The sequence below is a fragment of the Micropterus salmoides genome, unplaced genomic scaffold, assembly GCF_014851395.1.
Source record: "Micropterus salmoides isolate LMB-PRFRI ecotype aquatic unplaced genomic scaffold, ASM1485139v1 Ms_hic_scaffold_2, whole genome shotgun sequence".
Taxonomy (NCBI): domain Eukaryota; kingdom Metazoa; phylum Chordata; class Actinopteri; order Centrarchiformes; family Centrarchidae; genus Micropterus; species Micropterus salmoides.
In genome coordinates, this window is record NW_024041150.1 from 18,064,702 (window position 1) to 18,187,846 (window position 123,145).

General features: G+C 42.7%; 3 protein-coding genes across 13 annotated transcripts in view; all 3 read left to right on the top strand.

Moving 5' to 3' along the window:
• gigyf1a (GRB10 interacting GYF protein 1a) overlaps positions 1-3,223 on the top strand; it is a 27,931-nt gene extending 24,708 nt beyond the window's left edge. For 8 of the 9 annotated variants that reach the window (XM_038730153.1, XM_038730151.1, XM_038730154.1 and 5 more), the window contains 2 exons: positions 1-744; positions 838-3,223. The exon at positions 1-744 is cut by the window's left edge and continues 2,512 nt beyond it. The gene's annotated coding sequence lies outside the window, so the exon portion shown is untranslated. The remainder of the gene's footprint in view (positions 745-837) is intronic. The other variant, XM_038730150.1, reaches the window with a different exon arrangement.
• A 124-nt stretch (positions 3,224-3,347) lies between these two features.
• Positions 3,348-22,804, top strand: wrap53 (WD repeat containing, antisense to TP53). Of its 3 annotated transcripts, none has more exons than XM_038731569.1 (11): positions 3,348-3,550; positions 4,030-4,473; positions 4,612-4,804; positions 8,632-8,727; positions 9,208-9,316; positions 11,907-11,995; positions 14,135-14,358; positions 15,454-15,665; positions 17,488-17,591; positions 20,219-20,362; positions 21,194-22,804. In XM_038731569.1, the coding sequence occupies exons 2-11, from the start codon at positions 4,191-4,193 to the stop codon at positions 21,417-21,419; spliced, it is 1,680 nt and encodes a 559-aa protein (XP_038587497.1). In that variant the 5' UTR covers positions 3,348-3,550; positions 4,030-4,190; the 3' UTR covers positions 21,420-22,804. The 3 variants fall into 3 exon arrangements, with proteins under 3 accessions (XP_038587497.1, XP_038587498.1, XP_038587499.1); XM_038731570.1 differs by having other exon boundaries at positions 3,352-3,396; XM_038731571.1 differs by lacking the exon at positions 3,348-3,550 and adding an exon at positions 3,668-3,686.
• A 12,510-nt stretch (positions 22,805-35,314) lies between these two features.
• On the top strand, positions 35,315-111,594 carry efnb3b (ephrin-B3b). Its single transcript, XM_038732413.1, has 5 exons — positions 35,315-36,820; positions 73,752-74,041; positions 102,911-103,003; positions 105,774-105,836; positions 110,695-111,594. The coding sequence occupies exons 1-5, from the start codon at positions 36,672-36,674 to the stop codon at positions 111,126-111,128; spliced, it is 1,029 nt and encodes a 342-aa protein (XP_038588341.1). The 5' UTR covers positions 35,315-36,671; the 3' UTR covers positions 111,129-111,594.
• Positions 111,595-123,145: the final 11,551 nt, after the last annotated feature.

Genomic DNA, 123,145 nt, shown 5'->3' on the forward strand with positions numbered 1-123,145 from the left:
TTTGTAGAGAACAGAGTGCAGGGGCTGCATAACCCTAGAGGGAACTGAGAGGGCGGTATGAGTACACCTGGTTCGTGCTCATGTCTTCACCTCAACCCTCATACGCACTCACACCCTGCCCTCACCAACTCACCTATGCACTTTTGTTCATTCAAGCTGTGAGGTACCATTTTGGGGATGGGAGCACAATTACAACAGGAGGATTGCTATGACTTTGACAAAGTCACCGAAAAGATATTCCCAAACTGAAATAAGAGACTCGAGAAGCTTGTCTTCTCCCACCTCCTGTATATAACCATATTTTTGTATTACCTTTCAGAGTAGAAAGAAAATTTGCAAATGGATGAAGGAAAATTCATGAGACATTGATGATGTGGATGAATGTTCTTCAAGAAAAAAAAAACAATCTTTTTGAATATAGTTTGACATAGACTCGCTGTGAGTTTCCCTTAGTTTGCCAGTAACCCCGAAGTAATCGGGGCCGGAAGGGGGAAAAAAAATCACATGGACATTGAGGTGTTGGACATACCACAGTGGCTCCAAGACTGACTGATAGTTACTTATCAAAATGGATGTTGCTGTCGCTAGAAAGAGCCCCACCAAGAGTGTTTGATCAACATGCAAATTAAAGAGGCAGACTTAGGTTTGAAGATCTGTTGGAACAGGATGCTTCCACTTCATCTCCCAACCAGATGACTACCTTCAGAGCTATAGTGACTGCATGAGGAAATATCCTTGGCATTGGTAAGATATATTTTCGCTTCATTTTTTCTTGGCTCTGAATGCTAATGATTTAATTTGATCTGGGTAATCTTGTGGTATTTTTGTTTCTTTCAGGGTTGTTTGGACCGTGAAGGGTGATGCTGGTCTCGTGCTCTTTCTTTCTGTCTTCTCACAGGAGCCCGGCTGTGTTTTATTTGCTGCCCTCTGCAAGGAGGATCTAATCCACAGCCAACCCATAAACCAGTTAACCCTAAACCTGTCCTTTTGAACTTAAACCCTAAGAAACTTTTCTGTCTTGACCTTGGACTGGGCAGGCCATTGGCATTATCAGTTGGACAGTTACCAGATGAAGTTAACAGGTGTCATCAACCATGGAGCCCATGGTGTTGGAGGTGATAGACTCATCAGGCGCTTTCCAGCGATGGAAAAGGATAAAGAAGCACGTATTGCCCAGATGTCATCACTCACCTCAGCCTGAAACTCTCAGGTGTTTGCGTGGAGGTCTTTTTTATTTTATTTTATTTTTTTACCAGCGGGACAGAAGCAGCTGGATTTACACCTAAACTACCAGAAGTCTCTGCAGCTGAGGAACTGGATGAACTGAACGAATTGTACAAAAAAGACTTTGAAACATGACAAAACACATAGCTACATGTCACATAGATTCTAGAGTCCAGAGGAGTTGCAGACACTACAGGCACACCTACAGACAACGCAACGCTCAGTTACACTGGCTCTCCTCTGGAACCACGTCTGCACACACAACGGCTACATCAATATCAAATAACACAGATACAGACACACACAAGCATCAACGCTCATCAGTATAAACCCTGAGCTTTGTAAATAATGTAAAACTTTGTGTTTTGAATTTTCTCATAGTGGTTTTTGCTTTATTTCTCTGTTCAACATGCCTTAAATTGTATAGTTCAGTCCTGAATGGCTAACTGAAAATGTTCTCTAAATGATGACTTTAAGTTGGGAACCACCTTGTTGACTGTCCTCTAAAGTCAAAGAAAGAACGCTTTCTACAAGACTATTTGTTTGCTAACAGTCTGTTGTGTACCTGATACACATACATCTGAATAACGTGAAAGTTAGCTACAGAATAGAGCAGTACACAGTCTTTGATTAATCTGATTTTGCTGGTGGTTGGCTTTTTTTGCCCTTTTGGTTTCTTTAAAATGAAGAGTGGATATGTTCTGATTTCCTGTTTAGATTATTGCTGAAGGTGCAGGCTTAATAAAGGGCTGAAGTCTGTACTGTCGGGAGCTGAGCTGACAGGGTGGGAAGCACCGAATTGGCTTAAAACACATACCTGTTGCTGTGTGGTAACTATTGTTGGATATATGCAAAACTGAACCAGGGCGACGGGTCCTCCTCAAATTGAGATAAAAGTCGGGGCTTTTTGGTTCATTTTTTTACACTCTAGGGGACTTGAATGTTTTGGAAGCTACAAGGTACTTTTTACAGTTTTGAGATGTCAAATCAGGCTTGTAATAGAAGCATGATTTGTAGTTCGTGGGTTTTGACACTTAATCTTGAGGTGGGTCGTAACTCGGCCCCTATTGCCTCTGCTTTATCTGTGCTGCTGACCATCTCTGATGGCACTGCATACTTGAGGAATCAACTGGTCAGTCGTGTGTTACGGGAAAGTAAATTTCATGTCCCGAAGATTTGGAAAGTGTCTTGTTCCATGTATGTATATCTAATTGGATTTGAGAGGTCAGTGCTTTTAGTCAACCAGTAGCTTTTTTGTATCATTAATAACTAAACAATATGCAGTTTTTAATCAAAATGGCAACTGATTTTCATTGAATACCGACAGCTTAGACTTGGAATACATGTGTACATTTCATTGAGCTAAGGTTTTAGTGAATTGTTACCTGCTATAGCTGTGTACACTGAAGCAGCCAAAGTAGGCTCCAGTACGTCATAACTGTTGAATTGATACTGAATTAATACTAAATGGTTACTCAGTTTAATGTTGTTGTAATCAGTTGCCAAAACAAAGAAATTGACTTTAACCACTTGAGTATACTACCAAGTCTGTTATTTGTAAATGAGTGTAAAAATACCTGTTTGACACTTTTAAAAGCTGATATTGTGTGGTATTGGGTCAGTCTGTCTTAGAAGAGTAAACAGGTTTGTTTTACTGCACTACATATGCTTTTATAATTAGATAAATTACAATATTGTGTTTTCAAAGAGCCCTGGATGTTTGGGTGCAGCCTTTGAAAAGATCCTGTCCCCTGATGGTATGAGGTTGATCATGTGGTTTATTTCAGCTCTGGAAAGTGTAGTTCCTACAATACTTGCCTCAAAGATATAATGAAAGTTATATCCCAGTCAGCTCAGCTCTTTTGCTTAATAAGTCTTTGAATGTTGTTAAAATAACAGCATACATGTAATGAAACTTTTGGAAAAGAACAATTGAGATGTGTAAATAGTTTGGATTTAGTTCGTTTTGAAGAACAAAATAAATATTAAATAAATAGCATTTAGCGTTGAGTTTTTATTTGTATTTTTTTCTCATCTATGAAGTGAGTGAACAGCATGCATAATATCAACACACTGCCATGAGTGTTAGCCACTGTCATCAGCATCAGCGCAACTCTCGCGATACTTCAAAACACATGGCCGCCACCAGTGTTTACAACTCGTAATGAATTGGTGAGTGGAAACTCAAAATCCCGACGTAGAAGGACGTCGAATAGTTTTGGATGATATTCGCACGCACCGGCTTTAGCTAAAAGTTTAACACCGTCGAAGAGGAGTATTTATAGCCAAACGAACAGAACCAAAGACCAGGCAAGTCTCAACACAGGTAGGTAGCGTTAGCTTTTAACTGCTAGCATAGGCTAATGCTAACGAGCTAACGTGAAGGTGGTTGCTGTTTCTGTTGTGGACTGGCGGTTAAAGGAAATTGAGGCACTTTGCCTTCTTTGACAGCACCATTCAAGGTATATAACAGCAGCTGCGCGTGCATGGATTAAAAGCGTGTATGGGTTTGTCATGTAACTTGTAGCTCCCGCTTGTTAATGTAACGAAATTACCATTAATGCTAGTTTGTAGTGATTGGCATGTCACAACTAGCCACAGGTGTCTGGGGTGTTTGCACATGCAGTTTGGCGTCAGTTCTTTATTCCTCTAAATAAAATACGTCACGTTTACGTCGTTTAATTACGAACGTGTTGAGTTTTTTGCAAAAAGTGCTCTTTTTTTGCATTGCTTTGTGCCACCTTCTTGCATTATTGATCTCTCGCCTGCCCTGTCTCATCTTTAGCCTGTCTCACTATTTTTTAGGCTAGTGGGTGCTGTGATGTCCTCGACCCCCAGCAGACTCAAACACCCACACTGCAGGAAGAAGCACTATCCAAGTAGCACTTACCTCACCCACGTCTGACAGCCAACCATCGCATACAAGGCACTTGAACTTGACAGGAGAGATTGATAAACAAAGAGAGATGTCTGACTCAGCTGGAAGTGGTGAAAGCGGAGGTGTGGCAGGCGCAGGGCAGGACGCAGAAGCGGATAATGAGCCCCCTCAACAAGTGTTACCTTCACCTGAAGGTGACCGCTTAGAGGGAAGGGAGTCCTCAGTGGAAGGGGCACCTACGTCTGCCAAGCGGGCCAGACTGAGCGAGGAGGAACAGGGGCTGGAGCAGGTTGCAAAGCCCGCCAAAATGCATGGAGAAACACCAGCACAGCCTGACTGGCTGCACGAAGACACAGCCCAACCAGCACAAAGTAGAGTATCTGCAGCTGCATGTATCAAATGAAATATAAGAGAGAAATAAATCTGATGGATGTCAGTCAGAGATTATGATTCAGGATTAGCTTGAAGATTAACGAGTTAACCTGAACAAATGTACTCTTTAATGCCAGGAACAGGAGAACCCCTACAATGTGAGGAGAAAGGTCAGGAAGGGGAGGACGTGCCTGTCAGTGCGGGAGGTGAGGACGAATGCCATGAGAATGGAGATGGAGGTTGTGAAGCACCCTTAGAAGGAGGAGAGACGAAACCAGAGGGGGAGCACAACGGTAATGGATCTGCAGACAGCGCCGGTGACGGACAGCAGTAAGTGGTCAGGTTTATTTTTAACCTCTGTTTCCACATAAGCAGGGGTAAAGATACAGTTGACACACCATCAAGTGAGCTATTTCAAGCAGGATTTTATGGCGGGTGGATGTGTTATGTAATGATTATGAAGCAGTGTTAAACACAGATGTTTCTGAAATAGGTAATTGCAAGATATTTGTACCACTTCCTGCTTGGTAGCTTCTGTTCACCAGGAGCACTACTCAGAGTTCCTACACACTATGGGAAAGTATGGAATTTGATATTATCTTTTTATTAAAAAAAAGAAAATTATAATTTGGAGCCGGTAGCCATTACTTTTGAAATGTTACAGTGGCGCTTTGGCTTCTTAATATTTTAACTGTTACACAGTTAATGTCACTAATGGAGGTCTTGCACAGTCAGATATACCTCCACCCTTCATTTTAGCATTGTGCCAGCGCTGGAGAAAGGTGTGACTGAGTCAGGTATAGGAGGAAAAATACTGGTGCCCTTGCAATAGTGTCGGTGGGGAACTTGTTTTGGTTGAACATTTGCATGTGGGGAGTAGGGCTGCAACTAAAGATTATTTTTATTATCGACTATTCTGTCGATTATTTTCCCAATTAATCGACTAATTGTTTAGTCTGTAAAATGTCAAGGAATTGTGAAAAATGCTCAAAACAATATTCCAGAGCACAAAGTGACGCCTTCAATTTTCTTCTTTTGTTCATCCAAAACCAAAGACTCTTCATTTACCATCATAAATGACAAAGAATAGCAGCAATTCCTCACATTTAAGAAGATGAAACAAGCAAATTTATCACATCTTTTCTTTAAAAAACTGACTGAAATGATGAATCAATTATCAAAATAGTTCTCGATTAATTTTCTTTCGATCAACTAATTGATTAATCGACTAATCGTTGCAGCTCTAGTGGGGAGGTGAAAATGGCAAAATACTCACAGGAGAAAAGGTAACCTGGTTAGGGTAACTTGCCACTTTCAGCGTGGTTACAAGTAGAGACCGGGACTTAGGAAATGGTAACAAGCAAATGGCGGAAGGGGAAAAGAGATCCATCTGAAATAGTGGGTCAGGCTTATACTGTACATACAGCCTACTAGGCTGTAGCTAGGCTGCTAATTATGTGATGTGCATGCAGTAGTACCAGTACAGTTAATGTTTTGAGTACCACAACAGTCCTTTTTTAATGTCTTATGTATCTGTATATACATGTGATATGTAAATAGGCCAGTTTTCCTTTTCCTTAAAAAGACAAATCTACTGGGAACAAGCCCTCTCAAGTTTTAAAACACCACACACAGGCCTCTTTGTGAAAAACAAAAAAGCATAATCATTGACTACAAATATATTATGACGCACTCACTACTCAAAAGCATATTATGCATATACGATTTTTGACGGGGGGCTTGTATCAGGCTGCTGGCCGCCCCTTGGTTGTGCCACTGCCAGAGCTCAATGTTGTCTAACGCAAGGCATGAAGTATGGCGTGCAACTGAACGATGCCAAAGTCTCTATAGGCAATTCCCGCCACTCGGCAGCCATCTTGGTAACGCCTCTGGGCTGTTATTTTGGACAAACAAGACCTGGCCCCTATCTAAATGAATGGGGAGAGAGTCATAACTGCACATTAAATGGTAACCGGGACATAAACACTGCACGTATGGAGTCACCAGTAAAATGTGATTTAAAAACTACTGAAAAAGTTTGATGACTTTGCCCCAAACTAAGCTATAAAAAATTTTCCCCACAGGTTATACTTCTTAAATATAACCTATTATGCGTATTTGGCACCATAATAACAAATAGTCAGAATGTGACACACATGTTAACAGTTGTATTTTAAAATAATTTATTTGCATAATAAACTTCTAGCTATTTGTACAGGTATTAAATATGGTTCCCGAAAATCTAAAATCTGAAATGGAATATATGTGTTAACCCTGACTACTGCTCTTCAGTGTATATATTCAAGTGGTAAAAGCAAACTTTAATTGTTGAACACAGTGACACCCGCGAAACGTCATAATTAGATATGACGTTTTCATATATAGCTGTTACTTTACTAGTAGTAGTATAATGGATAGCTCATGCACCATAATCAGTTTGAGCACTGATGCTTGGTGTAAATTAATTGCGCTGTGGAATGTTCAGGGTATATACATGTAAGTGTAGATATACATTGAACAAAATTATAAATGCAACACCTTTGTTTTCGCCCCCACTGATGATGACCTGAACACAAAGATCTCAAAGACTTTCTCTATGTGCGCAAAAGGCAAATATTGTTCACAAATCTGTCAAAGTCTGTGTTAGTGAGCACACAGCATCCATCCACCTCTCTGGTGTGGCATATCAATATGCTGATCAGACAGCATTGGTAATGCACAGTTGTGCCTTAGGCTGGCCACAATAAAAGGCCACACACAAAATATGCAGTTTCACTGTATTGGGAGGTCCAGAAACCATTGAGTATCTGGTGTGACCACCATTTGCATAGAGTTGATCAGGGTGTTGATTTGTGCCCTATGAAATGTTGGTCCACTCCTCTTCAATGGCTGTGCAAAGTTGCAGTCAGGTCGAGACCCCGATGAGGATGACGAGCATGCAGATGAGCTTTCCTGAGATGGTTCCTGACAGTTTGTGCAGAAATTCTTTGATTATGCAAACCAGCTGTCCGGGTGGCTGGTCTCTCACGATCTTGGAGGATTGGATGTACTTCCAAATTCTCTGAAACGCCTTTAGAGACGGCTTATGGTAGAGAAATTAACATTCAATTCACAGGCCACAGCTCTGGTGGACATTCATGCAGTCAGCATGCTAATTGCACGCTCCCTCAAAACTTGTGGCATCTGTGCCATTTTGCTGTGTGATGGAACTGCACATTTTTGAGTGGTACTTTTATTGTGGCCAGCCTAAGGCACACCTGTAATACCCGTGCTGTCTGATCAGCGTTTTGAAATGCCACACTCAGCAAAGGAGAAGTGCTCACTAACACAGATTTTGAGAGATTTGAGAACAATATTTGAGTGAAATAGGCCTTTTGTGTGCATAGAGACGGTTCAGCTCATGATGAATGGGGGCAAAAACAAAAGTGTTGCACTTATAATTTTGTTCAGTGTATATAAATAACTGTATATACTTTTTATACATTTAATATCAAGTTCTCAAGTTCTGTGTGTGTAGCATGAAAGGACTACAAACTTTCTTTTCTTAGACAACCTTGTGTTATACTCCCAATTTTGATGATAATTTAAAAAAATGTATAATAATTTGATGAGAATTGCAGCAATTTGAACATGTGTAATTGCCCGTGGATGTTGCTCTGCTTCCTCTTCGAATTGATAATGGGACTCATTTTGAAATGAGGCGGTAAAAAGCACCACAGCATTACCTGATTAAATATTTAACACTATCAATCATCATTATGGCAACACTTGGAGAATGTGACATAGGATGAAAAACAATGGAATTAACCTGTAGATGTGTGAAATGTCATTAACAACCCTCTCCACTGTGTAGTGACACTGTGTCTAAACGGAGCCGCTCAGTCATTGCCAGTGAAATGGTCAAATTCACCATAGATTTTCCTGTTGGGCTTTTGTGTAAGTTGACACCGTGGATTTTATACAGCAACAGGCTAGGCCTAACTTAATTCTCAAATTCTAAGCAGAACTACAAGGCAGCGTGGTTGTTGCATTCATTTGATGCCCTCAACATTAGTAAGATGGGAAATTCTGTCTTTCGGTTTGTTGTGTGATCTTCTCATGCCTGTCTCTTAAACATATTAACAGAAGACTTGTCCTTCTCTGTATTTTGCTTCCAGTCTAGGTCTAGATTTTACCCAGAGCCCCCAGATGCTGACTGGTTCGTGGACCGAGTACTCCAACCTTCCAGAGAACTATCTCAAAGGCTGCAAATGGTATTCTCTTCTAAAATGAACACAATGAACACATAAAACACAATGTGGATGAGGTTTTGAATGTGTACTGTGAAGTATTGACATCATTATGGAATTTGTGAGTTGTTAGCATGATCACTGTAAATGCAATACAATTAGAGGAAATTATATTCTTTTAGTGCAAATGAAGCAAGGAAAATGACTTCCACTAATGTCAGGCCATAGTGGGAACACTGCAGACAGTACATTTGGTATAAGTGAGGCTGCTAGTAACAAACCCTCTTAATCACGTGGGTCCGGTTGCACCAGCTGGATGTAAAAGTTGGTTGCAGGCCCTACGCCCAGCCTAGTGATAAATATTTACACCTGTTGCACTAGGTCTGACCGGCAACCGGCCCCTAATCAAGATAAATCAAGACCTCAATCAAGTACAATCATGACCTGTGTACATGTTGTACTCAGTTCACCTCTGTTAATACACCGTCATCCTTTCTAAACTAGGGCCCCGGATGGTTCCTGTATCCTGACCAACAGTGCAGACAATGTGCTCCGTGTATACAACCTCCCTCCAGAGATTTACAGCTACAACTGGGACTTGCTTCCTGAGATGGTGAGCACGCAGTTTGCTTACTGTCAGGGGTGTGTAGAGGATAGAAAAAGTAGCTGAAGGAATGTTGGCAACATACATAAAACCCTTAATACACGTTATAAAAGCAAGAAAGTGGAAATTAAATGAACATTTTTAGTTAAAGCTGTTTCAAAAAAGTTCTTTCATACAAGTCACAGGAGCAAGATTTTAATATTTTTGAATTTTTTTCAATTTTGTTTTGACTTTTTGTTTTCAATTTCAGTTTTAATTTTTAGTTTTAATTAGTTTTTTATCGTGGGTTTGCTAGTTTAGTTTTTATTTTTTGAAAATGCTTAGGTTTAGTTTAGTTTTTATTAGTTTCTGTGTTAGTTTTAGTCTTTGTCGCTGCAGGATGCCAAGCTCAGTTTAGTTTAGTTCAGTCCAGTTTAGTTTTTTCACAAAACATTAAAATGCAAGTAAAATCATTAAATTTAAGTCAATTTAAGCTATCTGAAGCTTGTACACAGAGGCCCAAACACTAAGCATATATATATATATATATATATATATATATATATATATATATATATATATATATATTTGAAGTACTAACACATTGTTTAAATAAATACTACAAATAAATGAAGCACATGCAATCTACAGTATAATTTCTAACCTATATAAGAGCAAACTACCCAGTGGTCCAGAAATTCATTACATCAGTCTCTAGCTTTATCATTCTTGGTTAAATAGGTGAAATACAATAAATGGAGGTGAAATACAATTGATGGACAGTTAAGAAATTGGAAGATAGTGTAGGCCCCCTTTGGAGCCACAAACAACAGGTCCCTAGCACCGTGAAGGCAAGTATGTTATATTCAAATCTAAACCTTTATTATTCAAAAACTAGGTATTAAAACAATGTGAAGCACAAAGAGACAAGGGACAAGTTCATCACACATGCAGGATGAGCTCTAAGCCACACTAACGGAACAAAACAAGGAAGAGAAAACCACCAAGACAGTGACTCACTACCTGCAACCAAAACAAAAAAAAAAATACAACTCTATTCAGTTGTTGCATTCATATTATTTTGTACACATGTAGGCTATGTCTAAAAGATAATAGAAAACATGTTCAAATCCCACCAACTACGCAGCCGATCCCTACCTGGGTCTCCCCGACTAAGTTAGCCTCCCCCTAACGTTACATGGGGTTCTCCTCGTAACAGTGGTCGCCACCTGCTACACCTGCTCATGTGGAGAACAAAAGCATAACACACCCGCGGCTCACCAACAGGGGCCTATCGGCTAATCACCACATGCACCACTGAACTGCCGGTCCGGCCCATATGTCCGGTCAGACCAACTGTCCCGCAACGTCAGTTCCACCGGCTTCATATCCACTTGTAGGTATTGAGGTCCATTACGAAAACAGGGGATATTTACGCTGTAATTTTAGTTAGTTTTGCAAACCTACAATACAGTTTTAGTTATCGTTTTTTAGTAAAGCTTTGATTTCAGTTAACGGCAATGTTTTTTCATCTAGTGTCCGTTATTTAGTTTGTCTTCGTTAACGATAATAACCCTGCACAGGAGTCCAACAAATGCGTTCTGTTCAGAACAAAGTTGAGCCAATTTGGTGAAATAGATCATCTTTGTAGTGCCTTAGTCACATCTCGTTCTCTAAACCTGGGTGTAATAGATAAAGTTGAATTCAGTTAAATGATATTGTCAGTCAGTACTGGTTTAACGATTAAAACTAATATTTCTGTTTCCACATGAATCCATTTCTCAAAGTTCAACTACACTTTATTTTATATAACACACACACAGAGAACAGAGTTTACTTTTGATTCAGTCCCATTCAAGATATTTTTACCGATCACATTACATAGCCTAGTTCAGAATTTACATATAATTTCTGGTCTGATATGACTTTGAAATTTAATTCTAATTAGAAATTATACCGTTTTTCCAAATAAGACATTGTTTCTTCTTTTCTAGAGGTTTGTCTTTGGCACTGCTGCGTATTGTCCTTAATTATGTTTGAGACATTTTGTTTTTTTCAAACACTGTGTAGAATTTGAGAGATTTCCAGTGAACAAAAGGTCATTAACTTGTTGTGTGTTGTCTGACCTTTTTAAACAAAGTCCGTGAGTATGTTGCTGAACACGATGTTGTGTTACAATCAACTAAGAAAAACATTTCAATCAATGTAAGATAGCAGCTTGAAAAAACGTATGACTGAAGATTTAACAGTTTGAATAAAATAGGCATTGTGTCTTTTAGCTTTTGAGAAATATCAAGTGGCAAGCTCATCTCTTAATGGTATTACAGACTGGTAGATTGGGATCGCTGAACAAAAATAATTGAAATATAATTTGTTTTCCTCCATTACAGAGATCTCAAACGGTTTGTGAAAAGGGTAGACAATTGAGCTTTGATTTCCCACATGGTGCCGCTGGCTCTTGTTATTGAATTTGACTACAAGGAAAAGCCTAGGATATTGTCGTCTAGCCGCCTGTTCAGTACCACCATCACCACTAATAGATCCCATTGGTCATTAAAATTACGTATGATTGCTGTGTCTTTCTGTCTTCATGCTGCTGACTGTCTCCTTTCTGTGACAGAGTCCAGTGCTGAGAATGGCAGAGGGAGACACCATCTACGACTACTGCTGGTACCCCAAGATGAGCTCTCTGGACCCGGACACATGCTTGTGAGTTCATCTTGATCTTTGCCAGGCCGTGCTCTGAGCCTCAGCTCTTAACAGCTGGATAGATGAGACATCCTGCCAGATGGTGGAGGATGTATACATAGAAAAATTACTGTTTGAGGCTGGTGTCACTCAGTGATTGGTGTTTCTAGATGTTGGATGATAAGAGTGGGACGCAGTGTGTGTTTGTGAGTAAGATTTTCTGCGTGCTTGAGCTGGTCTAATCGACTATCTGAATATAGAAGATATTGTTGTGACTCATTCTCTGATCCCTGTGGTATTTGCACTTGTTGTGGGAGCCGGCTGCCAGCGTGGAGAGAAGCTGTAAAAGCTTTGTGATGTCCCTCATTATGAGTGAAGAGTTGGCCTTCATCTCGTCTACCTCTGTCGCAATCCGCTCTGCTGTTTGAGGCCCACGGTGCTTTTCAGCATGATTCAGCCCACTAACGGCTCTCCTGAGTCTAGACAACACCTAAAGGGCCTCATGATTCCCTGACTCTGGGCTTCTCTTTTCATCCTGTTGTCTTTTTTTGCCGCGTATATGCAGGCGTGCTCTGACAGGCTTTTAAAATGTGGTGATTATGACATCACCGTGTGTGTGTGTGTGTGTGTGTGTGTGCGCGCGTGCGTGCTGTGAAGCAGAGCCAACATCAGCAACACTCAGAATGCACATCGTCTGTGGCGAGAGAGGTAGGGCCGTGCTAACGAGCTGAGGTCAAGTTGCCAACAGTTTTTCACCGTGTATGTACCTCCTCCCCCAGCTCCCGTCATCCTCCAGTTACAGCCTCCACCCTCCGACAGATCCCTCTGATCAAGGCCCAGCGCTGGCACCGCTCCACCCCAACACCAGACAGCCTTCACTGTGTAAGAGGCAGGGGGTGGGGGTCAGGAGCTGAATGTCCAAAGATGAGAGTTGGGTAAACAGCACAATGATCAACAAACGACTCATGTGGATAATGAGCCACTTCACAGGCCTGTGTGTGTATCTGCCAAAGCCTTGCAAAGACCTGTCTGTCATGAGGACGATGATGCCAGTCGGAGCTGACAGCAGATATTCTTCAGATCACTGCCACATATCAGAGAGGAGCTCCTGCAGGGCACAGCTATGTGGTCGGACAAGCTCAGAGTAGATTGTTGAGGACTGAGGCAGCCAGATGAAAGGTTATGGTTGTGATTAAAAAAAGCATTTACAGAGAACCTGTTCCTCTAGTGCCTTTTTGGTCTTCCTCTTACCTCCTTCCTCCGTCTTTTCATATCTCCCATTTTGTTTCACATTCCTCCCCCTGCGCTCCTTGAACTCTCTGGCTGCCAAAAGCCGTGTTCTGTTGATGCCCCTCCTGTAGAGAGGGAATAAGGGCCCCTGTTATGGCTCGGTTAAGTTGCGCTGAGTTCTAGGCATCGCTCCAAGCTAGCAGCAGTCTAGCATTATAATTGGGCATTTCCCTGCTCTGGAATAAAACTGCAGCTCAGAGGGGCCATAACAGAACACGGCAGCAGTGGTAGGGGCTAATTTCCTTTGTCTAATTGAGCCGCAGTGATGTTTCGGCATTTGTTCAGCGCCCAGTAATTAGAGTTAAAAAGGCATGGCTCAGTGTTTGGCCCGGATTTGAATCAATAAGAATGTGCTGTGGTTCTGTCTCAATAGTGAGGCATAGCACAATGCTGTGTATTTGTTTTGATGCAGTGATAAATTCAGGTGGATGTGGTGCCATAGAGGTTAGACACAAGAAAATGAATCATGTTTTTTGCTTATACATTATGTATATTTCAGAGGAACCTCAGCAGCCTTTTCATTTCATTTGTATCATGAGACACAGGTGAAGGTATTTTCTTCTAGTAGTCTTACTTTGTTTTATTTATTTTTTTTATAGACACATACTGTTTGTCACACTATGGTCATTCACTGCGCATGAATTACATTATTAAGTTCTGAAACTCTCACTAATTTCTTAATTGCTAGCTGTAACAAAATAAATACAATTGCCCCAGGGACAATAAAGATTGACTTTACTAACATTTATTCAACTTTGTTTCATATTTTGCATTATTCACTCTTTATTCCCTTTTGTCTCTCAGTCCTTTCCCCAAATGTCTTAATAACTCGCACTCTCACTCCTCTCACGCCTCACTCCTTTTTCACAGTCTAGCGAGCAGTAGCCGTGACAACCCAGTCCACGTGTGGGATGCATTTTACGGGGAGCTGCGAGCCAGTTTCCGACCCTACAATCACCTGGATGAGCTGACGGCAGCCCACTCCCTCTGCTTCTCTCCGGATGGAACGCAGCTCTACTGCGGCTTTGACAAAACCGTCAGAGTCTTCTACACGGAGCGTCCCGGCAGAGACTGTGAGGAGCGGCCCACCATAGGTCAGTTATCAACTTCTCTCACACCGTTTTCAATTAACTACAGATCATGTAAACTTTATAGTACAAGGGTGTAATCTTAAACATCAAAGTGAAAAGTGGTGTAAATATTTAATATTAATTATAACAACTAATGGATTATGCAAAATCTGTCTTCCTATTTGAGAGCAGTGACTGTTTTGAAAACTCCCTGTTGTTCAAGGTCTTGCCGAACTCTTGAGAATGAAGAATAATTTAAAATTGCATTCACAAACTTTGTGTTTGTGATATCAAACCCATAAGACAAACAATAAGTAGATCATGTGATGTTGTAAAAGGGATAATGTGAAGAAATTTGTTTCTTATTATTCAAAAAGTTGCTTTTTGACAGCTGGTTGTCCTTCAACAAACCAACAGCGAGAGTTTTTGTTGTGTACTCATACAAAAAATAAAGGGAACTAAATGTTGACTGTAAGAATCACTTATCCCTGTCACCCACAGAAGGGTTTTGTAAAGTACTGAAATGGACTGAACCAGTATCTGTCTTGTAGTTAACGAGCTAGGTATTAGTTTTTATATCCTTCATGACTTACATTTTTTATTCATTTATTCAGGTGGCAACAAACAATCCTGATAAATAAAAAATGCCTGACATAAGAACATTGACTGCGCTCTGCTGGCAACTCAACATCTTGCTCTGATAGATCATTGCTGTCTAAGGTTTCTTGTCTGTTTTGGATCCATCAGCTCTGCATGATAATTAATAACTGGAAATTATGCAGAAATGTATGGTTGCTCCCACAAAAAGGTTATGTGATACATGTCAGGACTGAGCCAAACCCTCGCTTCTGCTATTTTGTGCCAAAAACGCGCTTAAAGCCTTTTTTAAAGAGTGGGAAAAAGGAGCATTGGGAAAGGAGTAAACCGTAAAAAGAAGCAGATGATCCAAATGCGATGTGTGCATGTGTTGAGAAATATTTTCCTCTTGAAGATGTAATCAGGAAAGTAGCGGCAGCCAAAAGAACAACTTTGAGTAGAAGTGATTGGGAGTTGTGTCTTGTGAACCTTTTTAAAAGGCTGAAAGCCTTGCCTCATGCCATTCGTTTGTCTTCACTGCAGTGAAAAAGCAGGGCCAAAGTGGCATCATCTCCTGCTTTGGCTTCAGCCCCTGCCAGTCTGTTTACGCCTGTGGCTCTTACTCCCGCTGTGCTGGCCTCTACTCCTGCCAAGACGGCACCCTGCTGGCTCTGCTGCCGACCCGCCACCACGGAGGCCTCACCCATCTGCTCTTTTCCCCTGATGGCAACTACCTGTACACCGGCGGACGCAAGGTGAACACATGCACACACACATAGCAGCATGCAGAGAAGATACCTCAGGGTAATAATGCTGCTTCGTTTGAATGAACACACACACACACAATCAGTAGGCTTTGTGTGTTAAGCAGTTCCTGTCTTGATGGATGAGTCAGTATTTAATGGATTCACTGTGTTTTCACAAGTGTGCTGCAGAAGATTGCCGTTACAGGAGTCTGAATTTGTGCCCAGAGATTTTTATATTTTAAGTGTTTTTGAGTGATTTTAAGTTAATTGATAAGCTTTTTTGCTAATGATTAGCCAATAGTTAACAGTAAAGCAAGTTAATGTACAATAAATTTAGTATGAATGACAGAGAAACAAGATTAACAGATTAAATAAATACCAACTCTAGGGCTGGACGAGGCAGCCAAAAAATTTATCACAATAACAAATTTGCTTTCTTCATAAATTATTCTTTATGGTCAGAACAAACACTTAACAAATCTGAGGTTGAACATTCAAAACAATTATGATAAAATTAAGTAATATCTTTTTTCAGTCCTTTTTCCTCAACAAAATAAATATCTTAATAGGGTAAGTGTTAATTCGTTAAAAATGTATTGAACATATTTTGAACATTTGTTATATTGTTACTTAGGAATGTTATATGGCGATAATTATCATTATTGTTTTATTGCCCAGCCCTAACTCAGGGTACCTGTGGGGTCTTGAAAGATATTAAATTTCAATTTATAATATAAAAATAAGTCTTAAGTTTTTTCTTGTCCTTTCATAGGATAGAATAAATGCTGTAACGTCATAAATAAATACTTTTTGTGTGTGCGACTTTACAATTTACTCCGTTTAATGTGACTTGGATGTTATCTTTACACTCTGGACTGTGGAGTGTTCGCGGTGCACGAGCTCTGGCATTCAAGCTCGGGTGCACATCAGTCAGTTGTAAGGAAAGAAAAAAAATGCTATTAACAAGCTAACGTTAGCTCATCGACTCAGAATGGGCAAGTGTCTGAAGTTCAGTGATACGGACAAGTTGGAGGACTAGGCTGAGGGCAGTGGCGCTGAGGTTAGCACAACAAGCGGATCGGTGTGAGAGTCAGTCACACTATGGCGAGGTTTGGTGTATTACATTACATTACCTTTTCTAGCCAAGGTGTAACTAACTGTAACAATTCTTGCTGCACAATTTATTTTTTTAATTCACACCATAAGAGTCTCCATCACCTTTTTCAAAGCATTTTTTAAATATGTTCTGAAAAAGAAATGTTAAAAAAAAAAAAAAAATCAAAGGTTTATTTGCACAATAATAAAACATGCAATGTAAGTATAGAAGAAACAAATGTGCATTGTCTAAAAAAAGTAACATAAGCTAAAAAACAAGCTGCTGATTCCTGCATTATATTCAGTTTGAATTGCATTCATTTCATATAAATGAAGACAATTCTACCATAAATTGGTGCAGAAAATGTCTCCAGAATGCAGGAAATTACGTGTTTAATGCTCAATTTTCTAGTGGAGGACCCCCAAACGCCCCCCATTTATAGTTTTTTGCAAATAGTCACCTTTTGGTTTATTCAATATTTAATTTCAGTTTTTTGGTAAGGATGGTATTTGTAAAGGTGTCATGATAAAGGTGAATGATGTTCAGATTTTATTGTTTACAAGAGGTAAATCAGAAATTCATTAATATAGCTAAAAGGTCTCCAAGTAATTTTTTAAGCTTACAGCAAACTACCCATATTTTTTATATATCCACTGTTTTTCTCTGGTATCCACATGCGTTCGGCTCTGTAGCCCTGCACAAAAAGCTATTGTGAAAATGTGTTTGTGTGTTTAGGATCCAGAAATCCTGTGCTGGGACCTAAGAGAGCCGGGAAAGGTTGTGTTTTCACTTAAGAGAAACGTGGCCACTAACCAGCGCATCTACTTCGACCTGGACCCGTAAGTTTACTTCACTTACTAGGACCCTACTGTGGTGATAGGCATGCAAGCTTTAACTGTGACGAAGTGGTGATACTGATCTAAAGACCACGTTATATACAATATGTGCAGAGTGTCATTCATTCAGTGTTTCAGCATCTTGTCTGGTACTTAGAGTGACCAATTCATAGAACTTTGACATGGTTGTATAAATGCTAATGCTATCAATTACCTGTGACCTGTTCATACTTGAGTCATGTTGATTGTATAGGGATGGTTTTTATGGCTCTGTGCCGGCGATAGCTGTAGCTGTTCTCGGATTGTCTGCCCATCTCATTCTTGTGAACGCGATATTTCAGGAATTCCTTCAAATGTGGCACAAACGTCCACTTGGTAATAAGAATGAACTGATTAGAATTTGGTGGTTAAAGGTCAGGGTCATTGTGACCTCACAAAACATATTTCTTCCATAACTCATGAATTGGTGACGCTTTTGACACAAAGATCGTGGCCACTTTGATGTCAAAATTTGGCAGTTTGGCCGCCGCCATGTTGATTGTTTTGCAGGCAGCAGCGTGACCATATTTGGATGAGACGGCTAGGTGTATCTGTAATTCACGTTAACTTTGATTTTAACCGGGATGCTAATTTTGGCTAGCTCAAACAAAAAGTACTTACAGGGAAAAATGGGCAGCCTACTCGTAAGTTTTTTTTCAGCGGCGCTGGTTAAATTTACACAGTGCAGTGGATACGAGTTACTTTAGCCAGATTGGACAGGTCGCCATGGTAGCGACATGTCAATCACAAGGTAGTCCAACCCTAAAGCATACTCTACTTTATGGTCTAATTTCCTCTAAAAGGGACCATAATTTACTAAATGAACATCATGCTGTATTAAAGAAGACTTAAAACTAATGATTAAGATTATAAACTCATAAGGAAAATGTTTACTGAGGGAATAAATCAGGTGAGAAGTAGTGTGATTTTACCATTTTTTTTCCTAATGGAACCCCTGCTGGCCATTAGAAAGAATACAGGTTTAAGTTCCGCATTGGCTTCAGTTGTGAGAAACCTTGGGTTGCTGCTTGGTTTTTAGCCATAATTTAAGAAATAACTGGGGCGATTATTATGAACTTTGGAAGCTCAGTGGAGTTGTGGCAGCTACAGTGAGGAAAATGAGTATTTGAACACCCTGCTATTTTGCAAGTTCTCCCACTTAGAAATCATGGAGGGGTCTGAAATTGTCATCGTAGGTGCATGTCCACTGTGAGAGACATAATCTAAAAATAAAAATCCAGAAATCACAATGTATGATTTTTTTAACTATTTATTTGTATGATACAGCTGCAAATAAGTATTTGAACACCTGTCTATCAGCTAGAATACTGACTCTCAAAGACCTGTTAGTCTGCCTTCAAAATGTCCACCTCCATTTATTATCCTAAATTAGATGCACCTGTTTGAGGTCGTTAGCTGCATAAAGACACCTGTCCACCCCATACAATCAGTAAGAATCCAACTACTAACATGGCCAAGACCAAAGAGCTGTCCAAAGACACTAGAGACAAAATTGTACACCTCCACAAGGCTGGAAAGGGCTACGGGGAAATTGCCAAGCAGCTTGGTGAAAAAAGGTCCACTGTTGGAGCAATCATTAGAAAATGGAAGAAGCTAAACATGACTGTCAGTCTCCCTCGGACTGGGGCTCCATGCAAGATCTCACCTCGTGGGGTCTCAATGATCCTAAGAAAGGTGAGAAATCAGCCCAGAACTACACGGGAGGAGCTGGTCAATGACCTGAAAAGAGCTGGGACCACCGTTTCCAAGGTTACTGTTGGTAATACACTAAGACGTCATGGTTTGAAATCACGCATGGCACGGAAGGTTCCCCTGCTTAAACCAGCACATGTCAAGGCCCGTCTTCAGTTTGCCAATGACCATTTGGATGATCCAGAGGAGTCATGGGAGAAAGTCGTGGTCAGATGAGACCAAAATAGAACTTTTTGGTCATAATTCCACTAACCGTGTTTGGAGGAAGAAGAATGACGAGCACCATCCCAAGAACACCATCCCTACTGTGAAGCATGGGGGTGGTAGCATCATGCTTTGGGGGTGTTTTTCTGCACATGGGACAGGGCGACTGCACTGTATTAAGGAGAGGATGACCGGGGCCATGGATTGCGAGATTTTGGGGAACAACCTCCTTCCCTCAGAGCATTGAAGATGGGTCGAGGCTGGGTCTTCCAACATGACAATGACCCGAAGCACACAGCCAGGATAACCAAGGAGTGACTCTGTAAGAAGCATATCAAGGTTCTGGCGTGGCCTAGCCAGTCTCCAGACCTACACCCAATAGAGAATCTTTGGAGGGAGCTCGAACTCCGTGTTTCTCAGCGACAGCCCAGAAACCTGACTGATCTAGAGAAGATCTGTGTGGAGGAGTGGGCCAAAATCCCTCCTGCAGTGTGCAAACCTGGTGAAAAACTTCAGACAATTTCAATTGACAAATTTCAGACCCCTCCATGATTTCTAAGTGGGAGAACTTGCAAAATAGCAGGGTGTTCAAATACTTATTTTCCTCACTCTATGTACCATAACTACCTAAGTTAAAGTGTTTTCATTTTTGCTTGTTTTTTGTTTCTATGTAGGTCAGGCAGGTACCTGCTGAGCGGTGACACAGAGGGAGTGGTGTCAGTATGGGACACCCAGACAGCTCCTCCTGATAGTAACGAGGAACAACTGCAACCTCAGCTCAGGTTCCAGACCCACTGGGACTGCACCAACGGCATCAGGTGGGATGATGAGAGAAGGATTCAGGTTCAGTAAAAGTGTGTCCGGCTGCTATCACTAAGTTTGTTTTTGTTGTGATTACTTGCCATGGAGTGAAAGGGTTAAAAGATCCCATTAGTAAAACCACAGCCAAAAACCTACAAATAAATTAAACCACTCGGCACACAACCAGTAAAAAAAAAGGTTTCCCCAGAAGTTTCCCGTTTCGCTCTCTTTCGGCCTTTTCAGTGCCCTTGTGCAAAAGTTATACTTATTTTAGGTGACTAAAACATATTTTGCAGCTGATCATCAAATTTAGTTCCTTCAGTCATGTTCAGTGACTGTATTGCTGTTTTCCTGCTCGATTGTCCTGTTGTGATGTACCGTGTGGGGGTCCCCCATTTATTCACACAAAAGCATAGGAGATGCAAACAAATTATTCAAAATATTTTAGATAGAGAAGAAATGGCTTCCAATTCCCAAAATGTAATTTTGCACAACATACATTACTGCTTTGATTTGAGAGAGCAATAATTACAGCTTCTGTGTGCAGTTATGAAAAATCCGGTAAATGGCTCTGTTACTTTGTAGCAATTCACATAATCTAATGTGCACAGTGTATTCTGTGTAGAAGAAATAAACTTTCTGATGAAATACAAAGGATACATCATGGCGGTGGATGTTCTACAAATTTGAATCGAACCTGGACTTGAAGTGATTCTCATCTCAATAGCTGTTGTTGGTCTGTGAAATGATCACTCTGTGATCAAAATGTAGTTAAAATGCATAACAGGTGCTGCAGTGCAAAACCAGAAATGTCTTCCTGTCCCCCTCTCCGTCCTTCTCTTCTGTAGTATTCATCCCTTCATGCCATTGTTGGCAACATCCAGCGGGCAGCGTCAGTTCCCGTGGCCCGGGGACAGCGAGGGTGACTCGGCCTCTGACGGAGAGGGAGGAAAAGCGGTGATGTCGCCACAGGAGATCCGACAAGACAACGCCCTGACTCTGTGGTGGGCCGGACCGCTCGGCGCTGCCACAGAGGGGAACCCAGAGCAGAGTACATCAGTGGTGGAAGCTTGAAGCACCTGCCACATGATATTTATTTTTGGGAATGCTTGCTATGCATAAACCCAATTATGGGTCAGTCAGATTGTCTTTGCGCCATCAGCAACATGAAGTCCCGAGGTGGAAAAGTATTTCTGGATCATTAGCACAGTCCATACAGTCATAACATATCACCTGTAAGTTTACAGCATTTACAGACGCAGTATTCGCACTTGCAAAGTTAAAATTACAGGGTTATGAAACATTGCAGATCAGGTGGGCACAGAACAGATTTCCATGGTTCTGTCTTTGAAGATTTCATTGTTGTAATGCCAATTTGGTAAAAAAAACAATTAGAACTAAATGCCAAGACTGCAGTCAATGCTATAAGCAAGGGCGTTTTCTTTAAAACCTTACTCTAGTCACATCTTGTGGTTTGCATAAGAAGCTTATTGGGGCCTGATATTTCTCTATTGTCATTTTATGAGTGAGAGAGCTTTATTTAAATCAGTTTACCAATTTTGTTCACTTTTTTTCCCTTTGAGAATCTACTTCCTGTATTGGATGAATTTAGTTGACAGGCTTGACTGTGGTGTGAAGTACTGATCGCACCTACACTCACGAGTTTTATCTGTAGGAGTATTTGTTTACGTGTGTGTGGCTGTAATGCTGCCCCCCCCGGAGATTCCTGCTATAGTTACAGTAAGTGCCATTTGTTGTTGAGCTTTGCTTTTGTAAACTGATGGGGATCTCCTGTTTTTACCTTCTTTTTTAAACTATTGGACACGCCAAGTGTTGTGTCGCTCTGTGTATGCCCACAAATGTATATTTTTGTAAAGCCATGATCATTCTAATTTTCTGAATGTAAGCTTGATTACTATAACCTCATAACAATCTGTGAAAGTCAGCGGGTGCAACTGGAAAACGAGCGACGTCTTGATTATTCTTTTCTACAGACTGTGCTCAGATTACATTTGTACCTGTGAGTGGTGATGTGGCAGCACATTGTATTTGTATAATTGCATTAATAATGTACTGCGGTGATTTTCTCAATGCCTATGTTGCCATCAGTCAGGTGTGCTTTGCTGTAGGGTTTCTTCTTTCTGCAGGTTGATCAGAAGGAGCACAGCACGCTCTGACCTAAGCCATGTATCTTTAGACACTGAGGAATCTATCAATTTTGAAGCCTGTGCTGATCCAGGTTTTACTTTTGGAGCTCAAATTTGTTGCCAAGTAGTAATAGCTACAACTGTGTAGCTGCGATCACACAATACTGCACAAATTTGCTGTAGCTGGAAGCATTAGGAACCATGTAGGCCTTGATGTCACACAAGTCTCCAGATATATGGCTGAATATACGACAGGTGGCTTTGTGCTGGTTTTATTCAAGCTGGAGTGAATTAAAAGTATATCGCTTCACAGATTCACGGTCTTATTCATTTCTGTCCTTTCTGTCTCTTTAAAGCAGTCTACAGTTGGATGCCCTGTAATAAATCCCAGATGAATGCAAGATGATGTTACACTCGAGTCAAGAGGCGCCTCTTAAAAGCTAAAGGGACTTCTGGCTTTCGCTTATGAGGTGGAAACTATTCATAGCTTTCACCTTTCCCACACACGTTCTGTATGAATGCGCACACTCGTGTATTTGATTGTCTGAAACCACAGGGGCACACCGAGCACAGAGCCAAGTTGGAGAGCTGCGCTGTTGTGTTGTGCATGTTGCTTAGCAACAGTTTCCGCCTTGGGAGAGGTATAAAGACGGCAAGAAGGAAAAATTGCCAAACAAGTGTAATAGATAATCCAGAAGTGTAGTGATTGCTACTACCAGAGAGTGACGTGTGTGAGCTGTGGGTCCTTCTCACCTCTGGGTGTCTGCTGTTTGCCATCAGGGACAGAAAGTGGCGCTGGCATCGTGAATAAAGTCGATTTCTTGGGTTTGATGTTTACATTCTGTCATGTAGTAGGAACTGAGACTTACAGACAGATGTAAGCGTTCTGTATCATATCCAGTCAATACAATTTGCCAGTGATTGAAAGATTTATGTCTAATCACTCGATTCAGCAAAGAAAGAGCAAGGGGTCTGAATACATACGAAATTAGGTATCAAGCTGCTGTAATCTTTTTATATTAACAAATGATAAAATTGTGTATAATGTGAAAGTGCGTCAACTATGCAGTTCCACAGACCATTTTAGCCTTTTAACTCATTGGTTTGGTTTCAAGGCCCACAACTTTACACACTTCACTCTCAACGCTCCCATCGAACTTTGCGAGAGAGAGAGCGCAAAATTCAGCTAAAAGGAGTCAGTGTTGGGCAGATATGTCTCCAAGTGAATGCTAGTCTTGCTGTTTATCTGCTGGGTGTGTATTTAAATACAAATTATGGGTACCTGTACTTTAGTATTTTCTTTCCTGCCACTTTCTACTTCTACTCCACTAAATCGCAAATGGAAATAATTCACTACATGTACTAGTTAGTTTACACACAAGTAGCAGTAGCTACTTGATTATAGTAGTAAACATATGAAGAGTTTCTTAAATATGTTTTGTTATCAATTAAACTACCCAACAGTTTCTATACAAGTACAGTGGAAAAGATTAGTCTGGTGACAGAAAATGAATTGGCTATTTTGATTGTCTAAGTAATTTTTCATGTGAAAACATTTCATGGTTCCAGCTTTGCTGCTTTTCTTTTAAATTATTTCAATTATTTGAATGTAGTGTTAAGGTTTGTAAGTTACTGTTGGTTAGACAAAACCAGCGTTAACAAGGTGTCACTTTTATCCCTGGGTAATTGTGTCGGCATCACTATTTTCAGAATTTTTCTATCAATTATTGGAGGAAAAAAAATCAGCACATGAATTCATGATGAAAATAATTATTAGCTGCAGTCCAATAAAGCATAGTTCAAAATGAGCTCTGCCTCAACAACTATGAGCATGCAGTAATAACAATCTCAGGACACAATACTAGTATAACAGTCAGAGGGGACACTTTTCCTGATTATACCCACATGCTTTTACTTGCATACACACACATTGCAGAACTTTTATTTGTAACAGTACTTTTACCTAAGTAAAGGATCTGAATACTTTGTCCACTACTGTGAATAGGCAACTTGTGCTGCCCTAAAGTGCCTGAAAAACAATCAGTGCATCTCAAATAGTTCACTGAAAACTTCTATGCCTTTCTAATTAGGTTAAAACATTATTGGTCACCATTTTGTGGATGCAGGTTCAGACAGATAACAAAAATGCATCTCCTTTAAATCAAGTCTATAACAAAGGTAATGGAAGATGATAAAATGAAAGAATTTATTAAGTAAAGTACAGAAAAATGTGGAGGCGCAGTTTCACAAAACAAATGTCATATAATTTCAGAAGTTTTTTTTTTTTTTAATATTCTAATTTATATTTGGTTTTGGGAAGGATATCAAAGTCAGTTCAAGTCAATAGGCTTAACAGAAAGTGAAGTCATGAGTCATTGGTGTTCAAGTCGAGTAGCAAGTCTTTTTTTGATTTATCATATGAATTCATCATCATTTTGAAGTCATCATATTTGTGACTTGCGTCTGACTCGTGTCCAAGTCATCTTCCATTTTATTCTTTGTCTTTTTTAGCCGCAGGACAAACTTGTGATAAACTTAATAAGGCAATGCCACATCAGGCCAACATTGCTAAATTAATTGGTAAATACCTCCGAAGCGTACACCTATTCGTACTTGTTAAATTAAGCTTGTATTCAAAACATTTCCCCCTAGGCTAAAACCACACCAATTGCATATGATTTGGTTTCCGTATTAAATGTAGTAGTTTTCGGTGTTCATTTCCTGTTTAATGATTCATCAGAGGCTAATTAACCCCACCAACAATGCAATTCTAGAGGTTACACTGAACAACTGACATCTTTATTCATCTGTCTAAATGTCATTTGTATTCAAAATGGTGTGCTTTCAGGAAGCCTAACCTTAGTGCTGCCACACAGATGACAGCGAAGCCATTATATGCATCCCAAGGTGGCTGAAGTGTGGTCTTTCCACTTGTGCGGTTAATGAGCCAATCCACATCAAGTGTTCTGTGTTTCTGTGTTCTGTGCTTCCATTTATGTCGCGTCCTGAGTGAGTCTCCATGGCCTTGCATAAGTGCCTTCCATTAGACAGGCGCACACACAAACTTCACAGTCCCAGCGCTCATCACTAGAGAGTGTGTGGAATAGTAAGTAATGGGATCTTGATATTAAGAAAGACATTCGAAAACAATTATTCAAATGGCTGCCTGCCTGTTGAATCTCCTAATCCCACAGTCAGGCACTTAAACAAACACTCTGCGGCGTGACCCCGGCTGAGTTAGCATGGAGAAAAAGAGGCGCGCACAGCTCTGAAGTCTGGGATGCTAAAATGTCTAGACTGCTCTCTGGTTTGTCACTCTCATGCTGCCTTTGAAAGGAAAATGCTTTTTAGAACATGAAGCAGAGGGAACAGATTCGCTGGAGCTTTTAGAGGTTGTCATACATGGCATTTCTCAAAATGTCAAAGGGACGGCTCCTTTATCTCAGAGAGACTTCGGATGTGTTTGACAGGCGCTTAGCACAGGGCTTCACTCTGACCCGGCTCTGACACACAAGTAGAGTAGACCTGTTACATCCAGTTTTCTTCAGACTTAATAGGTTATGTGCTGCATATACACAGCTGCCACACTATTTGGTACACCTCAATTCCCAGCTCAGGCTTTTGGGAAACGTGTCACCTGATTTCAGTGTATGGCGTGTGGACAGATCTAAACCTGATCAAATTTAGGCTGCAGTGGGACAAGATTTGGAGCCAGCATGGACCATCAAAAAATCTTTGCATTTTATTTTTCTGTGTGATGCTAATGAATCAATAAACTCCACGAGTGAAACATTTCCGTGCCTTGTAAAATCCATGCTTCCTAAATTACGTATTGCTGGGGGCTCCACCTGCTACTAGACAGTTGTCAATCTACAATTAATAAAGTGGCCACTGACTCTGTATGTTTAGCTATCACTTAATCTGTTTTCAGCCTAGTCGTTAGCCTATTTCTGATACCAAATGGAGGAGGGATTATTTTCCAGTGCTGGCCTCTGCAATCCAAGGCGTGAGACCGGTTTTCAACCTGTTTGAAGTCAGCCAAACCTCAGCAGTATGAGGTCGGGGACACAGGGCGGCTTTTAAGAGCACTTAGACAATTTAGTTATTTAGTCGTTTATTGCTCTTTCATAATGTTGAGGTACTAGGTAGAGACAGTTGAAAAAGGTGGTCGAAATGGTTGCAGTATCCTGACGTTTATTCTCGTGGAAAGTAACAAAGTATGTCTATTTAACTACTGCACTTAAGTAAGGTAGACTGAGGATTTTTGACATTTCTGTCTGTATCACATTTTGAACACACAGGCTTAAAAGAGCTCCAAGTTACATACTGCACTAGACAAAATCATAAACACAACACTTTTGTTTTTGCCCCTATTCATCATGGTCTTTTATTGTGGCCAGCCTAAGGCACACCTGTAATACCCATGCTGTCTGATCAGCATCTTGATATGCCACACCTGTGAGGTGGATGGATTATCTTGGAGATCTAGGAGAAGTGCTCACTAACACAGATTTTGACAGATTTGTGAACGATATTTGAGAGAAATAGGCCCTTTGTGTACATAGAGAAAGTCTTTGAGATCTTTGAGTCTAGCTCATGATGAATGGGGGCATAAAAAAAGTGTTCACTGTAGTTACATGTGTCTGCTATTAAATATCTCTGCAACACAGACAGAAAATGCATGGGTTAGTCTCGGAGACGAGGAGAAAAACATTACAATTCACCCCATAGTCTGGGTTAGTTGTAACATACCCTGGGGTGAAATGTAACATTATCTAATAAGGAATGTGAGATATATTAGTGAACATATTAAAAATGTAACAAAGTGTGAAATGTGCAAGAACTGAATATTATTGTGCTTGTTTGTCTTGCACGTCACAGTGGTGAATGACATATGGTACTCCTGGAGTGCAGGCTTCATGGGCCCCCAGCGACGCCAACAGGTCTTACATTACTGTGTGTGTGAAAACATATAAATACAACTAAACATTTTTCTTGGGGTAATATTTTTAATTGTTAGATCTCCACCTGACTCTTGTAGCCATGAACTAGCTTACCTTTCAGCTCAAACATTAGCACTAACAACTTGCATGAACGATATCTACATAGACACACAATTAACAGTAATAGTTGTTTACCTCAAAATATTTTAGACTAATAAAGACTTAACTGAGCATGTGCAGAGTGGATCAGGTCATTCATGACTTGGTTCTGATAGGAAATATTGTACATGTTACAAATGACCCATGTTTCAACTACCCTCGGTCTCCCTACAATGTTGAGGTATACTTGAGAATTTCCACTTTGCTGTGTTTACTTGACTATAGACTTTACAGATTTTACATTAAAATTCTGGTTACTTTAAAATTTTGATGCACTTTTGTTGATCAAACTACCCCACAGATTAGTTAACATGAGCTTCACCTCAACCAGCTAAGTTACTAATGGGAATGATCTTCATAGAGTGAAGCATCAGTAATAATATAGTAATATGTCTGAAAATCTAACAGATGCCATTGCAATGGCTAATTAGCATTTAACTTTGATACTTTTACTTATAATATTTCTGTACGTCTACTCAAGTAAAAATACAGGACTTTTACTTGTAACTTAGCGTAATATTTTAGCCAAGCTAGCGGAGAATAGCAATGCTTGTCTGTCAGTCAGGGCACCACTTTGGCCCAGACTTAAAATATCTATTACTGTTAAAAGAATTACCACAACATTTTGTACAGAGATTCATTGTGCCCAGAAAATGAATTTTAATGACTATCGGAGATCATTTTCCACTAATGCTGCGATGACAGATTTGTGTTTTTGGGTGAAATGTTTCAACAGCTATTGGATACACATCATGTTCCCCTCAGTATGTCTTGTAATAATTTTATGACATTTTTACTTTTCATCAAGTGAAAGTCAAATTGTTAATGTCCAATAGTTTTGTTTATGACCAGCTGCATACAAAATGAATGGTATTCCCATCGGCCTCTGCTGTTCCTGTTTGTGTTTCATGCTAATTAGCAAACTTTAGATCGCCATGATGGTGAACATGAACTACTATATGTGCTTAACTTACCTGCTTATCAACGTGTTAGCATTGTCAATGTGAGGTCAATGTTTGTCTTCTGACTTGCGCACCACTGTACCAAAGTACAGCCTCAGAGAGGTGCTAACTAGCATCAGTCTTGTTTCAGCAGTGTCTTGTTCTTTGCATTTCTTTTGTGTCATGCTGCATTCATTTCGTTCCTGCAGATGATCAATGACTTCTTCTGTTAGCACTAGTTATAGGCGCTAAATCCAAAATAGTGAATGTCTGCCTCAGAATTGAAACCCCTTATTGTTCACAGTAGAGTGTAATTTTCACATCGCCACATTTTTTGCTCATTAAACAACGACCACTGTGAAGTTCAGATGACTTGAGCTTCTCCTTACAAAGCCTGAATCTGCTGGGATATTTTTAAAAGTCCCAACCAACCCATTTCATCAGCTGCCAAAATAGCCGCGTTCCTATGAATACATCCCATTTCCATTCCAAAAAGCAGCAGCGGTGATTGACGCGTCCCTGTTCTCTGGTTTACATTAGATGTGAAAATAATTGGCACCTGTATTCCTGTACATGCTCTGAAGCCAGGGAAAAGCACCGCACCAGAGGTTTCATTTCACTGTGCAGTCTGATCCTGTTTTATTCACTCCAGATGTGGAGGCACACATGGACATCTATCTGAAATAGCTGAGAAGATTAATAGAGGGAAAAGATGTGTCATATCATCATATTCCACTGTTGCTGGCAGGTAGAGACGAGTAGCTCTGCATTGATATTTCTCTCAAGAATATATAAGCCCTAATACATAGAGAAAATCAACTTAAGAAATGTACTAGCACGTGTGCCTCTACCGTACCTCTTTCCTTCACCTCATCCTCTTCTCATCATCTCATCCTGCTCTCCACACATTCCCTCTGGCGATCCCTGTAGCTACTTATCATGAGGCTGAGCCTATTGAAGTACGTTAAGCAGCCAGTATCCCATCCGGCCCTGACAGATTGGATGTGATCTTGGCGGTTTGGCGGGGTGTGTGATGCCGAGGGAGAGTAATTGCTTGCGTAATTGTACTGTGGGGAAAGGTAAAGCAGTAGTGCCTAAATTCATCCTCCTACCTGCCCTCAGGCTGCATGGACAACTCTTGTCCCGGCCTCTGTCCATTCTTTACACCTTCCCAGAGCCCCCCTCCCTCGCTCATTCCCGTCTCCACAGTGGCTGAAGGGGAGGTTTATGGAGGAGTCAGTGGTTGAGGAAGCTGGAGGCAGAGTGGTGTCAGAGGGGAACAGTTGGAGCAGAGGGCCAGGTCAGAGGAGCTCTAGGACACAGATGGAGGAGGAGATTGGGAGGAGCAAGGAGGCACCCTGTTGATAAAATGAAAAGGGAGGCAGCGAGGAGACGGAGACGTGCAGAGGATATGAAAGCCAAAGTAATTGAAGAAAGATGTGCGCGAGCGTGTTCTTGCACCAAATATCCACTTGACGATATGAAGATGAGGATAATCCTCCCAAGTAGACACTATGGGTGGCCTGCACCTCATAAGGGGCCTACTTTAGGGTTAGGAATTAGGGATTAAAGTTAGTATATGGGTTAAGTCAAGCCTGTGATTTTAATTCCGGCCTTTAAGTTCCTGGTTTCACTACACAGGGTGAATATAGTTGACTGCAATTACTGTTAATGTCTGAAAATCAGTGTCCCTATTCCATACTACATAGTATGCAGCAGTGGTTACCAACATGGAGGTTGGGAGCCCTCTGAGGATCTTGGGATAAATCTGAGTGGTTGTCAGATGACTAGAGAGAACAGAAAAATGATGTTCTGCTAATTCAATTTAGAGTTAGTTTTTTTGTTTTTTCTGACTTTAATGACTGTAATCATTGCTTTCTTGTGAAATACGATAGTATTTTTAAAATCTCTTTAGACCTCAGACAATTACTGAGATGAAACTGAGAGGTTTAGAGGAGAAAATCACTCTGGATTAAGTGCTCACAACTGACAAATACTCTGTATTCAACCTGTAAGGGGTTGCAAGCAGACACTTCTAAGAGGGTTGCCAGCCCAAAAGGACAGGATCCACTGATATGTCAAATGTACTTTAAATTAAAGTTCCCTTTTTACAAACAGGAAACCAACATACTTAACAGTATTTATTTCTATACAAGACTTTCTTCCAAATTAACTCTTACTGCAAGGTCCACTTACTTGCTGTGGCCGAAGCTTTCAGCCACATTCTATGGCCATTGGATTGAGTTGCTCAGTTGTCAAAGAGATAGTTCAGTAAGTTATTTCGTGACCTTAGTGTGGAACGCGTGGGGAGCAGATTGTAACACGTGTTTGTTCAAGGATGAATGTAATCCATTCCCAGTCAAGAAATATACAACAATAGGGAGGGTATGAGGGGATTTAATATAGGCACTAAACTGTTAAATAGGTAGCATTTGGATGTGTGTGGGTGCTTGTGTAAGTATGGGTGTACGTAAGGATGCATCTAAGTATATGGATTTAGGTCATTGTGCATGTATATGCAGGCGCACCTGTGTATTTGCTTGTGTCAATCCATCCATCCATCATCAACTGCTTATCCTGCCTACAGGGTCGCAGGGGTATTTGCTTGTGTATACAAGCCAATTTATGTTAGGGTATGTATGTTTGTATTTTATTTGCACACATGCAGGTTTTGCATGTGTGAAAATAAAATAATAATATGCCATGAAATAATTTAAGCCAAATTAATTAAACTAATTTACACTTAATAACTAAGTACAGTTCAGTTTCTGAGCTGAGCTCAGTGAAAGAGTGAGTGTGTATATCTGTATATGTATGTATGCATTTTTTCTGTCAACATGAAACTAATGAAAATTTGTTCACAAAAAAAAGACAGATGCAAGAAAAGCACAAGACTTGCACTGACGGATGTCAGTGAAACTGCAATTATGGAGTGCCATTTTCAGTTAAACTGAGAAAGAGAAAGCAAACTTTTAATCCAAATATTTAACACTTTTTTTGTGTGTGGTGTTTTGTCAAAATCAACAGTTTGTTTAATTTCCTCCAACTGTGAGAAGCATCTCAATTTCTGTGCATTGCATTGTGGCAGAATAGTGACACGACGGCTCACTCAAAAATCAAGCACATTTTATGCTTGTCTTTAAGTATACTTAATTTTGTCACTTTTCTGCCAACACACAACACACTCAAAATCTGTTTAGAAATAATATGTAGTGTGGAATGAGGACACAGCTCAGCAGTATATTTGGGTTAGTGTAAGCGTTACAGTTAGGACCTATCATGAGTCATGATGTTACTAAACCGAGCCGCACTCGCACTTTTTCCTTAGTAGCTGAAGGAAGGTGGGTATGAAGAGTTAAAGTCACTTCCTGCACATAGACTATATCTGGCCAATGACTATAGAAACACATTCACTTGCACCTTCAAGTTTATCGTCTAGCTTATTTTCAGGCTAAGATTTGCGTTTAAGGGTAGAATTATAACTACATTTGGGTCAGTTAGGAGTCGGACTGGCATCAGAGGTTTGATTGTTGATGGAAAATCCTCATGAGTATAGCTAAAGAAGCTCAAATGCATACAGACTGCTTAAGGCTGCAAATGTGGGTAGGTGTGTGAGGGAGATCAACTGTCAAACTGTTTACTGAGGCAGAATCAGCAAATCACTCCACACGATCCATATGTGTGATCTGCACATCACAGGTTGCACAACCCCTCACCTCTCCTCATTTAATCCCCCCCCCCCACCTGTGTCTCTCTGTCACAGGAATAAACAAGGGTGTGTGTTGGCAGCAGAGGAGTGTTTGCTGCTGCAGCAGTGCGTGTGTGTGTGAGTGAGGAGGAGGAAGCCCACAGGGACAGACAGATGCTGAAGGATAAAGATGTGCATCTGAGATCTATCAACTGCAAGGCAGGCAAGGATGCCATGCTCTGACACCGACCCACATCCGCACGCACGCACACACACATTTTTGTACCACTCTCGGTGTGAATTTCATTCCCATCAGGGTGCATGTTTTCCTGTCTGAGGTCTTTGTATTGCCACCACCATGGTTGTCTGTGTCGGTTTTTGTGTTTGTGCATGTGTCTATCCCTAACCTTAACCCTTACCACTACATGCATAGTGTTAACCCTTAACCACGCACTGTAATTGCTGGTGTTTGCAGCTATACATGCTGTGTCAAAGTGATGCCCGTGCTTGATTTTGTGTAAGCCTGTGTGTATTTGTTGCATGTGTGTTTGTGTGTGTTCTGTCTGGCAGCTGGAGCAGACTGCAGCCAGAGTCACCAGGGAGAGGATGTGGTTTTGAAGAAGAGTTGAAGGTCGGTGCAGTAAATGAGGTCAGCATGAATAAATAAACAGTAATAAATACAGACATACCATCCATGAGTGTATATTAAGCATACAAAAACATCTTCAAACTCCTTCTTTCCGCTCACATATCACTCCAGAAAGTACATTCGGTTATTCAGCACTATGACAGATCTGATGTAGGTGGTATCTTATAGCTCTGCAGTTTTAAAAACTGAGTCATCTTCGACACGCACACAAACGCGAGCGAGCGATGGCCACAAACCAGCCAGTTTTCCCACACACAGATTTCCCAGACGGAGCAGAAGGTTTGTTTTTCATGCCAGCTCCACCTCTGAACTACTGTTGTCTCTGAACCAGTCTGTCTTCCTCCACTACATTTAGCTCTGTCATCTGGCCTGCCAAGGTTTCCAAAGGTCAGTGCAACAGAAACAGCTCCATCTCTGCTCTCTTTTACTTCCCGTCTCTCTGACCAGCTCTGTAAAGTCTCCCCGCTGTATTTGTTTCTTGCTTGGAGCTCATAACCTGCAATTACAGTTCTTATTGAAAGCATGCTGTAATTTTGCTTTGCAGAAGAATTGTCTGCACTTTTGTCTCACTTGCAGATTGTCCTTCAGCCTGCAGACCCAGGTTTGAGCCCCTGTAAGCTCTGCTCCACTGAAGTGCCTTTGAGTAAAACAGAGAAGCCTTGCCAGCCTCAGTTCTGCTTGTAGACCCGACTTTCTTATCATATTTGTTCCTCCGTCCCTGCTGGGCTGCGTCCAAAGCTTCTGCACAGGATGAATCTCCTAGTTGTAAATGTCATGTGCACTATTCACATTTAGACAGTACAATTACAAAGTCTGAAAAAAAGGTTTTACCGTCTTAAAATGGCAGAAAAATCATGTTTTTTTGTCAGTTAATGTTAGTGATTCACATAAATTAGTACTTTTATTAGATTGTGTAGTTAATGAAGAAAAGGAGAAGCCCGAATGCACCTCATGTTTTTAAAAGGGTACTCCAAAGATTTAGCATTCCACTTCCATAAATTATGGGGGCTCACAAGTACAGATTAAATAAAAAGGAATGGTCAAAAATTGGAGCAGCAGAGGCTGAGATATCCAGATTTTTTTTTATGTCTTGCATTGGTCAAACTCCAAAAACATTGCATCCTACATTTCCCATAATGCTATTCAGTAGGTCCCTTAATGCCTACCTTTAAATCCCACACCTCCACTTTATATAACAGACTCACTGTTAAAAGTTTCATGTCTCAAGCCCAAACCAAGATAACCCTGATGACATCGCTGTGACATCATCAGTTGTTTGGGTTTTATTATTTGGAAAGTTATCTTCCTGTTTGTTTTTTTTTTACAGATTTTGTAGTACTTCACGAGATAACTGAACTCCATGTGAAGTGTTCCTTCCTACTGCAGCTAAGACACAAACATAGATCTTATGTTTGTGTCTTAGCTGCAGTAGGTTTCAACAGATTAGCGTGTGAAAAGCCTAGGATAACACACCTGTTTCTCAGGTGCAGCTCTGGAAAACGATAAGATTAGAGAGAGTGTAGGATGGATAGGTAGTAAAACTCTAACATTGGAGGATATGATAGTAAAATTGTTTGGGTTTGTTTTTTTGTAGTGGCCTGGCAGGCTGCACCATCACCCTGACATGGTGCATTCAGGTTCATGCACTGTATCTACCACATGAGGGCAGTCCAGTCACAGTTTTGACAGTCATCTATACCCCATCTCATAGGCTACATGTTTCTGTGTGTGTGTGTGCGTGCGCGCAATAGTGTAATCACTGTCAGTGTTCTTGGAGACAGGGGCCTCAGTGTAAACACTGGTGTGTGTGGCCCTCGGCGGGGCCTGTCGCCCGGCTCGTCCTGTACCTCATCAAGTTGAACGGCCCACTTTGAAGTGCTGGTGCTGGATGCTGGGACTCTATCCCTACTCTGTCAACGGGATGACACAGAGAGAGAGAGAGAGGGCCACGTCCTACCACACAGAGAGAGGGGATTCTTTTTTGTTTAGACTGGGCTACAGACTTGTGAGGTGAATCCTGTCCGATGATCATAAGTGACATCATTCTTTTTAAAGGAAGGATTTTTTTTTTCTTATATGGTTAGCAATAGTACAAAAATATGCAAGTTCCTCATAGTGTGACTGTATTATTATAGTTATCTTCAACTATTGTGTAATATTCCTTTAATACATCTATAATGGGGCATATTTAATCTCGAATAACCTTAAATACTCCTACAGGGACTTGTATTTGTAATATCCTTCTAAAATTCCAGCTGGACTGTTTTCAGTACAATCCTCTTCCAGGGCCACATCATGTGATGCCAACTAAACGCAGGGAGGGCGCTCTTGCTCTTCCATCACAGAGTTGACCATAGGAGTGTGCACGTTGCTGAGCGTCTAGAAAGGTGTGTGCGTGTTTAGGGGGGGTTTCTTCTTCAGCGTTTGAAAGGAGGCAGAATAGAGCGCCAGGGAGTCCAGAGGTCCGAGTCGGGGGCCCCCTAAAACTCAGAGAGGAGGAGGAAAGAGGAGGTGCTGAACCGGACTCGATACCGCCCCCCCCTCCCCGAAAGCCTGGAAGAATTGCGCTCCGCCAGTGCGCCCTGCCTGCCAGTCGGAGGATGGGGATTTTTTCCCCATTGATTCACGTCCCCCTTTCCCTCCTCCTTCTCTCGAACAAGCCAGTCGGTCTGTCAATGTGCTGCGTGCATTAGGGCAAGTCAAACCAGTGGGATTTTGAGGCAGAGAGACGATGCGATAACGAATGAAGCGCTTTCCTCTGGCCGAGAAGCGACGCGTCCCGCTCTCCAAATGATGCGCTGCATCAGATAGGCGTCTATTTCCAGCAAGGACTGATGCTCACAGCTCGCATCTTATTTTTTAAATTCACTTCACAACTTTCACGTTGGCCTTTGTGCGACGTTATTAGAGTGCGGATGCTTTTCTAGCTCTTTGGTTTGTTTCTCTCAGTTTTCTTGTGTTGTTGCTTTGATTGATTCTTGGACTCGATTTGGATCCTAGTTTGTTTTTTCATTTTCAACGAATCCGCTGATGAAGGATTTGCGGATTTACAACCCGCGTGCAACCTGTGTATTTTACAAAGAGGAGAATAAGGATTGTAATGCGCACTGACTAAGCCCACCGAGCATCAACATGTCTGTATGAGGATGGAGCCGCGGACACCAGTGATATCTTTTCCATTTTAAACGCTTTATCTCCACAGTTTTGGCCTGACTTCGACTGTTTCCTTCTAACAGACTGACAGTATTTCTTTACAGTTCAGCCTGGTATGTTGGAAGGTAGATGTTCTTGCGAGAAAACAAGGTAATGGGAGAGAAATCACACAGAGTCTGTTCAGAGAACAAGGGAACATTGTTCGGAAAAAGACAATTAGGGCGCACCGAAAGGCAACAGAAATAGCTCTTGGGTGGCGATACATTTTTCACAAAATTCGATTCGGTGGAGTTATATTTGAACTGAGGAGCACTGCTTTGGAAAAAGGAGGACTAATGACACATTAATTGGGAAGTCATGGGATTGGCACTGAAATAGTACGACCGTGGACGCGCAGAAAACCAGTAGTTTTTGGAGATCCGGACGCACGGATTGAACAAGTTTCTCCTACACATTTCAGAGTCTGGCTTTGGTTTGATCCAGTACAATTTGACGAATTGTGGATCCATGAGGTTGTATACAGCAGGCTTTCACTTCACACTTTGACTGCCTCTACCTATAGCCTGATCGGCTGTAGTCGCACATCCATTGTTTTGAGTCTCCGTGCAGCAGCATTCACACAGAAAATATTGTCCATTTCTTCTAAATGGGGCTACATATGCTGGGTGTCAGGGTAGAAATGGCGTGTCGAGGAAGTGGGAATGGATTGGGGCTCCTGCTGGTATTCTTACTGGATTTACTGGGGACGACGGCCAGCAATATGGAGCCCATCTACTGGAATTCCCTGAACGAAAGGTAAGAGCAGCTCTCACTTGCAGACCTTAACCGTCGCTTCAGTGCAGGTTTGAACTTGAAGTTTCAAGCCCACGCTAGATATATATATAAAAAAAACCCCCCCGATCGAATAATGAGTTTAATTGCATGTTCATGACATGCAACTTCTTCTAAGATGAGGGGATTTAGGCAATATTTAATGAATGTAATGGAATTAAATCTTAGTGCACTACTAAGTGCCATGTAGTAATGCAACATGACATGCAAAACACCATAAAGTTCGAGAAGGGCCCTATTTCGCTACAGATGAGCCACAGGCCTCCCACAGACACAGAGTAGCCTGTTCATTTTTTTAAATTTCTATTCTGCCAATTTGTTGCACTTTCTCCCCAAAACAATACAATGCCATCGTGCTTGTTTGCAGTCTAACAGGGCTTCAATGTAAACAGTGCAATTTAATAAATGTATACACTTAGTGTTGACACAGGCTGCTCTGTTTCACAGCTGTTTGGAATTTGTCACACTCACGTTGCTTTTTTGTGGATAATCCAGCTGTTAGTTCTTACTGCTAAAGTCCCTGTAAGCTCGAAAAGATGGGAGCTGTGTGTAGGATAATAAGGACGTGTGTGGCGCTCTAATTGCTGTCGCTGGATGACCTTGATTAAAGTCTAGGCCCCGATCCCGCAGGCCTCTCAAACCCACTCGGCCATACTCATTTGCATTTTTTTTCTTTCCTCTGGTGAAGGTGTCAGGCATTAGCTGAGGAAATGTCATTTTAAACACCTCTCGGCCGTCCGGCCTTAACGACCGACAACACTTTTCTCACACCTCTGCCAATTTCCCAGTGTCTGAATAGACGCCCGGTGGTGGTGGGGAGGCTGGCGGATAACAAGGCGGCTTGTATGGAGGTGACACCAGGCTTCAATTCTGCAAATTGTAACTACATTTTGGGGAAAACTGGAACAATGATACTTTTCTGCTTAAGAAATGGTGTGTGTAGGCCAACAAATTATCAGCTTGAAGGGAACACTGGTCTTGAGTAGCTCCCATTTTTTGTAAATTTGCTTTACAAACACTTTATAATACAAAGAAACACAAAAGCAAATTTAGACTCACTTACAGGCTTACTTTTGGCAGCCCAAATCTTGCCATCCCCAGCTCACACCCATGCCAGGGGCTTTTTCAGAGACTAACAGGTTTTTAATGTGTCCATGTGCTGTAGGCTATGGCCTGCCCGGTTTCTCGCCTTTCCACAGATGTGACTGTGCGTGGGCCCCGCTGTGGAGCCAGGCATGAAGCCCTTAATGAGGGCTCTTTGTCAGCAGTGGGTGGATTCACCCAACAGGGAGTAGAGTTGGACACGGGAGGGTAATTTTCACTGAGAAGCTAACAGCCCGGGCTTTTGAGGCCTTACAGGTGATTCCACGCCATTGTCTGCTAATGGAGTTTAGTGTTAGGTGGGTGTCAGGGTTTAGTGAATGGGCCTGGCAATTAGAAGGGGTGGCAGCTTTGACGCCAGACTCCATATTCATTTCCACAGATTTGCTCACTCATATATTCAAAATACAAAGCCTATTGTACACTATGAAGCTTATTCATGAAGCTTACTATTCATAGTTAATCAGCTTAGTCATTCCTCCAGTTTATTTTCTTGGCTGTTTTTCACACTTCCCATGTACTTGTGTCTCCTCTGTCTCTACATGACAAGAGCAGTTCTTTAGTTTGAGCTGCCTCAGGGCAAAATAGGTTTTGGCCGTGGGCTGAAATATGTTAAGAGCCCGTGCTGCCCGAGTAGTGCACATCTTCCAAGGACAAAATCCCGAGCCCACACACATATGGTTTGTACTTCTGAAATGAGGCGAAAAGTAAGCAGAAGCAGTAGTCTGTATCAATCAGGTGCAGGAGCGCATGTATGGTTCACATCTTGTCTGTGTAGCAAATGGCCTGTCACATTGTTAACCTCTAGACCCCTGCTGGATACACTGCTTTGAAGTTTAGACCGTCCACCTGCAGCTTCCCTCCACGTCTCCTCCCATCTTTCTTTCCGCCTCTGTGAGCAATCTCCAGCTCCTTCTCTTCCTCCCCCTCTCTTTCTCTTCTCTCTTTCACACCTTTTGACCCTCTTTCTTATATTTTTCTTCCTCTCTTGCTATTTCATGCCCACTTTCTGGCTTGCCTGCCTCCACCGTCCCCGTCCTTTTCTTTTCCTCCTGTCACTTTTCGTCTGTCTCTATCTTTACCTCGCTCCGTCACTCCACCCCCCTCCAGTGCAGTGACCAGACGTAGCAAATTGGAAACATGTGTCACATCCAGCGACTAATTATAGCGCCACAGCAGCCACTGACGTACTCAAAGATGTGTTAGGAGTGACAGAGGTGAAGTGGAAAAGGAGGCTCCCATGGACGGATACACATTTCTCAGACCTTACTACCTGATTAATTCCTGCAATAAAAATAAACAAAATGATCAGGCTGAGCTAAAATATTGTATCAGAATGCTTACAACCATCAAGTTCTGCATCCACCCTTTTATTGACTGCTCCATCAGTTTAAATTACTCCGGCACCGGCAGAAAGAAGAGAGACAGAGGTGTGCAGTGAGGAATAGAAACAGAGACAGGTGCCAGGAGGTGACTGAGAAACAGAAGGGGTGGTAGAGAGAGCAGAGTGGGGGGGGGGTAGACACAGTCCTAACCCTAAGTAAATCAATACCAGTTAAGTCTCAAGTGCCAATACAGGTTTTGCTTGAGGAAGAGAGAACTGAACCAGAACGATCACCTTGAGAAGAGCTTCCCCCTCAGACATACATTATCCTTATCTCAGCATCTCCTATTATTGGCCTTACATGGCCGCCCTAATGAAAGATCGAATCTTACATTACTGCACAGGAGTTTGGGTGCTGGGGTGGCAGGTGACCCACACACACGGGACCAAATACTGTAGGTCACATTGGTAGACACACACACATACACACACACCCGGAGAGAGAAAATGAATTCATGTGGAGCGAATGTTGGCTTTGGTCACTGCCCTGATCACAGCATCTGGAGTTTTGTAGTTTTTGGCCCTTTTGCATGTTTGATTTCAGTGTCTGTTCATAAGGCCAAAACCTCTCCTTCACCCCTCCCTCGGCTCCCACTTCCTCTCTTCCTCTTTTTCTCTTTTTCTCTTTTTCTCTCTTTCTATACTTTTAGTAAATGGCTGTAGATTATTGTAAACGGCTGCTGAGGGTGGCCGTCTCCTCACTCGGCGCTCGCGGTGACTTGTAATACAACTATTCCCCCTAAGATCCACATTAAATTTTAATCCCCCCCTTCCCGTTTCTCAATAATTCATTAATCGCCGGCTAATTGGCGCCGGATAAAAGACTAGCTAACTAGGCTAAGTGTTTCAACTACAAAAAACCAGAGAAAAGACTCCAAAAAAAAGAGAAAAAATCACTGGAAATCTTCTTGGCGAGGGCATTCTGGGACTGAGAGGAAGAGTGGAATAAGTGTTAGTAGGTCAAACGGGGTGTCGTATCAAAGGAGCAGCATTCCAACACCCGTTTATTGATTGTTTTTGTGTTTGAAACGCCGCACCCAGTTTTCCACCCGTAGGTTTCTCCTTCATGAATAATGCAGGCATGCACCGAGGCTTTTCTGGGCTGTGTGGATAAGTAAGCAGGAGCTTGGTAAGCCTACACGCATCCTTAGGCTAAATGATTAGAGAATATCCACTGGGTAGTTATTTTATTTTATTTTTTTATTTTAGGAGCGAGGGAGTGTAAAAACAAGGGAAGGAATGGATATGAACCATACTGCTTGAGCTGCCTTTTAAAGCAAACGGGCAGCGGCTCACCCCCTTTCCCCCTCACTCTCTTTCTCTTCTTACCTCCCTCTCCCTTGGTGAAAAAGAGGAGTGTGTGTGAGTTTACGAGCTGAGAGCAACAGGAGCTGTGAAAAGAGGTTTCAGCTGATGTGGCAAAATGGAAAGGCCAGGGGATGGAGAAGGAGAAGGCAGCCAATGCGGCCAGAGGCTGGAATCTCTTTCTTTCGTTCCTCCTATCTTCTGGCATGGCAGACAGGCAGATGGACACACATGTACACAGTTGGACTGTGAAAATACAGACATGTGAACAGACAGCTCTATTGCAGCAGCGCTCTCAACACATGCCTGCACACATACACGCAAATGAGCCTCATGGGGCCCGACCTCCCCTCCCATCTACGTCGGACACGTGTGTAAAGAGTGTGTGGTCCGAATGTATCTCCTTTTGTTACATGTGCAAGCGAGCATTGAACACACACTGCTGCAATGAGACGGCAAACACTGGAGGGCAGATGTGCGTGTGCGCGCACACACACACACACACACACACAGAAGAGGTGAGGAAATTGGCAGGCGTCACGGACTGTTGTTCCACTCGGAATTCATTCATTATTTTATCACTCGATTATAAGTTTATTTGGCAGGGGCAGTGCACATTCATCAACATCATAACAGCTATAAAGCGGTGATGTAAATATGCTGGGGTTAGCTAAAGAACTAATTTACTTCCCCAGTCCCTGGGGCTTTAGAAGTGACTTTGGGATTCTGGTAATTGTTAAAAGTGCTGATGATTAGGATGAAGGAGATTAAAAGCGTGTGGCTGGCTGAGCTAGTTCAGAATGTTGGAACGCATGCAGAAACAAGCAACTTTCTTCCCTGGAAACATGCATGCACACAAACACGCACACACACGCACACACACATTCACAATAGTTGCAGTGGTGGTAACAGTAATCCAGGCCGTAGGTCTGAAGGGGTCACATGTGTCTCAGCATCACTGGGCAGATTGCCCTGGGTGGCTGAACCCAGAGCCCCTTAGTAAAGCCTGCCAACACACACACACACACACACATTGGCCTCTCATTAGCTTGCTTCACAGCACACCCTGCCTAAGCAGGATCATCCAATCCTCCTGGCAGCATTTGGACTGGGCCAGGTCAATCCCCCTCCCCTGGATGACACAAAGAAGCGGACTGGTGGGATGAGAAGCCAGTATGAAAGTGTGTGTGTGGACACTATAGGCCAGAGGGGTGTGCAATGTAGAGGCAAACCTGTGTCACACACATCACACGTGAGTTAAAGAAAGGATAGGTCTTTCTTTAACTCACGTTCCCGTCTCTTCGCTTTTTTTCTTCTCCCCTTTTGCCATCCCTCCATGCTCAGCTCCTTGCTCTTCGGTTATGTTTAGGCTCAGTATCACGAGACTCCCAGCTCGGCTGCTGCTCTGCACATCTCCTCAACATAGGGTTGGGCTCATATTGCAGCAACTACTGTGGCTTCAACATCATTCCAGATAAAGAGGATAGCAGAGGGAGGGAGTTGATGCTGTTGTCATTCCATGTGTGTGTATGTGGATTCTGGTTCGTAACAGAGGATGTGTGTGTGTTTGTGCCTTGAATACTAAATTGTGTGTTCTAATGCCATTGTGCCAAGTCTCCTTCTGATAGTAATTTTCTGTCTGTAATTGAGTTGCAAAGCCTTATTCTCTCAAAACAAATGAAAAAATCTGCAAGCGCAAAAAGATAATTCCAAACAGTTTTTAATAAAGATCTACTTGTTTCAAGTATATTACACAGTTAAGTTGACTCTTTTTTTGATTTCACTGCAGCAATCTGCATTATAAAGATGAAAAAGGTTGATTTCTACTTGTAATATTCTTTGTGTTTTGACAGATTCTTGTCATTTTTTTGAAAGAAATTAAGATTTTAAGACAAAAATTGACTTGATTAGATGGAGGGCATTTGCAGGTTGTGTTACGTCTTTTCACACTTCCACTTCGCTCTCCCATCAAGCATTATCAAGGTCCTCTTTTGCATTGCCCTACACATGATCATGGAAAACGTGTAAAATGCATAACAAAAAAACAAATGTTTTGTCCTCTTCTCTCCAAGAGTGTTGCTCAGTAGCCCGAGTTAACTCCAGTTACAGCCTTTGCTTACCGTCACTCTCATCAGCACTGAAACTCCATCACTCGGTCTGCCAGTAGACTTCAACACAGCACTTTGAATGGACTCTGGCCCAAAATGGTTTTGTAACTCAATGTTAAAGAGAGAGTGTGTGTGTGTCTACACAAGAGAGACAAATGAGTGGGTTTGCTTGTGAACAGCTGTGCCTTGTCACAGCTGAAGTTTTGGCAAACATCTTCAACCGATATGAGCAAGAGGGCAGAAATATAAGAAGTGGGTGTTGTCAGAGTGAGATGAGGGAAGGAGAGAGGAGAGCAGAGAGCTGGCAGGGTCAGAGAAGGAAACAAAAAGCATGAAAGACAGTGAGAGAAGGCGAGTTAAGAGAGAGATGGATGGTTTGGGAGCGCGGCCGGGTTTGACAGTGGTACTGGCTGATGTGACACAGCCCAGACAGGGAGAGTGACTGATGATCTATAGGTCACCGCCACGACTAGCTGCTTCCTGCTCGCATACAACCGAGCTGGCCCCTCATTCCTCATTACTGACACGTCCCATAATATTTATCCCTGTGAAGTCCAGCATGAAACCTGGTAAGCTTTAAAGGAATTCATTGACTTTTGGGGCAGAATGAGCTCTTTGATCAACTTTGCGAGACTGGCAGCTGTTTCCTCTCTATATTTACTGCAGGTCAAGTGATACGATGAGATGCAGCAAACACACACTGAGCTTAAAACTTCACACACAGTATGCAGGAATCACAGAGACAGAAATGATGCCAAATGCCTTGCAGCAGAACAATGTGTTGATAGACTTAATTTGCCAAAAGCTAAATCAATTCCTTTTAAAGAAAGCTCTGCTCTTCCACTGTATAATCAATATTTCAAGTTCATTGCACTCCAGGATGAAGTGTTGTAATTTACATTTATTGGTGAACCCACCTTTACTCAACCTGCCTTGCCCACTTCTACGTGTGTTTCTGATTTTCAGCATTTCATAAAAGAGAGTGTGTTGATCAGTTGTGTTGTGTGTAGGCGAAAAGAAGGATAATGATACAATGAATGCAAGTTATTCTGAGATGCTGTGAGAGCCGTGCTTCTTTTGCAACTTTCATTTTGGTCTATTGAGGCTACAGTCAAATGGTGTCTCTGTCTCGTCTTTTTGGATTTCATCCTGTGCAATTGTCGGTGAGTCTAAGTGTCCTTGCTCTTTGATTTTGCAAAACACACTCCAAAACCTGACGTTCGCTGGGACGCTTTGCTTTTATTGTGCTCCATTGTAGCTGAAGTGGAGCACAATCTCACAAAGTCATGTCAGGAATAACAACAATACACAGTCAAGCAACGAAATGGACCTAGAAATGCAAGGCACACAGCCGGTAGATACATTTGTAAGTGATGAAGTGGCTACAGGTGGCGTTTTCTTTAAATATCTCATTTTACATTTATATTTTTGGCATAAGAAGCTGTTATCCAGAGATTTGCAGAAGCACACAAGCCGCAAAAGTAAGCATACATGAATCACTCTGCCTGCAAGGAGCCTGTTAACAAAGCATTGCAACTATTCACTGCTCAAGTACAAAACAATATGTAGCTTTTATTTGTGTGGGGGGTGGTTGGAGGGGGTGTGGATCCTCTGGCTGTTGCAGTAGATGTTTGGTCTGTTGTGTGGGAGATGTAGAGACCTGTTACGCCAAAGCATCTTAGCGTTAAGATAATCTTTACCCATTGACTTACAATAGGTCAGAGATGATCCTCATCTTAAGAGGCTTTGGTGGGGAACCCTGTCCTGCTCTGCCCCGCTGCAATAGCAACCAGACATCTTGGAACTTGGCTTACTAATAATCACACACATTTATAACACCATATAAGCACAGGCCTACTTCTCTAGCTCAGATCTTTTATAATATTCTCACTAGCTCCCAGCACCTTGATTATTTTTCCAGGCATGATGCTTTCTTCTCTTCATATGCTTGTTTGTGTGTGTGTGTGTGTGTGTGTGTGCGAGCGCACATATGCATAGTTCTAATTAGGAGGTAAAAAACCATACAGTCATCGTAGTCCATCTGGCTTTGGCATTAGCCCATCATTCTTACAGTCTATGGGGAAACTGACCTTGGCTAGCTGTGAAGGGAAAAATCATGCTCCGTTTCCTGGGCTCTGCATTCATTATAATTTAAATAGGATTGACGTTAAAAATGTAAGATTAAGAATAATTCCTCAGTTTTGGAAGCAGAAGGTTTGGGCTTCATGTGGGTTAGCTTAGCTGTTTGTAGAGATCACATACTGAGACTGAAGGTAACATTCAACATTCAGTATTAACATTACCTTCAGACTATTAATCAGCATTTGTTATAGAATATGCTTATTCACTTTCTAGCCAAGAGTTAGATGAGATGATCAATACCACTCTCGTGTCTTTGCATTGTGTGTTGAGTATGGAGCTGAAACCAGGAGGTGACTCTCTTGGCTTCGCATGAAGACTGGAAGCAGAGGGAAACAATTAGTCTGGCCTCTCCATAGTTTAAAATTCCGCCTACCTATACCCCAAAATCTCTGTTATTAACTTGTTGTATGTTATTTGTTTTAACCGGACGTAAACAGTAATGTAGAAATAAGTATTTGTTTCAATCTTTATGTTATGCTTAGCAAAGCCAATCGCCACCTGGGTCTACTTACGTACATTTACCTAGCCTAGCTGTCAGGGTTTCCATACTACTGTTGCCACAAGTTGCAATTACAGGATAATGGTAAATGATAAAACAAAGAGTCACAGTAAGTACAAGTTTGAAAATCAGCCTATTGACTCACTTACACAGCAATGTGTATTCATGGTTTGCTAACAAAAGTTAACATTAGCTACTTTAAGCTAATGGTCATATCAGAATGTAGTAGCATTTTGTTGCTACTAAATTTAACTTTTGATTTGTAAGAGTAAGAATGTGCTATTTTTATTTTTTTTTAAAGTAAGTCTCACTGACAACAGTTGAAAGGTTTAATTGTTCTCTTTGGACTGAGAAAATATCGCTTCTTGGGTTTATGAATTTCTTTCAAACCTGCATTGGATAGAATAAAAAGCCCATGGTTGTCAAACTAAAACAAGACTGGTTCTCGAACGTCCTGAAATTTGGACGTTTTGCCAATAAAAGTGCTTCAACCTGAAGCGATTATTTAAGGCCAAGTAGAAAAGTAAACTACTGCTGCCTGCCTCCAAATGTTCACTCTTTGCAGCATATGGAGTGCAGCACAGAGCTTTGTTGTCGAGGACAAGTGACTCTAACAAGATCCATCTTGTATAGAAAGAGCGATGAAGTGGATTGTTGTAGTCCCGTCCACATGCCATCATTTGATATCCCGGTACTGGCTATAATACAAAACTCAGTGCTGCGTTTTAGTGGTTTTAACCTCCTTTACTCTCTTTCTCTGTTTCTTGCCTTTGTCCTCACGTCGTGCAGTCAGTGTTAGCTCACTAACACACCCCAGCATTTATATACACTGGCATACACACAACAAGGCATGCATACACACAGTGGAGAGCTTGTATATACACACACATTCTCCTCATGCATGCACAGATGAAAAATGTTATTGCTCTCAGGGCTGGAAGAAGTCCAAGTGGAGAGGTTGAGTTTCTTCAGAGGTACCCTCCACCCCCCAACCCTCCTCGCAGTCAGTAGCATATCCCTCACTCCTTCCTTCAACTCCTCCTTCTCGACTCTCTCACTCTCCCTCCTTCACTTCACCCTCCTCCCTCTGCTCCCTGTGAACAAAAGAGCCCCCCCCCCCCCCTTTCCACCCCAAGCGCTTCCAGTGAAAGCCCTCACACACACTCACGGCTCTCTGGCTTCGCACTCTCCCACACGCACTCTTACCCCTCTCGCCGTCTGCAAAACCAGTCCACTTCTCTGCACTAATCCCCCCTTCATTCCTTTTGTCTTTTCTTTCACTTTCTCTCTCATTGCCTGGCGCACCACCAGTGTAAATTTCCTTCTCTGCATATCCAAGCTGTTATCATGTTACAGCTAGTTGGCAGACAGTAAAATATATTCCAACTTTTTTTTTTCTCTCTCATCTTTTTCTCTACTTTTTCTCTTTTTTTCCTAGTTGGGTCCTTTTTTTGTCTCTCTTCTTCTTTGTGGGTGGTTTTTGATGTGTAGTCTCTGTTTCTCCTCATTTCGCTCATCAACGTCAAGTAGTAAATAGGTCCTGTGTAGTGAAGACAGGATGAATAATCATGATTGCCTATCACAGCGGTGTCAAAGTAATTCGGGAGTGACTGTGAACCAGAGCTCAGCCTGCGCACGCGCACACACACACACACACACACACACACACACACACGTACATGCGTGAGCAGATGTACCACTCCCTCAACATTCTCTGGAAATCAGGAAGCCATTCCCTCATTAGCTATGCCGTCTTCTTACCTCCCTTCCAAAAATCTTTCTTTCTTTCCTTCCTTCCTTCTTCCTGATTTTTTTATCAGTCTTGCTCTCCATTGGAGTCCAGCTGTACTGCAGGTCCCCAGCCACAGGAGGGGGGAAAAAACAGATGGAGCGCCCTCCTTTCTTCTCTTTCTTCCATCCATCCTTTCTTTCTTCCCTCTCTCCCTCCTTCCCCACAAAGAAAATCAAGCCAGAAGAATGCTGGTGCGCAGGGGGTGGGGGAAAGGGGGAGACGGGACAAAAGCCTTCCTTTTCGACAGTCCTCTCTCCTGTGTTCTTTGGTTTTCAGTTGATGGATGGGTGGCATGACTGTGGGTCACCGTGCCGAACATGTGCAGTCCTGTACCTTATGTGTGGATGTGTGCATGCATATTTGCGTGTGATGCTTATTTCCGTTACGTGGCACTGATAACTCTCTGGCTGTATGGTCTCGGGCTTTGAAAAGCACGTGTTTCTGTCCTCGCTAGCTAACACACACAGCTGCTGTGGTGTTTGTATTTGGGTCCCCATTTTGTGTGTTTCAGTAAAGCCACTGGTCCCAGTTAGGCCTAGCCCATCTGGATCCCTAATCTTGGGTGGCCGTTATATATGTGTGTGGCATGTGTGTACACAGCTGAATATTGCAACCAGTCTCAGAGGTGTGTATTCTGGCACTTGGTTAATCATACACATTATCTGATTTCTCAAAGCCTTAAAATAGCTGCTTCAGAGCGGCCAAACAATGCCACTATCGTCCGTAAGTGCTCTAATTTAGCGGTGTTTTTTTATATTATCTCCTTTTAATCAAAACCTTTGCTTTCTCCTTATGTTTCCTCTTAAGGGTAATCACTCTTGTGATGGGCGAGCTAACTCTATTATGGTGGTACTTAGCAAGAACAAAAGAATTCACTCAAGGTCTTGTTTAAGTGCTTCTGTACCCTCATGACGCCCTTGCACGCTGAATACAGGGAGTTTCATGTGTGTGCGTCTGCTTGTGTGCAAGTGTGATTGCGTGGATGTCAGGCATGCGTCATGCGTGGGTGTGCGCACTTGTGTACATGCCCTGCGTGGTTGTGTTGGGTCCCCCCCCCCGGCCACTCCATCGCCACATTAAGCATTATTAGCAAAATACCACAATCATGTGAGACAAAGCATGGTTTCTGGGCAAGCATGAAAAGAGAGCGTGAAAACAACTGAAACTGGCCTGTACCACTTGACCCTATCGAGGGGTGGGGGGTGGGGGGTGATAAGCCAGGGGAGAGATAATCCCTCCAGTCATGGCGGCCCCCGTGTGCTCGGGCTCTAACGTGGCGCGCTGGGCTGTCAATCACTCAACAAAGCTGTCTGTAAGGGGATTATGAACCCGCGGACCCTCCCTCCTCTCCCTCACCCCTCTCCTTGTCTCCTCGTCTCCTCCTATTGCCTTTTACACTCTCTTCTCTTCTTGTCTCCATTCATTTTCTCCTCTTTCTCCCAGGCCACCTTTTGCATCCCCCGCCCCTGTTTTCCACCTTCAAACCCGTCCGTCAGTCCCCTTGTCCACTGTCCCTCTCACAACATAGTGCATCTTTCTCCCAGCACACGTTTTGCTTTGCTGTCTGAAGCTTAGTTTATCTTCAGCTTTCCATCCGTCCCCCCTCTGTCCTCCATAAGCCCTGTTTTTCTCTCTCTCGAAAGCCTTTCTTGCTCTTTCTCTATCTCTTCGTCCCACCCGTGCGTTATGTCTCACCTAGACAAGAGACAGGTGTTTTGTGTGTCTGTTTTTAGGAGGTGACAGGTGTCCCATACTCGGACCGAGGAAGTCGGCCCTGCACCATTCTCATCATTTTTATTTAAAAATGATCCTCACAGTCGTGGTTTTGTCTTATGTGGTCTACCTGTTTACATGGAAACAATGAAGAAATATGGCAAAGAAACATGTAAGCATTCCAAAAGAAGCTTGTTTAAATGTGGAATTAGATGCGAAACACCTACTTTTTTTCACGCAAACATTGATTCACACCTTTTTTTGTGGGCTGTGCACCCTCAAAACACACATGCGGCAAACAGTCGCCAGGCTAAATGTCACCTTTCCTATAAACGTGATGAATAGCTCGCAGTCCTATCTTATCTCTCTGTCCTTAACCATGCTGTTTTAAACCCAACCACTGCCTCCATTGGCTCCTGCAGGTGTTGACAGAAGCAGCTCCTCCCTCCATTAATTCCTTGTTTTTCCTCATCGCCTATCTCTCCATCCATCTGTCTGTTAAATGTCTGTTTAGGTTAAACGTCTGTCAGTGCTCAAACAGGCTTTCACTCTTCACCTTCTTTAACCGGTTCGCCCACCTGTAGTCCTGTGCTATCTCTCAGCGTCTCCTTTTTGTTTTTAACTGCCCTCTCTAGTTTGCATGCACTATCTCTCCATCTCTGTTTCTCTGCTCACGGTTAAACTGACCAGTTTGGCCAGTAGGTCACGTAAACTGGTTAATCTGCCTCAATCCTATGAATAATCTCACTGCTTTAATCCATCATCCAGCAGCCAGCCCTGCATGGGAGAAATTAAGATTTGTCCTTTCAGAGTGAAAAAGAGATTGAAGGGTCGAAGTTTTTACAGTTTCACAGCAACTTTTAATTAAAGTTCTGTTTAATCTCAGGTTGGTATTAAGAGTTTTCATCATAGGTCAGATTAATGTATTTTATTACTTTTGTTAAAGGTTTAGTTTTCGCCATTTTAACCTAAGTTTATTTCTGTATGTAAAAACCTTCCCGAAAAGTCAGTTATTTAAGAATTTGATCTGTAGTTTGGCAAAATAAATAGTATTTGTATTATTGTGTTTAACTGCTACATGGGCAAAAGATTTGATTTACTTGTTTTCTATCATTATTTCAAATCTCATTGCAAAAATGTCTTCATGGCTAGATTTAGACATCTTGTTTACAATAGTAACCCCGAAGGAGACTGTGATGCAAAGAGACTTCAATTAAAAAAAAAAGAAAAAACTGATGGAGAGATGCTGAGATTTAACAACCATTCACTTCACCATTAAGAGGGCGAGATGCGGCGATGACGAGAAGAGTGAAAGTGAGGGAGAGGGGAGAAACGGAAGAGAGAGATACTTAATGTGGGTGACAGGGTTGTTATCTGGCAGGCGGCTGATGGTTTTAACAGCTGTATTATCTTGTGTATCTTATATTGGATTAAGCTTCATTCTCTTGTGCGCGTTGCACTCTGATTGACGCTCTGATTAAAGACATCCACTGGCAGAGATGCGGAGACAGAGGGAGGATGAGAAATGAGCCAGAAGGGTGAGGAAGGGAGAGAGGGAGGTGGGGGGTGGAAAGAATGAGGAGCAGTGCTTGAACTGGACCAGTACCTGGTGTAGTTCTGACTTCAGTACCATTACTAATCAATCAATACCACCACTTTCTAATGGATGAACTTGGTGCTGTTCTTGTAATGCTGGTTTTCGATATGACTGGGGACATTTGCACTGAGTTGAGTATTTTTTTTTCCCCTGCACAGCACGACAAGGTGAATAAGACAAAGTTCACCTTGATGACATGAGGTGTGCCGGTTCACACAAACTGCCATATTGCCTGTTGTCTACAGCTCAACAGCTCACTGTCGCTGTTCCTGCTTGTACTGTTCCTCCATGCAATATTCAAAACAACTATGCTGACCGTATAATATGCACATATCTTTTTGTGTAGATCTTGTGTGGTTGAATCCACTGTTTTGCTGGCGTAACACTTTATGATATGAGGCAGCGGCAGCGGGGAAGTGCAATTTGCATTAACAGTTACACCACTTTGATACAGATCAAAAGCTATAAAGTAAACTGTGCTGTAACTTCAGTAATCAGTATTTTTTAACAGAGTTCTTTTTCTTTAGTCACCAGTACAGCCGCACGCATGTTGAGCCTTCAGTTTAGCGCAAACTGCACAGCTTGTTTGAGGGAGGAGATAGTCACAGGTCAGCTGTGGTCAGCCGTGCTACCAAGCAGGACCACAACAACATGGTTGTCCCCTGCTGTAGCATGCTGTTGTGAAAACGTGCACTAACCTGGGCCAATGCAAAAACAGTGTATGGGTTGGCCCAAAAAGGCTTGTTTCCTGTTTAAATGAGCCTCAAGAGGTGAAAGTTGAGAGGAGGTGCGAGGTATAATATGTGGTCTAGTTCAATCAAAAAGTTATTGGATAAGCTGTTAGATTCTGCTAGTGTCTCTAGCCATAAAACGGAAATGTGTGCACATGAAGATCTACTAGTGTTTTGTTTTATGAATTAGTAATTTCTTCCCTCAAATGAATTGTGCATAATCCGTGCAGGCTATTCAGGCAGCTGGTTAAGAATACTGGCAGCTTTTTTACTCCAAGCGCTGATGAAGAGCAAAGACAGAGGTGAGATGAAGGGAGAGAGAAATAGCGAGGGCGCACAAAGGAGGAAGATAGAGGGAGGGAAGAATCAAAAAAAGGAAAAGAAGACAAAAGGTAAAAGATGAGAATGTCATACCTCTTATTAGAAACTGTGACTCTGATCTATTTGGTATCATCTCACACCTCCGCCTTTCCACATCACTTTCTCTCTCTCTCTCACTTCTTTCCTTACCCACTCTCTCTCCCCCACTTTGTCCCTACACCTCTCCCCCATCCTCTCCATTTCTCTCCCTCCGCTTTCCCTTTGTCGCACATGTATGTATCTCTCGCTATTTCTCACTCTTTCTCTCTTTCATACCCTGCAGTCTCTCACCAGCAAAAAAAAAACAAAAAAAAGAAAAACTTCTCATGCTCAGTTTGGTGTGCAGCCTGTCAAGCTTGCTTTGAATACACTCACACACACACACACACCCACATATACTCCTATAACTCCAGCATACAGCCAAGGGAATAATAGAATCAAGGAATACTCGGAGATAAAGCGGAGAAGGGGGGCGAATAAAAGGATAAAGCAGACTGAGAAGGATAGAGAGCTTCATATTATTAATTTAGCTGGAGAAAGAGAAAGAGAGGGAATTTCTTTCAATCCCCCCCCCCCCCCCACACCGTTGCTTCCATAGAGCTATAGTGGCACACAATGGAGAGATTGGAGCAGGAGGGGGGAGAAACAGAGAGGTAGAGATAATCCATCCTGCTGTATAAACCAGGGAGTTAACTGTTTCAGATCACCAGCTTGGCCTGCTTCTATTCCTCCGTCATCATGCCTCTTGATCAAATTTCTATCCCTTCCTTGCTATCTTTCATTTTCTTTAACTCTATCTTTTTCTTCATCTCCACCCTTGCATCCCTCCCATAGCTCCTCATCTACCTCTCTGTGGGCTCTCTCCCTAATCCTCCAACATTTCTTCCAGACCTATAGACTAGAATAAACCTGCCCACACTCAGCCAAGTGTGTACGTTTTTGCGCACACACACACGCGCACACACACACACACACACACACACAGACACACACACACTCGGCTCTTTGTGTATATGCATGCATAACATGCCAGTGTATGATTTCGGTGTGTGGTTGAGAGTGTATGTTCGCAGTTGGCAGCCCACTTGCTCGTCGAATTTGGCAGAATATCTCCTCATCTGGCACACGAAGAAGGGAGGGCGTCCCATAGCGAGGGATTACACCGACTTACACACACACACACACACACATTTATTGGCACATATTTGCACATTAAGAAATGCAAAGCCCCACACTTTCAGCCACACACGGGCTTTATTTGGGGTGGCTTGCTCATTCAGACACTAGGATATCAGCTTCTCTAAATTTATTAGCAAATATTAAGAGCTGAAGAGGTTTCAGGAGAAGTTTGGTCCTACGAAAAGAAAATGAACCTCCCCCCGAAAGGTGCTGTACATCACTCCTTGAGGTATAATGTGCTGGAGAAAGAGAGTAAATATTTTTATCCACATGCAGGGAAAAGTCGACACTTCTTTATGTTGCTATAAACTGAGCTGTCTCAGCTGTATGTGTCTGGTGTTGTGAAGCAGCTTTCTAGCCACCCTGCCCAACAAGAAGTGAAATGCCAATGAAATGCATTTCTGTAATGGGCCTGCTGACAGTGCAGCAGCTACAGGCACTGGGAGGAAATAGTCTCCAGAAGCCTGTTACTGTAAAGTGTTTCTTTAAAGTTGTCTCCGAAGAGAGATGGTGTGGGGGGCTGTGGGGAGGAGAACTAGACCCGGCCCTTTGTATGAACCTGATTGATAGGTGTGTCTGACCTTTAGCACCTCTTGAGAAAAAAGTCATTCTTCCACCTTATATTTAGTCCCCTCTATATCTGCTACACACACACACACACTTTCAGACAGGCCCTGGGTGGAAACCTAATTCTGTCTTTTCTTTCTCTTCTTTTCAAAAATCTCCCAATTACAGCCACTCCATTTTCTACCTCCCTTCCTCTCTGTCCTTCTTCCCCTCCCTCCTTTCTTAACGAGCAATCTCGTTAATGTCAGAGCGCCTCTTTTTCTCTCTCATTCAGGCTTTTGGCCCATAGAGAGAGAGAGAGAGAGAAAGAGAGAGAATGAGAGAGAGAGAGAGAGATCAGAGCTAAGCTGGAAGAACTAGTGCTGGATGAGAGAGAGAGGTTGAGGGAAGGCAGGCCGTGGGCAGAGAGAAGCCAGAGCCTCCATAATAATGGCCAGACAAGTGTGTGAGATTACTGCCCTGGTTTCAGGGGGGACATAATTATATGCTGCACAGGCTGTCAGAAAGAATGAGACAAGGGGGGCTGTATTTAGTGATGCACCAGTGAGAGATTGGTGAGGCGAGGGCGATGACTAAATCTTCACCACAGCATGGGTGGTTCCAGACCGTGTGTTTGTGTGTGTGTGTGTGCGCATGTTCGCGTGCATGTTCGCAGGAAGAGTAATGTTAAGCCATTGAAAGCTGTAAATTATTCAGAGGCTTCATGCATGGAAACATTATAATTCCATGTCTGAGCGTGAATTACCCTTCGTTTTACCCCCAGGCACATATCTCACTCTAGCCCAAGGCCTCATGGGAGATTAAAGGGAGTAAATAGAAGCAGGACCAGCATATAAACCACATGGAATGGCCAGATATCCCAGCAGGATGTGGCACCTCAACTGTACTCTGAATGGAGTCTGTTTGAATCCATCTCACTGCTTTTTTATCTCTGCCTGCTCCCTATGTGCTCTAACTAAAGAAGAAATGACCAAATTAAAAGCAGGCCCTTCTGGTGATTGGTGTCAGGCGGTAAAGCCTGCATTTCCCGCTGAGTAAAGGCTGGAGAGGTTTCCAATTCATCCAGGTTAATTACTGCATTTTCTACACACTGTGAAGATCCAGATCCACATCGGAGGCTGGTGAATTAGTGCTTAAAATGCTAAATAGATGGTGAATTGACAGAACATCGACAGGACTTTTGAGAATCGATTCATTGTCATTTAAGCTAAAATGCCAAAAATTCACTGATTTCAGATTCTAAACTTTTTATTTTATTTAAAAATGCTTATTTTTTCTGATTTGTGAGATTGAAAATTAATTATCTTTGGGTTTTGGTCTGTTGATCGAACAACAAAAAGGTACGTTTAAGATATCCTCTTGGGCTCAGGGAAACAGTGATGGGCACAAATGTTTGTACATTTTATAAAGTACAAGATATTTAAGTCATTAAGATCATTAAGTGACAGGTTCATCGTTGATGAAAGTCATCAACCTGGACACACTACAAAGTGGGACACAAAGTTGCTCTGCACATTAAGTAAAAGATATGGCAAAATAGGTGGTAGGCTAACCCAGAGTTGCCAACTTTCAACTACCAGCTGGAGGGGATTCTCTTGATATTTTAATCTTTTTATTAGTTGGATTTATAATTTTCTAAACACAGACAATCCTGCCCATGCAGTCGTTTATGGTACAATAAAATGTTACTGTTTCATTGTTACTACCTAGACAGGCGATGGATCATGGCCACGCACACAATAATGCTGCTTGTGCAAATACTGAGAGACTTTACATTTAAGCAGCAAAAAAACCTTGTAAAAAGAAACCTGGTATAACAGAAAATATTTTTGACTTTCCAGAGTAAACGGATCAGACTTTCATTTCCTACAGTTAAAATGTCCCTACAGCTCTGACGGAGCTCAGGACTCAACCTGACGACGGCTGCCATACAACAAATGATTTGACTGTGGCCAGTATATTTGCATTTTGTGTGTGACAGCTTACCTGTCTTACCTTACCTGTCTGAAGTGTAGAAAAGTACAGAATGTTATTTTCCGTTAAATCCTGACTGAGCCTGTCTGTGTCTGGGGATTATCAATGATTATGAATAATTAATGAAGTTAACGCGGTGGTGCCACGTGCGGAGCAACTCTCTCACTTTGGAGACGCTCATATTGATTCTGCTGTACATTTATTTAATAAACTCAGAGGAAGGACAAACAGCTGTAAGCAACAAACAAAGGTTCAGTGGGCCTATTAATGTTGTGGCAACCACGAACATGCTGTCAGTCACAATAGCGCTTCAAGCTAGCTGGGAATAATAATACACATCTCCTCCTGTCTCATAACTGTCGGAAAAAACACATGCCTCTTTTGTGAAGCAGTTTATACACCAGCAAGGAATTAAAAGTGGATGACGCACAGCTAAAAAGCTATGATAGATTTCTCTGTTTTGGACTCTCTGGCAGTTCAGCCCTTTGAATAGAGTTTCTCTAAAGGTCAACAGTGCAAACTTGTGTGCCACCAAAGTTTATTTTTCTTGACATGGCAAGAAGAACACATATGGGTTCACCAAAGATATAAATTACACCACAAGACATTAAACATTACAGACTGGTCATACACAGCAGAGTGTTTCTTTATTCTGCAGCTGTATTGTCACATTAAAGCTGTTTCTCACAGGTCAGTTTCCTCCTTCACAGCTGACAGGAGCTGAAGCTTGGGAGAAGCAGGGCTGGACTTGGTTTGTTGGGTGTGTGCGTGTGTGTAGGGGGGTTAGGAGTGCTGGGTATGAGTGGGAGGTGAACTAGCATGCAGCATTAGTTCTGCTTGAGCTGATGTGTTAATTAACCAGCCGGGTGCATAGATAATTAATGAGAATCATGATTAATGACTGTACAGTATGCATGGCTAAGGCGGAACGCAACTCACTGATAAAGCGGAAGGAGGAGGAGGAGGATCACTGGCTATTCACCCTCTGTTGAGTGCCCATGGTGTGTGTCTGTACAGAATGCTTGCCTCTAAGTGTTTGCACATGTGAGTTTGTGGATCTGACCCGTGTGTATGTGTGTGAGTTGCCAGGCGTGGGCATTGATGCCAGTTAGAGTTAGCAGGCCTGGCAGTCGGTAGGCCTAATAACAGACTGCAGCAGGTCAGGGGGGCATTTAACACTTCTAAATACACTGGCAGGGCTGCCCACTGATGCCAGATCTGAAGGAGGACCTCACATATAGATCAACAGTGGAGTGAAGGACAACAAAATTGATCTGTTGTTGTTCTACATTCTTTCTTGGGCTGAATGTTTTTTTTTTTTACACTTTTACACTGCAAAAAATCTCCTGATCAAGTCAGTTTTGTCTGTAATAATGTGAAAAGATATTTCAGTGCAGCAAGGTTATTTCAAATTGTTTCCAATAACAATACACTTGTTTCAATCATTTTTCTTTATTCTAGCTTAGCAACCTTTATTGTTTGCAAGATACATTCACTTATTTCTATAGCATCTTTTGAAAAGTTGATTTCTACTGATAGGTTGAAATGCTCTTACTGCACTGGCCGCATGTCAGGGTTTTTTGAAAACAATAAAGTTTAAGGAGCCAGTTTAGACAGAAATTGCTTTATAAAATTGGCATTTTTTGCCAGTGGATTTTTTTTTTCTTCCAAAAACATGAAATTAAACCGTAATATAATATTAAAATTCTGTGAGTATATTCCATATCCTAATCTTCCGTATGCTAATAAACCACCAGAGCAGCTACTAAATGGACCTTGAGGTGAGATTATTTTGTCAAAAGAAAGATTGATGATTTGAATTAAAAAGGTTTATAATTCCAGTTCAAAAGCTAATATATTTTGTTTGAAAATGCATGAATCCTTAATTGATTATCAAGGAAATGCTCACTGTAAATGTATTATCTTTGGGATTTGGACTGTTGGTTGGTTGAAACAAGCAATCTGACATCATCTTAAGCTCTGAGAAATGTTGTTATTTTACAGACTAAATATTAATCAAAAATGAAATAATCCTCAGTTGCTACTAATAAGAAATCATAAAATATCTGTGGAGCAACACTGATTCCTTGACGTTATAGAAACTATCCTTGATCCCTGTGGTGGTCCCAGGTTGGCGAGGCCATAGGACAATTTCCCACTGAGGAGATATAAAATATTACATTATTTAAGCTGATAGCATAAATTGAGCTTGCATGTTAAGCTATTTTTTTTTTATCTTATCTATCCCTGCCAGTGCGAGGTCAGACTAGATGACTAAATTAAATTAATTTAGAGTTTAACGCTGCGCAGATAACATTCTTCTGATTCTTATGGAGTTTGGAGACTGAATTGAGTTGATCTTATAGATCAGTGAGTGGAGCACGGCGCCAGCACAGTGTTACGTTTCTAGCTGTGCTACTGTGTGTGTATGGTTAATAAGACAAATATATATTTTGCAGATAAAATTATTCACTAAATAGCAAACACGACAGTCTGAGATGAGGATTAATGCAAAGAACGCAGACAATACCAAATGACGACCAGTTTTATCTGTAATTTGTTTGCTATGAATACTAACTCAGCTGTGACAACACCACCCGTGGCAAGAGGTGGTTTGACCGCTGACCGCATGCACAATTGAGGCCTTGACCTCTCATTGGTGCAACCTCCAACTTATGATACAATCTCACCCAATGAGGCTGAGGCTTGGGAACAAGCTGGGAGGGGGGTTAGAGGGGTGACATACCAGTGCTCGCCCTGTGTGTGTTAATCTGCTTTGTCTGGCAGGATGCACCATCAGCACTCAAGCGTGACCCTTAACCTCTAACCTCAAATAAGGGAGGATGGGCTGTGGAGGTCCCCCCTGCGCTCCCGACTCCCATTGAAAGAGAGCTAGAGTTATTTAGAGCCATGGCATGCAGAGGGAGAGAAACTATGTTCAAGGGTGTTTGTGTGTTGAGATAGAGATGGTGGGGGTGGGAAAAAAAGCAAGACTGAGGAGGACGGAGATGAGACGCGAGTGAAGAGGAAGAGACATGAAGTACAGTGTTTAGTGTGCTTTCTTCGCTCTCCTCTCCTCTGTCTCTGATGAGGAGACAAATAGCTATTGTCATCTAAGAGATGGTGGAAAAAGCAGCTCACGCTCCCTTTGTTTTCCGGCTCTGTGTTTGAGAAGGGATGACAAAGGCCATTTTCATGCTCTGCGTCTGTCTCTGTCACCTCCTCCTCCTCCTTCTTCTTCTTCTTTTTTTCTCTCCTCTCACTTCTAAACCTCTGTCCCGCAGGCCGCCCTCCTCTCCTTTCTCTCACACTGTGCCTGCCATCTCTTTAGTCATGCCTTTGCCTCCTTACTTTTTCTTTTTCCCTTTCTCCCGCCGTGTCGCCGTGTCCTTGCCTTCAACCCTTCCCTTCTTCATCTACCCCACCGTCCATCCGTCTTTCCCCTCACTTTCCTCCCATTCGTCCTTTCACCTGCCACACTCCTCTACTGGGGGTCGGGCTAATTATTCCTCACTCATCTTTTTTTCCCCCATCCCTCCCTTTATTTTCTCATGACTCCCTGACACACACACCTGTAGCACAGCATGACATCTCACAGTCTTTCAGCTCTCCCTCCTTCTGTTCATTACTCTCCTCTTCCTATTCTGCATCTCTGCACCTCCCCCCCACCCCCCATAAAAATGTTTCAGCCTATTTTTCACTCTTGCACAAACTTACATAAGTACTGAACTCTCCATGTTTTTCTCTAATTCCACGTTTGCTCTGTTTTCCTGTCCTTGTTCTGGTTTTCCTCTGCGTATCTAATGTTGCACCTGCTTATGCGCCTGCTGCCTCTCATTCTCGCCATCTTCCTCTCACTTTCAGCTGTCAGTCAGCAAGTCACTGAGGTTTCTTTTTTTTTTGTTGCCAAGAACATAAACATGCACCCAATTTGAACCAGTTGCACTCAATCCAATTCCTCTCTTTGAAGAAGGAAGTGTGTTGCAATCCAGAGATTTTGGGAGGCTGTAGAGGAAGATGTTCTTGGTAAAAGCAGATAGGAGGAGAACTACTTCTCTTTCCTTCTCTTTCTCCGTCTCACTCGTTCCCTCTCTCGTTGTCAGCCAGTGGTCTCTCTGGAGCTTCCCCCGGAAACAAAGGGAGGAATAAAACAGTATTTTTAGAGCCTTTCATTTTTCATTATCATAATGATTTGGGTTTTGTAGAATCTTTTCATGTATATTTGACTGGGTGTGTGTTTGTGTTTGTGTGTGCTCAACAGGGTGTGCAGGGTGTTTCTTTTGCTGCACTGCCGCTCTCCCCACTCGGGAGCCCAGAGGTTGAAAAAGAGAGCATGCACACGCGCACACACACCCTGCAAATCAGTCGTACTCTTCCCCAGCCGTGCCTCCTGTCTATTTATTCCTCGATTCATCCGATTCTTTATTTATTTTACACGCTGCTTCCTAATGCAAATAGGTTTGTCTGCTCCCTGCCGAACTGTGGGAGCAGCATGGGACCCAGAGTGTGTGTGTGTTTGTGTGTGTGTGTGTGTGTGTGTGTGTGTGTGTGTGTGTGCGTGTGCAAGCGAGTAAGTGAATCCGTGTGCATGTGGGAGGATGGGTGAGAGTTTATATGTGTGTGTCTGTGGGACCCAGTGAGTAATCGAGCCAAAGTCCTTATCTGTCACCAGAGAGCTGCCTGGCTCTCTCTCAGCTGTCAATCATCCAGCCCCAGAGACAAACACTCTGCTTCAAACACTATGAGAGGCAGAGAGAGCGAGGATGAGGGACGGATGAAGTAAAGAGAGCGCAGGAGGGAGGTGGGGAGAGAAGGAGGGATAAGAAAAAGATGGGAAGAAAGCGAAGGAGTGTAGAGAGGGGAAGCAGGTGTGGAGGGACAGGAGGAAAGTGAAGGACAAAAGGATAGAAGCTGTGATAAAAGTGAGGGAGAAGCAGGGAGGGGAGGGGAGGAGGTGTTATTTCAACACCTCTGTTGTGTGTTCTTCGGGCCCCGCAGGTAAACGTGGAATGGAACTTTAAAACACTTCACCTGCATGAATTAGACAGGCCCCTTGAAAATACCCGGGCGACTTTTGAAAAAGCCACTCTTTAGAAAATAAAGTGGGAGAGAAGTGGTGAGGCACGCGCACGGACGTGCTCAAGCACACACCCACACACAGCCACACACCCTCACGCTCACGTATAAATGGAAACACACACACACATTCCAGCGAAGCTATCAGCACTGAAATATTGGCATGACACACTTCAATATCCTGACGGGAGTGAATAGGATTTTTGATGACCCGGAGGCTTTTTCTTTCAGCATGTTTGTGTGCGGGCATCAGAGTGTGTGTGCATGTGATTGCACTTATGTGTGTCTGTTTGCAATTGCGGCAGCCGTCAGCTAGCCCTAGACCCTTTCTGTCCTACTTTCGTAGACGCATCCCTCCATCCCTAACTGTTTTGGACTCTGCTCTTGCGGCAGGCTAACTGTTGATTATACCGCGGGGCTCCACAACCCCTGGGTCGAGCCAGGACTGCCGCTCTAGCGCTTTCCCCTAAGACCTTAAAGCTTCCTTCAGCCAAAAACGGGAGGAGGTGTTTGGGTGCGGGGGCTGGAGAGCCAAAGAGGAGGGGGAAAAAAGAGACGGAGCAGCAAAGGGTTTGAGCCCCAAATCGCTTCAAGATGCGTTCCACTGGAGTTGGAGTAGCTGAGAGTCTGGGAGTCGGGTAGCGCTGCTCAGAGCCTGTGGGGAAACCGAGTGGAAGCCAGGTTCCCATTTCGAATGGTGGATTAAGCACTGCTGCAGATACACAAGTCCCCTGTTGGGACACACACAGCAAACACACACATATCCTTTACTTATATCCTTGTGAAGTCCTTCTTTGGAGTATAATAATTCCCTTACCATAAACTAAACTTATCCTTTACCTAAACATGGAGCTAATATTTATTTTATTTGTAAACTTAAGATTTTAATAAAAAATGAGGATGGAACAAAACAGTTCCAACTTTATAAAAATGTTGTCTCTTAAAGGGATAGTTCAACATTTTGGGAAATAGGCTTATTTGCTGTTTTCTGAGAGTTGAGATGAAAAGATTGATACCGCCTTCATTCCTGATATAAAGCTTGAGCCAGGAAATGGTGAGCATAGCTTAGCATAGAGGCTGGAAACAGGGGAAAATAGGTAGTCTCTTTTCAAGATTTAAAAAATTCGCCTTCCAACACCCCTAAAGCGCACAAATGAACACATTATATTTTACTTTTTTAATGTGCATATAGGCTGACATGAAGTGTAAAAATTACACATTATGGCTTGCTCTCAAACTTGGCCTCAAACCTTTAAAAAAACATTTAACAAAATAATCTCAATTTACAAAAATGTAGTCACTCTGAAGGACAAAACTCTCAGTACTCTTTTTTTATTATTATTTTCAACAAACACCTAAAACAAAACAATAAATAAATTCTACTAACAAGTATTGTCTATGTATCCAAATCCTGACATGTTCTTTCTCTGTGTCACAGACCTCCATTGTTGCCCAAGAACCATTAGAAACACATCAATGAGTCACACTGTTGACATGTTCCTTCACTATGATGCTCATGGAGACTAGTTTATTTTGAGTCAATCTCACATATTCTGTTTTGAATTTGTATTGGCCCACAGTTGAAAACAGTCCTCAACAAATGCGCTGTTTACTCCTGAGTAACGTATGATAAAAACTACAGTGCCTGGCTGCTCTAGGAATTAATTTATCCTTAAAAAAAAACTCTCTCTCTCTATATATAAAACTATATATGTGAATATAAGAACTTATGTTGGTATCCTTTAGCTGGAAAGACACACTAACACTGTTGTTTTGGGTTTTTAAATGGGACTTTTTTTGACAAAAACCTTTGGAAAAACAGAATAACACCGGACTTATCTTTTAAGGTTAGGTTCACATACAAATAAACATGGATAACCTACGTGCATGCTCTTTCGCTCACACACTCAGCAGCCTAGTGAATAAAAAAACAAATGTCCCAGGAGCCCAACATTCTTGGTGTCCTCTAGGGGCCCCCTATGGATTACACCGCTCTCCTGACACCGTGGCCTGGCTGAGCTTAAGTTGAGTTGCCTTTAGCTAAAGTTTCTGGCTCCCTGCTCTCTGTGGCCTCTCCGGAGCAAAGTTGAGCCTCCACACACACACACACGTGGCCCTCCCAGGTCACAAATGGAGAGAGGGGACCCGGCGCAGAACGCCTACATACACCCAAACACACACACATACAGGGAGCTTTGGAAATGCAGGTGACCCACACTATGGCAGGTCAGCGTCTCACCTCACTCCTTCACTCCCAGAGGGACGACTCTTGGATGGTTCTCTTTCTGTGTGTGTCTGTGTGTGTGTGTGTAAAGCACAGAGAATGAGAATGAGAGCCACTGCATGCATTATAACCTTCATTCCTCCAGAGCCCTGAGTGACCTAATTAAATTAGTGAGGTGGTTGAAGTGAATGAGTTGAGGCTCAAAGACTTTCACATACCAAGTATAAACACCAGCTGCCACTATCCGTGTGTGTGTGTGTGTGTGTGTGTGTGTGTGTGTGTGTGTGTGTGTGTGTGTGTGTGTGTGTGTGTGTGTGTGTGTGTGTGTGTGTGTGTGTGTCATCGTACACTATATACTTAAACACACTAAAGACCTCACTGGGAGTTTTAGGGGGTCTATAGCATGTGTTTGTATGTGTGTGTGTGTGTGTGTGTGGAGCCCCCCCCCCGTCTATCTCTCTCACACACACATACACAGATGTCAGGACCCACAGTGCTCCATCACCACACACCTCCACTAGACCACCTTAATGGGACCAATCCAGGCTGCTGCAAATCATCCAGAGTACATGCTGAAAACGAGGAAAGAGGAGGAGTGGTGGGGGAGGGCAGGTGAGAGGAAAAGAGACACAGGAGCAGGAAGGAATGGTGGTTAGAGACGGTTTAGGAGTGAGGACAGAAAAAGAAAGAGATGGGGAATACTGCAGCGATGAGGAAGGATGTCAAGAGTATGATTTTAGGTTTGTCTGATGCCCCAGAGGAATGGTTCAGTTTCACTGTGGAACAATTCCTTCGGTTTGGATACAAAATGTCTCCGCTGTGGCTTTATGGCTGCTGGTTAGTGGATGTCATCATGTTCAATTTTCAGACGGAAGCATGAAATACTGCCAATATTAAGGAAGGAGGAACATAACGGACAACAGTTCTAATAATGGACTGATTTAAAGAAGTATTTGCTTCTTACTGTGTCTAAAATTTTCAGGTTTTCCTGCTTAATATTATTGTAAATTGCATATCAGAATATATATAATGTATGGATATTGAATATGAAATAATATCTTGGGCTTCGGACAGTTTGTTGGATAAAATAAGCCACTTGATTTTACATTGGCCTCTGGGGAATATGGATGGGCATTTGTCACAATTTTGTGACCCTATATTGACTAAAAGATTTACAAAGTCAACAGATGAATCAATAATTAAAATAATCATTACTGATTGTTGCAGGCATTGGGGCAAAAACTTTGAGGTCTTCCTGTCCAATATTTAGCTAAATAAACCATTTAATAAAAAATATATTTCACGAAGTTGTACTCTTTGGAGCCTTTATTTAATCAGCTCCCATTGAGATATCAGAGACATGCATTTATGTACAAGAATTTTACTGAAGAACAGTAATATGCTTTAGAATATAGTAAATGTAGCCCATTAATAATAATACAACATGAATAATAAAACTAAGTTAAGATAGACATCAGTGAGTGAAAGCAAGTACAACATTAAGAGATTTAAAACACTGAAATTTAAAAGAATGTTCCAAAAATACCCCAAGGATACCATACTGTGGATTTTAAAGTGTGACATAAATGAACATGCAATTATTGAACCATTTGTTTTTAAGTCAAAACTTCCTGGTATATCTAGCTGCTTTTGCATTATTCCATTTCTGTACCTCTTTTTGAGCAAACTAAGATCAAAGACAAGCTGTAAACAACCTAACATATGGTTGGCTGGAGAGAAAAGAAAGATGGGAATGAAGGAAGGTATAGTGAGGTGGAGAAATGAGAAATAGAGCAGGGGGGAGGCTCGGTGAGCCACAAGAGATTGAATATAGACCAGTGTCTAACACTCGCTTCTAGCAAATGTTTGGAGGAGTCAAAAGAAGCCACGAACAAAAGCTCTAAGCTGGAGATGCAGGAGCAGAAACATGAAGAAAAAAAAACAGGAACAAGGATGCAAATGAGAAAGAGATGAGGCAAAAGAGAGAGGGAGAGGTTTTCTTGAGAAAAGTTTCTGTTGACCTGAATATAGTTGCGTTGTTCAGCTTTGTTCAAAGAGGAGAAGAAGTCTTTCTCCGTAGTTGGTTAGTTAGTTCTAGATTCTCTTTATGGTGCAGCTACAAGTTTCAGCTTAATGTGATACGCTCATCTGCTGCATTGTATCGTATGGAATGTATTGAACACAGCGGGACCACGGCAACAAGGGATATGAAGGGTGTGTGTGTGTTTGACGGAGCGACAAACACTGTGTGTCTATGTGTATGTGTGTGTGTGTGTACGTGTACGTGCTCTTTACAAATGCCAAGGCATCCAGCGTGCCTCCATCCCACGCCTCTGTGGTTACGCTGGGTGTGATATGTACTGGATGTGACATCGACGCTGCAGCATACTGGACCGCCTCTGGACAAGAGGATGAGTGCGTGTGTGTGTGTGTGTGTGAGATGACAAGGACGCAGTTACCTTCAAAGTCCCATGATGCCAACTAACTATTCAAACAAGGCTCTGCATCCCTACCTGCTGACTACCACCTCCCGTCTCTCCTTCTCTCTCTCTCTCTCTCTCTCCCTCCCTCCCAAACATCGTCAGTGTCTCTCTACCTTTCTGTCCACCACCTTTCTTCATCCCTGTCTTTCTTTCCCTCCCTTTCTCACCATATGGAAACTATTACCACCGTTGTCGTTTCTCACCAGCAACATTCCTCAGGGCTTTCCAACGCTCGCTGACTTTACATCAACCTTGTGCTCCTCTCTCCTTGTTCACAGCTCGTCTTTTTTTCTATTTAACACTCTAGTTTCCCCTTTTATTTCCATATATTTAGCTACAAAGCTGCATAAATGTTTATTTATTTGCCCACTTGGATGCACTGAAAAATGATCCCCTTGTCATTAGGGTATGCAATATGTTAGCAAACTATTACTAATGTTTAAGTCCACCTGATCAATGTAAATCCAATATTCACTCTCCTGTTAGCTCTGTTTTGGTCTCCACCGTCTCCTGAAGGAAATATCATGCTCTTTAGCTGCTAGCTGTTTCACTAGCTAGTTGCTTACCCTGTTTGCCGTTTGGGGCTGGGCAGGTAGTTGGTTTATTCAAGTTTTGTCGCTCAGAACATTTTCGTGCTGCGGCTGGAAATGAGGTTGGTGAGAGTGGAGTTTGTGGGCCAAAAGAAACAAAACAATGAGCTAAAGTGATCCATCTGATCCGTGTTTGTACAAAACATATTGATTAGTGCAGTTTTCTGCAAAATTCCGTCAGTATCATAGGAGCTCTACAGTATATGATGTTTTTAGAATAGAAACAGAGGGTAGAATAAAAAAAAGTCCTGTGGATTTGAAGGTTTGGCTGCACAGCATAAGTCTGTGCTGAGTGCCCCGGCTTTGGGGAAAGTGGGGTTGAAGAGGATACGCTTTGCTATATAAAAGAAGGTTGTGCTGTTTACATCCAACTGTTTGCAACTAAATGGATGATAATTTACAAAACAAAAATTCTTGGGTGGAAAGCCAGCTTGTGACTGTCTCCCTCTTCCTCTCCTTGTCGAACTCACATCCATTCCACCAATTCATCCATAATAGAAATGTTCAGAGGTATCTGGGCCATGCCTTCTAGAGAGACTCAAACTCTCATCAATTTACATTATAGCTCTCTCTTTCCTCCTCTCTGTCTCTTCCTAAGCCCTCTCTGTCTCCCACTGTCTCGTACAAATGTATCTCTATCTCTCCCCAGCTCCATACACACAGTCAAAGACCACTTTCTGCAGCTCCTCTCCAGGGTATATGGTTCTTTAATGAAGACAGTAATAATGATTATGGATATTTTAAAACTGTCTGTCTGCCCTGTGCACTGATGGAAACAGAAGCAGTGTCCGCTTGCAAAGGGTCCTGTCAGATGATACTGAATTTCAAATAACTAAATTATGATCATTGATTATTAATTCCAAGAACAGTTTTAGATGACAAATATTGTGTCAAAGATAAAACTGGAATTAGATAATTTCCTTTAACTTGAGTTTTACATAGAGCTACACTGAAGGTACTTTATTTATATTAACAGTGTAATACTCTCAGACTGATATATGACTAAATCATTATATAAAAACATGAACATAGTATTAATCAGTAATATTTCACAGGATGATCTCACACACTGATACAGGCTCAGATTTTTTGGATGTAATGCCTGAAATTCAACCAAAATGGGCTTTGAACAGACTTGTACCAGCATTGAAAAAGCCCTTTTCGGTTACAGAAGCGATCAAAGATGAGGTCAGGATAAAAGAACACAACATGAGTAAAATTTAAAATCTCCTGAATCTTTTAGTGTAAACGTATCAGATGGAGCAGCAGGCGGAAGATGTAGGTGAAACGTGCACAGCACACCAGGTCAATTTGATGGAGCTGCTGTTCCAACAAATACTCTGTCAAAGACAGATTGTGCATTAGGTGAATTCATGTTTTATATACTCCTGACCATATGTTTTATATTATATATCGTTGGGCTGCACAGTATATAGGGGCACTGATTGCTACAGCAGAACATTGGAAAATGATAGCTGCTGCAGTCCCTTCTCTGAGTGGGTGCTCTGCAAAAAAGATCTCCATCGTAGCAAGTGATTTAATCCAGCGCTGAGGCTTGAAATAATATTTTTCTTGAAGTAGGTAAAACAGTCTGTCAGTAGAGTGAGATAATTTTACATTTCCAAATCTCTTGAATCATTTTCTTCATACTAGAGGAGTCCTTTTTTTAAATTCTTTCAAGACTTTAACACTTGTTTGAAAGGAAATTCATTAAAGCAAATGAAGGTGCATAGGAATAAAGTTAATTATGGTGCAGAATTGGCTGACATTTTCACTTCAAAAGTGCTTTAAAGATTTTATGTGGGCTTAAATGACATGTTCAAAATGGACGTTTTCCAGTCTGTGTGTGTGTGTGTGTGTGTGTGTGTGTGTGTGTGTGTGTGTGTGTGTGTGTGTGTGTGTGTGTGTGTGTTTGCTCATAGTGGCGCTCTTTGGAAAGCACCTCTCCAGCAAATGAGACCCAGCGGATTTACTTTAGACAGCTACTAGATGGCCTGCAGGTGTTGTAGCTCAGCGGGTGTGTGTGCGTGTGCACGCCTGTCCTATAGAGTGAGTATTCCTCCCATAGCCGATCGGTTTGCTACTCTTTAGTGTGCGTGCTCCCCTGCCGTGCGTCTGACAGCATGTGTACATTAAAAAAGGGGGGAGCACTCAGAGCCCCTGTGTGTGTGATTATGCTGTGTATACCATGAGATTAGTGCAGACAGCTTTATGCGCAGGGCCCACCGTAAATCTCCCCCGCCACAGAACCGAATACACCATCGTTTATTATTCCCTAATAGATCGGCCCTTTGCTGTCTCTCCTTGGCTTACCACTCGCGCCAGGTTGTGGTTAGCTCAAGGACAAGACCCCCACAGAGGATGGAGGAGGTCAGAGTGGTGGAGTTTCGAGTAAATACGCTGTCCAGATTAAATTTAAGTTTATTTTTTTCAGCGCAAGTGTCCTTCCCTCTGCCTTTTCTTTATCCTCCTTCTGTCTGTTTTTTTGCACAAGGGTTTATTTTTCCACATTATGCTCTGTTGCAATCTGTCCACCTTCTCGCTCTCTCTTTGTCCTTATGTGTTTGTTTTGATGCTTTATCACTTTGGATCCCACCTCTCTTGTTTGTCTCTCGCCTCATTCTCTCTGTCTCAGCATCTTTGTTTGTTGGATTTTTCTCTCACGGACTTAGCGCTCACTCTTGCCTGCCCTCCCTCAACCCGCCTCTCCTGCATATTCTCATGTTCGCGCAGACGTATACACTCTCACACACACACACAGACACACACACACACACTCCCTTGTCTCCCCCCTGCTGGCTGCACCTGTGTACCCAGCTTTGGTCCGGACATGGCTCGGGTTGCCGCTGTGGAATCTGGGAAATGTTTGAGCTGTCCGATACGCCGCCCAAAGCAGGTACAACGACTGACAACATGCAGATGGACAAGAGAAAAGACAGAAACACACACACGAAGCTCACAGAAAACGCAAACAGAATCTTATCCTTTGCTAGCTTTTAAATGTCATTCATAACTACATAATAAATTTTTTTTAAATTTGATTGGAAATTGGATATTGATAAATCTCTTTGTGGTATAAAATGTGTTAAAGTTTATATACGGCATTGAAAGAATGGAGTGGAAGAGAAGGAAGGAGTGGAGGGTGAGAAGCAGGAGGTGTGAGAGGTCGGAGGGGGAGGTCAGGGAGACTGACACTTGAGTCTTCTCAGCTCAGCTCAGGGGTCGCGACGGGGCGACGCTTGGGTTGAGAAAATGATGTTTCTTCCCTCATAAAAGAGCTGCAGAGAAGAAAAGAGAGGGAAGCTCCCCCTCCCTCGTGCCCCCCCCCCCATCCCTCCATCTCTTCTTCCTCCTCCTCCTCTTTCTTCTCTCCCGCCTCAGTGTCACCTCTGGCCCACTCCAACCCCCCACGCCATGTTTCAAAGTGTGGCTACATGAATGGCTCTATTGTTAACGGCTGAGAAAAAGGGAAGGAGAGAGTGGACAGCAGAAGAGATGAGGGAGAGTGAGAGAGGATAGGAGAAAAAAAAAAACACTCAGAGACAGAGAGAGTGTTTCTCTCAGAGCAAAACGTGGCCAAAAAGAAAAGAGTAAAGGGAAAACGTAATGCTGCTCAGGGCTGTGTCTGAATGGAATGATTTATTTAGATGTGGTCACAGATGAACTCTATAAAATTGTTTATAAGTTCACCTCACTTCACTTTTCTCTCCTCTTGTCTCCACTGGAAGTGCATTTCACAGATTCACAAGGCTCGCAAACTGTCCTGCACTCATAGACTGAACTTTTTAAGGTAGATTTAAAACATCCAGTCACAGGAAAAACTGTATGTGAGTGATTTTATATCACCAGATTTGTTGACACTGAGGGCATCATAAAGAGGAGAGGGAAAGTGTGAGTTCTGAGATAAATACATACAATTTTTGTTCCTCTGTACATGATTAGATTGCGACATGGTCTTTCTACCCTAAAATCCTACAAACACAACCACACACATACACACAATATCATTCACTCACATACCAGGTTAACCAGGGTTAACTCAGCAAATCTGACACCCTGAACATGGAACCTATCAGAAAATTGAGGTCTCTTGCAGGAATGTGCTGGAATTCACTGTCAATTTCTGTCTTTTTTTTCTTTCTGTCTTTCCTTCATTCTTTTCTTTTCCTCCTCCTCTTGGTATATTTTAAGATACTTTACTTCTGTGAAGTGTTTCCCCTTTGTCTCTGTGTTTCCTTTCTGCTTGTTCACCACATTTCTTTGTTGTTGCTACATACCTTGCCTGACATGTTCAATATTTTTTTCCACTCCCCTCCCTCTCTCTCACTTCACTGATTTCTCCCTCTTTCTTTCTTTTTTTTTGAGCACTGCACCTGCCCGGTGGCATTTTACCTTAACACTCTTACCATCCTCTGTGTATGTGTGTGTGTGTGTGTGTGTGTTTGCTTTGCCATTCTGCAATGCAGCTCGACTGTGACTCAGGGTACCATCAGCTACCTCTCACTGAATGCGTCATGCAGGAAGCAAAAGGTGCTTGTTTTTAGAAGAGTGTGTGTGCGTGTGTCTGTGTGTGTGCGTGTGTGTGTGTGTGTGTGTGTGTGTGTGTGTGTGTGTGTGTGTGTGTGTGTCAGTGGCTTTCAGTGTTCATGTTTAGAGAAAACTAAACCTGTGTGTTTGCATGTGGGTGGATATGTTTGGGCAAACCTTTTGTGTTTAACAGGAGGGCATCTGTATGTGTGTGTGTGTGTGTGTGTGTGTGTGTGTGTGTGTGTGTGTGTTGAATAGATTTTTCTGTTTAGGCGTTGCTACAGAAGCCTCGGGAACCGCCACCATGTTTACAGTTCATACTCTATAAATGGTGTGAGTGCATGTGCTCGCCTGTCTGAGGTCGACAGGAATGTGAAATGTGTGTGCGAATGTGTGTGTGTGTACGTGTTGAGTGAAGCTGAGTGCCTACCTCTCCTGTCTAAGTTTTGCCTGATAACCCTGAGTGACCTGGGTAATGAGAAGTGGAACAGTGGCTTCCCTCAAGGCCTCTGGGCCCGCCTCAGCTAAAGCTCCTCTGCTGTTCAGTCTGCTTTACTCAAGTTCCCCTCCGGTGTACGCCGCCAGCCAAACACACCAACAGATAAAGCTTACATCTTAATTTGCAACAGGTGTAAGGCTGTTAGCTCGCAGTGCTAAGAGGTAGATGTAACCTGCATGGAAGGGGAGGATGTGGGTAGATGCAAACAGGCAAAACAGAGGAGACACACAAAATCCTTCTTTCTCTTCCTATAGAAGCTTGTCATTTATCATATCATTTTGCTTTTAGAAAACAAGTTCAGTGTTACAAGTACTAAAATTCAACTGGCTAACATCGCCCACCAAAACTTTGCTGCATGTAAGCCTGTTTTGTCTCATCTGAAATGCCACACTAACGGTGTAGCTCTGTGGATGAAAATGTCCGTCTGTCAGTCAGTCGTCCAGTACTTTGATTTATGACCAAATACCTGCAAACCTAATGACATTTAAGTTGATACTTGTTTTAGAGCTAACTAGTTAATGTTAGCATGCTAAGATGGTGAACATGGCAACAAACATGGTTAACATTAGTTTACCTGCTAAATCTCCGTGTGTTAGCATCATCGTTGTTAGCGTGTGAGCAAGAGAAAGTAACCCTGATGATGTCATCAGAGCTATTTCACCTTGGGCTTGCAGACCTAAATATTATAGTAATGGAAAGGCTGTTTAAAAACCGGGGGAGTGGAGTTTTACATAAGGGGACACTCAGCAAGCAGTTAGGGTCTAACAAAAAAACAAAGGTGCATGATGGGAAAAGTAGGATCTGGTATTTTTGGAGCTTGACCCACACTAGCGACTAAAAGTCAAGATATCTCAGCCTCTGTTGCATCTGTATCTCAACTTTATGGAAGTGCGATACATTTCTAGAGTACCCTTTTAATCTGCACACATTTAACTAATGAGACACATGGATAAAAAGAAAGTTAATGTTTACCAGATTAAATTCTTATAATAATGTAATTCTTGGCCCCTTTTGTTACTACCCAACATTATAAATAATAAATTGGCACGGATTTTGGTCAGCTTGTAGGGAAGGCCTGAAATGAAGTAATAGTATTTTTTATTGGACAAATGAAAGTGTAAATTGTTGCCAATGTGAGATTAGTAGGATTTATTTTGTCTTTTTGACAGTACAGTTATTCAACATGATTCTCAGTCTGTTCATGCTTCGTGATCCTGCATTGTTTATTTTTTAATGGTCAAACCGTTGTCTGACAGCAGAACAGAGAGAATAATTAAGCAGGTTTGAGTGCTGTGACTCCCAAGTGTTCGTGTGGATTTGTTGGAAGCAGAAGCAGCGTCTGAGTCAGAGGTAACAGAAAATGGGCTTCTTAATATTACAGGCATTTGCTTACTCCCACTTCCACATCAAATTGTCACTTAAAATTCTGTGAGAATGCTAACAGTAGAGAAAATCCAGCAAATCCCCTCCTCCCTTTTATCTTTTACTACTATAAACACGTTCCTTCTTTCTGTCCGTAGTGACATTTATTTTAACCTGAAGTGAGGGCACTACGCGTATGTGCAAAGACTTACTTTCTGTTTTATCCACTGTTGGCCAAGCATGCTAGCATGGTGCGTTAAAGTCATCATAGGCCTCCGGAGCTAAGTTGATAACTCATAGTATTTGGCCTTATCAGCAGGAGATGGCCCTGTGCTGCAAGGGGAATGACAGAGTCTGAGTCATTTGTTGAGTTTATGCCCCTCTGACTGCTGTGTTTCATGTCCTCTGCTCTGGAAAGACCTCTGAAAGCTGGGCAGCCACAGTGTGCCCACTAGTCCTCCATACTACAAAAAACGGGTCGGGTTCTACCTGGGTTAAGACCAATTTGGGTTATTGCTGATATGCAGAATTAATTTCAATCTTTGTGTGAAGTATTTCCTGCTCAGCGTATACCCCAGGAAAGCCATTTAACAACATTAAGACCATCTAACATCAAAGCTGTTAAAGCCATGGTAAAATTAAAATGACGATGATAATAAACCACACTCAATCATATGTTTATTGAACTGTCGCATGAGAATCACTTGAAGCTGTGGGTTTCACATAGATGACAGGTGTCAAATCATCAGTTAGGCTATAAACAGATAAACAGACTGCACATCATTCATATCAGAAGTGAATGACAGACTGAAATCAAAACGGGCTAATTAGCAAACTAATTAGTTACCTGAGATTTGGCACTGGCTGCTTCGTTCTGCTGATCCGCTGACTGTCTCTTCCTCTATGGACATGCCTCAGTTCTCACTTCCAAATATAAGGGTTGGGGGAAAATTGCATTGCAAAGGGAAAAAGTAAAAAAAAAAAAAAAAGAGGTTGTATGTTTTGTTTACTGTATTTTACTTTCATTCCCCATGCTGCATTCACATGTGCATACATTGCAAGTCTTAACTTTAGTACTTCAGATATATTTGCAACATTTTTGTTATGTAGCCTCCAAGTCAACACCAATCTTACATTTTTAAAGACAATATTGCTCCTACTCCTACACGTGTGAGTGACTGAAGTTTAGTTTTGCATACTTTTGACTACTTAAGTTTATGTTTAGTCTGAAAATGTACACGATATTGATCACTCAAAAATATCTCTGAATAGGTCATTTCTGTGGGGTAGTTCACATGGGTGGAAAAAAATCGAAATTAATATTTTTCTAATAACGGAATCCTTTTTGGCATTGGATTGGTGATTATTTTCCCTATGTGGATCAGCAACAGGTGGTTTCCCTATTTTTTTCTCCACCGCCTTATAGGGCCAACAGCATGAGTTTGTGTGGAAAAAATGATTTGTGCAGCGGGTTCTATCAAGGCACCTGTTCCTCATCACAGAAAGAAAATAAGAAAGAAGTGGGAGAAGTAAGAGAGGTGAAGGACCCATGTGGTGCTCATTGAGCAACAAGGACAGGTGACTCGGATGTGTCTTCTACTGCTGTTGCATTAAGCAAAAGACTTAAGCTAATGTCTCTCTGCCTTTCTCTCTCCCCCCGACTCCTTTCTATCCTCCTCCAGGTTCAGGGACGATAAGGGCTACGTTCTGTACCCTCAGATCGGGGACCGGCTGGACCTCATCTGCCCTCCGCTGGACACCGCCAGGTCCACCCCAGAGTACGAGTTCTACAAGCTCTACCTTGTGTCGTCGCGGGAACAGGCGGACCGCTGCGAGGTGACCGGCCCCCCCAACATTGTGCTGACCTGCGACGAGCCCACCCGCGAACGGCGCTTCACCATCAAGTTCCAGGAGTTCTCGCCGAACCTCTGGGGCCACGAGTTCAAGACCATGCGCGACTACTACATCATCGGTGAGTCGAGGAAGCAGAGCCAACACTGGAGATTAGGGGATGGTGTGTGTGTGTGTGTGTGTGTGTGTGTGTGTGTGTGTGTGTGTGTGTGTTTATGGGCGTGTCTTGAGCTTTATTGTAGTATGTGTGTGTGTGTGGGGGGGGGGGTTGTTATGATTGCATGGCTGATTTCTGATTGTGCCTGAGTGTGTTTGTTTATTTCCGTGATGATGGTGATGATTGGGCGGGTGTGTTTAGAGTAATTAGGTTTGAGAATTGTGTGTGTGATCCGGCCTGCGGGTGGATACAGTGCACTGCAAAAAATGACCTGATGAGCCTGTAGTTTTCAGGATATTTCAGGGTATTTTTTCTAAATTCGAACCTTGCTCTAACTGTAGGTTATTTAACTAACTTCAATTAATTTCAGTTGTTTCACCTTTGTGGGATTAAACACACTTCAGGTGATGTCTCTTTTTTAAGCAAAAATGACTTCCCATCCTTTTCATTTTTTGCAGTATGTCCCTGGATTTGTCCTACTTTGCCACGTGTGTGGGCTTTTTGTTTAATGAAGTTTGGATACATTTTCGCTCCAGTGTTGTTTCTAAGATTGTGTGCGTGTGTGTCATTGCTATGTCTTTGTCCTGCTCGGCTGCTGTGCTGGCCTTGGGCCTGTTTATTGTTATTGCGAGCCTTTGCAGTTACCGCAAAAGGCTAAGCACCGTTTGTTTTGGTTTGTTCAGAAGATTTGTTTGGAGTCAGGCTGCATGAAGACCTGATGAGGTCATCATGGCGAGCCAGGCCAAGTGTCTGTATCGGACGGAACAATCTGCAAGCAGAGGTCGCGTCAACCCGAAACCTGTGGGTTGTTTTTAACTACAGACCGACAGCCAAGAGCGTTCAACTCTCACAATTGGAGCCATGCACGCAACGCAGACAGACCATACACACTCATGTGCTTGTATACACACACTCTCGCATGCACACAAGTTTGCAATACAAACACAAGAACTGCAAAAAAAACACCTCAGGAGTGAGAGAGTGAGCAGCATAGACAAAGAGAGAGAGAGAGACCCTGTTAGATTCCCATAGCTCTCCGCCCACGCACCTGCAAGCTCTATTCACTCAGGTGTGCAAATGCTCTTTTCACTTCTTTTCATCTGTGGGTAGAAAAAAAATGATGGAACGAGTAGAGCCGGGAGGAGGAGGAAGCTGGGACATAGAAAGAGAGACAGACAGATAGAGATACTGAGAGAAACAAAGAGAATATAAGAGCTCTGAAAGTCTGCGATGTCCCACATGTCTCTTTCTGTTCTGTATTTGTTCGCCGGTTTCGGGTACACTCGGTTTACGCTATCAGTCCTCATACCCGGTGTTTGTGAAGAGAGGTGAGGCACTGGGCATATTTCTCCTGCACCCTGTATCATTATCAACATACAAACATTTCTCTCAGATTAGATATGAGGAGGTGAGATAACATGCAGTGGTGCAGTAAGACACCATGTACGTATGTGTGTGTTTCGGTGTGCTCTATGTGCGCCCAGCGACCCAATAATACAGGGATTTTGGCCTGATAAGTAGGGAGGAAAATTAATGCAATGTGATACCTGCTGATACCTGATTCAGTGACTGACAGATGTTGAACAGCAGAACTTCCACATCAAGGTGGCTGCGAGAAAGCGAAACAGGATACATAAGACTAACGCAATAATGTTAATTGTGTTTTTGTAGATTTTTATATCAGTGATTTGAAATTATCCCAGTATGATAATAAGTGCTGTATGGTGTACTAAAGTGAAAATTTATTCTATTATCCACTATGCAGTCTGTGTGCAAACTTTCACAAAACTCCCTTTTATTAAGTTGCCTCTGTGTTCCACTGTCCATAGGTGTATTCCTTACAGATGGACTTGACTTGAGGTCATAAATATTTGAGGATGATTTTGGTGTTGTCCATATTCAGAATTCACACAACCCAAAAATCTGGAGCGCAAAACATGTGAGTGTTTGCCAGAGGTGGAAATCACTCATGCTACTGTAATTGAGTAGATTTTTGTGTACTTGTACTTTTTAAAATCTGTTTTTACTTGAGTAAGTTTTGTTTGAAATATTGTTCTTAAATTTTAAATCACATCCGTTACTGAGTAAAAAAATAAAAAATTGAAAAACTTTTAACCACTTTGGCTTCAAGTGCAAGAAAGGCAGCAGCTTTATTCTGCAGTGTAAGCTGTGTTTGCCCAGAGAGACCGAACTGGCAGCTTAAAAAAACTCAACATCAAACCTGTGCAAGCATGTAGAGGTGAGTTAAATAATAATATACCATTCCATTGGTAGTTAAAAAAAAGTTTTCTTAGTTTGGTAAGATGCTTTGCTCAAATTAGCCAAAAAGACACAGTTTCATTACGAAGCAAAAACATTCCAAAAACTTCTCATAATAACATAAAAGGTCTCTAACGTTGTTTTGCGCCGTTGCTTCGGCAAAGATTCTGTCAAAGGAACGAAAATCAAAAGCGCGAAATGGCTTTGTGCCCTTATCAAATCAAAAAAGACTGCGATTTAATTAAATGTAGTATATGTTGTATAGTTCTTTTAGGAGGTTAAAAAAGTACTAAGTAACTGTTACTCTTCAGTACATTTTGAATGAGCTACTTTTTACTTTTACTTGATTAGATTTTTATACTGGTAATTTTAATTACACTTAAGTAAACGTTCATCAAAGTAATAGTACTTTACTAAGTAGAATATTTTTGTACTCTTTCCACCTCTGGTGTTTTCCTTGAAGTGCATACATCTGCTAATGGGCATTATTATTTAGAAATGCATTATAACACAAAAGGTTTGAAGCTTATCCAGAGATTATGTGTCAAGCCAACAGATAATCAGCAACATACCGGTTATGCACTTGCAGTTATCACCACCAGATCTGTTCTTTTTTTGGCAAGATATTCAAAGTGACCACGTATAAATATCCTGTTTTGTGTGATTGCACATACTGGTTGGAGGACTTCCATCAATAAACAACATCGACCTTAAACCTGAAGTGCGTTCCATTGCTGCAAAGTAAAAACCACCATAAAACCCAAATGTGGCCCGCAGTCTCTGCTTTGCCCACCTCTCTTCTGTACTCCCACCTGGCAACTGGAGTGTCCAGAGATAGAAACACCTTTATCTCCACACACAGACCAGACTGATCGATTGACAGCTCCAGCCCAATCAATGACGGCTGCAACACAAGGTCACACAAACTCAGACACACACACACACACACACACACACACACACGTACTTTCACATTTGAAGAGAGACAGTGAGTTGGAGAGGTGAAGAGACAGGGGAGTAGCTGATTGTAGAGAGCATTTGGTACTGATAACTTATTGATAACGTCACCAGATAACTTGTGTGTTGTGTGCAGTGCTTCTCTGATCATGTGCTCTTAATGAATACTCTCACCGAAACTTCTGTGTACTTAATGAGGCTGTGAGATAATTAATAACTGTTAATCCAACTGCTCATTTAGAGCCATATATCTGCTGTAGTTGTATGTATGCTGAACTCACTACGGGCTGGTTTGTCCCTGAATTTAGTTACAGTAAATGTATGTTTGTGCATGTGTGTAGGGGCACCAATGTATGCGCAAGCCTCAGGGAAATCTTGTTTTAATTAACCTATGGCATAGCGTGATTTAATTTGCACACCGCAACCAGGCAGGCACACACAGAAAGTGTGTGTGTGGTGGTGTGGATGTGCAGTCGGATGGTGAACAGCGGGAGGGGAAAAGGAGGTGGAGGTTAATTTCAAAGTTAAACCCATTACAGATTACCAGTAACTTGCTTAAGGTCCACTAGGTAATCAGTTTGCTTTGCATTTTGCCACTATGATTCACGGTGAATGAAACTCTTTAGGTTTTCATTTCCACATCATAATTTGCATCATCAACAAGTGGTATCATTGATCATTTGTGAAAATCATGTTTGTGTCTTGAGAAAATCTTGCCAGCAATCTGAGAAAATCCAGTTTCCTTTGTTTTTGCGGCCGCTAATGCAGCGCAGATGCTACAGTTTTGTAATCAGATTACATGAATTTCCATTAAATGTAATTCTTTACTTCCGCATCCTGTGGAGAGGAGAGAAAGTGTGAGAAAATTGATTCGTTATACTCATTGATTGATGTTTTCATTCATAACATGAGGTCAGGGTTTATGTAAACCCATTTCTCAGTCACACACCCTCACTCTCTCTCGATCCACTCCCTCCCTCCGCCCTTTTGTTTCTCCTCTCTCCTCCTTTTCTTTCGCCATTCAAATCCCGGCACACACACACACACACACACACACACACACACACACACACACACACACACACACACACACACACACACAGACATGCTCAGTACATCAACCCAAACTGCAGATCAAGCCTTTCACTGCTTTTAATGAATCCTTTGAAAGCAGGCGCCAGGGTCTTGTGTAACACACTCCTTGCATGCATGCACAAGCGTGCACAAACACACACGCACATGCTCACACATATTCACAAATGGGCTGTGGTCTTGATGATGTGTCCTCTTAATGAGAACTGCAGGAGGGAAACCATCTCTATGCAGCTAATCTGGTTTGCAACTTAAAGGACACATGAGGAGAATAGAAGAGTTGGTGTTAGAACTGGTACAGGGTCAGCTAATTTTAGTGTATTCACCCACTATTCCAAAAAACCTTTTTTTTCTTCTCACTGTCATGCCATGCAGATAGTTTCAGTTACGTTAGCTCAGGTTTTGAGATATATCCCTTATTTGCTGATAGTAAAAACAAAACAAAACAGCAACATCTCCAGAAGCAACGTCCTTGTTGCTCTGAATAATCCACAGACCTCAATGTGGACAGGATTTGTCTGAATAAATTGTCCCTGTAAAACCTCATGACGTGTGTGCTGGATTATCCAGTTGTTTTTGTAATTTTGGTGAACACATCTTTAAACATGCAGCTTTTCAGAGATTTATTTTAAGTCACAAGGGGCAGTTGTTTTGACATATTTTTTTTCTTTACAGTACAGCATTATGTGATATCAAAATGAAGTTGCAGACCAGGATGAGGCAAGAAAAGTAAGGGAAGAAAAAGAAATATGTTAATTGGGTACATTTGTAAACAAAATATCCTACAAGTGTTACTAAATTGTGCTTGAATATTGATCATGTCCAGTTTATGGTCCAAAGTGGCAAACACCACCCATGTTGTACTAAAATTGGAAAAAACATAGCATTACAACTAAAACGCCTGGCAAGCAGTCAAGCCAATGTCTTTTTCTCCGGAGAGTGAGTGATGGAAGGCTGGAAAGGTGCAGAATGGCTGAGTCACAACAACGAGGAGAGAAGGAGAGGAACGCGGGGAAAGAGTAAGAAAGAGTTAAAAGATGTTTGAACAGGGATGAAAGGAACGAAGAGGGGAGGAAAGAGAAAGAAAGAAAGTCAGAAAGATAGAAGATGACAACAGACAGAGACAGGTCTGTCGTTGTGCATGTGGCTGATGTGAACGGGATGTGAGTGTCAGCTGACACACAGACACAGCATCTCATCTGCAGGGTGACACTGAAACAACGCGGTCACTTTCAATCACCGCTGCTGCTGTCAGAGGACTGGGGCACGCACGCGCACACACACACGCACACACGCACGTACATATATGTTTAAACTTGCACTCCAGCAGTCAGTGATTGCAGGCTCACAGTCAACATATTCTTTGAGTCAATTCAATTTTTTCAGTCCAATTCAAAGGGCTTGAACGTTTCAAGAACTATGCTACCAATGCATCTATATGCTGTATGTATATATATATGTATATATCTTCACTCACTCTCTCTCTCTTTATCTCTCTCACACACACACACACACACACACACACACACACACACACACACACACACACAGACGTCATTAATTCTCCTTGGTGCTCACACTAACATATGCATGCTCACATCTCCATACACAGGGGTTTCTCATAAATATATGCACTCACACACACAATGGCATACACGCAGGCTTGTGGTTGTAAACACACAGAAAATAGTCTGAAAATAGCTCACACTCACATACCCAAAAAGACACACAGTCACACACACACACACACACACACACACACACACACACAGATTGGTTAGATCTGTTGTGGGGAATGGGTCAGTCGCAGTGGGACTGCAGTGATGTTGTTGTTGCATACTGAGACAGATGCTAGTGTGTGTGTGTGTGCACGGATACAGGTATGAAATCGCGCGTCCGCTTTGAGTGTGACTATGCGGCTTGCATGTGGATGTATGGATAGATGGGATGTACGGACAGGAACGTCCCTGAGCGTGGGATGACGTGAGGGAACTCCTGTGTTTGTGTGTGTACATGAATGACTCCCAGTGGTGTGTTTAGGGAGCAGGGCCCCCAGGGGCTTTGCGGAGAGCCTGGTTCTTGCTGTCGCACAATGGCAGAGATAAACAACCACCCGCTAATATGAATAATAGAAGAGCTGACACGAGCCTGCACACCTAGAAAAAACAAAACAATTCTGTGTGTTCGTGCATGTTTGCATGTGTGTGTCTTGAGGTAAGTTTATGAGTTTTTGGGGAATGTTAATGGTGTGTTGGTGTGTGTGTGTTTGTGTGGAATGAGCATTTGCAGAGCGTGCTGTGTTAGTCTCTTTTCGGCAAACTTTATTTTTTCTCTCTTTGCCTCAGTGTTGTTTTCCTCTTCTCTGTCTCTCTGTTTATCTTTCTTTTCCATCCATCTGTCTCCTTTGCTCTGTCTCATTTCTGAAGGGGTGTGTAATACGGCAAGTTTTGGTTGGGGTGTGCAACTTGGGACAGGGTGGGGCTCCGAGTGTGTGTGGTCTAATTGTTGGACAGCACGGGGCCAGCGCAGTGCGTGCAGACAGCAATGTCAAAGTGTTCAATAATGCAGAGGTACTCACTGGTTTATTTATCAGGGTTAAGCTGAAATAAATGACACAGAATCCGGATAGGAGGGAGGGAGGACGGAAAGAGGGGAGAGAGGGAGAAAAAGAGTGAGAGACAGATGAAGAGAGAGAAAGATGGGGAACGACAGCGAAACCAAGAGTGAAATAGAGGAGAGAGAAGAGACAATGGAGGAGAGGAAGCGGAGAGAAACGCTGCACTGCAGCCTAAATGAGCTGCACCTCTCTGCCACTCTGCGTTAGTTTATGATTCCCCATGTGCATACGTGCGTGGTTGCCTGTGTGAGTGTGTGTATGTTTGTGTGCGGCACACAGCTTTGCTTGTGACTGCAGTGAAGAGAGCAAAAGTGAGGGATTCGAGGAAAGGACGGCTGGAGGGAGGGATGGAAAGCAGCTGGGTGGAAAAGGTGGGGAATCCAGGGACTCTGAGAAATCTATATCTGCTGAATATTTGATCAAGTTTAAGCCCTCTGATTTGAGCCTCCTGCCAGGAGCTAAAGCAAGCAGAGACGCAGGGGTAGAGAAGTGGAAGAGCTGCAGGAAGGGGAAGAGAGGGTGAAGGAGGGAGAAAAAAGTTGGCCACAGTGAGGGGCTTAGGTTGTTTTTACAGAATAATCCCACTGATATCTAAATGCTTGTACAGCTATCGTTACATCTGTCATAGATGAAGATATAAATTTGAATACCTGTTAGGAAAGTGGTCATACATCCCATGTAATCATGGAGAGTGTTGGACACTTCTTTCTCATTATTATAATGGTATTTAATGCTTTAAAACCCACTGACAAGCAGCATCTATTGGGTGTACTAGCTCAAAAATGACTTACAGACTGTCCTTGAACTCCTTTTGGATACATTTCAGGTCACCTCTGAAATTCTGAGTTTACTGTCAAAATGAGTCCAAGTGAACAAACCGTCACAGCCCATAGTCTGGCGGGTGCGTGTTAAGGGTGTAATCTTTTAAAAAAATTAGTTTTTTCATCATTGAGCAGGACCCAGAAATCCCATGTCAACTTTATTTAGTTATAACATTTTAATCTGGAGATTTTCATTTGATAAGATTCATCAAGAGATACATCTAACCTGATGAAGGTTTAGGAACTGAGACATTGTAGTTAAATAAAGTGAATAAGAGACAATGTGTAGGATGGCTGGTACCTTTCCCCGTACAGCAACAGAGTTGGTGGTCCTATGTCCTGATGTCCTATGACTTTATGGTGAGCTTTTAACCTGTTGATTTTCCTCATTACAAATTACAAATACACACCTACGGACCAGGTCCTCCCCGTCCCGACCACCATGAAGTGTCGTCACTGTAAATAGTGACACCCAAGTAAAATTGTGTTAGGCATTTTTCAAGTGTGTTAAGGCTTTCACACCTGTTGTGGCCCTCAGGGGACGTGCCTAAGAGTTCGCTCCAAGCCAGCCCCTGACAACTATTCTGAGGTGGACCCGAGACTGCTTTTCAAGCCCGCAACACATTTTTCACACTCCAATAAACACATCGAATTCTTGGGGCGAAAAGCCTCAGTGAAACTCTCATGTGTGAAAATAGCCTCAAATAAAGTGCAAAAAGTGGAAAATGAAATAGTATAGGCCAGCAGGGGTTTAGTGCAATGGATCCAACTAATATCCTCTCTGGAGATAAAGTTTATCTGCATCTCTCAATGGATAAGAGAAAGTGGAGTAATAGAAAAGATGACTCTATTTAAAAGGAAGATTGTCAACTCAAGTGTTTTTAGATGATTAAGGCTGAGATTCCCCTGGGCTCCACTGTATGCATCTTCATTATATGCATGAGAATATGTACACATACAGTACTTAGATCACAGCAAAACCACCGTAAACATGCGACATACTGTACGTCAGCACCTACATTGTTGGATACAAATGAGGCCAAGGCATTTCTGGTAAAGATAATAGGAGAGAAGAGAGGGACGAGGAATGAGCTGATGTAAAGTGACACTGGGAGAGAGAGGGGGCACAGGGAAAAAAAGAAGAGAGGGGGAGAAGAGAAAGGGGATGAAAAAGATGAAAAAAAAGATGTGTGCTGAGTGTGAGTAAGAGAAAGTGACAGATTGCCCGGCCGATTTAGGTCAGCAATCAGAGCCGCGCTACTGTCTGTGAGATTGGCTCTGTGTGTGTGTGTGTTTTGGTATGCTGGTGATGTTGGTTATGTGCTTATGTGGTTGTGTGTGTGTTACTGTGTGTGTGTGTGTGTGTGTGTGTGTGTGGGCGGAGGGTGCATTTGTGGGTGTTGGTGTGTGCTTGCTTGAGTGTCATGTTTGTGTGTCTGTCTGTTTGTGTGGAAGGCTGACTGCGTAGTTTGTGAGAGTTTGTGTGTGTGTGTGGTTGTGTTGGTGGGGCTTGATTGCGTGAGTGAGTGTGAATACGTCTCTCCTGTTAAAGGTCAGACAAGAAGAATCCCTCCCTAATTGGATTGGGCCTGGTTAACATTGTATGATTCATTTAACCTTCCTGCACTGTCTGTCTGTCTCTCACACACATACACATGCACACACAAATACACAAACTTTTCTCGTTGCCCATCACAGCTTGACAGACAAAGGCCTCATTGTGCTGCTGCCTTCTGCCGAGGAACCTTTTGCAGAAGGATGTGTTTCCCGGCAATCAGACATGGGGGAGTATGAAACATGCGCACCTCTCACCTGACCTCTGCCATCAGGAGAACGCATTAGCCTACTAATATAGCTTTGATTTAGTGTCCAGGTTCGTGCAAACATGACCCCTGATCAGCATAATGAACACATTCACACGGACAGATGCGTAGCCCTGCACACAGACACGATGTGTGTGTGTGTGTGTGTGTGTGTGTGTGTGTGTGTGTTTGCTTACACACAGGGACAAACTTTGAAACCTTTTGTTGAAACCTTTCTCGGGAAACCATCTGTCCTCCCCTTTTCATTTAGTGGTTAAGGAAATGGCTCAACATTTTAGCAAATACACTTATTTTCTCTCTTTCTGGGAGTGGAAGGAAACATGGCTGGAGTATGGGCATGGTTAGCCTAGCTTAGCACACAGACTGGACACTAACACAGTGTACCTCTCATGCCGCGAGTGAGATGAGAAGACGGCTGGGGTTTAGGCGGTGTTAAGAATGGAAGCGGGAGCAAACAGCTAGCCTGACTCCCAACAACTCTAACGTTAGTTTATTTACACAATGTATTTAGTTTGCTTAACCCCGGACATGAATAGAAATGTTGAGATTACAATTTGACTAACAACAGTTTATCCACCCGCCCAGCTGTTAGATGCAGTTGGTGAGCACAAGGTGGTAGTTGTTAGAAACATTGGCCAGGGTTGCTGCCTCTCTTGCTTCCAGTCTTTATGCTAAGCTAGGCTAACCCCACCCTGACTCCAGCTCCGTATTTAATGCACAGACATGAAATTGACATCACTCTTCTCATCTAACTTTCAGAAAGAATACAAATGAGTCTGTTTTCCATAATGTTGCACTCTTCCTTCTAAGAGAAAGAAATCACATGCACACTGATGTGGGTAGTTTGTCTAGAAGTAACAGGCATGATCTTTGCCATGTGTGAGGGAGATTATGGTGTTCTTGGAGTCGGATTGGACCCGGCAGCTGTTCAGTAGAAGAAGATGGAAGAAGACGAGCGGGAGGATGAAAAATGAGAGAGAGGGCGAGCGAGAGAGAGAGGAAGTAAATTACAGGGAAACAGACAAGCTAGAATAATTTGAGCCTGCAGAAGAAGTGAGGGAGGAATAGAGGGAGGCAGAGGAAGGGTTGGCTGTGGACGGGCTGATGAAAGCGGTTTGCTGTGTGCTGTGAGGAGACAGTAGAAGAAGACAGTGTTGACACTCAGTGGAGCAAGAGGGCCCGGGGCTCAAAGACACAAGGACAAACAATCAGCTGCAAATCCTTTTTAACCACCATTTAAGCAGTCCTAATTACCCCCAAAAACTCCACAAAGAACATCATTATCACTCCGCGCTCGTGCACGTTGTGTGCGTGCGTGCACGTGCACTTCACTTGTTTATTGAAGAGAGATTCATTAGCGTGCTGGCTGTTTACTTGTTCCTGACTAATCGTCATTGTTGTGGGATACTTGGGTGTATTTCACAAATACAACAAGGCATTTTTCGGCAATTTCTACCCCCTGCCTCTCGCCCTCAGAGCCCAAACCCTTCCTTTCCACACCCATACACCCTCCACCTTTACAGGCTGAAGGATGTTTTTCTCTCTCTCTGTCACTTACTCTCAGGCTGGCTTATTTTTACTCCGGGGGTCAACTCAAGCCAAAAAAGCTTAATTTGATGAATGTCGTCTCCTCTGGAGAGCCAAGGGTTTTGATAATTGTTTAGAATGCACAAAACGTACGAGCCAAAGAAGCTGAGGAAGCGGTGGATCTAATGATTCTGATGTTGTCATGGTCTATGCAAGTCTGTGTGACGTGCTGCGGGGCCAGACGGGGCGAGGCTCGATGGTCGCAAATCAGCGGCAGGGTTTGGCTTCTTGAATGTCTCAGTGAGCGGAGCACCGAGTAAGTGATACAGTTAAGAGTTTCAGATGAAGACTGCTTCAAGTAGTCCCTGTAGTTCTAATATTAATCCTCTCTGTTCCCTCTGGGGGGGCTTATCATCCATATTAGTGCCACACATCTGCTGTTACTGTATGCGCTGATTATATATTGATGAGGGGTGGGGGGATAATTGAACACCCTCATCGTGGAGGGGAGTGCTTGGTCTCGTTTCTCCACTTTAGACTTCGTCAAGTGGGTGGGGGAAGGTGGAGCTGTTTTCCCACTTCTGTGTGTGTGTGCGTGTGTTTGTGTGTTTGTGTGTAATACCCTTTTGTCTGCTTCAACCCACCCCCAGCTCCAGCTTTAGATCCAAGCCCTAACCACGGCTCCAGCCCTGCTAACCACTGGTTTAATATATGCAATTAAGAAGCTAATTAGAGTAATTAATTCAGCCAGGGCCAAGGCCCAGCCTGGCCCCTATTCACAGCTTTGGAACTGCCATAATCCTCCTCCCTCCACACACACACACAAACCACACAAAGAATAACACACACTCAGACACCGCTATGCCCTCATTATGAGCAGGGTCTTTGTTGGCTGTGTGTGTGTGTGTGTGTGTGATGCCAGAGAAGTCGGAGATGAAGAAAAGGGTGTAAATAAAGACAGAGAAAAAGTGAGGCAGTCAGTTCGGCATAATGAGTGAAAACAGTGAACTGATTCATTGGCACCTCCAGCCTCGCTCGGCTGCTCTCTTGGTGGCGCTGCGAGAGAACAGGGCCCTGTTGCGGCAAATAGCGTCTTACCTCATCTGTAGCAACAGTCCTGCTGTCATTGCCTCTGGAAGCCAGCCGGCTGGGAGGAAAGACAAGGTTTAATGGAAAACTGTTTTATTGGTTTAACCTTTATTTATCCAGGTTTGTCCCTTTGAAGATTTAAGAACTGTTTTTACAAGCTTAACCTTGCCAAGAAAGCACTATTACATTTTTTTGCAGGTTCATTTCAAATTATTTGAAGCTTTAATTAAGTATAAAGTCCTATTTTTTTCTTTTATTTTACAATATAACAAGGAGAACAGGGCAGTTTGTTAGTCTTTAGTGATTCATACGCACACCATAAACCTTTGATAGCTTGCATTTGGCTCAGCTCTCCTTGTACAGAAAGAAGAGAGTAAGTAATACCAGGTTTGTTATTTTTGGAGTGTGATTAGGAAATGTGTGATGAATTGAAGATTAGAGGAGCGGGACTGATTTACGGCACTTGGAGCACACTGCTTTGAACGGATTACTGATAAAGTAATCGAAGAAGTTTTGGCGGCAGCGCTCGAGAAGAAAAAGGTTGCTCAACCCCCAAATATGACGCCGAGTGACAAATTAGTCATAGTTTATTTGAGGCTGGTGCGTTATATGAGATGCTAACACGATTCTGCCTACTTGCTGGGATTTGTGCTACATTTTTTTGTTTTTAACATTGAGTACTCCTGTGGAACTGATATTTTTAACTAAGTACCCCTCATTGAAGACATTGACATTGAAGTGCACTCTTTTTGCTCACCGAGTGTAGCGGGTACATCACACTTATATCAATCCTTCAACCGCCAATCAGTTCTTGTTATGTGAGATTTTGTCAGTCAGTTTGTGAGTGGAAAATGTCTCCCATCTGCCATGTTTTGGCATGCCATGGCTGCTTTTTTTTCCTTTTTTTTTTTTTAAACTGAGCTTTCAAAAGAGCTGCTAGCAGTCCTTGGAGGTAAGAGTAGTGGGCTTGTGATCCCATGATAGATGGATGTGCTTGTGTGTGTTGTCAGTGCTTAAAATTTGAGGTAGCCTAGAACCCCACATTTGACCCTGTTAAAAGTTTGACTCAGGTGGCAAACTGTTTTTCTCTCGTCTGTCTGCATCTCTATTTAATTCTCTGTTTCTGTCATTCTGCACCACACACTTTATTACTCTTTTAGATGCGCTCTCCCCCTGTTTCAGCTCCCTGCTGTAAGTCGAAGACAGCAGGAAAATGTGAGCGGTGGGGAGAAACATGCATTCCTTTTGCTATCAGATCTAGCAGAATAATGACTTTCCCCACTTGCATATTTCACATGCATGAGTCAAAAGAAATGAAATCTCAAAATGAAAATTTTATATATAGGTTTCCAGGACCAGGACATAATGATAATTTTTAACCATTAAAACATGGCGGGAAGATATACTTAAAAGAGATTTTTAGGTTTAAACTACTCAAAATTGTTAAAATCTGCTTTCTCACATAAATGACATGCGCCGGTCAAGAGCTTTTGATTTTGACTTAATTTTTGACAAACAAAACTTCATGTGAATGAGATTGTGTTTAGCAGGTTGACCTGGATGAAAGAGACAGTTTTACAATCCTTCAGTATCGCGTTGTGGTTGTCTTTAAACCAGCACGCACCCAGAACAAATTTGTAACATTTAGGAATGTTCTGCTGAACTTAAGTAAGATTTACAGGTATAGCTGCGGCACAGGTTTGTTTTACACACTTGTTTTTATCTACCGTGAAAAGTCTTGGTGTTGTGAACTTTCCTTTGGCAGCGTGAGAATGATCTTATCAGGCTGGTTGAACTTGAAAACTCAGATGACCAGAAAGAGGCCGACGGATATCTTTCAGGTGTGAGATGAAATAAACTCTACATCAAACAAACAGGAATGCAAACACACCTCAGGACAGCAACGAGAGAGACGTTGTACTAATGAGCACACACGTAGCCACATACACTGGTTTTTCCAGTCCCGTGTGCACCAGACATCCGTGGATGATTTCACTTAAGCAAACGAGGAGATTAGACGCTGAAACACAAATTTGGGGAGGAGATGCCAACAGACTGCAAACACGCACACACACTCACATGCATCAACCCCCAAGACACAAGCCTGACGTGCAAATACGATTTAAGACATGCACATAAACCATACACTTCAAACCTGAAGACAGACTGACACATGCAGAGTACATATACACCCATATTTCTGAAAAGCAGAGGCAAGCACAAGCATACATGTGCAAACACACACACACACACACACACACACACACACACACACACACACACACACACACATAAAAGAACAGACAGACTTCCATACAGCTAAGCACACAGTTTCTAGCAGGCTGCTTTAATCACAGAGGAGCTAAACAAACACAACTGCCATCACTCTCTTTCTCTCAGTGTAACACACATATAGAAATATAAACTCACACACACGTTCAGTTCACATGCACGCACACACAAACAGTATATAATTGCCCTATGCTTTCTGCTGTCCATCATCTTCCTCTTCATATCTCACCCTTCTTCTTTCCACTTTCTCTCTCTCCAATCTCTCCCTCGAGCAGTATGCAGGCACAGATGTCAAGATGTATTATTTCGGCTGGCTGGCTCCCATGTTTTGTAAGTGTGTATGTGTTTCTCCTGCTTTCCTCTTTTGGAAACAAGAATAATGGTGCAAGAAGAAGAGGAAGGGTGCTGTACTGGTAAAGATTAGTAAAACAGTTCTGAATCTCAGTGTTTATGTCCATATAGGCATAAGCATATAGGACAAAGAGCACACACACACACACACACACACAAACAAACCAACCCACCCACACACACACACACAAACCAACTAACACACACACACACACACACACACACACACACACACACACACACACACACACACAAATGCAGTATTGCCGTCATGGTTCAAGGACATTTAAGGCAAGCATCCACACGCTGCAGAGTTGTACTGAATCTGCGTCGATCCATTAGAAGGACCTCCATGCTCGTCAGGATTGTGTAATAGCTGAGTCTTGGCTGGTGTGTTTAAACACTAAAACTGAGCCAGGTTTAAAGTGCTTCTGTGTGTGTGTGTGTGTGTGTGTGTGTGTGTGTGTGTGTGTGTGTGTGTGTCTGTGTGTCTGTGGTGTATGTACACACACAGCCTATGACATAGCCACTGGTTCGAAGAATGGTATGCAATGACACAAGGAAACTTGAGGGGGAGAAGAAAAGAGTGACTGTTTTCTATGTCTCCGGTGTGTCTACATCTATGAGTTGGGGCCCTAAAGTGGATGGTGGTGATGGCCCCTGACATGGAAAGAAATAGTGATAGTAACAAGTAAAGGTGAGAGTAACAGAATAATAATAGTGATGATAGGTAAAATGGGGAACTGCCTTTAACAAACAAATAAAAAAGAGAGTTTTAACTAAGGAGCAAATGGCTAATAGTCAGTCAGCATTTGTTCTCATTCACCATCTCTCTCTCCCCTCATTTCCTGTCATCTCTCTGCTGCCACTATCTAGTAAAGTTATACAATGTCCAAATAATGGGCAGTAATTTAGGTGCCTGTTTTCTTCACGAGAAAATCAAATATAGTGATGTAGCATTTCTTAGTACCACCCAGCAATTCAGTGAAATAAAAAGCTTGCTACTGGAAAACATAATTTTGAAAATAGCTGCACCACCCAAAAGCTACGTGCTGATACATATATCATCACTACTCTTTTACACTGCATTGTTAGTAAAACCAGAGACATTTTATAGAGGAGACGCGCCACTTTAACAATCCCCCATACAACTCTATAGGGAAAGCCTGTAACGCCAAAAATGGCGGTTATCACGCCCCTCCTGCTAGAAAGCCAATCGTCTGCTTTTGGCAGCCGAGGCAGGACACATATTTCAGCCAGTCGTGTGGTTCCACTGCTATAAAGGTCTGCTACGCATGCGTCTACTACCACGCATGAGTATTAAATGTCTAATCTGTGGGGAAAGAGGCTTTAAACCTTATTTTGGGGCAAAGTCATTCAAACTTTTTCAGCAATTTTATTCAGATTTTACTGGTGATTCTATTCATGCAGTCTTTATGTCCCGGGGACCAGTGAAAGTGTTTATAGCTTTCTTCCCATTTCAGTTAGATAGAGGCCTGATCTTGTTAGTCCAAAATAACTGCCCAGAGGTGTTACCAAGATGGCTGCAAGGTGGCAGGGCTTGCCTAAAAGGACTTTGGTAATACCACTGTTAGTGGTACTATTGCAGTTATTATAGCCAATATTATTACGGGTACTAATACCGCTGCTACAACTACTACATGATAATAATGCAAAAATTGCTAGATTTCTACTAGTACAATTACTAGATTGGTTGTAGAGTATTACACAAAACCTATTCTAGAAAGTGATAAGGTCTTAACCACTATAGAAGACTGTATGCATTTAGGTCTTCTTTGACCACCTGAACAGGGTGACCAAGAGGTGATTTTTGTGTGTTTGATTTGGGTGAACTGTCCCTTTAAAACAACAGAGTACTCTGTGCCATCATTATACGTGATTGAGCTTGCCCACCCAAAATCAAACGAGATTGGATTCTGGTTATTGCTCTGTATCTGCCTCTAGATCAACATTTTTCCAGCCCTTAAGTGCAATCTATTTTCCTATACCTGGCCAGCCAACAACAGTGAGCCGCCAAGAGTTTTAGCAGCCAAACTTAATGATGTATAATGTAGATTAGCCCTGTGTTGTGAAGTATTTTTCCTAAATCTTGAATAAAGTTTTCCTTAATGGCAAATCCAATTGTTTCAAAGGTCTTTCCTATAGGTCCACTGACACTTCTGCAGTGGGCAGGGCTGAAATACTTTATCACCATAGAGAGTGTGACAGGAACAATTAGTTCTGTGTATGTTTGTGTGTGTGTGTGTGTGTGTGTGTGTGTGTGTGTGTTGCAATAGGAGATGAGAGACCCTTACAAGTATGCATGTTTATTAGGTGGTGGACCTCAAAGCTGCACTCGGGCTCATTAAAATGTTTGATTGTGTTGCCGTTTATGTGCACGTTCTTCTTTGAGCGCATCATTTATCACACACACACGCAAACAAACACGCACATTTTCCAGTGGCTGGCGTTTTTTGTCCTTTCTGAGCTCTCATGGAGTTCATTAAAAGCCTTAATTAGACTGACAGTTATGTGTAATTACAGTCTTTAAGATGTACAGCTCCTCTACAAGCCCACTCCTTCACTGCCTCCTTTCAAAAATTATTGTCTGAAGGAAGAAACTCTGAGTATTTGAGTGTTCATACATGTGTTCATGTGTATTTAGAAGACCTAATCTCCTGTAAGTTCTGGGTCTTTGACATTTTCCATTAATATCGCCCAGAAAGTAGTGACATTTATGAGGCCCTTTTCAGCTCCTGCCTCCTCCTCCCATGGACTCTTGCCTTTTCCCATCTTCCTCTCACATTTTCTCCCTCACTCTTCCTCCTTCTCCTTCACACCCTTCTGCTTCCCTTCTTCTTAATTTAGAAACCCCTCCCCTCTCCCCGCCGCCATCTTCCCACTTCCTTTCGCTTTCTTTCTCTCCTGCTAGATGTCACAGATCGCTGTCACGTTCCTCCCTTCAGACCGTTGACCCACTTCCCTCTTTTTTTGCATTGTTCCTAGCTTCTTGTTTTACCAGACGTTTGTCCTTCAGTCGAGCAACAACTCCCCTTCCTCTTTCCCGGTCTTCCAATTTCTATTTTACCAAAAGAAGCGTAACCTACATATCAAACCCAAAAGCAAGAAATAGACTTTTTTGACCGCCTGTCCTTCAGAGAGGTTTTATATAATCTCAAAATTACTTGGCCTGTGATGTTTCAATGTGTTGTTTTAGGTTTTCTCAGATTTTTGTGGGATTGATGTTATTAAAAATGGATATTAGCCAGTTTTCCATGCACATGACGCAGTTCAAAGTGTTGTTTCAAATGTTTCTACTTTTTAAGACATAACATTTCAAGGGAACATCGAATCTTGAGATTTGTTTTGATTTTAAAAGTAACATGAAGGGAAACAAAATAGTATCAGCCAATAAATGAAACCAAAAATAGTCCATGACGGTCAGACTGTATTCTCAGTGCTCCCTAAATAGTATCATCCCAGTTTTACTCCATGATTTGTTTCTTATCATTTAATTAAGGTGAGAATGAATGGGAAGAAATTGGCCTCTGTATTTATACCTACAGTACTTCTCCCCTCCAATTTTACAGCAATATCTCTATTGTCTAAAAGTCCCTATCAGATACAAAGTTTACTCATAGTCACTTATATTAAGGAAATCTGACAGCTCAGTGGGCCAGAGGGAAGTTTTGGCTTCAGATACATAGTGTTTCATGAGTTGTTTTTCTACTCGAAGGGTTTGTACCCCGTGGCAGAACAGAACGCATGCGGCGAGGGTCGCCTCCTCCACGTCTTCGGCATGTTCATGGCAAGGTGCCAACGCTGTAATCCTGCAATGACAGACAATGTCACAGCTAGGCTCTGCCTGAGAGGAAGCCCCTACAAAGAGGGGGACGGCAGGAAGGCTGGAAACATAAAGGCAATAATTGAAAGGAGAGGGATAGGGAAATGTTGGCGAGGAGGGAAAGCAAGAGCTACTGGAAGAGAGAGTGATTGCTGCAGCAGACAGCTTTTTTTTTTTTTTTGCCCCTCCCCTGTGATGAAAGTATGGCAAAGTGACAGGAGATGTGGAAGTGCGAGTTCCGTGCACTTGTCTCCTGTTTTCCTCTTCACTGCACAGCATTCATGCTTAAATTGAGACAGTAAATCAGGCTAATGTGAGACTGAGGGCTTTTATTTAGTGATTGTGTGCTCACACAGGTGTGTAAATGTGCAATCCTCTGAGTTTGTGTGTGGGAGTGTGTGAGTAGATGGGTTTCTGAGGGTGGAGAGTGGGGGGTGGGGCCATCCCTCCTGTACTATTAGTCATCACTATGGTATCGTGTAACCTGTGTCATGTCTCACCCTCTCTGACTGGTTTGCAACAGGTGTGACTCTGTGAGTGGGGCCACTCAGACGAAACACTTAGCTCCGGTCACCATGAGCCAGGCCATGAGCTGGATAGAAAGAAGATACTAAGTGTGGTGGAAATTTATGGTGACGTGTTCTCAGCTGAGACGTATGACAGATATAAATTTGTTTCTATCAAAGTCATCGTTGCTGATCATAAGATCGTTCCCTCGAAACTGCTTGTGTTCATGACTTGTTCAGCCTAAATGTCAGGAGAAGTGTTTCACCGTACATGGAAGCTTGTTTACTCCAGAAATTTGATGTCTTATTTCCTCTTCTGAACATCCACATCATTACTCTGTATGTGTCATCTTCCTCGGCCGAGATCATTAAGATGGAGACTTGAAGAGTTTTTCTATTCAACAGATAGAAAAGACAAAGGAAGGCGTGAAAGAGGTAGTGAATGATGGACTTCCCTGGTTTAACCCAGATCCAGGCAGCCGCAGGAGGAGTGGACAACCGGAGGTGTTTCGTTTTTATTCTGGGAGCGACTTGGGAATAAGAGAGGCTGGGAAAAAAAACATGAGGAAAGAGCAGGAGAGACAGTGAGAGGGAACGACGAGGCTGGCGCTGACCCATTTCTCCAGGCCTCCAATCTAGTGGCTGATATAATGCGGAACTGCTACCCACATGCACACACAAACCTTAAGACGGACACATGCCGCCAGACACCAGCAGACAAGGACACATACACACTGCTGGGTTGTGCAGGCAGCCAGATTCCCCGCGATAGCGTCAAGTGCTACTTCTCATTCTGTGCGACTGCAGCGAATCCACCGTCACCTCAGCCAGCACTGGAAAAAATCACAATCAGACATCCAAACGTGACCATGAACTCACTGGCCTGCTCAGCCTCTACTCTTCTGCCCCGCCGGCGACTGCGTTACGTAGTGACCGCATCTAAAAAGGCTTTGCATGCCTTTTTAAAAGCCTTTAAAAAAATCAGTGCTGTAGAAGTCACTCAGGGATTCAATGATAAGTATTCATTAAGTATTGATAAGTAGTCATTGAAGTATTCATTCAATATGCATGTGGGGCCACTCAGAGGTGCACTTGACAGGCACTGCAGGGATGGCAGTTTCTAGCAGGTTTGTGGACGTTAACAGATAGATACTCACTACACACACACACAAAACCACGCAGAATGCCCTCGCTGCCCCGGGACGGGAACATTGACCCAGTTGTAAGGAACATTGGTCGTGACTGTCCTACATGGCTAGCACTTTACTGACGTTACACAAGGCTCATCCACCCAGTCACTAGGCTTCTTTTTTAATGGCCCTGCTCCCTCGTTTCTTTTGCTCTTTGTCCTCCCTCGTTTTGTGCCTGCCTGCCTTTCTTTTGGTCCATTATGCGTGTCTATGCTCTGGCGGCATCTTGGAGTGGGTTATTTTACGAATTGGACGGTCAGATTTATTATGTTTGCTCGTCCATGATTGTTTCTTGTTTAATTCACGTGAGAATTAATGGAAAGAAATCAGCCTCTGCATTTATGCCAACTAATCCCCCCCAACAGTCACAATGACTATATATCTCTCTATATGTATTTATCTTATCTCTTATATAGGATAGATTGATTATTGATACATAGACAGTGACCATACTGTGTTAGTGTTGCAGTCCACAGCCATCATTAATGTGCTTTTCACCAGATTAGGACCTCATACTGAACTCTCTCTACACACACACACACACACACACACACACACACACACAATAATGTGCAACATTCATGACCTTTGCACACATACACACATGAAACATTTAGACCTACGAGGATACCCACACATACAACATGATAATACCCAGCTGGGTTATCGGTATGGCATGAGCAGTGGTGTCTAATATATCATGATATGGATTTAGCTAAAGGCAAACAACGTGACAGAAAGCAGCAGCGTTTATTCAGGCCTCCGACAATGTTTTTTACCCACTGCCTCAGTACTAAACCATAAAATGGCAGCGGATCCGTCACAAGCAATCAGACTCCCTCTCAGCACCATGCGTGCATGTGCGTGTTTGTCAGATGTAGAGATCAGGTGCGTTCCTCACTCTAGTCCTTCTTTTTGGAACTAGGAGGAGGAGGGGGGGGGTGGTGGCTGCTGTGCCGTGGCCCAGTTTCTTGCGTGTGTTTTGGTGCTGGAGGTTAATGCGATGTGATTCTGAGTCGCCCACCCTCCAAGCGCACGGGACATTGAAAGACGGAGGGAGGGGAGGGGTAGAGGAGAGAGAGAGGGCGAATATAGAGGCGGGGGCGGGATGATTGTAATAGAACAGGATGGATGGAAAGCGAATAACTGCTGAGAATTAAAATGTCATCGAGCACAGAGGAGAGATCAATGGCACGCAAGCAACGACACTGAGATCATTTTGTCCTGGTGGATTGTGTGTCTCTATGTATGTATGCAAGTTGCGTGTATGAGTTGATGTCTGGGTTTTGAGGTTATGGTAATGGTGTTTCTCCCCTGTGGGGGCTTGGGTGAGATTCTTCTCTGTGAATTTATGTGTGTGTGTCTTTTTGGTCAGCATGTGACACGTCATGTGAGTTCAACCTGTGACCATGACTTGTTTTGCCTGTCCATGTCCCATTGCCTCTGGTTCTCTCACACATATTCATGTGCTAAAGCATGTAGCAAGCAGGTTAAAATTACCTAGATTACATTAGTAAATTATACTTGTCTGCATTTTAAATCACATTGTTACAGAATACAAATTATGGAGAGCTCCCATTAGAAATTTGGTTGCCAGCAGAAATGAGGAATGGGTTTAATTTTCACTAGGTAGTGTAGTAATCTGATTTATCTTAACTGTTCATGGGTCAGATTAAATGTTTTCTTGTGTGAAAAAAACAAACAAAAAAAGGTCTTAAAACAGTAATTAGTCACCATCATAACCAAAGTACCTTAAATTCTGTACTATTTCCACTCAAAACACGTGTAGCACGTATATTAGTATAACAGGAATTTAATTCGATCATAAATAGATAAGTGGATGCCTTCTATATTTAACAAGCCAGCATTTCAACAGCACAAGTATTTATCAGCACAAATCTCTTCCCGCTGTTACATTACCTCATGTGACAAACACTTGTCCTGTCTCCAAAACCACATACATACCATCATGTCACCGTGCAACAGAGGCGCCAAAAAACATGCAGACGTCTTTGTTCTGTCCTTGTTTGTAGCCGGTCCCATTTGTGGATCAAGTGTTACCACAACACAGTCAATAGTGGGCCTTTGTCTGCAACAACAGAACAAAAAAAAACTTCACTCTTTGCAGAAAGAAAGTTTGGAAAACCTCATGCTAAGTTGGAAGTAATGGTGTGTTGTGCATTTGGATGTGGAATGTGAAAATAATACTCGGCTGGTGTGTTATTGGAGGGGGGAGCTAAAATAATGCCCGTTCTGTTTCAGTACACAACTTAATGCCTTTCCCCTCCTTGCCACTGCGGCGAGGTAATGGCTTGTGATAGCTTCGTTAATGCGTCATAGCCAGGTTATAAAAGCGCCATAGGAGATTTATGAAGACGTTTCTAGTTACAGGAAATTTCGATGGCGAGATCCAGGATTTTTTGGGGAGGAACTAGGATGTGGGGAGAAGGGGAGAGAGAATGAATCCTTCAGCTTCGCCTCAAGGGAGAGCAGATCAGGTTATATGCTCTTCATCATCTAGATGACACACGTGGTGCTCATAGAGCCTCTGGAGAGTGAGACTACAAATTTAAACAGGAAGGCGACTGTAAATCCCACCCCCAGGTCCCCTCTGCACCCACACACACTCTCCCCCATGCCACCCGAGTGACAAACTTAGTTTCCTGGCTGTTTTTGGAGAATGTGGTCCAAAATCCAAACAAGTGGAACTAAAAGGAGGATTTTAAAGGCGATGCTGCAACACATTGGTTTTAGGTTGATCTGCACAGATGGGAACACTTTGCACACACACTGACACAAACACACACGCACGCACGCACGCACGCACGCACACACACACACACACACACACACACACACTCAAACCACTCCAGCCTTAGCATGCACCAGTGTGCCCGGAGCAAAACAAAACACCCACTTGTGTTTGTGTCTTCCACGTTGCATTTGCATTCGTGATTATTGCGTTTGTTAACCTGACACAGTCATGACGCCGCTAACACGCCGTCAGACCCCAGGGGCTAGCGGGGGAGCGCCACTGTGCGCATGGAACGTGAGACAGCACTGCACGAGCAAGCGAGCTTTGTTCCTTCCTGGCCCTTGTTTGCTTGTTTATTCATTTCATTTCTTGTTTAATCTCCTCTTTTGCTGCACACCACATTCCCATTTTTGCTCCCTTTAATCTAGCTGTCATCAGAAAAGATGTTCCCACTTCACACTCAAACCATGTGTGTGTAATTTTATTGTGTGTGGTACAGCTATCTTGGACTGTTGGAACAGATTGGCCACACATCATGTATTTATGCACAATAGCAGTACTTAGACAACTCCACCTCAATCTCTCCTTTCAACCCCCCCATCTCCTCCATCTTCAGAACATTTCATGTGTAATGAGTGATTAATCTGCCTGGGAGCTCTTGGAAAAACTGTGCTGTCGGCCCTGTTGACCCCCTCTTCCTCTCAGTGTGTCTGGTCATCTTCAAGTAAAACATATTAAACGCACATATTATTTAGTCAAATGCACCAAATAATAATAATAATAATAATAATAATTTGTATAGCCCTTTAAAAGGTACTCAAAGACACTTTACATGGTAAAAAAAGACAATAACAAAATCTGCATAAAAACCATAATAACAACTAAGTTAACTATTAAAGGTTTAATCAAAACAGCATAAAAACAGGACAGAAACAAATAAATGTACATTTGACATAAGCAAGAGTTTAATTATTTTTAGTAAAATCTCTGTAAAGAATCTTCTTACTGAGCTGAGAAAACATATTGCTCACTTCTGTCACTTGTGTGCTCAACAACAACAATAACAAAACAAGTTTTTCTTTTGGACCCTGCAGTTGTGGGGTTCTGGGGTTAGCTGCCCACTTTGCCTGGTTGATAACAGCCTGGAATTCAGCAATGCATTTTTGGTTTTAAACGCCCCCAAAACCTTGTTTCCATGTCATGAAACAACTTAATGCACCAAAAAGCTGGGAAAGCACTTTGCGTTGAAAGTTGGCATCGGAAATATATGAAATCGGGTAATAAAACTGCACTTCTTGTGACTTTTGAGCAAAGTGAAATGTGAGCCGTGTCCCAAAGTAGACAGAAGGACGTGATGGAAATAACAACATCAGCATGTACACAAATTCACATCACTCACATAGCAAGCAAGTGTTGTGCTGCGGGAGGCTGGCTGTCACTCAGCATGTGTGGAATATATAACCAGGGCTGCAAAACACACCGCAGGGGGAGGGAGGAATAGAGTGGGAGGGCAAACAGTGAGGTCCGTGCTGCGTCTTAATGCAAATCAAGGAGCTTTGCATAGTCCACTGCAGCGGGTGACAGTCTATGTAGAGCTGAACGCATGTCAGCCGCGGGGTTTAAGTCCCTGAATGACTGAGCGGTGTGAGATATGATTCTGGTGGTGTCATCTTCCACTTCTGTGTAATGGTGGGCCAACTTCAGCAGCGATAATGGAGGCAGAGAAGAGGCTTGGCCCAGCTTTGACCTTGGTAATAACAAGAGAGACAAGAAAGACTCTGATCCACTCTGTGATCTTTTCTATGGACTGGATACACACTCTTCCCCCGGCCTGCCTGGCCGCCTGCCTCCTTGTGTGCAGAGCCCCGGCGCTGTGCAGTCTGATTGAGGTTGACTGCGGTATTATTTCATTAATTAAGTTTTTCCACTTCCTCCGCCTCTGCCTCCTGTTGAACGAGGGTGGTGGAGCGACGCCCTTCCTCTCCTCTGTCCTCTGGCGCTTCACAACCCCCCCCCCCCCCATCACTGCTGATCATTGTCTCAATTACTCATCCCTCCTCTCCCTCTTTTCTCTCTCTCGCTGTTCTTCCTCCCTTCTCCTCTTATCTCATCCCAAATTGCTCCATACACCCCTCCCCGCTCCCTTGTTTCTCTCCCTGTCCTCCCGAAGTGAGGCGGGAACGATGTGAGGCACGCCATTCCCACATCTCCCCATCTTTCCCGCTCTCATCTCTGTCTCTCATCAGGATTTCACAGGTGTGCTGTGATTATTTCTACCTTGATTTGGTGATATCTTTTCCCCCTCAAGTGCAAGGGAAATTTTCAGTGTTTAGGAGCCAAGACTGGGTGGGTGGGGGGAATATTTTCGATCCAAGGACAAAGCAGCTATGATCTCTTTGTTCGCTTTGTTCCTGTGAAATTGAGATTCACAGAAATAGTGGCACCTGCAACACGTCTAATGGATTTAAGAGGATTTCTCATGATGCAGTTCATGTTTTAACAAAAATTGCCTTTGTGATATTTGTGACCTGTTGATTATGATGTTGAAAAAATGACTTGCATTTGCAAAATCACATTTGTGGAGGCTCTCCTGGTTCAATTTGGCTCCCCTGCTCTCAGTCTCTGTCTCTTTCTATGTCTCTCTCTTCTTTGTATCCATTACCGCTCCACTTTGCTATAATGGAGACATTAGAGTCTTTCACCTCCCTGCTATCTATCATGTCATTTAAACTCTTTCCTTACTTTCTGTTTTTAACTTCTCTACTTTTTCTCTGCTCTACCACTCCCCCCCACCCCTCCTTTCCATGAATCGTGTCTTCCTCCCTTCTCATCCTCCCTGCGTCCACTGGGCTCAGGGTCATCTCCATTGTCTCACATAGTCTCCTGTCCCCATCATATCACCAACAGCTTGTCACAGGCAATCAGTCTCCCTGCCTCACTTCCCTGCATGGCCTCCTCCTTTCCTCGCCCTCGTCTTCCTCACCTCCCTCGTATTCCTGTCACCTTCTTGTCCTCCTTCGCGTGTCAGTAGTTATTACTCTCAGAAATCATAGTCCTCCGCCCTTCTCTCTCAGACCATCCTCCATCCATTCCTGCAGTCAGATCTGCTACACTCAGGTTTTGCCCTGTCTTTATCACATTCTGTAGACCTACTCAAATAATAATTTAAATAGATTATACATTTTAAATAATTCATTTATTAAATTTTTTCATACTCTGTGCATCTAAACAAGAATATGAAATTAATAATATTAAAAAATACATTATTAAACATAATTTCTTATAAATAGATGCAGTTACGTGCACTTGGTTTGTTAATTATATCTGTCTACAGATTCAATCAGATTCATCAGATTCAATCAGATTCGATCTGAAGGCTCAGTCATTCATCATAAGGGAGAAATAAAATATATTTATGTAACTTAAAAACAGATGCAGATGCAGAAGAATATTGCAAATAAATATGTTTTCTGTGTGTTTCATAATATGCAAAAAAAAAGAAAACATTTGTGTATATCTTACTTTGCCCCACTTGATTGGCTAAACTAATTACCAAATTTCTATGCCACTTAAATGTCCATTTAGTTGTGCTATAAAATTTCAGGGTGATTATGTATTTTGTATGAAACCATAACCGTCTCTTTAACACTTAAGTGGTTACAAATTTTCATTTATTTTAATGAAGTTATACAATTTAAATAAGTCTTAAATAGGGAAGGCATGGAGATGGAGGGGGTGGACCGTGAAAGTCCGTCCATGACCATTAATGTTTCTAAATTCTAAAGAGTTGAAGGTGCAATTAAAGAACAAATTTGTTCAAACAAGTGGTTCTTGCATAAGGCCCAATCTCTTCTGAATCAGAAATTCCCTAGTATCTCTGACTGATGTTCCAAACATGCTGCCTGAATTTGCAATCTGAGCAGCCAAAGTATTTTTCAATGACACAATTAAGCCCTGATGAAATTGGAGTCTGTACTTAATTTGGCACATTTGACTAATTTCCATTTTTTGAACTTCATTAAAATGAATACAGTTTGCCTCCTACGTTACACAGGTCTAAACTACTATATGTTATAATGATTTGGTAACACAACAAATAATAGAAAAAACTTGAGGAACGTACAAACTTTTTCACAACACTTAAATTAAACCTTCTTTATATATCCCTTCATCCATGCGTCTCCTGGCTTTCCCACCATACTGCTGTTCGCCATGACCTCCGCCTGCTTCTCTCCTCCTCTGCTTTCACACTTTGCATCCTGCAGGGATGGCGGGAGAGAGCGATAGAGAGGGAGGTGTTAAAAGTAATGCTGCCTCTTTTTCACACCTCCCTTTCTCTCTCTCTCTCCGTAGCCCTCTGCCATCCTTCCCTTTCTGCTTCATTTCAGACAGGCTAATCTATAGCCTGAAGCAAAGCAGTGGGGGGAAAATTTATTTTTTATATTTCTTTAAGGAGACCTGGTGAGGGTTAGCCTAGGGGTTATAGCTGGGAAAATAAGGATAGACGGGCAGTGTGTGCAGGGGGGTTTGAGCGGGCTGGTGGAAGGAGGTAGAATATGTTTACTGTCTTTTTTCAGTCCTCCCATCAAGTTAAACATTAAAACATTTAACTCCTCTTTCTGTCCTCCTTTCTTTTGTGTCTCGTTCACTGTCTCTGCGCCCTCATGTCTCCACCCCTCCACTTTCACTGTCTGATCCCTCCATCCTGATTCTCCCTGTGTGTTCCTTCCTCTCCCTCCAGCCTCTGTGACCTGCAGACGAGTGATTGTTAATGCATTCACTGACATGCTTTATGTAAGAAGTGTTAGAGTGTCACAGGGATTTGGCGCACACACACACACACACACACACACACACACACACACACACACACACACTTTTGCCTTTGAACTTTGTCGGCACTGCTGGACCTCCTATGACCCCCTTCCTAACTTCACTAGAAAGATTCCAGCACAGGTTAGGGTGCTAAATTTGAAATCTGACTCTTTATCTCTGCTATTTTGATCAAATTGTTGCATTTTTAAGCAAAACCTTTTATAGCTTGAAAATGCCAGTATGAATTGCTTACTTTTAAATCGGAAAGATTCTTTATAATTCTCTTAATTAAAACATAAGCAGTGATAATAATGGGGTATTACCAATTGGAGCTTTAACTCCTTCAACACGGTCGGTTTTCTAAGCAGTCAGGTCCAGTTTCTCTCTACACACAGTGTTATTTGTCTCAGGGGCTCCATTTTATTTCATATGCGCCGTTGATTGGATTACCATCCCTTTTTTCCATCAGCCAGTCTTTGCCTCTCTAAATTACCCCCCTCTCCTGCTATTTCTCCAGCCCGAGCAGCAATTGCAGTTGACTGAAAGCAGTTGAGTCCATGCAGCGCGGCGGGGGTGTTAATGAATTCCAGCAGACTGCTAAATGAGGACTTATTAAAGTGCTGCTGCTTCGTAGTTTGACATTTCAGAGCTTCTGGTGGAGTTTGAATTGCTGCCTCTGCAAATGTCACTCGCTGACTCTCTGGAATGGCTGACCATATGAATAGCAGCTATTGTTGGTGTCGGCTATAGATTGAGAGAGAGTGAAGTTGTGCTGCTTAAACAGTTGGCTTACCACTGTGTGTTTGTGTGTGTGTGTGTGTGTGTGTGTGTGTGTGTGTGTGTACCACCATGCTACTTGGATAATTGTGTAATTGTGTGTTTCCATCCCTTCCAGCTACGTCAGATGGGACACGCCAAGGCCTGGATAGCATGAGAGGCGGAGTGTGTGCCACGCAAGGCATGAAGGTGGTCCTGAAAGTGGGGCAGAGTAAGTCTTCTCACCTCTCTCGTCCTACATTATTTTCTCTCACTCACACACACACACACACACATACACACACCTGAGCTCTCCTGTATGCACTCCTGGAGTCCACCACACATAGGACTCTTCTTCACACACTCTCTCACTCACTCATAATGCACACATTGTTATTCATGCGCCACACACAATCGCTCAGTTGCCACACTCTATGACTAACACACGTTGGCTCCAGTCCACCGCATCGCACATCATCTCCCATCTGTACAATACAAAGCAGTACACATTCATTACTGCACCTTATCTGGCATGCAGGCTCTTCCACTTTTAAACCATCTCTCTTATCTTCCTCTTTCTTAACACACCCGTACAAAACGTGGACACACACACACGTACATCACTTCTTTGTGTGTGTTCTCACCGAGTGTATTAGGGCTCGTTAAGTAGTGAGAACAGCAGAGAAGTGTGGGATCAGTCAGCTCTAATGAGCCCTGTTGACTCCCTTCTCACTCTGCCTTTTAACTACTACTGACTCACACTGGACACACACACACTCAAACACACACAGTGCCACTCACATATCCCCACGCGGTATATACATTACAGGCATAAACATTAGCTCACACGTGCAAGGTGCATGAGCGCATACACCGTCGCAGAGATGCAAACGTCCATGCAGGCGTATGGACACACACGTACACACCAGAACACACACATTTCCCCGCACACAGCAGACCTGCCAGCTACAGCATGATAATAAAATGACTCCATTCAGAATGAAAGCACACAGTCAGTGATTTTTAATGACTCGTAGCTGCACACACTTCTAATTTGTTTGGAAAATATTTACAGGTAATGACCCTCACATGCAGGATTTTTAAGAAAAGCAAAAGCAAAAAAAAGGCCCCATTTAAGCATTTTCACTGACCTGTGCATTTCTACAGATAATAGGCACCTGTCCTTCACACGACCCCCCCCCCCCCACACACACACACACACACATAATCGCCTATTTCTATTCCTTTAGCCTATCCTGTGTTATCAGGCCCTGTGTATTGTAGGTGCTCTTCATCAAAGAGCCAATTGGTGCAGCCATGGCTCTATCAGCGCGTAACATCGGCATAGTCAGCTCAGCTCAATAGAAATACCAACACACACGCACTTTCTCTCCCCCTGGCTTTTTCACCACATGGGCAATGGAATTGCTACCTACCTCATACACACACGCATGCACACACAAACTCCTCTGCCACTTTGATACAACTCTATGAAGTTCTAAGATGCACACACACATCTTTTATTTGTTATATTTCTTTCCTTCATTTTCTCACTGGCTCCTTTTCATCTTCTGTCTTTTTCTCTTATCTCCTCCGTCCTTCCTTCACGTCTTCTCTATTCCTTCTGCATTTGCCTTTTTTCATCTTTTTTAAAAATTGCTTGCTTCCTTTTCAAATTCCCCTTTTCCCTGTCCTCATCACTTCCCTTTCACTTTACATGCTAGCCATTACTTCTTACAACTCCCCCTCTCTGTTATTTTCACTCTTTTCCTCTGTCTTCCTCTGTCTTTCTGTCTTATCTGCTATTTGGCTGAAAGGTCACGTCTGTGTTGTTTGTCGTCTAAATAAGCGGCGTGCCGCCTCATGGTGATCTCTGATGAGATATGGCGCTCTGCTTCGCTCTGAGGAACACACACACACACACTGGCACCCTTGCCCACACACATATATTGACCTGTCTTCTCTTATTTTATTCTTTATCTATCTTGCTTGTGCTCTGTCTCTGTCACACACACACACACACACACACACACACACACACACACACACACACAGGCTCAGACACACAGCCTGCCTCCACTAGCCCCAACTGACCACACATCAGTTTCTATTGATCCAGACAGCACCGCCCCTAACTTGTGTTTGGTGACTGTCATGAGGGAGCTGACAGCCAATAGCCTTATACTTCTCTAAATGTCAGTATGTATACGTTGATGGCTGTGCACACACACACACACACACACACACACACACACACACACACACACACACACACACGCACACAATGCCTGGTGAATACCAGTTTGTGCATGGGCATAATGTAGTGTGTGTTTTTGTGGGTTTACTGTACAGTTTCATCCATAAGCACCCCATGGTCATATCTATTTAGCCCTCCACTGCTGCTGCAATGACCAATAACAGACTCTCTTTAAAATGTTGCGTAAATTGCTGAATAGTCATATAAAAACTGTATTCATGCAGCCTAGTGTTGGCCAAATTGCTCAGAAGCTGACAAAATTAGTATTTTCTGAACCGTTTCTTTCAGCTGTGAGGAGTGGCACTTGTACAATAGCTGCATCTGTGCGTGCGTGCGCATGTGTGTGTGTGTGTGTTTGCATGTGTCACATAAACGCACTTTAATGCCATCACCATTACTGGGGGCTTGCTAGACAGATGGCCTGATTTAGCGACTACAGATTACAAGCCGTTATGGCCTTGTGTAAATTCACTCTGGCCAAAACAACAAACTGCCTCTCTTTAGTTTCCCATTCAAACAAATGGAAAAGTGCTTGGGCATAGCACAAGGAAGCCCAATCAATATGTGCTCTCCTATAATGGGAATGGAGGGGAGGGAAGCCTTCTTCTGTCTCTATTGCTCTCTCTGGCCAGCTAATGTAACTTATTAGTTCCAGTTCTGAGAGCCTTGGCTCTTGTAGGAGATAGAGTCTGCCTCTGTGTTTCCGCCATTCTGCTCATGTTCCACCTTTATTTTTCCTCCACAGGCCCATATGGGCTTCCACCGAAGGAGCGGGATGCAGCGGGACGCACCACCAGCAGAAACCCAGGTAAGCAGGAGACCAAATGGAGATAATCCTCGGCGGATCCATCCACAAAATAGATGGAGAGAATAAGCAAAGACTGGTAGATAAAAAGAAAAGCAGCAGGGAGAGGGAGGGAGGAGGCGACAGATGGAGAATGTGCAGCGGTGACATCTGTGGATCTCTCTATTTAATTCCATATCTTTCTCTCTCCCTTTCCCCTGCTCTGTTCCTCTCCTCCTCGTCTCGGCACCCAGCCTTCTGAGCTAAGTGCTGCAGGCAGGGAATGGATGGCTAATAGCTACCTTGGGAGAAGGACAAGAAAAAGAGAGGGAGGAAGAAAGAGGCAGGAGCAGAAAGAGAGAGGGGGCAGCAGGAGAGAGGGCCAGACCGGCGGCGACATTTCAGAGAATTATTATTGTCATTAGTTCGGGTGGCCTGGATTCTGTAGTTCCGTCAAGAGAGAGGAAGAAAGAAAGAAATGAGAATTACGGAAAGATGAGGGGAGAGAGATGAGGAGACATAGGGGAGCGATGGAACAGAGTGGATAGAAGTGGGAGGCACAGAAGGTGGAGAAAGAAGAGAATAATTGAAAAGCAAAGAGGAGAAGGGAATAGAACAAGGAGATGGAAATGGAGAGAAGCTAGATTCATGCTCTACCTCAAAGTCATTCAATGGAGGAGAAAGAACATGATCTGCTCTCAGCTGTGTTCATATTTACTTATTTTGGTGGTGAATCCGTGTATTATACCAAATGTGTGAATTGGGGCATTCGCACATTGTCTAATCACTTGTCCATACCTCACATAGGTGAGAACGGTACATGTGAAGTAAGCAACAATAGTATGCACTGTTTTTACTAGAATGAGACGGATAACAGTTGGCACGCTACAAGACTGATTTACATTGCACACATAATGAGGGATTTTACACAGTTTTGACTCTCACACAAGGACATGTTAGCAAACACTTATCTGAAATGATTGTTTTGACTCCTGACACAACAGTTATGCCAGAATTTATGATCCTCATGTGAATACACATGAAATCATCTCAGCTAATAACTGGAATATAGCCGGTTATTCACAGCCTCTCATTTAGTTTGTTTGTCGAATCTGGTCCTCTCTGGGGATGTACACGAATACATTATTGAGATGTGAGCAGATATGCTCAGCGTCTGAATTTTTAGAGTTTTTTTTTCTCTGTCACATAATTGGCATAATTTGCTTCAGACTACATGTCTTCTTCTCAGACATCATACACACAGACAAACACAACTAACTCACTCTTTTTTCAGAGGTGGCGGGATCTCAGATGTCCATCGAGGATAAACATCTGTAAATCTGTTTGGAAATTGTAGAAAAGAGGCGTTCTTTAAAATTTCAGATCTGGTCACATAATCAGTGGATTCAGACTTCAGTATCAATGTAATCCAGTTAGTTGTCATCTGTACCATGCAAACAAGAACTAGTAACCAAAGCAGCAGGGATTTTCGTGGTGCAGATTTACCAATATGCAAATAAATAGCCTGTAGGCTTAAAACATAGAGTTCCTAGTTTTCCGTCCTGTGTTCAGACATTCAGAGATGTTCAGTCTCAATTACTTTTCATCAGTGTTCAGATTAGTTGAGCATTGTCGGTTAACTGTTGCACTGCTGTTATTTTTTCCTCATGATCTGATACTGACGTCTGGCACTGCGTGTGACTTGACAGTAATAGAAATTGCAGTGGACAAGAGTTTAACAGCAAATGAAGCAATCTGCTTTCAACAGCTTCTAACATGGACCCCACCCACTTCCAGTATGAACCTGAATACAGTTTTTGGGGTGAAATAAACCAGCCAGATACAGATTTAATAGTGGCTTTGTATTTCACCCCAAATGCACACACACACCACTGTCACTGGTTCAACAATGGCATCGGAATTCCAACTCCTATTACCAGTGATAACGAGTTTTGAATTGGTGCAGTAAACCAAACAACCTGAGTGAAACTGGCAGAAATAAGTTATGGAAAAGACGGAAACAGATTTTTCCAATACACTTCTGCATCTTCTATTGTAAAACAATATATTTATGCCATGCTTTCACACCACTGGAAACCAAAACAAATAAAACAAAGACTAGAGTGAGCAAGGGTGTCAGGAATGTATGCAACCGCAAAGTCTCTGGTGCGAGTCCAGACTGGGGCCCTCGGTGCATCTCAAGCCCCCCTCTGTGTCACCATAGCGGTTGATAAAACACCACAGAGTACACATGGATAGAAAGATACAAATTACTGGAAAAAAACAAAAGGGAAGCAGCATTGAAATGCCACGAAGCATCAGAGTTACTGGTGCTGCATTAATTATGTAATCTTGTTGCATCCTCTCGAATGTATTCATTTAAAAGTTGTTGATGAGAAACGCACAGATTCACACTTTATTTTGACATAATTGTCCGAAATCTGCATAAATAATGTGCATCAATTTGGTTGGTAAATAACAAGTATCTCAAGCATTATGCAACAGTTTCAAAACGTGTGTAGAAAAATTTGACAAAGTGCTTCCTGAAAGGTGGATTATACTGAAGAAATTAAAGGGGAAGGACAGCTGGCTCAAAAACAAATCCTATTCAGGGGTTGTACCAGAAAAGGTTTACATGGTTTAATTTTCAAAAAACACCATATTTTTTGTCAGACTGCACATTGCTGCAGCTCCTCTTTTCACCCTGTGTTGAAGGCTTTGTTTTAGCTATGGAGTGATAATTCTCGTCTCTAAATGATCTTTGGAGTTGCACATGTACAGTTCCTAGTTAAGGACTACTAGCCAATCAGAAGCAGAGAAAGGCGGGTCAGCGAAAAGACAGTAAACAGCTTCGATTCAGCTGTAGGCTACATGTTGCCGACCAGCTTGGCAACATAGACTGGAGCAAGAGTTTCAGAGTGGTGAGTTATTAATCTGTAACAAAAGTCTCTTTCATCCATAAAGTTTTAACTGAGCTCTGTCTCTACATCACAGTAACAACTTTATGTCCATTGACTGCCTGGAGGGTAGCTAGTGTTTGGAAGGGAGAGGAGAGATGTGTGCTGCAGCTCAGTGTTTTTCCATCAGTGTTTTTGAGGACGTGTTGAACTAGTCGTTCGGCTAGCATTATGACACATATTTACTTGTGACGTCACAAAAAAGGGAAGTAAAGGCTGGACTACAAACGAGCTGTTTTCAGGCAGTTCAGAGCAGAGTTTTCTGTGGGAGATGGGAACTCCCTTTGGACTGGACTTTGGGCTTTTTCACTTTGCAAACCTAATACATGCACAAAAAAGATATATAATACAATAAAGGAGAGGGAAAAAGACAAAAACCAAAATACCACCTCTTTAAGACTATGTTATCCCCTCGACCTGTTCTTTCATTTCTGGCCTGTCACTGGCCACGTCACTCTCCAAAGTGAAATTCACAAATGAACTAAAAACGAGGTATGCAAGGGGAAAAGGAGGCGTCAATGTCCAAACTTGTGGGGTTGAAACAATGAAACACAGGTGGGCGCGAGAAGTGGAAAATAGGGGAGTAAGAAGAGAAAGCGGAGGAGGAAAGGTGAACGAAGAGGATATAATAAAGAGAGCAGGTGAAAGGCGGCGATCATAATGGAGATGGAGAATGAGGGATGTTGGGTTAATGGAGGGAGGAAGGAGAAGGGAGTGTAATCGGCGTCCGGCATTAGCGCCTTGCTCCCACTCAGTCCAGCGCAATGGGGGGCCTAGCAGCGGGTGGGATGAGGTGCAAACACATGGTCTTGAATGGTTGTGTATGTCCATATCTTAGTGTGCGTGTGTCCGTATGTGTGTTTGTGTTGCTAGGGACTGAGCTCAGAGCAAGGTAGGTCATTATGGCTACAATAACCCGAAGATAGAGAGAACCACGGAGCGAGGGAGGGCAAGGAAGCGGAGGAGACGCTGGAGAGGGACAGACAGGGAGAAAAGAAAGGGATGTGTGCCAAGAATAATGATAGACCAATCCAAAGGCTCTATATAGCAGGGACTCGCATTACCGGCCTTAACCAGTTCGCCACACACATTCACATGGTCCGTTGCCAGAGCCTTAGCCTCCCCCCATTCTAGAAACATACACACACACACAAATGCACACACTCATACACGCGTCCAGGCCATCATCCACCTGCTGAGTTCTGCCCCGACCTCCTGCAGAGAAAACTGTGTGCTTCAAGGCTGTGAAGATCTTAGGTTTTCTGGCAGACAGACATGCAACAGACAGAGGTAGCAACCGGCTGACAAACAGTTTGATAAACAGACAGACAGATAAAAAGACAGACAGGCAGGCAGGAAGGCCAGCAGGCGGGCGGAGTGTGTGGTCTGGTGGTAGGAGCAGAGTTGGGAAGCTCTCTTCATGTGGCTGGCTGTAATGCTAAGTAAATACAGTTGTTAAGGTTAGAGAAATAGAGTGTGTTACCTTGATACACACTGTGGCTTAGCCGGGCTGTCCACAAGAGTATATACCATACAGTACTCTCACACTCACACACACAGACTCTACAGACATCCCTTTCCATTTTATATGCGCTGCTGTCCACTTCATTGCATCAATAAAGAGACCACATATAAGTGTCTGTGAGATTTGCTGTATACTTATTGCATTCCACAGGGTTAAGTCTCTGCAGCCGTCACTAGCAGAGCTAAACCTGCACCATTACTCATGATATTGTGGTACAGGGCCATAAGGATTGGTATGTTTATTTAAAAGCTCATGAAAACACAAATTGTGAAAGCAAGCTGTGTTATTGCTCTGGTATATTCGTGATGATTAATATGTATATATAAATCAAAAGGAAACACTGAAAGCAGCTTGTGATACTGTGGATGCTGGAGTAAGATTGTTCTGTCGTTTGTTTCAGGGGGCGCTGGGAACTCCACCCAGTCTCGAGGAGGCAGCGGCTTAGGGGGCGAGGGCAGCGGCGAGAATGGGCCCCTTCAGCCCTCCAACATCGCTCTCATCGCTGGTGCCGCAGGAGGCTCTGCCTTCCTCCTGCTGGTTACCGCTGTGATCTGCGTGGTGTGTTACAGGCGGCGGCACGCCAAGCACTCAGACACCCACCACCCTCCACTGTCGCTGTCCTCGCTCACCAGCCCCAAGCGGGGAGGAGGCGGGGGAATCACCAGCTCCAACAACAACGGCTCCGAGCCCAGCGATATCATCATCCCTCTGCGGACGTCGGACTCAGCCTACTGCCCGCACTACGAGAAGGTGAGCGGAGACTATGGACACCCCGTCTACATCGTCCAGGAGATGCCTCCTCAGAGCCCGGCCAACATCTACTACAAAGTATGAGACAGCCGCAGCTCCAGCCGACTGGACACATCCACCTCCCTCTACCCATTACCGACCAATCCCCTGCTCCAAATGAAGCCTCAGCAAAACTCGCCATCACAGCTCCGACCCTGAAGCCCTAAATTCTACCAGTATTGTCCCATGGACCCCACCCCCCCCACCCCACTCACTGTCCCGTGAGTCCAGCCACAGATGTGTTTATAGCTGAATAAACCACCCCACCCCATTCTCACACCACCGGGCCACCAAGTGTGTGTTAAGGGCAATGTCGTATTCATACATAGCCCTTCTTAACAAGGCCCTCACGAATGGGCAAGAGCCTCTGAGTGCCCCCCTCTTGTTAACTCAGAGCTAAACGAGCGCCACCCGTGCTGAATTGAAGAGTCGTCCCCATAACGCCAGAATGTGTGTGCGTGTGGCAACACACTGTTTCTAGGAGGATGGACCTGGCGTTGGGACTTGAGATGTTTTACAAAAGAAAAAAAAAAAAGAGAAAAGGACTACAACTAAAAAATTTAAAAAATACACCTCTGCTCCCACTTAGCGCCACAGAACTCTGATTGCCAGAGGCCATACCTGCCTAGCTTACCGCCCCACCCCTCAGAGCTCGATCAGCCAACCAGAGACCGGCCCCTGCCACTAACTCACCAATAGGATTCTAGTTTGTTTGTGTTTGTTTCTCCTGAGAAAATAAGGGGCCTCGGACTCACCCAATCAGCAAGCCCAGGCAGCGGTCACATGACCGGGCCCAGGCCTGTGGAGGCCTGACCAATCGGTGACACTCAGAATCTTGTATATTTTAATAATGTATGTGTGTGTGTGACTGTGCGAGTGTGCATACGACTTGGATAATAATTATGACGCTGCTGCTCCACATTAGACGTGTGTGTGCAGTTAGTGTGCTTCAGTACAGCAACTTTGCATATGAGTTTGCATATGCACATGTGGGGTTTTAATTTGTGTGTGTGTACGCTTTGTGTGTGATTGACTGTGTGTACGCGTGCGTTCTTTAGACTTGTCTTAAATACCAAAACACAAAATAGTGAGCGAATATCAAAAAAGTGAGATTTTTTATCGCTATCAACACTTATAGATTATATATATGAATATCCAGTAAATAATTTCTAGATGTTTTTTTTCTGTTTTCTATTGTTTTTTTATTTTTACCCACTCTGTTAAAGTACACTTCTGTTGCTAGACATTTTTTATCTGCTGTTTTTGTTTTTCACAACTTAGAACGACCTTATTTCCCTTCCTTTTCCCTTTGCTTTGTATATTAATTTAATCCCTTTTTTAATTTTCCCGGCGAACAGAGGTTGTGTCTCTCTTCCTCTCTTCCCTCTCTCATTCACCCCCTTCCCTCCCTCCTCCTCCCCCCTCCCACCCCTCTAGGGTCTCTGAACTCTGTGTATATTTTTATAGCTCCTTGTACTATGCTGTAGTTTTGAAGTTTAGACCTCGTTTGTGGAAGTGTTGAGGTAGAACCATCTATGAAAGTTTTTTTTTTTTTTTTCAAACGCTTTTTTTGAACGCAGAAGTGAAAAGAAGTGAGGGGCGGGGGGCTTGATGGTGGGGAAGGGGAGGGGGTGGCGAGAGGGGATGAAATGAAAAAGAAGAATAAAGGGAAAAGAACAGGGTGAGAGAGAGTACTGTCTGGGGAGGAGGAATAAAGCAGCATCTGAATGCAGAACTTTAAAAAAAAAAAGGAAGAGGAAGGGAGGGAGGGAGACGAGGAAAGAAAAGACTGTGAAGGAATTGCACACTAAAGATAAAGAAGCTGAGGGCAGGGGAGGATGGGAGCGGCAGGAATGAGAGATGAAGGATCCAAAGGAAGGAATGATGAGTGGCTGGCGAAGGAGAGAAACCTTTTCTTTGAAAGGAGGGTCTGAGCCTCCTGAACGGAGGTGATGGACCAACAGCCAAGACGGATTTTGGAGGAACTGAACTTTGACCATGGAAAGGAGAGATCTCATCACACGCTGTCTCTCTCTCGCACACACACACACACACACACACACACACATCTACTGTGACTCAGTCACACTTTATGTTAACGTGAGGTGGCACATTTCAGATTTGCTCCTCTTTTCCGCCAAAATTTGTGTTGAAATGCATCTATGCGTGTCACACACACAGTACATTGCTAGCTGTGGACAACACACACACACACACACACACACACACACAAGAGAACCCCCCCCCGGCAGTCAGTACACTCTGTTTCTCTCTGTTTAACACACATGCACGCTCAACCTCCCACACAAAAGATTTCACACCTTTTAATGACTGTCACAAATGCCTACTGATTGCATTGAGTGACATACATTCTCTCTCGCTCCTGCTTGCTCTCCCTCACACACACACACACACACACACACACTTTCACCCACACTCGATAAAAAAGCTGATTGCTTTCATATGACTCTGTAGTTTCGTGATTAAGACTAACCCAATGGACATGGGAGGGATGAAAAGAACGTTTATGCGCTGTGTGTTTTCTCCTCTCTTTCACGCACAAACACACACACACACACGCACATACTTACATAAACACGCTAGTGCCCAGCACCTCAACCTAGAGGGCAATAACAACGCTGTTTTCAGAGGTGCAATATGTTCACATGTGCATACTTAAAAAGCTGTTTTGTGTTGCGCAAACATGTTTATGGCTTATGTGTAAACTGGGTGGCAGTGGAGAGCTTAAGCTTTTATTTTTTTCAGACACACAGGCACACGCACACACACACGCGCAGACATAAAGCCTCCAGTGATGTGCCATGTTTTCTGTGTGAAGCCAGTGTTAAATCTGGACCTTACAACATTTCTCAACTGTGTTTTGTGTCAGTATCTAACATCATATAATGAGATATCGTTCATTAAGTGTCACATTTGTCTGAAATGACTTTGTTCAAGACATGACGATGATGTTCAGATATGTTTTTATACCACAAATGAGTTTGGATTGTATTTGACTGTATCAAAATTGATTTCAAAGATGAAGTGAGGGGGAAAACTCCTCATATTCTTCTTTTTGTACAACTACCGACTTTGTTTTTTATGTATGCTGTTAAGTCTATGTCTATTTAAACATGCTCAGAGTACCTAAAATATCCTCCAAGCCAAATGAAGTGTCTGTTTCTCTCTCTTCAACAACTTCTGGAGGTCTCTTTGGAGCGCTCCAATCCAAAATGACAGTATTTTGTTCAAAAATGGCTGCTGCCACGAGGGGGAAGAAAAACCTTCTTGGACTTTATGGCATCAACTCCGACAAAGAAGCCACTGCCCTGTTTTCAGTCCATTTCGCTCCCTCTCCCCCTCCCTCTCAGCAAAATGTCAAGTATCTCTTGGACTCAAAGTTTTTTTTTTTCTTCTATTCATATCGATGTTATTTCAAAGTTTTGTCTCTGGCTCTCACTTGTTTGTGTTTGACTGGTCGACTCAACGTGTTGGCTTTTCTAAAAACCACGGACACAGCCACTGGTTGTCATGTTGAAAAGAGAAAGAAGAAAGTGCTGTTTCTATGGAATGGGGGAGAGAGAAAAAAAGCCGCCACCGCCGAGCTCCCTCACCTCTCCGTTGGCGAAGATGTGTGTGTATGTGTGTACGTGTGTGAGTGTGTGTTTCTTTGTGCCAATAGACAGCGATCGGAGGCCGCGGAGCGAGGTGGCTCTCGTATGTAACGTGTTGAGACTTTGTATTTGGGACACCTCTGTGTGAGAAGGGTTTTTTTTGTGTCCTCTACTCCTCTTTTCTTCTCCCCTCCTTACCCCCTTGTCTACTCACGACGACCCCTGACCCCTCCCCCCGTCCCCCTGTTTCCTAGCCCCTCCCTCCCCCCCAACACACCTCTAAAGAGAGGAAAAAACTAGTACATTCCTGGTTTGGAAAAAAAAGGTTGAATAAAAAAAACAAACAAAAATGTTTAAGCACCACTCTTTTAGTCATGTTGTGTGATTCATTATTGCGTGAGGGTCTGCTGAGGTCTTTGTATTCTGCTAATGTGCGTGCATGTGTGTGAGTTCCTGAGGCCCACTGGTAACCCTGCCTTTAATAGAAGGTCTCTCCCCTTATCTCTGCATTGGGCATGTCTCAGCAGGGGCTCTTACACTGCCTCTGCTAATAACACCGCCATTGCTGACACACACACACACACACACACACACACACACACACACACACACACACACACACACATACTAACACACACAGGCTCTCCCACTGGTGTTATCAACAAGTTATCAAAGCCGGCTTCGTTAGTGTTGAGTGTTGCTTGGCAACGTATTGACAGAGCTGATTTTATTCTCTGACTGCCTCTCTAACACCCCTCTATTTCCTCTATTTCCCCCTCTCTCCCTTTAGCTTTGTGGCATGTTTCTATGGTAACTGTTAGCGTCTTTTGCACCCTTCCAAAATTAGTTTCATCCGGTTGTGTTTGTGAATCTCTGTGTGTGTGTGTGTGTGTTTTCAAGGCCCTTCCAGAGAATAGTATATACCACCAGGGTGGCCTAGGATGAGATGACCAGGCAGCTGCCTTTACTCTTTGATCTGTGATGTGTGAGAGTAGATCACATGCCACACACACACACACACACACACACAGATATGCACACATATTCACTGACCCCAACTACACAACACCAACACACGTGTGTATGCAATCTTATGCACTGCCACACACACAAACAAAGGCATTGATCCTTGTAGGCCAAGTACAATGAAGGTTGGCGAACAGTAAACATCTATTCACCAGCAACCTGCTAAGGCTGTTAATCAACCAAACACCTTCTGTCAATGCCGCTACTTCCTTCTGTGGCAATTTTGTCATTTTCCTTCCCTTCCCTTTTTTAAATACACATCTGAAGCAAGTTTTCAACCTTAATCTCATAATAATAACCTGCTTGTAAACAAGACAGGTTATTTACTGTGACTAGGGTTTGGAAATGTGAACTGGTTTCTAATTAGACCTGAGCCAAATTTAAACCGGTTTCCTGTCATTTCCAGCTGTGATTGTAGGACTGTCGGACACTTTTTAATGTGTCATAGTGGGACAAGCACAGGTGTTGCAAACATTAACAAAGGCTCTGTTCTGTCTCAGTAGGCCATGGCAGTGTGATGGTGAACCAGCATGAATGATGAAATCCAAAGCACATGTTTCCTGTGTAGAACTCTGAGCAGTGCCCTTGGTGGTTATTAAAAAGACAGTGAGATAAATATTATGCTACTTGTTAGTGTTCCCATCTAGCTACATTGATGCATAATCTGCAAAAGTCAGTAAATATTTTATGTTTCTTAATGCTTTTACATTTTTAATGTTTTTCCGAATAAGCTCTGTGCAGAGAAGGTGACTTTCAGAGATTGTTTACAGTAACCAGCTACCTAATAACATTTGACATATCTTTATATGCAGAACAGGTTTGACTATATTATTTTAATTAAATACAGGCAAATATACTTTATGTTGCCTTTTAGTTTCTGTGTGCCCCGATGGGTGCTGCCATTGTTGTGTGATGTCAGACAACTTCTTCTTCATTAAGTTGGGGTAGATGGATTTGCCCCTAGTTTACAAGCGGTTACTCTGATTTTAAGTGGCTCTCTATTGTATTTTTTCTAGTAAGTCAGACATTTTTGAGTTCAGAAGAACGCAGCGTTACACCTGTATCATGTATATTTAAATATTGAGTTTGGTGACTTCATATAAAACCCTGCATAGCTGCACCCAACAAAACCACAACCAGAGGACTAATCAGCAAGAGTAACTAACACAGGAAGGATGCACGTTTCCACTTTTTTGTACATATAGAAGTAATTCAGTAAGTTTAACAATGTAATTGAAATAGCTAAAATAAGTTTAATCTGCGTTCCGGTTTATGTCATTTAGAATAGCATAGCTGTAGCTGGTGCTATTTATTTAGGTGACCAAAAACTAGTCTTGTTCTCCAACGTGATGCAAAATGGTATACTACATGAGTAAAGCCCACCCAGGCCACCAAATAACACAGTAATCTATAAAAAAGGAATGATATTCCTACCAAAAAGCAAACCACAAAATACAGTTTATAGCCCTTATATTTCTATGAGGAACACAACAGGCAAATGTATAACTTGTAGTTCAAGGCTTATATTACTTCGTAGTAATCTTATTTGGCTTATTTTTGTTCCATGATATTGCCACAGCCTTTCTAAAATCAGAAACATTGGCATTGTGTTAGCAGTCGATTCATTCTACCTGTAGAGTACCTGGATGATTGGTATGTACAGTATTTCTTATCACTGGATTGTAATAAGAAATGGCTAACAATAAAGAAGAAGGCAGTAGCTGCCAACTAATCGCTAACTCTAAAACCAAACCAGTAGTGATAATGTTTCTTCGGTGGCTCACCACTGTTGCTAATCCATGGAAACCAGCAGCAATATTCCCTTCAAAGAGGAACTAATGCTAATCTAATGGCTGTTAAGCTGTAATGAGTTTGCTTGCTTCTTTCCAGTCGGGTTTAAAGGAGGCCTGTTTAGACTATCGGGACTGCAGTGGTCCCCTTATCATTACATGCTCATCATTACTCCTGCTAATCTGTTCTGCTCAATGCACACACAGATGAATATTAATGCCATGGAGGATGATAGCCGTGTGTGTGTGTGCCGCATGAACACACACAGACAGACGCAGATAGGCGCCAAAAGTTGGAACGACACACGCGCAAGCACACAAAGACGAAACGCGCACGCACACTCTTGCGTGCTCTCTGTGCTTCCCCAAGTGAGACGGCTGAGCCTCCTCCTCAACTCCGTCGAGGAAGGGAAGCGTGATACTCCGCACACACAGAAACACACACGTCGCTTCCTTCCCTGATACTTTATCACAGCAGCAGAAGGATGGAAAGAGAAAAGAAACAGTTTTAAGTGAAATCAATAGAGAGATAATCCCCCAAATTAGATTTTGAAAAGCTCCGCCGCTGATGCGCAACTTAAAACCCAAGGATTGGCCCACTTGACTTACCAACGAAACAATCCTCAAGTAAGACGCAGTTACCATGGGAATGAGCGAAGGTCAAGGATAAGAGGAGAGTGAGGGAGAAGTGGGGAGAGAGGGAGACAACGCTCTAAATCAAAGAAGTGGACTCAGGAATCTGCATACTGAAACAGGGCAAAAACCGCTGTGATTACAATGTCACTGTGATTAATGTAGTGTGGCGCCTTAACACCCTGAGGAGGAGAGCCGCACAGAGTGCAGGGAAGGCTGGCACCTGACAGACCTGAAATGTCAAGTCATGATTGGAGAAGAGATGAAGGGTTAAAAGGTCAAGCCGTTTGATTGGATGCAAAGGCCTTTCTGTGTGGGGCCAGACCTGGAGGTGGACAGATAGCTCTTCCACAGAGTAATTAAACTTCAGCAGAGGAGGAATTATCAGTCGAAAATCCATGATTTTACAGTACTGATGCTGGCAGCTTTTTCTCTGTGCCTTGTGACTGCTCTCATTGCCCCCCTCTCTCCCTCCACCAGTATCTGCTCTCTGTCTAACTCAATCTCTCTCCTCTTTCACTACCTGACTCTCACTTGTGTTTTGTCTTTTTTTCCCCCCTCCTGCTCCTGCTCTCTCTCCCCCCACCTCCCTGAATCTTTCACTTTCTGTACCTTTCCCTCCATCTCAGAGTGAGAAAAATGTTACAGTTAATAACAGGCCTGATGACAAGTGCAGCTGCGATCTGCAAACGCAGAGCTGATGGAAAGAGTAAGAAAGAATGAGAGGAAGGAGGGAGGGGAAAATGGTTAGAAATAGCTTTGTCGCACAGTGGGGGGTGGGGGGTGGCAGTGTTGTACATTATGTGTTTGGCTTGAGGATATAACAGCGTTAATTTCAGATGATTAACTTGTTAATATTCCTGAGTGGATAGTGCCACAGCAGCCCTCGTTATTGGAGACAAGCAAAAGTTCTGTAATGCCTTTGCTTGTCACGCAGACAACTCCCCCAATGTCCCCCACCCCCTCTACCACACACACACCATTATGCATGCACACAACTGAGGCCGCAGGAAATAAACAAAGTAGGTTGTGTTCAATTAAAAAGCTTTGCCTCTAAATTTGATCCTCAGCTGCTGTAGAAAGATTTCATCATTATTCCTGACTGCTTTCAGTTTGTTTCCCTCTCTGCACATATCGTTTTAAAGAATGAGACTGGCAAAATGTTCTGTTAGAACAAAACAGTCATTTATTCAATTTTACATTACATTATCATACGGCACTGTAACACTGGGGCTAACTAGATTTAAAACAAGAACAATGCTGCATGTCTTCCACGTGGATCATCAAATGGTGAGGATGCTGACTTTTTACCTGGGACATGTGGCTCTGTCAAGTATAGAAGTATATCGAGTTTGTAATACACTTTTGCATGGTTCTCACTTTAAAACGATGATAGCACTTCACAATGTAGCTTTTGCGGTGGGATTAATTAATTTTAAATGTGTAGAAATCAAATGGTAACTGTGAAAGTAATCTGGTTATAGTACATGAAACTGCTAGATCATCTCACTGATTACATTTTTATCCAGGTAACAGATTACCCTGTGAAAGTACTTTTCCAGACATCCTTTTCTCTTACACACACACACACACAAGAACAATACACCAATCTAGCACAACGGGAGATTTTGCACAAATACATTCGACACTCACACACAGACACCAGAAGAAGGTAAAACAAACCGAAGAAGACTTTACATAAACCACATTCTCAGAGAAATTCCAATATAACCCAGCAAAACAAACCCTAGGTACTGGTGCGCGGGTGTATCATGACTGACGTTTATTCACAAAATACCCTTCTATTGTTTCATCTGCCAGTTTACCAGGAACCTGGTTTATTAAGATCTTAGATTTCAAGTTCATTGTGAGACCAAAGTATATACGCTCCGGCAAAGAAGCCGTGTTATCGGTGTCAGGGTGGTCTTGTGGTTAAAGAGTCCCACGATCCTTCAGATGTGGGTCCTTTGTTCACAAACATCTGCACTGTTGAAGTATCCTTGAGCAGAGACCCAGGAGCACGGAGCCCGGAGACAGCTAGTGCCAGGAGGAAAATGCACAAAGTGACCAAATCAGAAAGTAAAGAAGTATTTGCACTCGTTGTTAAGACTGGTTTCTTTCACAGTGTTACATGACTATTGCACAGACCTATGAGAAGCGTTCTAGCCTTTAGTTGGTCTGACAGCTCCACGCACGGCTGCTGTTGTACTCTCTAAAAGGAGGAAATATATGTGAAGGGACACAAAGCCCAAGGCACTGCCAGTCAAGTAATGATGAAACAATCACTGCATATTGAGCACAGTTAAAGATTTAATGTGCAAAAATAAACATTTGTATTACTAGCTGTGCACTACCATAAAACAGCTATTGGAGAATATTTTATTAAAATGAAGATTCCTTTGAAGCCAACACAGTTCTGTCTGTCATACTGCCTACACTCTAACAATGTTTTTTATTGTCAGAGCTCGTTGTATGTTTTACTTATTGAAACCTTATTCTGTCAGGTAAATAAGCTGTCAGATATGCAGTAGAGTAAAAAATATAATAGTTCCCTCTGCAATGTAGTGGATTGGTCTCATGATATGGAAACATTGCTGAAAAATATCTCAAATTAAATCTTCAAAACTATAAAATAAGTGTGCTGAGTGACTTTCCACTTCTTTAGATGAGCAACTCAAGAATCAAGTTTGTGTACAACTCTCAAACATACTTTTATGCTTATTCCACATATTTCTACAAAATAAAAATAGCATAAAATTCCAGGTGCAATTTGACCATTCACACATCAGAAATAGCTGTGGGAAGACCAGAAAGGGTTTTCCTTTCTTAGATTCTCAGATCAGAAAATGCTCCAGTTACGTAGGGGCTTTAGGGCGCACGGGTGCCAGCCTTGCTGGATTAGTCTTAACAGCTGAAACACACAAGTTGCTCTTGCGATTGGTGATGAAGGGGGCTTTTTGGATGAGCAGTGCTCATCTTCTAGGGCTTGTTTGTGCCACAACTTGATTTGCATACATTTCTAAGACTGAGAGGAAAAATCTCCATTTATAGTTCAAGGAAGTGAAGCGCAAAAAATATGCAGATAGCTCTCGCAAAGCATTCTTGGTGATTCTGGACGTGAATCTCTACCAGCTGGGTTCACTGTCTGTGGCAGCAACCAACTTCTGACCTTCCTGCAGAGGAGGAAGAAAAGACAGATTTTCTTCAGCAAAATCACCTGCTGTATCTGTTCTTGTTACTGTTTTCATTGTTAATTTCAAGACTTTCAGGAATATGATAGTAGTGTGCCAGAACTTTATGTACTGCAAAGCCAAACTAATTAACAATGAAAGACTTGTTCTGTTTGGCAAAGAAGTGTGCAACATGCAAGATACAGAACATTTTTCATCATTCCAATTGGTGCATGTCACACCTATTTCAAGTCTTTAATGCATCATCATTGCCGCGAGGAAGTGTGTGCATAACAAGATGAGAGGTTGCATGAAGAGACAGGAAGTTTTTCATGTTAAGTTCAAAGTTTAGGACTAACCACAGGGAGGTGGATTTCTACCTGCACACATTTCCACGATCAAATTGTGTCATGAGACCTTTCTCTAAATGATGCTCGGGCAGAGTTCAAAGCAAATCCTGTTCAAAGGAAATCTGATTTAATTTTCACTCAGTCAAGTCTAAATGTGATCATGCCAAAGTCATCCTGGTTAGCACCACACCCTTTGAGATGCTCAAGAAGGCGAGCGTTTGGATCCCTAAAGACACTTTTCAATCCATCAAGAAGGATTTCACACTACTTGTGCTGTGGCAGCCTCCCATTAGCTTTTGCAGGTAGTAGCAGTCCGTGAGAGTAAAATTTTACTCAGAATGTCAGTTTTTCTCTCTTCACAGTTCTCAGTCTCATTCCCTGATTTTGGAACTTACAGTCTTTGGACAACCACTGTTATCCACAGCTAAGTGTTCTCAAAGATACGAAATAATATATATTTTACCCTCAGTGGCATCCCGTTACGTTTTTGATTTAAAAGATATCAATCATTGTGTGTGAGTGGCAGTTTTTAAAATGGTAAACAACATCTCAACTGCTTACATCAAGAGAAGAGCAGGCTGGTTAAAAGCAGAAAAGCTGGAACAGTCACAGCCTTGCAGAAGGACATTGCATCAATTGAGTCCAGTCCTGCAGCTACAAGTGAGGCAGACCTTTTCTTTTCCCTCCAGCTCAAGGAAACAGGACCCACTCATTAGGGATAAACAGGGACATCATCATGTCAGTCTTGCAACTGCATGGCCAGCCTTTCAGATTGAGGGCTCTAGGTTGAAGGTAGACTGTGTTTTCAAACTTACTGTTACGCAACAGTAACCTTCAAGAAGGCTTGGTTATTTGGCCACAGTAAGAACACACTAGGTCACTGATAGTCATAGTTGTTGGAGGCCAGTGTGAATATTATTAGTATGCAATATCTTAAGATCAGATTTTTGCTTTGTTATCTCCCAAACTGCACTTATCAGGATTGAAAAGTCATGCATGATAATAATAATCTTAATTATGGAAACGAGAAAGTGGATTCAAAATAGTACAAAACCGTAAAAATGACACAATGTATACCACAAGGAGGGGGTGGAAGAGGGACACGTACTGCATGACATGAATCGGTCAGTGGTGCAATAGTGCCTTTTTCCCAGCAGACATTTTGACTTGTCACAGTAGGAAAAGCACCGGTGTTACTAATAACATTTCCAATGGCTCTGTTGTATTCAAGTGTCCCAGTAAGCCATGACACTGTGACAGTGAGCCAGCATGCACAATACAAGGACCCTGAAACTGAAGCAGCAAAATGAAATTCAGCCATGATTAACACTATTATTTGCAACTGTGCTTTTCCTACTGTGACATGTCAAAATGTCTTCCATGAAAATGGCCTTATCATGTTCCAGTGGCTACCCAGTCCTCTGCCAGAGTCTTCGAGAAAATCTGCTTCTCTCTTTATGTTTAACAGAACAAGGTAGA

Coding starts and splice junctions, on each gene's coding strand:
- efnb3b (XM_038732413.1), top strand. CDS start 36,672: ATGGGGCTACATATGCTGGGTGTCAGGGTAGAAATGGCGTGTCGAGGA. Junction 74,042..102,910: donor GCGCGACTACTACATCATCG/GTGAGTCGAGGA, acceptor CATCCCTTCCAG/CTACGTCAGATGGGACACGC. Junction 103,004..105,773: donor GGTCCTGAAAGTGGGGCAGA/GTAAGTCTTCTC, acceptor TTTCCTCCACAG/GCCCATATGGGCTTCCACCG.
- wrap53 (XM_038731569.1), top strand. CDS start 4,191: ATGTCTGACTCAGCTGGAAGTGGTGAAAGCGGAGGTGTGGCAGGCGCA. Junction 4,474..4,611: donor CACAGCCCAACCAGCACAAA/GTAGAGTATCTG, acceptor CTTTAATGCCAG/GAACAGGAGAACCCCTACAA. Junction 4,805..8,631: donor AGCGCCGGTGACGGACAGCA/GTAAGTGGTCAG, acceptor TTTTGCTTCCAG/TCTAGGTCTAGATTTTACCC.